The sequence below is a fragment of the Akebia trifoliata genome, chromosome 11 (genome assembly GCF_017979445.1).
Source record: "Akebia trifoliata isolate Shusen 1 chromosome 11, ASM1797944v1, whole genome shotgun sequence".
Classification (NCBI taxonomy): Eukaryota; Viridiplantae; Streptophyta; class Magnoliopsida; order Ranunculales; family Lardizabalaceae; genus Akebia; species Akebia trifoliata.
The window spans coordinates 6,600,115-6,701,685 of record NC_141385.1 but is presented as its reverse complement, the minus strand read 5'-3'; the positions used below and the strand labels follow the sequence as shown (position 1 = coordinate 6,701,685).

The 101,571-nt window shown below is 32.8% G+C and overlaps 5 protein-coding genes and 1 long non-coding RNA gene across 8 annotated transcripts; 2 read left to right on the top strand and 4 right to left on the bottom strand.

The window, feature by feature from the left end:
• Positions 1 to 13,336: 13,336 nt before the first annotated feature.
• LOC147390616 (uncharacterized) lies at positions 13,337 to 14,340 on the bottom strand. The gene is made up of 3 exons (XR_015183260.1): positions 14,200 to 14,340; positions 13,933 to 14,084; positions 13,337 to 13,793 (listed from the first exon to the last, which is right to left on the bottom strand). It is a non-coding gene; the product is annotated as an uncharacterized LOC147390616 (long non-coding RNA).
• Positions 14,341 to 26,544: 12,204 nt separating this feature from the next.
• On the bottom strand, positions 26,545 to 31,832 carry LOC147390615 (protein neprosin-like). 2 transcript variants are annotated; one of them, XM_086417358.1, is made up of 7 exons: positions 31,621 to 31,830; positions 30,902 to 30,988; positions 29,301 to 29,477; positions 28,004 to 28,168; positions 27,766 to 27,819; positions 27,504 to 27,641; positions 26,545 to 27,009 (listed from the first exon to the last, which is right to left on the bottom strand). In XM_086417358.1, the coding sequence occupies exons 1-7, from the start codon at positions 31,765 to 31,767 to the stop codon at positions 26,632 to 26,634; spliced, it is 1,146 nt and encodes a 381-aa protein (XP_086273484.1). In that variant the 5' UTR covers positions 31,768 to 31,830; the 3' UTR covers positions 26,545 to 26,631. The 2 variants fall into 2 exon arrangements, with proteins under 2 accessions (XP_086273484.1, XP_086273485.1); XM_086417359.1 differs by lacking the exons at positions 27,504 to 27,641; positions 27,766 to 27,819 and having other exon boundaries at positions 31,621 to 31,832.
• A 6,584-nt stretch (positions 31,833 to 38,416) lies between these two features.
• On the bottom strand, positions 38,417 to 45,388 carry LOC147390614 (protein neprosin-like). The gene is made up of 7 exons (XM_086460006.1): positions 45,207 to 45,388; positions 43,699 to 43,785; positions 41,869 to 42,045; positions 39,924 to 40,088; positions 39,689 to 39,742; positions 39,435 to 39,572; positions 38,417 to 38,917 (listed from the first exon to the last, which is right to left on the bottom strand). The coding sequence occupies exons 1-7, from the start codon at positions 45,351 to 45,353 to the stop codon at positions 38,534 to 38,536; spliced, it is 1,152 nt and encodes a 383-aa protein (XP_086316132.1). The 5' UTR covers positions 45,354 to 45,388; the 3' UTR covers positions 38,417 to 38,533.
• Positions 45,389 to 50,541: 5,153 nt separating this feature from the next.
• On the bottom strand, positions 50,542 to 56,833 carry LOC147390613 (protein neprosin-like). 2 transcript variants are annotated; one of them, XM_086459908.1, is made up of 7 exons: positions 56,650 to 56,833; positions 55,863 to 55,949; positions 54,731 to 54,907; positions 52,161 to 52,325; positions 51,928 to 51,981; positions 51,672 to 51,809; positions 50,542 to 51,000 (listed from the first exon to the last, which is right to left on the bottom strand). In XM_086459908.1, exons 1-7 carry the CDS (start codon positions 56,794 to 56,796, stop codon positions 50,623 to 50,625), a joined length of 1,146 nt encoding a protein of 381 aa, XP_086316034.1. In that variant the 5' UTR covers positions 56,797 to 56,833; the 3' UTR covers positions 50,542 to 50,622. The 2 variants fall into 2 exon arrangements, with proteins under 2 accessions (XP_086316034.1, XP_086316035.1); XM_086459909.1 differs by lacking the exon at positions 51,672 to 51,809.
• Positions 56,834 to 67,102: 10,269 nt separating this feature from the next.
• Positions 67,103 to 96,913, top strand: GSL04 (glucan synthase-like 4). Its single transcript, XM_086459904.1, has 40 exons — positions 67,103 to 67,561; positions 68,121 to 68,221; positions 69,167 to 69,276; positions 69,863 to 70,028; positions 70,191 to 70,310; positions 70,936 to 71,028; positions 71,104 to 71,195; positions 71,313 to 71,439; positions 76,186 to 76,323; positions 76,400 to 76,476; positions 76,605 to 76,719; positions 79,520 to 79,645; positions 79,750 to 79,867; positions 81,934 to 82,262; positions 83,673 to 83,725; positions 83,807 to 83,867; positions 84,447 to 84,528; positions 84,619 to 84,668; positions 86,641 to 86,727; positions 86,793 to 86,927; positions 87,028 to 87,122; positions 87,210 to 87,294; positions 87,377 to 87,537; positions 87,689 to 87,812; positions 87,922 to 88,016; positions 88,376 to 88,523; positions 88,598 to 88,749; positions 89,510 to 89,616; positions 89,726 to 89,848; positions 89,934 to 90,002; positions 90,103 to 90,289; positions 90,435 to 90,546; positions 91,068 to 91,187; positions 91,261 to 91,376; positions 92,823 to 92,906; positions 93,113 to 93,225; positions 93,310 to 93,539; positions 94,666 to 95,514; positions 96,261 to 96,446; positions 96,527 to 96,913. The coding sequence occupies exons 1-40, from the start codon at positions 67,351 to 67,353 to the stop codon at positions 96,755 to 96,757; spliced, it is 5,778 nt and encodes a 1,925-aa protein (XP_086316030.1). The 5' UTR covers positions 67,103 to 67,350; the 3' UTR covers positions 96,758 to 96,913.
• Positions 96,914 to 99,232: 2,319 nt separating this feature from the next.
• LOC147390611 (Pentatricopeptide repeat (PPR) superfamily protein) lies at positions 99,233 to 101,316 on the top strand. Its single transcript, XM_086417302.1, has one exon. It carries the CDS (start codon positions 99,653 to 99,655, stop codon positions 100,844 to 100,846), a length of 1,194 nt encoding a protein of 397 aa, XP_086273428.1. The 5' UTR covers positions 99,233 to 99,652; the 3' UTR covers positions 100,847 to 101,316.
• Positions 101,317 to 101,571: the final 255 nt, after the last annotated feature.

The window sequence follows — 101,571 nt, the reverse complement described above, 5'->3', positions numbered from 1 at the left end:
CACCAACTTTTTCCTATAATACACCAATTAATAGAATTATATATGGGGCCGGTTCCGTCGACAAAGTGTTTTCTCTCATATAGCTAAAAGTTTTGGAATAGTCTGATTTTTTGTGATGAGGATGATCTCTATGATGAGAAAATCGTCCTCATAAAAAATTAGTTTATTCTCAAATTTCTAACCTTAATTTATAAATTCAAGAATCGTGGATTGTCAATTTTTTACCGCTAATTTATAATCATTTTTCATGGGGTTAGAAGTTTTAGAATAGGCTAAATTTTTTAGTCACATAAAACAAAACTGTCTAAAATGTTATCTACTGAACATTGTCCTTAAATATAACACTCAAATAAAACAAGAAAAATAGATTTAAAAAAAAAAAGGGAAATGTTGGAATGACTAAGGGTATTTACTGTGATTCTCACAATTCTAACATGGGATGTGCACATAATCATAGATGTATTTTCTCGTGATATGAGTAAAAACATTCTATGATTATTTATGTATCTCCACGTCAAAATTGTGAGAATCACAATAAATCTTGTCACCCCAACACGGCTCAAAAAAAAAAAAAAAAAAAAAAAAAAAAGGAAAGGAAGAAGGCAATAATTGAAACACGAAGATTTAATTTAATTTTTTGCGTGTCTTTACAAAATAAGTTCGTGCAAATGTAAGCCCTCTAAATAAATATTACCAATAGTTGGAAGTGAATTTTAATATAGAACCAACTCGAAGTTAACCAAGTCGAGTGGATTCAACAAGTTTTAAAACTTGCTTAGAAAGTCATGTTAGGCCCGACCCGTTTCGATATATTCCAAAAGAAATGGAGCAAGATCCATATGGATCCGATCCAATTTAAGATCTACATAATTGATCTAAGTGGGTCCCATATCTGTTGCGTTTTGGAAGAATAAGGTGCACGTGAGAATCACTAATAAAGGAATCAAGGATGTCATACTCCTTACGTGGAGGATAGTAACCACTTATATAAACTCCACTACAACACCTCAAGATAATATCATAATAAACTTCTCATTTCTTCGTCGTCTTCTTCTTCAATTTGTCTGTCTGTCTCATTTTTCTCTAACGACATGGTGTCTGTATCATCTGAAAGCTGGGATTATGTTGTATTTGATGAAGGCAAGTTTGAAGAAATGGAGGTCTCAGGATTACATGAAGCTCTTCTTATGACATTACTAGAAGAGTCACAAGGAGACGAGACTGAAGATGAAAGATTACAATGTATAATTCGATCTCTAGAAGCCGAGATCGATCCTAATTATATAATTAACGGTCATAGTTTGATCATCGAACCAGAATCCACTAGTAGTACCGATGATTGTGAACCATTCGATTGGATGGACATGGAGATAGCTTCTACCTTGCCAAGTGATGATCACATGGGTAATTGGTACATGGAGTCGGGTACGGGTCAGCTTTTTGGGTCGTTCGAGTTTGGGGATGTGACAGATTATTCTCAAGATGAGCATGGATATTGTTCTTTCGATAAAGAAAATTTGGATTTCATGATGTAAGATTAATTAGGATGGTGAGTATTGTGGTCTACAATACCTTGTAATCTCCCTTTCCCAAGAAAGCAAAGAGATAATATAAATATAGAAAATTTTGCAGAGATTTAATCCGTTTAGATAGAAAGTATAAAATAGAAAATAGGTAAGAAGAAAATAATTTTGAGAGAAAATAAATTTTAGAAAGTAGAAAGTAATTTCCTTTTTCTTCTTAAAAAGTTAAGATTTTTTACTTTTTAATAATAATTTTCTAAAATGAATCAAAACAGGCTTTATAACTATTTAACTTTTAAAAGTATGAAAGTTATTGAAGCATCCTCACAGAGGAGAATGACCTCATGATTATCATATACAGAGGACATATGGGATCTTAATCGATTAAATTAAATTTAGCCCTTCCCATAAAGAAGATCATATTATCTCATAATTCTATTCATTATAGTTAGACTTGACTAAAAATATCACCTTCTCAATGATTGTTTGGATTCGTACGAATAAATGAGACTAGAATCTTCTTCTCCAAAATCTACCATTTGTAGATCTTATTATTTGGATGAAAGCTAGCTTGGTATGCTTCCAATGCTACTTTCCATTCATCTCTTAATGTAGAAAAGAAAATTCTTGCACTCAAACCTTTTGATTCCTCCACCTTAAATTATGATCCCATTGAATTTGATTTATCTCCATCCTAAGAGAAAAAAATGTGGAAGATATTATTGAAAAATAAATGAGGTGGACAATACTATCATCCCCAAGAGATGTATACATATATGACAGTGATTGGTAGTTAAAATTGTACTTAAAGTTATAGACAAATTAAGTTTGTCCTGTATGACTAAAAATATCCTCACAAAAAATGAGCTCATTCCAAAACGTCAAACCTTCATGAAAAGTGGTTTATGAATTAATGGTAAAAATAGATGGTCCATGATTCTTCAACTTGTAAACTGGGGTTACAAATTTCAGAATGGATTGATTTTTTTTGTAAGGATGACCTCCAATATATATATCATATGTCAAATTATGTATTGGCCTAAATAAATCATACAAATTAGGTGGGTATGTTAAGAAGGCAAGCTTATGGAAAAATGTTTTTGCTAGAAAATATAATTTGCAAGGTGTAGGATTGCGCTAGTTAATGAAAGAGGCTCAAAGAATCTTGGGAGGTGGATGTTATATAACACTTTGATGTTCGAAAATCATTTGGAATTTCCAAAGTCACAGCCTAGACTTTGGGTCATCTCTCATGTTTTTGTTACAAGATTTTATTATCTTTGATTTTATTGGGTCAATCTCTTTGATGAAATGGTGCTCAAATTGTAGGGATTTCATTCAATTTGATATTAAAATGTTATTAATTTAGATTTTTAATTATTTTTTAATGTTAAAGGGGACATGATCCTCATCACCAAATTCTTATACTAAACATAGCCTACTCCATCTCACTATTTACAAAACAAAGGTCTTCTATTATTTTAAAAATGTTCTTCTTTGTCTTTATTGAGCAAATAATAAGATGAGGGTATATTAGTAATTTTACTATCTTTACTTTAGTGAAAAGTACCAGACTTAATTTTAAGAGTCGTGACAATATGACACCCCCTCCTGACCACCCCACCCCCATGCCCCCATCATAAAATCGTAGATCATTTGCTTCGGGATACACAGAATCATAAATCTTTTTCTTGTGTATCTCAAGGCATTTAGTTTACGATTCTGTGACAAGAGCGTTTGTCAAAAGGAAGTATTATATTATCGTGGTTCTAATTTTATTTGTATTTCTGGCAAAAGAAACCTAATCTCAGATCTTTCCACTAGTAAGGTGAAAAGAAAAAAGGGAATGCAAATGAAAATAAGATTAGTAGGGGCAATGTTGGGCACGTCAAGTGGGCCATGGCTGTGGATCACCCACCACTCATTATTAGGGATTAAATAGAGATCGTGAAATCTAAACCCACAACCACCCAACATGCTGTTGTCACTCCACGTGCACCAACCCATTAGTTGAGTGGTCCCAAGTCCTACTATTGTATTTGATCCAAATCCAACTCCTTTAGTTAGCTTTACTTGTTATTCCAATTGGGTCGGGGCCCCACCCGACAGTGAGAACTACATAATACAAATATGCTGTACTCTTGCCGTTTTGTTTCCTTTTAGCGGGTCCCACACTCACATGTCTTCCAACACACACTCCTATAAATCCATCTTTACGTAAGACGAAAGGAAGTTTCTTCATACGTAAACCATCTTTGTGGGGGTAGGAAAGTATCTGATCCGGATGGTCGGATCAAACCAGTAGAATATAGGTCGGATATGGATATAGTCAAAGTGGATCCAAGACAGTTCCAAGCTAAGCTTGGATCTATAATTGGTCATTAATGTTTTAGAACCAAATAACTCGACTTGATTTCTCCATTGAGTTGAGTCAACTCATCAATTTGGATGAGTTAATTTATATTCATTTTAAAAGTTTATAATACCAAACCAAGATCCCCCCCCCCCCCCCCCCCTAATGATACTTGCACCATTTCAAGGAAAGTCAAAATAATTGTTCGAAGGATCAGAGATGCAAGATACAAAAAAAATATTTTGCCCACAGAAAAGTCAATTTGAGATTTTTATAAAATCCTGGATCAATCAATTATATGAATCCACGTGTCTTGATGGCAACCCCAATTTACGAAACTAGTCACCTTAGGCTTTGTGCTCTTAGTTAAACAGAAATCTATGAAATCCCGTATTGGCTATCTTTTGAATAAAAATTGTTTCTTAGTTAGGTCAAGCGGGAATCATTGAGGTTGAAAATGGGTATTAATGCATGTGCCAGACAATGTTTGGAGGCCATTCTGGATCAAAATGTCCGCCGGATCCATATCCATATATTCTTAAGAAATGGGTTAAGATCCACATGGATCCGACCCACTTCAAGCCCTACCTCATTTATTATAGTGGATCACACGTCTCTTACTTTAGGAAAAAAATTAGGTGCACATGAGCGTCGGTGATGGAGGAAGACGTACTCCTTAGGTGGATGATAGTAGTCCTACATATACCCTACTACATGTGATTAAGGTAACATCCATAACAATTAACAAACTTCTCTTCTTCTTCTTCTTCTTCTCTCATTTTTCTCCAACATGGTGTCTGTATCATCTGAAAGCTGGGATTATGTTGTATTCGATGAAGCCAAGTTTGAAGAAATGGAGGTTTCAGGATTAGATGAAGCTCTTCTCATGGCATTACTAGAAGAGTCACATGGAGAAGAGACTGAGGATGATAGACTTCGATGCATAATTCGATCTCTAGAAGCTGAGATCGATCCCAACGTAATGAACGGTCATGATTCGATCATTGAGCCAGAATCAGATAATCCGAAAAAAAGTGAGGATTCTCGATCACTGGGTTCGAGAGTAACGGACGGTCATGATTGTTCAGGATCTTTTTCTTCTCACATTGATGACTCATTTGATTGGATGGAGATGGGGATAGCTTCTACATTGCCAAGTTATGACATGGATGACTGGTACATGGAGTCGGGTATGGATCGGATATTCGAGCCAATAGGGGTTGAGGATGTGATAGATTATTCTCAGTTCTACCATGGAGTTCCCTTGGATGAGCATGGATATTGTTATTTTGAGAATCGAAATTTGGATTCCATGATGTACGGTTAGGATGGTGACATGTGTTCTCCATTCTCATCATTCACCAAACATTGTGGACCGCAATTAACTTGTAATCCAACGATATTGTATAAAAAAAATTATTAATTGAAAGATTTAATATCTTACTACAATTTGTACCTATTTGTTTTGTTTTACATATAAAAGAAAAATTGTGAATGGGGGCATAAAAAAAAAATCTCAAATGAACTATTAGTGGCAGTTAATTTGTAGTTTTTTAACGTGCCTCGTTGATAACTACCGCTAATAATAAATTATTAGTGGCAGTTTATTCAAAATCGCCACTAAAGCTATTGGTTAATTCTTTACCAATAAGCCTTTTGGTGACATTTTTTTTTTTTTGACGAGCGGTAAAATATATATTGGCAATCGCCTTATTAATACCAATGGTTGTTGATCGTAGTTAGTATTTTGTTTAGTGTCCCTAGAAAATATAATTTGAAGGTATAGGATTGCATTTTTGCAAAAATAAAAATAAAAAGAAAATCAATTTATTTATAAGTTGGTGAGAATTATCTTTTTTGATAATTACCTACCAAAATTAAAAACAATCTCGTGACTAATTTAGTAAAAAAGGCCTTACTAAGACTCATCCACTTTCAAAACAAAACCTCATGATTTGTTACAAATCCTACACTTACTTATTTACGTGCCCAATTTGAAGCTTCGTGTAAAGTATATTTTTCATGGAGATCATATGTAACATATCAATGTCACGTGTGATCAATCTATTGGTCACATAAAGTGCTTAATTGGGAATGCGGCCATCATCATTTTGCAGCTTTGCAACTTGGACTTTGAGTCATGAGTTATTGGGGATAAACCCATTGATGCTTGGTCAAATATATTGTGGGATCATATTATGGTCTTTGCTCCATTGAATCTTAACTAGTTAAGGGATTACAACTTTTTCAAGAGTTCGATGGTAGGGCTTAAAACAGGTCAGAAACGAGTTAGATATGAGTGTGTTCATATCCATATCTGAATTTGAATTCTACTCAGATCATAATAGCTAAGATCATATCCGAATCATTTTACTTTTATTAAAATCATATTTAGATTCAATATGACCGAATTTATTAATTTGGGTTGGTCGGGTCGAATAATGTCAAACTGTTTAAGATTATTTTAAATAAAATTGTTAACATTATACTTCAATTCAAGAATTCTCCATTTTGAAGAGAGGTTTTGATCATTGTACCCAACTGTTGTTGGTTGATGAAAGATGATTTAAAAAATATAAAAACACATTTTACAAAGTAATATATCATTCAGATCTTGGTGGATATAGGGATGAAATTGTATCCGACCCGGATCCGACTCGAGTCAAGGGACATTAACCCATATTCGAATCATATATATTTTAATTAGGATATACTTGATGAAACAGAACCTGATAAATTCAGATTCGGATAACTCGGATTTTGGATAAAATCCCTACCATTTTAAGCCCTATTTTCGATGGTCAACAATTCTTTTAGACTTTGATTGGTTCATTGTTTTTTATAACCCCCACCACCGCCTAAATATATATAAGGCTATAAATAAAAAAAAAGAAGTCCTACTTTATCCGAAATTAATAAACATTGATAGGTCCTTATAATGTTGAAGGTTTTCAATTGCTCATCAAAACCCATGTTTCCCTCCTCTAGGCCCTCCAGTTGGGAGAGAGAAGCAAAAAAAGATCCTCATCCTCATATGTTTTTCCATCTCGTCACTATGTTCAGAACCAAGTCTTTTGTTATTGAAAGAACCTAAGATGCACTTGAACCCATGACCTCAAAGTTGTTTTGCAATGTGTCAAACCAACTGAGCTTTGCTCCTAAGCCCATTATTAAAAGACTACTCTTAGTTGATTTTTACTATGTGGAGAAAATATGAGGGTAATTTTACTTAATGACTTTTAGTTATGGGTAGAAGACCTATTCTATAACTAAGGTGATCCCCACCCCGAAAAAAAAAAAAAAAAAAAAAGATAATGAGCATGGGTTGGTGCAATAGGGAGCACATCAAGTGGGGCATGGTTGTGGATTCACCACCCATTAGGGATGGAAAAAGATCATGCAATCTAAAGTCTAAACCCACTCAACATGTTGTGTTGGCTCCACGTGCATCAAACCATTAGTTTAGCAGTCCGAATATTGTATTCGAACCAAATCCAACTCCTTTTCATAACTTTAATTTATTTGTTGCCTTGATTAGGTCGGGGCCCCACCGACAGTGGAAACGACATAATACAAATCTGCCTTACACTTAGGTCCAACCCACTTTCCTGTAAATCCATTTCCCTACCTAAACTATGTTTGTAGGGTTGGACTTGGAAAGAATCTGACCCGATCCATACAAGTTCTTCGGCCTTAACCTGTATAATACGGATCGGGAATGGATATAGTAAAAACTGAATCAAGGTGGGCCTGGATCAAGATTTGAGTGATTAGGGTCGAGTGTGTCGGGGCTTGATATTAGTGTACATTTTTGTGAGTTACGCATATTTTTTTTATTAGTAATATATTTTTAATGAGACCAATAACTAAGTATATGATATATACCCCCTAGACTTTACCAACTAAGCTAGTTGACACCTACTCTTTGTGAGCTCAATAAATAACCCCATGAACTAGTAATCAATGACTTCGAAATTAAAAAAACTTGATTCAATTTGGACATTCATTGAGTTGAGTCAACTCATTGGCTTCAATAAATTTATTTATATTAATCTTTGAGAGTTTATATTAATCACACCAGTTTTTCTTTTAACACATCATATGTAAGTTAAACACCAAATCATCATATATAAACATGAAAATGGTGATTTTGAAGAAAACAATGAGAATAGGAAGAAGGGAGCAACTGCGATCAACCATCGATTTTTCCTCTAATATTGATTCGAGTTGACAAGAATCCAAGTTGGCCTGTTGTGTTGGTCAAGCAATTTTTATACAAATCCAACTCAAAATTTGTTCCAGTCGAATTGAGTCGAGTGCGTTTAAGACATAGCTAGTAATGTACCCGGTTATGTTCAATGCGGGTCAGTCTAGATTAAGTCATGTCAGGCCAACACATGTCCACATGTACCAAAGAAACGGAGTGGAATCTACATGGATCCGATCAATTTGATGCCCTTCATCATTAATCTTAGTGGGTCTCATGTTCTCTCACGCACTAAAACACATGCGGTCTGTACGTGATTGACGTGGCAAGTGCAAAGAACCATAGATTTTTTTTCTTCAGGATGCACAAGGAAAAAGATCTACGATTTTGTGCACTTGTCACGTCAACTATGTACGTTTTAGTGCTTCATTTTATCATGAGAATTTTAAAAATGACTCATGATCCAATATGATGTACCATTCCTATAAAATAAGATAGGTGCCTTCATGACACACTTTAGTTGATGTTTAAAATACTTCGGACTCCTAATCAAGCTGTTCACCACAATGCAAAAAAAGCCCAAATTTGACGGGTCTAGGCTGTCAAATTTCATAAATTTCGATGGACAAAAGGGTTGAATTGGCGTCGATTTTTTCATTGTCAAATTTTTTTTTTCGACAGGCCGAAATTGTCAAATTAATGAAAGATGGGAGAAATTTGACAGCCCTAAGCCATCAAATCTGGGAATATCTAGAATTTCGACGGTCCTAGACTGTCAAAATTCAGTTTCAAAAATTTGTAGGCCTTGGCCCGTCAATTTTTTCTGTCGAAGTTTCCAGTTTTCACGTAGTGCACGCAGCACAATGTATTTATTTCCTAATCAAATTGTGCCACGTAGACACTGTTTATAGCTATAGAAACAGGATGCCGAATGGGATCTCGACTATTTAGAATGTAGGAAGAATTAGGTGCATGTGAGCGTCGGTGATGAAGGAAGTCATACTTCTTAAGTGGAGGACGGTAACGACCTACATATATAACCCTACTACACGTGAAGGTGACAACCATTACAAGCATCTCTTCTTCTTCTTCATCATCAGTTTGTCTGTCTATTATTGAGTAAAGACATGGTGTCTGTATCAACTGAGAACTCAGATTATATTGTATTCGATGAAGCCAAGTTCAAAGAAATGGAGGTTTCAGCATTAGATGAAACTCTTCTCATGACATTACTTGAAGAGTCACATGTTGAAGAGACTGAGGATGAGAGACTACGATGTCTAATTCGATCTCTAGAAGCTGAGATCGATCTCAACACAACAAACGATCACAGTTCGATACTCGGACAAGAATCCAATGGTCCCCATAATAGCAAAGATCCTTGATCATTGGGTTTGAAAGTAACGGACGGTCATGATTGTTCAGGATCTTTTTCTTCCCACATGGATGACCCATTCGATTGGGTGGACAACGAGATAGCTTTTACCTTGCCAAATGATGACATTGATAATTGGTACATGGAGTCGGGCACGGATCTGATTTTTGGGCGGATGAGTTCTTCTATAGATCATCCTTGGATCATGAGTGTGGATACTTTTCTTTCGATAAAGAAAATTTTGATTCAATGATGTACGGTTAGGATGGTGACACGTGTTCTTATTAGGCATCAATCATTTGTGGATCACAATTAACTTTTAGTCTGGATTAAGATTTAAGAGTGATTTACAATTTATGGTATCTTACCACAAATGGTATTATCTTCTTTTCTTATTTTGAAAAAAAAAAAATGCATCAAATTGTGGACAAAGCATATTTGTTTTCCAAGAAAATATGATTTGAGGACCAAAAACCCACTGTGGGGGTCAAATTTATGATTGGCCTTGAGATCTAATTTTTAGCAAGATCATTCACCAATAAATCGTAGAAATAATGAAAAAAGAACGAAAAAGAGAAAGAACACAAAAGATTTTTTATGTGGTTTGACAAACGTGCCTACATCCACAGGTTCAGGGAGCCGTTCCACTATAAATTTGATTTACATGACCTCCTCTCATCGATCCCTCTTCTCCTTCCTCCCTTCTCCCTTTTCCTCCCCATTCCCTCCTCTTTACAATGGCCTTAGCCCTATTTAAATAGAAAACCCTAACCTTAATTCTAATTACATTGAAAATATTTTTTTTACTCCTACCAAATAAAATAATGACTTATTAGGGAAGAATCCTCCTAAATTGGGATTCTTCCTTAATTACATAAAATCCTACCTAAGCTCTGTCATGCACTTGCCTTGAGATACATGTTGATGGTGCAAATGAATGGTCTAAATGGGAGATGATTTTATCCCTCCACAATAGTCCTTTCTCGAAGGTGGAGACTGATATATCGAGATCCACCTTCGAGAAATATTCCCAACTTGAGTGAGCACTATCCTTAATTTTTGAATTAGTAAGGTTATTAATCCCCCGAACTTATTTTCTTCCTTATTTTTTGTAAATATGATCTTCAACTTGGTCAAACTCCCATAATAAGTAGATGCTTCAATACTAGAACTGACCACAAATCAGGTTTGGTTTCCTTAATAAGGTAAAACTTTGGCAAATAAAAGAAGAATCGACCAAAATCCCAAAACGGGTCATGGATCTCAGAACGTTTTAAGACTTTGATAAATAATAGTTGAACTGACCAAAATCTTAGATCGGACTTGGATTCTAGAATGATCCAAGACTTAGATAAATAATAGAAGAATCGATCGAAATCTCAAATCGGATTTGATCCTAGAAAGATCTAAGACTTCGATAAATAATAGAATAACCATTGAATCGAAAAATAAAGCCCGTTTTTTTTCACACTGACCATACCCTAGCTCTGCCTCGTTGAAAGGAAATCAAGTACACTTTTCTTACCTTATTGAAAACTTTAAAGAAAATAATTTTTAATACTATCCTTCTGAAAGTATTTTTTTATGCAATCCTAAGTCTAAGTTCTTAATTATACTTGAACTGAACCTTAAAGTAAATATTACTCATTTACCTTATTGATCTGACTTACATTGAGCCCATATGTACACCTTTTATCTCGATGGGTCAGAATAACGGGCTAAATCTCTTACCTTAACAGAGTCCCTAAACCTAATCAATTTGGGTATGAGGTTAGCCTCCATACTATTTTTAAATTAAATTTAACTCAAGTAAAAAATCGAGTCACATGGGACTCTTATTATGAGCTTGAACTAAGCCCTCAAACATAAAATAATAGATTATAAATTGAGTAATAAATTTGAGCTGCTTAACTCAGTGGAATTTATAGACTTGATTGAGTTGGACATAGAATTAGCCCCCAAATTTTCTTTTTGTCAGACCATCCAAACAAATGAATTGGATTACATGGGATATATTTTATGGGCTCAAACTAAGCTCCCAAACTGTAGCTCTCATATTAATTTCATGATGAGTTAACTCAAGTCATAAATCGGGTCACATGCCAGCTTAGTATGAGTGTGACTTAAGCTTTCGAGCAATATAATCGCTTGGCAGTATAGTTGGTTTCCTATCCTTATTTGTAAAGTCGACCCAAATAATAAATTGGGTTAACAGGATTAAGCCCCAAGCAATTTTTTGGCTTGGTGTGATTCGTTGAGAATTGGGGGTCCCCAGTAAAACAAATCGGTCCAATGTCCTTTGACCTTTATTGCCTTATTATACAATCATATGAATTTCAATATACATCAAGTTTTAACCAGTATGGATACACATTAAAAAAAAAAAACTTTTTATGATAGATTTCGCTAAAGAATATTTTGATTTTCGTAAGCATCAAAATTGGTGTAGTGCAAAGTACCTAATTTATCTCAAATTCCCTTTATCTTTATAGCTTCTCAAATTAAATAAGATGTCCTATACAGCAAGAATGATGCAGGGACAAATCACAAAATACAATTTTTTAAATTTAGAGATAACTGGGAACATCATTATTCTTGTTATAGTGGACCCTTCCTTGTGCAATCCTTTCTATGGTGCAGAGTTCACCTTGCTGTACCCTTATTGTGGCGAACCACATGCTTTTGATGTATCCTCCACCCTTTAAGAAACCCAACCATAAACCTATCAGGTGTAACCATCCTCCACATTAATCTGGATGAAACACACTAAACTTGGTAATATCCTACCCTTGTGATATCCTTTCCAAATAAATTTTGGCAATAATGTCATTTTATTCAGAAGATTCCCACAAGTGCACAACCCTCTACATGTTTTTTCCAGCACGCACCATATTCACGCCTTCTATCAGCAAGTGCCCACATACAACGAGAACTGCCATTAATGGCTGCCTTGCACCTTTCCTCTTTCTCAAAATTTTGTTAATGTGTGATAGCCTCTATGTGCTGCTGCTCCTTTGCTTGGACAAACCTTGCAACAAGTTTACTTTTAAATTTATACTTTTATTATTAGGTATACTTTTCAGTAGAAAAGTAATCAAATTACATTTTACCATCTTTAGAAATCTCTACTATTTTAGGGTAAATTTTTATTATTTTGGATAAAAACGATCATAACATGGAATGGAGTCTAATTACAAGTAGAAACGTCTAATTAAAGCGTTGTTTGTGATTTTTTTGTTATTATGATTATCAATAGAGTTTTAGTTTCTTTTAGAGAAAATTATTTTTTCCTTGAGGATTCAAGGTTATCTTTTGGAATATATAGAAGAAGGTGTGATTTACTTCCTTTACCAAACATTCTCTACGCTATGATATCATTCTCTTATGATGTTCTCCAAAATGGGTATCATGATCGTTTGCTTGTATAATTGGTTTTTTTCAAGAAGATAGACTACATGAAAAACGGGTAGACACACCGTGAAAAAAAGAAACTCATATTTGATGGCCTAAGACCGTTGAATTTCATAAAATTTGACAGACCAAGGCATAAAATTTTTTATTTTCCATGGGCCGAATTGTTAAATTAATAGAGGATGGAAGAAATTTGACCACTCCAAACTGTTGAATTTTGGGAACATAAAAAATTTTAACAGCCTTGTACCATTGAAATTCAGTTTCTAAAATTTATTGGTCTTAGTTGGTCGAATTTTCCAATTTTCATGTAGTGAGATTTGATGCTAAGGTCTGTCAAAATTGACTAAATCCAAGCAAATTTGATGGGCCTTGACGTCGAATTTACCCATTTTTTCACGAAGTGATATTTTCTCCACTACTAACGGACACACCCTAAATATATAATGCCAAACGAAAGCAACTCACTCAAAACTGTATTTGGGATGAATAAACATAGCTAGATCTTTATTATGATGTTGAAGGTTTACAATTGATCATCAAAACCCACTGGTCCCTCCATGTCCTCCATGGAAAAATGAATACCCAGAATCATCTAATTTGTTTGTTTTTTCCCCCAAATTTATAGCAAGCAGGCTTGTCTTCAAAAGTTTACAAATTAGACTCAATTGGATCTTCATATTGGCCAGCACTTCTGATAACCTGAATTTATTTTAAGTAAGAGGCACCTTTAAATTCTTCATCTGGAAAATGACCACTCCCCATTTCGGGTTTAATAGCTTCACTTACTGGGCTAGTAACAAACCCGCCCCATGCAGCCGCCGAAGTAAAACCAGACAAACTATTGATTATGGATTTTGGCCAATATCCCATTAATCGATTTTTTGGACCAACACAGAGCCACCAATTTCCTGATCCTTGGTCCTATAGTCACACGAAATTAAACAAAAAAAAAAAAGAAGTTATTTTGATATACAATAAAGACCGATAACAACCCTAATTAGAATTGAATGAATGTGCAAGAAAGATATTCTAAATGAGACAGAGAGAGATTTGGTTTTACCTGGAACACATTGGTTTATAGGTATACTGATTTCCTCCATAAGTAGAAATTGGAGTTATGTCGACGCCCAATTGGAACTCATTATTAGTATGCACAAAACCCGGACAGAGGGTGTCATAGCAACCTTTGTCTGGATGACCATTAACCTCGTCCTATCAAGAGAAAAATAAAATTGAATATTTTTCATAAAAAAATGTGATAAATAAATGATTAATCCATACGACATAAAATTAAAAGGGTCAAGAAATAAGATAATTTGAAGCTTACAGTCCAAAGTGTGAAAAATCAAGTCTTGTTGTCCTTGTAGAGTACTGGATTCACCTAATTATTTGACAATTCAAAAGAAAAAATGAATTAATGAATCAATAAAATTTGAGATGTAATGAATGAAGAAAATTTTTAGGTTAACCTTTGGTATAGTTCAAAAAGACAATCATTAATAAATATATATTCTCAGGATAAGAATGTTTCGTGAAAATAACACATGATCCCAACTGTGTAAACACAAAATCCAATTATTAGGTTTAATTCTCGAGATAAATATATCTGAGATGTAAGTTATTGGGATATGTATAAATCCCGATCATTGGATCTTTGGTCTGGATCATCTATTTTTTCATGAGTCACTGGAAACAGACCCACATACATACATATTTCAATCAAAATGGGCACCTAGGAAGATCGTTCCGTGATCATATGAAATAGTGAATTTCATCTAATTAGATAATAGATTAGGATCAAGAGACACAGGAAAATGAATTCATATGTTTGCGCACAATCCCAACCTTACAATTATGAAATACAATGGTTTGGATTTTTTTTGAAGACCCTTGTTATTATTATTATTTTTTGGCTACTTCTTTTAATTGACACACGGTTGGATTTTGCAATTAATTCAATATGATGTGTGAACTTATGAGTTTCTTTCCTTGAGTCCACGGATCTTGACTCATACATATTAATATATAATTATTATTTTTTATCATTTTAAATAAGGCTTGGTTCCATTGACTCTCAAAACATGACTCAAGAAATACATTCACATACACATACACGACCCCGATCATGTAAATGCAAAATGCAATGACGATAACAATAGTAAATAATTCCATTGCTTGATTAGCACTTGCCCTTCATTTAGTCTGAAAACCATGGTTATAGAACTCAAAAACTCGCCCCGCATTCATTGAGCCGAGTGAATTATCAACGAGTGAGCTTGAATGAGTCAAATCAAATATATAAGGTTTTGAATATTTAAGAAATGGTTTAATGTTTTAAAATAGCTAGATAGATATTTTATTTTTATTCTCTACAAAAGACATTATATATAGCCAGATAACTTGGGGCAAGTTTCTAACTAGACTCGATGTATTTTTGAGCTAACTCAGGCAAGTTGATGGGTTGACAATTTGTCAAGTTGCCTCGACAAGTTAGTTCCATCAAGTTTGGGGACTGAGTCACCTCAAAATCCAAGCAAATTGAGTCGACATGACTGAGTTATAGTACTACGACATGCATAATTAAACCATATGATCAACTTCCATTACCAATAAATACAACTTTCAGTCCATCCGACAACTATTGTTTTCAATTGTGTTGGATCACCATTCATAAGTGACATCATAGCATTACTTGATTGATCGTCTATAACGTGTGGATTGTATAACCCAAAATTCACTTTTGTTCCGTTAGGGCTGTCAACAAATGTTTATTGGTTCGAATACAGTAGTATCCGAATCCGAATTAAATTTTTTTTATCTAATATTCGAATTCGAATTCGAATCCAAATCCGACGGATGTTCTAAAACGCTATCCGAATTTGAATCCAATTATCCTATTGAATATCGGATAATATCCGATTTGAATTCAAATAATTTGTATATTAAAAAAAACACAAATTTTCCTTATCCAACTGATTTTTCATTATTAAAAAATATATATTATATATTGTACTATGTATATAATAAATAAATCAATTAAAATAATATATATTATATTATTTATATAAAAAATAAAGCAAATAAAATAATATATATTATTTCAAATCGGATATTATCAGATTCAAAATGTTAATATCCCAATCCATATCCGATAAGGATTCAAATATATAAAACTATCCGAATTCGAATATGATATCAGAAATTTTAGGATAATATCCAATTTTTTGAATTTGAATTTGAATCGGATTCGAATTTTTGACTATCCATTGACACCCCTATGCTCCATCCGGTGGTTCGAGTAAAAGCAAACAAAACCATAAACCACATATAAAGTCAATTATTTAAACATAATCCAACATTTGAGAAACATTTATTTGATTAAAAGGTTTTATTTGTGAAGGGTAAGAGTATTTTCCAAAAATTACTTAATCAAGTCAACCATGTTTTTTTTTTTAATATTTACAAAAATGGTCATATGGCTGATTTCGTTATTAGTTGTTCATGGAAAACAACTATTTGATGTGTGTTCTCTTGTGCCATTAACTTATTTATCCTTCCATTGAACCTACCTTAATTCAAGGGAATAAAGATAAACTAATCAAATAGTATAGGCAATCACCCTACATCACATTATCATTGGGCAGATGGTCATTTTAGTAAATATTTTAAAAATGGGCAGGGATCTATAGACAACATTTTGTCTATATGGTAAAATCACTTTGGAATGGGCTGATTTTTTATGAGGATGATCCCTATGGTGAGGAGATCATCCTCCCAAAAAATCAGCAAATTCTAAAACTCTGAACCCTATGAAAAGTGTTTACATCGATGGTGTTCATTTTGGCCCTGAACATATCCTGGTATCATGAGTGCTTTAGAGAGCTTAGCCTTAACTCTCATAGAATCGACCCAATTCTACACTCATTTAGGTGTGCCTATGAGAAGTACCCTGATATACTCCACTCTTACAAGTATAGGCAACATTAAGAATTATAATTCAACCTTTCTGTTTTACAAGCAACACTAAACACTTTATAGGAATGGACTTGGAACACTCTGTTCCATTAGTGTTTTCTTTTTAAATTACATTCAACTGGTTTTGCCATTGAACCTATTTTTTGGGATCTCCAATCAATTAGGTTGGGTTTCCATTGAAATAATTTTTTAATCAATAGGCTTTAGGCCCATTCCCCTCGAAGTCGATGCAACTAACTCTCTAGATAATCCTTTTGTTAAAGGATCCGTCAAATTTTCCTTAGACTTTACAAAGTCAATGGAAATAATTCCATTAGAGAGTAGTTGTTTTATAGAGTTGTGTCTCCATTTAATATGCCTTGACTTGCCATTATATACATTATTTTTTGCTCTTGCAATAGCAGCTTGGTTGTCATAGTGAATATATATTGCAGATATTGGTTTAGGCCAAATAGGAATGTTAACAAGAAAATTCATTAGCCACTCAGCTTTTTCACCAGTCTTGTCCATGGCAATAAACTCAGATTCCATGGTGGAACGAGCTATGCACGTTTGCTTGGTGGATTTCCACGAGATTGCTGCACCTCCAAGTGTAAAGATATAGCCACTAGTGGATTTAGACTCTTCCGAGTCTGATATCCAATTGGCATCACTGTACCCTTCTAATACGGCAGGATACCTATTATAATGTAGCCTGTAACTCATGGTATACTTTAAGTATCTCATGATCCTCACCAAAGCTTCCCAGTGATCATGTCCTGGGTTGCTAGTGTATCTGCTTAATCTATTTACTGAATATGCAATATCAGGCCTAGTACAGTTCTTAATATACATTAAACAACCAATAACTTGAGAATATTCTAATTGAGAAACACCTTTACCAATATTTTTCATCAACTTACAATTTGAATCAAAAGGTGTTTTTGCAGGAATACAATCAAACTGATTAAAACGTTTCAAAACATTTTCAATATAGTGAAATTGTGATAAATCAAATCCATTATTATTTCTAAATATTTTTATTCTAAGAATTACATCAGCAGGACCTAAGTTTTTCACGTCAAAATTTCTAGACAATAATTTCTTCGTTTGATTTACAAAATTTATATTAGATCAAAAAATTAGCATGTCATCTACATATAGGCAAATAATCACATAAGAATCAAAGATAGTTTTATAATAAACACACTTATCAACTTCATTGATTCTAAATCCATTTGATATCATTATATTATCAAAATTTTCATGTCACTGTTTTGGAGCTTGTTTTAAACCATATAAGGATTTAATTAATCAACAAACTTTATTTTCATGTCCTTTAATTACAAATCTTTCCGATTGATCCATATATATTTCTTCATCAAGTTCTCCATTTAAAAATGTAGTTTTTACATCCATTTGATGAATTTCTAATTTATAAATTGAAGTTATAGTAATAAGAATTCTAATAGAAGTGATCCTAGTAACAGGAGAATAAGTGTCAAAAAAGTCAATGCTTTCTTTTTTGCTTGTACCCTTTAGCCACTAATCTGACTTTATACTTATCTATAGTTCCATCAGATTTTAATTTTCTTTTAAAAATTCATTTACAACCAATTGTTTTATTACCAGGAGGTAGATTAACTAATTCCCAAGTGTTATTACTCATAATTGAATCCATTTCATTATTTATAGCTTCTTTTCAAAATGGAGCCTCAGGTGTTGAAATTGCATCTGTAAAAGTTTGAGGATCTCCTTCTAAGAGAAAACTAATAAAATCAGGTCCAAAGGATGTTGCTGTTCTAGTTCTCTTGCTTCTCCTAGGTTCTATATCAGACTCTTGTTCTCTAGGTTCATTATTAGATAATTCAATGTGAGATCTTTTTAATGATTTTTCAATTTTATCCTTATAAGGATACACATCCTCAAAAAATTCAGCATCTCTGGATTCAATTATAGTGTTAGGATTAATATCATTTATATCAGATTTATAAACAAGAAATCTGTATGCACTACTATTAATGGCATATCCAAAAAAAATACAATCTATAGTTTTAGGACCTAATTTTGTTCTTTTAGGTAAAGGGACATCCACTTTGGCTAAACACCCCCACACTTTCATGTATTTAAAAGTAGGTGTTCTACCTTTCCAAAGTTCATAAGGTGATTTTTCAGAATTCTTTAATAGAATTTTATTTAAAATATAACAAGATATTAAAAGAGTTTCTGCCCATAAATTTAAAGGTACACCTCAACTAACAAGTAAAGAGTTTACCATGTCTTTTAAAGTTATATTTTTCCTCGCTGCTACACCATTCTGTTGGGGAGAATAATGAGCAGTGATTTGGTGTATTATTCCATTTTCTTGACAAAATATAGTTAGAGGATTAGATTCATATTCTCCTCCTCGGTTAGATCTTAAAATTTTAATTTTATTATCAAGTTGATTTTCAATTTCTAATTTATAAATTTTAAATATTTCCAATGCTTCATCTTTACTACTTAAAAGATATATTATACAAAATCTAGTGCAATCGTCAATAAAAGTTATGAAATATTTTTTACTGCCTCTAGATTGAATGTATTTGAGATCACATAAATCAGAATGTATTAATTCTAAAGGTTTTGTACATCTTTCAATATTTTTAAAAGATTTTTTAGCAAATTTTGATTCAACACAAATTTCACATTTTTTAGATACATCAATATGCATTTTAGGAATCATACCACTATTCATTAATTTGATAACTGATTTATTATTAACATGACCTAATCTAGCATGCCAAATATTAGAATACTCAGAAACATAAGCAAAAGAATTAATATTATTAATAGAATCAGAAATTACATTGAGTTTAAATAACCCATCACATAGATAGCCCTTGCCCACAAACATTTCATTCTTTGTAATTATACATTTATCAGACTCAAACACCATTTTGAAGCCTCTCTTACTTAAAAGAAGATCTGAAACCAGATTTCTTCGAATGTCTAGAACATGAAGCATGTCATTCAGAGTCAGAATTTTGCCAAATGTGAAATTCACATTCACTTTTCCTTTTCTGATCACAGCGGATGTGGAAGCATTTCCCATGAATAACTTTTCATCTCCAACATTGTTGTAAGAGGAAAACATGCCTCTTTCAGAGCATATGTGTTTGGTGGCTCCCGTATCCAACCACCAATCATTGGTATTTCCTACCAGATTCACTTTTGAAACAACCGCTAATAGGTTATGAGTTTCAGTCACATTGGCTTGTTCATGTTTCTGATGGTGTTGCTGATTTTTCCTTTTGCGACAGTCCTTAACCCGATGTCCAAGTTTATTGCAAAAATAGCAATTTTCCTTGATCTTCTGGATATTGGTTTTTGGACCATGCAAGTTTTTCTTTACATATTTTTTCTAGAATCCGGGTTTGAACTTTCTAGTGAATTTGGAAGGTTCTTCTTCCATTACATTCGCTTTAGAAATCATAGAGTTTGTTTCACTCTTCTTCTCATTCTTTCGGTTATCCTCTTCAATTCTAAGTCTTATCACTAGATCCTCGAGTCCCATTTCCTTTCTTTTATGCTTCAAATTATTTTTGAAGTCTTTCCAAGATGGTGGTAATTTTTCAATTATCGATCCAACTTGGAATCCTTCACTTATACTCATGCTTTCAGCATGAATCTCATGAATAAGGATTTGGAGCTCTTCGGATTGTGATACAATTGACTTAGAGTCTACCATCTTAAAATCTAGAAAATGCCCAATAACAAATTTCTTTGTGCCGGCATCTTCTAAAGTATATTTCTTTTCAAGAATTTCCCACAATGTTTTGGTAGATTCAATAGAGGAATACACCTTATAAAGAACAGTACTTAATCCATTTAGGATATAATTCTGGCACATGAAATTGGAATGTTCTCATTTCCGATATTCGATTATTTTGATTTGGTCATCCTCATCATCATCTAAAGAAACTGGTTCTTGAGTGATGATATGAGCCAAATGTAATGTTGTTAAATAAAACAACATTTTTTGTTGCCAGAATTTAAAATTCTTTCCATCGAATTTATCGGGTTTTTCACTATGTACGGAATTAGAGACTGTCTCCATAGAAATTAATAAAAAATGAATTTCGTTTTAGATTGTTATTCCTGAATACTGATTTCTTATGATAAAGAGAGAAGAAGTTAGAACAAATCTTAATTTCGAAATTGAATGTAAAAGAAAAATATTACCTAAAAAGAAATAGTTGAGGCGTGCACAAAGCACTGTCTTAAAACGAAATTCACCCCTGCTACGGTACCACAGTCTGTAGGCGTTCGTTTTGCAGGATTCAACAACCCACGTATCCAAAAGGGTACTCTAAATTGGAACGTAACTTCGAACTCGACGATGTTGTGTGCTCTCACAACGAATAATAAATTACTGATAATTCAAAAATATAAAATAACAGAGAAAATCAAGTAGTTTAAATCGATTAAACTGGTTCCGAACAGACACATTGTGCTGTTTCAGAATAAACACACTGGTTCAAAATAGAATTTAAAAACGTCTAGTCGATGTGGGACTAAAATAACTCAAGGCAAAATCAAAATATTCAATTAAACATAAAGCAATAAAGTAAAAAGCATAAAGCATAAAGTAAAAAAGCAAACATGGGATTTAAATACCCTATGGTTAATAGATTGATTTACCATATGGTTGCAATTAAATGAATATTTAAAGGGTTTTCCAATTCAACCCTCTAAATTCCAACAGATACCTCTTATTCCTTTGACTACGAAGACAACACCACCACAAGAAGGGTCCATAATGCTCATTGGTGATCTTGATGTTTTAGTAATGGACTGAAAAATTAGTCATCAAATACCATATATATGTGGGGGATATTTTTGGTATCTCACTCCTCGAGACCCATACTTAAATTAATGCTTCATTTTGGTCTTCTTCTCCAATGATCTTCTAAGTTTTATATTATCTTCTTCAGTGAATCTTCATTTTCTAGATCGTCTTCTCCGTCAATCTTTACCTAAAAAGAGACTGGTGTGGTACTGGTTAAAGAGCCTTCGACGATGGAATTAGTACTTTATTAAAATTGCAGAGCAAAAAAGAAGAGAACTTTAACAAGAGATTTATGTGCGGCCGATTCCTTCGGTTTGAACGGGAGAAGTCACTTTTTTTTATGAAGTGTATTATTTAATGGGGGTAGTAAACTTAGTTGTAACTATTCTTCAGTGTTATTTAACATTTATAGTAATAAAAACTCGTGATGCTTTGATTATAATGAAAATCCATTGCTCATGGTTCTTGTAACTTACATGATGAGTGGCATTAAAATATAGCTGCTCTAACTTGACAACTGTTCAGTTCCTTGAGTTGACTCAGTTATATTATATGTCTACAACTTTTTTGAGAATTATGTATGTTTTACTTTGGCGGTAGAACATGTTATAATGACATTTTCTACTTGGGTAACTTTTTGGAGACTAGTTATAATATTTTGCTATGTTGCTACTTGGGAATCTTTATGCACATCTCTTAGTTTATCAATCTTCTCAGCGTAATTCCCAAAAATAAGAGGAGTAACAATAATAGTTGTAGTAACCGTGGTAGTAGTATCAGCTACTAGCAAAAGGATGAATTTATTATGTATATATGTTATAATATGAAGATGATGAGTTTAACTCTTAATGAATTTGTAGGCTATCTTCAGTTTGGGTGTTAAAGAAGTTATAAGAGCACCAATGACAAATTTACTTATATGAATATCAAAATTTTAGCCATATTAAACAAAGAATCGGTCCTTTCTCTGAATATTCATGAAATTCAGGATTTAAGCGCATGACTGTAAAGCGCAAGCCTTTTGTCACTAATGAGTTAGATAATGATAAATATATATAATTCCAATTTATTAAATATGATTTAAGTCCAAAATTATAAACTACTTGAATACCTTATAAACTTTGAATTACATATACAAGTCATAGATTCAAACCGTAGTACCTATGGTGATATTTATTATGATTGTTCTAATACACATAAAGTTTGTTTTTGTTAATTAATTATATTTTTTAATCAAGTAGGGGATTGTTATAAAATAAATACATAATTTATATAATTTTTTTAGTGGTAATTCAAATAAAAATATTATTCTTATTTTATTTTATTTTTTGATAAAATTTTAAATTATTTTTTAGTTTGGTGTGATTTGAAATGATAAAATTAATATCATTGGTTGGGAGTAACTTGTTAAGTTACTCCATACTTATGGGATAATTATCAAATAGTTATAACTTACTTTCCAACATATTTTTCTTTCGAAATACGTCATTATTTTTGGGATGTCGTTCAGTTTTGGGGCTCTAAAGATGTAATGATTTGGTTCATTGTGTGACACCCATTAATTCTTTTTGCACCCCAATGTTTATACCTATTGGTTAGTGCTATTGGCACTCCTAAGCTTATATCTCTAGGAAAATGTTGAAAACTCTTCAATATCTATAAATATGAGTAGATCTAAATTTAAAAAATTATTAATTTTTTTTTTAATCTATTTCTATCTTTTTAATTAAATTATTTTTCATGTTTTTCTATAAAATAAAAAAGGCAGTCGTGTATCCGAAATTCTGTGTGACAAAATTTTCAATATTAGTACAAACTTTGAGAAAATATACAAATTTGGCATAATTGGACATTGTTGTATCTTGAAGAAAAATTCACTAGCAACCCATTTGCATCTTCGATTTCAATAAAAGTGCGAGTGTCTATTGTCTATAAGACAACATAGATCATTACGTACTTTAGAGCAATCATTTTATTATTATTTTTCTCTCTTTAACATTTCTATTTATTTTTAACATGCACTAGGTCATAAACCCACATAACATGGGGTTTTCTGTGAGAAGTTTGGGGCCTTTCACTTATGGCACTCTGACTCATTTTTGCTCAATTAGGATTTTTACCAATCTGTTATGCCAATGCATGGATATCATTTTTCAAATTTCATTATTATGATTCATTGATCATTAACAAATTCTTCTCCAATAAGTGATGTATAAAAAGAAACACTTATAATTTTTCTTACATCAAGAAAAGATGCACAAGAAATTTCAAAAATAAAATATTGTCATTATAACAAAAAGATCAAGAATAAGTATAAGTGTGTGCCTACATAATATTTTGATCTGAAAATTTAGTATGTGTTAGACCTTGATTAGATGAAGAACTTTCGTGTTTCGTCAAAGAGCAAACGACTTTAACAGATAAAAGTTCCAAGAGTTTTTTCAATGGTATTTTTCTAATAAATAATGATGTTTCTCTAAGTATCATGAAATAGGATGAGGTGAGCAGGAATTTGGGAAGACTCCTAGGGTTTTTAAAACTTTAAAAGTTTTTTTTTTCTTATCCTCCAATAGTAACTTAGGTTCCTAATAAATTGGTGTGGTCTTGATCATACAGTTTGCACCCATTTAGATTAAAATACTTCCTACTTCATCTTAACCATTGTTTATTGATTTTTGTGCCACATGAAAATATTTTAGAGTTCAATGTAATCAATTAATAAGATTAAAATACATATCACATTTTGGATCAAAAGAAATAGTCCTATGCAATAGGAAAGCTACACGTGGCATAAACGAGTTTTACAAATTCAAAATTCTCTAATTTATGGGATAAACATCAATTAACAACCCCATTTTCTCTCCCATAATTTAATAATAATTTAAAATTCAAAAATAATATGTTGAGGCATCCTTTTAATTTTGAAAATTTTAGAAAAATCCCTCCTTGTTGGACTTTGCATAAAATGACTAAAATACCCATTTTCAAAAATTTCTCAACATTTAACTAATAACACCTTCAATATCAACATATTATTTTTAAAATCTTATTATATGATATATCATAATAAAATATAATATTATTACAAAGTAAATTGTATAAAAAAAAATAAAGAAGTCATAAAAAATATGTGAAGGGCAAAATAGTCTAAAATTTTTTCTATCTCCTAAAATTTAATAAATTTGATATGTTTTATAAAATTATATTCTAAGCATCTTTTATATTTTATTCAAAGTGAAATTTTGACATTTGGATGTCCAAAAATATAAATTACACATAAAAATGATGATTACGTCCTTAATATAATCATATATATATATATATATATATTTTACTAAGTTATTATTTATAAGGTTAAAAGAATTTATCAAACTCATGTAAAATAATAATAATTTTTTTCTAATAATGATGTTTTTAAAGTGACTAAATTATAATGCAATGAAATTACCTTTTTACCCCTCTAAAGAGAAAAAATATATTATAAGTACAAAAATGATAGAATAAAGTTTATATCTATATATTATCAATTATATTTAATCAAATACGCATATAATATTATATTTATAGACTTAATCATTTTTCAAGGTATTACATAAAAAAATAAGGACAATAAAGTAGTTAATATGAACACCACTGATGGGACATTTATCCCCATACTTGTAGCAATTGTGGAGGTGATGTTTTATTATATGGATTTTCAATCCATTTTAGTAATTTTTTTTCTTCTTTTTTTTATTACATAACTTCAATGCTTTATTAGCATTTTTCTATAATTTATATTCTATGCTCACATAACAAAAGAACAATTTGTACAAAATACAAAATAAATCGTCTAAACTAGTTCAAGAATGAATACATGCTCATTTTAGGATTGATTATCATTAACAAACATATAACCAATATTAATAGGATATATTGTTAAATATGTGGAACTGTAGCCATTGCCATTGATCCAATAATAGTTATCCGAATAGAACAATCCCCTTAGTGAATAAAATTTTATTATCTAGACTCACCTTCTCCTCCTTGATCTACCTTATAAGAATCAATTTCTTTTCCTGATGGAATTTGGATTCTCAATAGTCTCTTTCTTAATGCCAATTTTTAGAGAATAAACCTTTCTAGAGATCTTGAGAATATTCTTGATTGAAAATTTGTACATAATAAGAGAGCAGATCCATACTTTATTTAGAGAGGAGTAGAGGGCCAATATCCTCTTGAGATTAGAATTCAATCCATCAAAGGATTCTAATCCTTTCCAAAATATATATTTCCGAAATCAATTGAAATTCTCCATAGGACCTTTTGTAATTATGGTTTAATAATTAAAGTTAGGGTGCCGTTAGCAGCTCTTTTTAATGATGGTTGAACAATAGAACTCTTCTTGTTGTAGAAGGTAAGAAATCTATGAAGAGTGTAGGTTTAAGCAAATCACGGTATGCCCTGATGTTTCTTTTCTCAAAGTATGCCACCATATATGCCCAACCGCTGTGAGTAAGGTTGCCCCGCTTTGTTCCTACTAATTTACTCAGGTTGAGATGTGTAGGCCATTCCATGATTCAAAAGCTTCGAAAGAATCATAAACTTAATCTGGGAAGGGAAATCCCACTCTTGAGAGTCCAATAGCAAGGTTGGGTCACAGAAAAATAGAATCTCTTGAAAGGATTAATCCTAACGATCGGTTAGACTTAGGTTGGTCCGCGTGAGAATGAGTACCCGTGCCTTACTAACATAAGAGATGGAGCTCTTCATAGAGCGTTAGAAAGCATCAGTTCTTATAGCGACAATTTAATATAAGTTATTTTCAAAATGGGGCTGTGAATATAGATAGTATTAGATTAATGATTTTAGGCCCAAAGATCGGATCTTGGAAGGAATAAGCATAGATAGATAGAACTCTAGTATTATTATTTTAATGAAAAGAAGCCTTGAAGGTTTACAATTATATATATCAAGACAAGATTTCAAGATGAATTAATCACAGTTCCCTCCAGGTCCTCCAAAGAAAAAATGATATCCTGGCCAATTTATTGTCTTTGCTCTTCCACCAACCCTATAGCAATTAGGTTTGTCAGCATTCCTGTTTAATTTTGTCTCATCTGGATCTTCAAATTTACCAGAATTTTTCATAATTTGAATTTGATCAAAGAAACATGCACGTCTAAAGCCTTCATCTGGATAATGACCACTCCCCATTTCAGGTTTATTAGTTTCATTGACTGGGCTACGAGTATGCCCACCCCATGCAGCAATTGATGCATTGTTCAAATTTGTGAATATAGACATTGGCCAATATCCCATGACTTGGTTTTTTGATCCAACAATGAGCCACCAATTACCTGATCCCCGGTCCTGTGAAATTAAATAAAATTAGTAAAATGTCAAATATATGTATATATATGTGGAATAAAAAGACCGATCAGAAATCCATAAGTGCAAGAAAAATATTTTAATGCACCAGAGAGGGATACAAATTTAAGTATATATTATATGGACTTAGAAAAAAATTAATCAAATAAAATAAATATGCAATCTCCACCATCAAAATATAAAATTCAATGTCTACATGAATAAAACACGTAGGCCTAGGAAAAATCATCCAATGATTGGATTTCATGTTTTAATGGTCGGAATTGTGTTTTTCTATGAGTCAAGTCCATGGGTCTCAACCCTTTGGGTATTAAGAGCAGGGATTGAAAAAAAAGAGGAAAAAAGTTGTGGCCTTAGACATAATTGAGTAGAATAGCAAGGTTCATTTGACCATAATTTTTCGGATACGACGTTAGTGGTGATGAACCATTTCATTCCTTGTTAATGAGAATCGATAAAGAGATTTGGTTTTATACCAGGAACACACTGGCTTTAAATTCATACTGCACTCCTTTATAAGTAGAAGTTGGACTTATAGTGAATCCCAAATGTAATTGCTTATTAACTTGAACAAAACCTGGACAGAGAGTATCGTCGCAACCTGTACGTGCTGCCTATTTCCATTAAATAACAAAAAAAAATTAAGAATGAAAAAAATATTGATGGTTAATCCATGTGATTGACTATTAATTGTGAAATTAAAAATGTGAGAAGTACGATATATAATTTGAAGCTTACAGTCCAACTTGTTCCAAACCGAGTCTTGTTGTCATGGTAGAGTCCTGGATTCACCTAATTGTTATTTAACAATTGGGACAGAAAAAACATATTAATGAATGATAAAATTTGAGATGCATGTTAACGGGAAATCTTCATTATATTATGTTTGACAATGAAATATTTTATGTTAGTCATTCACATATTTCAGAAGGACAATCATCAATTTCTAGATAATTAAACCATTTGCTTGTCTTACCATCCATCCGACGACTATGAAATTCCAATCTGATGGATCACCATTAGCAAGGGTCATATAAGTACTACTTAATTGATCATCTAAAACACGTGGATTATACACCCCCAAAGCCGACTGTACTCCATAGTAGACATCATGCTCTCCCTCGATTTTAGTAGTAGCAACCTAACCAAAAAACCACATTAAAAGTCAATTATTTAAACATAAATTAAGTTATGACTGAAATTTATTTGATTAAAAGGTTTCTCACTAAGATGTTGAGTATTTTGCAAAAATTACCATATCATCCCTTTTTTATAATATTTATGAGAATGGTCTATAGATAGGGTGGCATTGGGAGGCCCTAAACAAAGTCAAACATTTTTTCAATGTATGGGTTAGAAGTTTTAGAATGGGCTGATTTTTTGTGAAGATGATCTTTCTGATGAGGAGACCATCATCACCAAAAATCAGCCCATTCTGAAACTTCTAACCAAGTCAATAGTGATTTACAAAAATAGGATGGTCCAAGAATCTTCAACTTGTAAATTAGGATTATAAGTTTCAGAATGAGCTGATTTTTAGTGAAGATGAACTCTTCACCATAGAGATCATCTTCATAAAAAATCAGCCCATTCTGAAACTTCTAACCCCTATTTTGAAAAATGTTTAGCTCTCTTTAGAGCCTCCCAATGCTTCCCATATATAAAATTGGAGTGGAAGGGGGATAGAAGAGAAAAGACTGGAAGGGCATTCTTGAAAGGCAAGAGAAAAGGAAAGTCAATGAATTATAAAATATGTCCTAAACGTTCCCATCAAGATTAAAGTCATATTTAGAATCAAATTTTGGTCGATAACGATATGATTACTTTGGATATGGATAAAGGATTTGGATCTTGATAAGGATATAATGTGATAAGGTTCAGATTCAGTATCTTCTCGGGTTGGCCATGGATCAACCATGTCCCAATCTAATAGGGACTAAGCCAGGAAATTAGGTAATTAGCCATTTTTGTATATATTTAAGAAACATGGTTAATTCAGCTATTTCGACCAAAAACGTAGCTGTTTTAGTAATTTCATCTTAATAAAATCTCTAAGTTAATGGAAGGGCTATAAAATGTAGTAAATATCTGGTAATTAAAAGAAGAATGATGCTGAAGTGACCTTTCATTGAGATACGATTCAAAAAGCATCTATGGTTCCTACACACTTTCATGTCAGGATGTGCGATATGAGGTACAAGCTGGAGGTCACTCCCGACTCTTAAAAGAAATTCAAGACATGAGATAAATTTGTTCAATAAAAGATGACTTACATTGTTAACAAGATCACTTGAAAATGATCTAGCTCTGATTAGATCTCCCTTTTGAGTCCTTCGAATTGGGACAGTTCCTTGGGGACACCCTCCATCCTTGAGCCCAATTGCTGAACTTGTTTCGTGGTTCGATGCATGATTGAGTAGTAACCCTTCGGGAATGGAACTAGGTCTCATCTGTGCATTAAGCGAATGAGATTGAGAAGAGCCTTGTCGAAAAACATACAAATTAATGCAAAATAAGAAAAAGTTCATCGAGGTGAAGTATCTTATTAGGAAATTGTTGGGAAATTGTTGAATCAATCCATCAGCTTAGCTAAGTTAGCTCAAAAATGCACCAAGTCTGGTCATAAACCCAACTGATTTTTGTTGCCATATCCAATATTTTTCTTTTGGAGAAGAAAAGATAAATTTCTCCAAAACAAAAATATTAAAATTGATTTTAAATATTAAAAACCATTTTTAAATTTAATATATATTTTGTGACTCATTGAGTTGACTTGCAAGTCATCAACTTGAATCGATTTGATCAAGATTCGAGTCAAGAAGAATTTTAAAACTATGATTAACAAAAACATGAAGTTTCTTTCCAAGCTAAATCAGCCAAGTAGCCAAACTAACTCAGGAAATTCTATGTTGAATTGATTGAGTTTTTTGAGTTGACTCTATTAGCTAGTTTTAAAACATGGGTTTAGAGCAACTCCAACGGCCTCCTTCCATATTAGATCCTCTTTATCATACAGAGTCAAATGCCAAAAGAAGGTCCAACACACTCTCTACTCCCTCAAGTTGAAGTAACGAACACAAAAATTGAGAAGAGGACTCGTCACATGTAGCGTAGCAGTTAGGCTTGTTATTAGTAAAAATGTAATATAAAAAAAAAATTCTTGCTAACTTAGTAAGATTTCAAATCTTACTCAGGGTTGTTGGGCCCACATGAATTTTCACATTAATAATTGAAAACAACATATTTCTAGATTTTAAGGAAAAACTCATATTCACAATATCAATAAATAAACACACACACACAATATTCACAATATCAATATATATATATATGAGTTTGATTGAAGGTGTTGAAATTTATGGCTTCCGAAATCTCAAAATTTAAAATTAAAATTCAACAGTAAAAATTAACACACACACACACATATATATATATATATATGAGCTTGATCGAAGGTGTTGAAATGGATGGCTACCGAAATCTCAAAATTTAAAATTAAAATTCAACGGTGAAAATTAATGTTTTTTTTTCTTCAAAGTTCTTAGAATTTTGTTCTCTAGAAGCCTATGCCGTCAAAACATGTTTTTAGATTCCAAAATGTGAGGTCACCACTCTTATTAATATTTGAGTCAATTTTCAACAAATGAAAATTTTGATGAGTCTGTAGAAGCATTCAATAAATTTTAGACTAGCTAAAACAACATTTGTCAAATTTTAACAAAATATGCTCTTTATTTCAAAGAGCGTTGTTGGAAATGCTCTCTTTTATAATGCAGATTAGCCATCTATGTAACAAAATTAATTCCCTAATGAAACTCAGGAATAAATTAAATAAAATATTGAATAATTAGATTCATAAATAATAATAAAATACCTGGACTTCATGATTTCTTAGCTTTGGATGATCAAGAGCAGGTTGTTTGTTGATATCCACACAATCAAAAATTACCCCATTTTCCATCTGTAAAAAATAAATAAAAGTAAACCTTAATTATCTCCTATGTTGTTCCAGGAGGGGCAGGGACCATGATTTTATAACCAAAATTTTCAAATTGGATCGGTAATCCTCAAGTACAGTTGCTACGGCCTATCCGATTGGATTTGGATGAGTCTCTAATCGATTCAAGTTTATTGGGCAGAAAATGATAAATAACATGCTTTAAAAAAAATTGATTTTTTTTTTTTATAATAATATAAATTGGATTGCATGGATCAAAGGACCCTGAAACTGATTGAGGCCAGGCGAAATGAATATAGAGAATAAAATTTTAAGAACTCCAAAAAAAAGAGAAATTAAAAAAGATATTTTCTCAACCTTTGATCATGTATAAAAAGTTATCTTTTTTTTTACTTTGATGTTTTTTTGGGTTTAAATCCAATCTAAACCATGAACCCTAGAGGGTTAAGTGTCATTTGAGCCAATGTGGTAAGCAAGACCTTGGTCTAGGCTCTAAATGGTCCTTCTGCCCATGTAACCTATCTAATATATATGACAATGAAGACCAGGATGATGATTCCTATTATTTTTTCTAAGAAATGGGACTAAAACAGTATGAATGAAACCCTTGTTTCATGAGCCAAAAAAAAACATACCTCGATGCTTTTGATGGCTGGTTTATTGAGAGTCTTAAGTTCTTTTTCTAACTCTAAATCTTCTTCTCTAGAAATACTCCTTCCTGCAGCTCCATGACGAATCAAAGCAAGAAAAAAGGCTAAAATTACTACTTCTCCTAATCCCATCTCCTTCCAACCAAAAAAACACCTTCAAAGATGCTTCTCTCCTGCAAGTACCATCCCTTAACACCATATGCCACATTTATACACCACAAGTAGGTGGCGGCATGTCCATACGCACATGTATCATAAGCATTTTTTTTTATATTTTAAATATTAGTTGAGGGATGATAAAGATAATACCCAAAAATCCAACTTAACTTTTTTTTTTTCAAGTTGAAATTACGGGAATACCCTCATCTTTAACCATAGAGAGAACCCTGATTTTTACTCCCTTAAATCCAGTCTCCTTCAATACTCCATCTTTCTCCCGAAAAACTAACATCTTCAATATTAAGATTCTCTGTACTTCAAAGTTCGACCTTATTTTTAGGGAAGTTGATAATCATAAAATCTTGGATAAAAATATTAAGAATTTTCTATAAAGATCATTTAGGGTTAAGATGAAAACGAAGGATTGTAGATAAGATTAAAAATAATTTGCTATAGATTTTGAAGAATTTAAAAGATGATTGGTTTTTGGAAGGAAAACTAAATAGTATTTTCAAATATAAAAGTAAAAGATTATTGAGTATAAAAACTTAAAAGATATAAAAGATGAGGGTATTTTGTAAATTATTAGATCATTTTATTAATTTAAATTATAATTTTGGGGAAGCAGTTAATCATGAAATTGTGGATAAAAATATTTGGGATTTTCTGCTAAAGGTTGTTTAGGGTTAAGAGGAAAACATATTGTAGACAAGATTGAAAAGAATTTACTATAGATTTGAAGAATTTGAAAAATGATTTGAGTTTTGAAAGAAAAATTAATTAGTATACATCGAGGTCAAAGATGAGTGTATCGAGGTCAAAGATGAGTGTATTTTAGTAATTTTATTTGTCTCATTTTATATGAAATTCATAAGTTGAAGATGAGCCATTTGATGAGGGTGTTTTAGTAATTTTCATTGTCCCCATTATGAAACTCATAAGTTAAAGATGAGCGTATTTTAGTAATTTTCATTATTTTCTAAATAGGGAGTGATGAAGTGCCAGACACGTCTAAGTTGAGTTACATTTAAAACAAAACAAAAAATAATTGAGCTGATGAGGGTGGCTTTAATTTTAATTGTCCCATTATGAAACTCCTAAGTTGAAGAGGTTATTATTTGATGAGGGTATTTAATAATTTCAACTGTTTCCTTTTTTCGATAGCAGTGTTTGATGAGGCCCAGTTAAGTTACATGCAAAACAAAATTAAGTTGTTAGCGCCTATTATTATCAAGTACAGAAATCATAAATTTTCTTCATCTTGAATGGAAAAGAGCAAGGTTAATTTGGGAAATAAAATTAAGAATATGAAAATGCTGGAATAACACAAACGGAGATACAAAGGTGACAAAAATAATGTGGTGGTGCGCAGATAACCATAGATGATTTTTACTCGTATCTAGTGGAAAAGCATCTACGGTAATGTGCAAAACACCACATCATTATATCACCTTTGCGTCTCCGTTTGTATCACCCCAACACTACTCTTAAGAATATTATATCCTAGATCAAATTATTTCCATTTTAGTAAAAAAATAAAATTGATTCCTTATCTTTATAATTTATGTACTTACCATATAATTTTAGTGGAGTCACAATCCAGAACAGTGTCCTGTTCTTATAACAACGTTAGGTGTCTATGTGGCACATTTTTATTGAAGTTCAAACACATCTGGTTGAGTGCATGGCTGGGTTAAGAGTCCTAAAGACACTTTAGCTTTATTATAGAAACGGGACACCGTTCTTCATAATTTATGTATTGATTATGTAATACCAGTATTAGGATTGCAACCTGGGCGGGTTGGCCCGAACTCAACCCAATAGATGGGTGAGCTTGGGTTAGAATATCTCAACCTGATTTCAATTCGGGTGGAGGGTACAACCAACCCGATTCAACCCAAACCCAATGCCATATACTAATTTATAAACATTTTTATATTAATTAAAAAAAAGTATTTAACTTTTTTATTCCATCTTATCATTATGACTTGAGGACAATTAATTAATATTAATGTGAACTTTGGTTTAATATGGTTTGATTAAATATTCTCTCAATGATGGATTTGAAGGTTATATTCGATTTTATTCAGTAGTGGTTTTATATATTTTATTTTGTATGTCTTTTTTTAAAATATTAAGTTTATTTGCTAATCAAAATGAAATAATGGTTATTCAAGGAACCTAACCCGATCAGACCACCCAAGATTAACTAAACTTGGACTAACTCGAACTCAACCCAATTTAATAATATCAAGCTCGGGTTGAGCTTTAGTTAGTGAACTTTGGCCTAGTGGTCCGGTTATGTTGAGCTTGGGTTTAGGGTTCTGCTATTTGGGTTGAGCCTTGGTTTACCCTCGAACCCGCCTAGGTTTAAGTCCTAATTAGTAATACGTCATGTTTTATATTTCTCCACCTACAACTCAACCCATATTTTTTAGGTTATGGATCTTTATATGTCATATAAAGAATTGTGGGATCATCCCACTTTGTTTTTGGTAAGGGTACAACTTGGTCCGGTTCAAATTGAGAATTGGACTAAATCGATAACTGCAGATTAGTTTGGAGCAAGTTGCAGTTTGGTTCTAAGTTAAGAAATTGGAAAAATGGTCGATTTAGTTTGATTTTCAATTCAAGGCTTGTGTAAAACCGAACCAAATATATATATATATATGGGAAATGTTCAGCACCCTAAGTTTTACCACACATTTTAACAAACGTTTTTTGTCTTACATGGGTTATAAGTTTTGGAATGGGCTGATTTTTGGTGATGATGATCTCTATGATTAGAAGATCATCCTCCCTAAAAATCAGTCCATTCCGAAATGTTTAGCCCCATGTTTACACGTTGAAAAATCGTGGACCGTCCATTTTTTGTAAACCATTTTTGATGGGGTTAGAAGTTTTGGAATGAGCTGATTTTTGGTGAGGATGATCTCCTCACCATAGAGATCATCCTCACCAAAAATCAGCCCATTCCAAAACTTCTAACCCATGTAAGACAAAACACGTTTGTTAAAATGTGTGGTAAAACTTAGGGTGCTGAACGGGACCCTATATATATATATATATATGGGTCCCTATCGTGGCCAACAGTTTGGCAAACATTTTGGCAAACACTTTTTCAAAACATGGGTTAGAGGTCTTGGAATGGGCTGATTTTTGGTGAGGATGATCTCTACGGTGAGGAGATCATCCTCACCAAAAATCAGCTCATTCCAAAACTTCTAGCCACATTTTACAAGTTGAAAAATCGTGGACCGTCCATTTTTTGTAAACCATTTTTGATGAGGTTAGAAGTTTTGGAATGGGCTGATTTTTGGTGATGATGATCTCCTCACCATAGAGATCATCCTCACCAAAAATCAGCCCATTCCAAGACCTCTACCCCATGTTTTGAAAAATGTGTTTGCCAAAATGTTTGCCAAACTGTTGGCCATTGAACGCTACTCTATATATATATGGGGGGTGTTCAATGGCCAACTTTTTAGCAAACTTTTTGGCAAAACATTTTTCAAAACATGAGTTAGAGGTTTTGGAATGGGTTGATTTTTTGTGAGGATGATCTCTACGGTGAGGAGATCATCATCACCAAAAATCAGCCCATTCCAAAACTTCTAACCCCATCAAAAACAGTTTACAAAAATGGACGGTCCACGATTTTTCAACTGGTAAACATGGGTTAGAAGTTTTGGAATGGGCTGATTTTTGGTGAGGATGATCTACTCACCGTAGAGATCATCCTCACCAAAAATCAGCCCATTCCAAAACCTCTAACCCATGTTTTGAAAAATGTTTTGCCAAAAAGTTTGCTAAAAAGTTTGCCCTTGAACGCTACCCTATATATATATATTTTTTGTATTCTAGAACAATAAAAAAAAAAAAAAATACATGATCTTATGTTTCTCCAATCGAACTTGCTACAGTGAAGTTTAAATCGTAAATTTGTTTTTCTTATAGTTCTTTTTCCCAAATCGAAGCTCCAATTCTCGCTAAAGTTCTTAAAAAAAAAAAAAAAGATTTTGAAAACCCTAATTTTAAAAAAATTTACAATAAAAAAATATATTTTTTGTTTAAAACTACAATGCATAGAAATCTATAACTATTATGAAGATCTAGAAGTTCCTTACCTAATATTTATGTCGAAAAATATATGAAGAGCATATTAGATGTGGTGGAAAATGATATTTCTTTGGTTCCCCTCAAAGCTTGCAATGAATTAAGCGATTTTCTCTTCTATGCAAAAGCCTAACAGGTCCTCTAAGTAAATGAAAACCTAGGTTGAAGATGGAGGAGGCTCGGATTTAATTTTTTTAGAATATGAAAATGTGAGTTGTGAAAATTTGAAAATTTTCGTAGGTTTAGTATTATAACGTTCTTGGGACGTAACGATCATCATTATATTTGTTTTATTTTAATTAAAAAGTCTATGTCCCTAACTCAGATTTTCGAGATCTTACAATCCATTTCTATTAATTTTTTAGTGTGGATCAAATGGTATAGTCGGATTTGTCATAATCGAATCCTAGAAAATTTTCATATTTGATCCTACAAATTTCCTCGAGATGTGCATAAAAATTTGGGCCATTACAATACCTTAGGTGCTGTTTGTTAAACTGAAAAAAATAAGTGCTGAATAGCATTAAGCGCTGAAACTTATAAGCGCTGAATTTAAGTGCTGAAAAAGTTGTTTGTTTAGATGCTGAATCATGTTTGTTACACATTGTTGAAACTGATAAATTGTCTTTGTTACTCTTACAATCATATTATACATTGTTTACATGTTTCAAATGCTTATTTATTATCAAACACAATAAAATATATTATTTCTTATAAAATTAAAATATAATTTGTTTTTAAATAATAAATAATACTCAAATCTTCAATTTATAAATAATAATTTCTATTTATAAAAGCCCACAAATTTCAAATTAAAAATAATAATGTCATACAAGTCACCAAAATTTGAAATCAATTTTAAAAGAACTTAATTTTGGATGAATAATATTCGATGGAAATGAAGGATGTATAATTATAAAAGCACCCTATGAATTAATAAGGGCAACCCACACTATAGTCATTTTTTGTTTTGTTTTATATGGATTAAAGTTTTTGGAATGAGCAAATTTTTAGTGAGGATGGTTTATATGATATAGAGATCATCCTCACCAAAAATTAGCCTATTTTGAAACTTTTAACTTGTTAAAAATAGTTTTAAAAAAAAAATGGACAATTTACGATTCTTGAACGTGTTTTGATAGGGTTAGAAGTTTTAAGATGTCCTGATTTTTTGTGAGGATAATCTCCTCATTGTAGAGATCATCCTCACCAAAAATCAACTCATTCCAAAACTTTTAACCCATATAAGACAAAATAATTTAGCTATGGTGTGGATTTATTAATTTGTAGGGTGTTTATATACTTATCCATGGGATATAAGAGGTAATATCCTTTTAAGAATAAGGGCATACTTGTCCATGCTCAAAAAAACAAAGAGCATACTTGTCCGTGTTGAAAAAAGGGAAGTGCTTACCGCTTCAGCACTTTTTTTCAGCATCAAAATAGTGCTGAATTTTTTTCACTTATTTGATAGAGAAGAAGAAGACCACGTTGGAGAATAAAGTTTGATTGTTTAGAGTTTCAATAGAGAAGTAAAGTTGGGTAGTTGAAGAGCTTTTTTTTTTTCTTTTTTCCTTACAATATTAATAAGATATTTTAAGATTGTATTTAAAAAATAATGTTTTCTTAACTCAAACCAACATGATTTGGTGAAGTGTGATACGTTTTTCAATTTTTGAAAATTGCCTAATAATAAAGATTTGTTGTAACAATACTTATCCAAATTGGTATTGGTTGTCTATGTGACACCTTTTGTTTGCAGTTAAAACACATAGGACTGCACGCACGACTTGCTTAGGAGTCCTATGTGTTTTAAATACTAATAAAAGCTTGCCACATAGACCATGTTTATATTCTATAGTTAGTGGACACTCTAGTAGATCTTACCTCTTTCTTTAATCTCATTAAATATGCAAGGTGATTTTAGTGTGATACGTTTTTCCATTTTTGAAACTTGCATGATAGTTACGATTTGTCGTAACAATAGTTATCCAAATTGGTGTTTGTTGTCTACTTGGCACCTTTTGTTTCGAGTTAAAACACATAGGATATTAGGATTGCATGCACGACTTGTTTAGGAGCCCTTTGCGTTTAAAATACTAACAAAAAGCTCACCACGTAGACCATGTTGGTATTATATAGATAGTGGACCCTCTAGTGTTCCTACCTCTTTTTGTAATCTCATATGCAACGTGATTTTAGGGTAGTGGGAGCATTTACCATTTTTTTACTTTACAACTCAACATTATTTGTTTTTACCAAAAAAATGACTTTAAATGTATGAATTTTGTATATTAAAATGGGGGTATTTTTGGAATTTAAATTTTAAAATTATTGACCTTTCAGTTTTCAACCCTGCCTTCTCTCAGTATAATGGTAAAGATATTAGGATACAAGACTGTGAGAGGCGTGCGTAAATGTTTGCCAAAGGTTATTGTATACTTTGTGAGAAAATCGAAACAGGAAAGATAATAGAAATCGCAACCCTGCGCACCGCAACAGAATACAAGACATTAACACAACATCATTGACATATTTGATGGAGAACAAGGTTTTTGTCATTATTAAGTTGATGATCACTAGAAGTATTGAAGGTTTACAATTTTATATCATCAAGGCAACATCACTCACAGTTCCCTCCAGGTCCTCCAAAGAAAAAATGATATCCAGGCCCATCTACTTCATCAGTTTTTCCACCAACCTTATAGCAATTAGGCCTGTCTGCAGAAGTGGTTAATTTAGACTCATCTGGATCTACAAATTTTCCATGATCTTTGATATACTGAATTTGATCAAAGAAACATGAACCCCTAAAGCCTTCATCTGGAAAATGCCCACTCCCCATTTCGGGTTTATTAGGTTGATTGGGTGGGCCATGAACAAACCCACCCCATGAAATAACGGATGCATGGTCTAAACTCTTAAAGTTGAATATAGCCTTTGGCCAATATCCCACAACTTGATTTCTTGATCCAACAATGAGCCACCAATTTCCTGATCCTTGATCCTGTGAAATTAAATAAATGATCGTAAAATGTCAAATATATATATATATATATATATATAGAATAAAAAGACTGAAAACAAATCCAGTTAGAACTTAGAAGTACAAGAAAAATATTCTAATGAGACAAAGAGAGGGATACAAATTTAATTATTGGTCGATCAAGATACATGGACTAAGAAAAAATTATTCATATAAATTAAAACATGCTACTCCAGACTGTTAAAACATGAAATTCAACGTCTATACATTTAAAACACGTATACCCATCATATGTCACCTAATCCAACGTTGGATTTCATGTTTTATTTGTCGGGATTGTGTTTTTCTCTGAGGGTATCAAAAGGAGGGATTAAAAAAAATTTTAAAAATAGAAAAGAAAAATAAAAAAGACATGGTCTTAGATATAATTGAATGGAAGATCAAGATTCATTCATCTGACCACAATTTTTTGGATAAAGCATTAGTGATGATGATAATGAACCATTTCATTACTTGTTAGTGAGATTTGGTTTTATACCTGGAAAACACTAGCTTTAAATTCATATTGCTCTCCTTTATAAGTAGAAACTGGTCGAAGGGCGAATCCCAAGTTTAGTTCATAACTAATTAGAATAAAGCCTGGACAGAGCTTATCGTAGCAACCTAAATTTCCTGACTATTGCCATTAAATAAAAAAAAATGTAAGAAAAAAAAAGATTGATGATTAATCCAGGTGATTGACAAATAATTGGGAAATTAAAATTGCGAGAAATAAGATAATTTGAAGCTTACACCCCAACTTGTAACAAATCGTGTCTTGTTGTCGCCGTAGATTCCTTGATTCACCTAATTATTTAAAAATTGGAACAAAAAAAGGTATTAATGAATGATTAAAATTTTAGATACATGTTAATGGGAAATCTTCATTATCTTATGTTTGAAGATGAAATATTTTATGTTAGTCATTCACATATTGCAAAAAGACAATCATCAATTTCTACATAATTAAACCATTTGCTCGACTTACTGTCCATCCGACGCGTATAAAATTAAAATCTGCTGGATCGCTATTCGAAAGGACCATATAAGCACTACTGGATTGTTGATCTAATACACGTGGATTATTTACCCCAATAGCCGACTGTGCTCCATAGTAGGCATCATTATCTCCGATGGTTTTAGTTAAAGCAACCTAACCAACAAACCACATTAAAAGTCAATTATTTAAACATAATCAAGTTATGACAGAAATTTATTTGATTAAAATCTGTATCACTAAAATGTAGAGAGTTTTACAAAAACTACTGTATCATCCTTTTTTTTTTTCAAAACCATTCTCATAAACATTAAAGTTTGAAGAGATGATAAAGTTGAAGTGGTATTCGGATCAGTTCTGGATCCACTCTGAACCTTATCAGATTTGTCCCAAATCAACCCAATCCATTGATGGCCCTAATCATATGTGCTATTTACTTATGAGTATTACTGGAGTAACATTGAAATGTACATCAATTCTGACATTTTATTGTGGTGGTGTACAGATAACCATAGATGCTTTTCACTAGTATCTCGATGAAAAGAATCTATGATTATGTGTGCACCACCACATCAGATGTACAATTGATGTACATGTTAATGTTACTTCAGCATTATCCATTACTTATTTAGCCTTCCTGTGAAGTGTGAACCCATATTCAACTCATATGAATAAAGAAATTCATCAAATTTTCCATAGGATTGGTAAATAAATAAATAAACATGTTGCAAAATTGTGTAATTAGCCATTTTTGTAAATATTTAAGAAGCATGGCTGATTCAGCTATTTTGGCAAAATACATAGCTATTTTAGTAATTTCATCTTAATAAAATCTCTAGGTTAATGCTAGGACTAGGGGTGTCAATGGGTCGGTTCTGGTCCGGTTCCTAAGGAATTTAGAATCATAATCATTAATATTAGTTTGGTTCTGGTTCTTGTCCCGGTTTCAAAATAAATGGAACCAGAATCGGAACCGCCAAAAATCACGGGTACCCATTGGTTCCGGTTCTCAAGAATCGAATGAGAAAAAAGTATTTCAAATCATTATAACAAAAAATTTTCTTCAAAAAATTAACATATTATCAACAAAATTATGAACTTAGTTATAATTTGTATACTAAAGATACAAATTAATGATTTTTTTCAAAAGTAAAAAAATTATCTTTATTAAAAGTAATAAATTTTTAGAAGAATAACTCATTTTAAGCTTCAATCGATAATTTATACAAAAAATTGAAGAATTGTATATAACATGCATTTATTTTGAAATAAAAATACCTTAAATCTTCTATAGTATGAAATAAATGAAAAAATAAATCGGTTCCAGGTACCCGCGGTTCAGTTCCGATTCCATTTATTTTGGAACCTAACGATTCTGGTTCCTATCTGTTCGGTTTCATTTTAGACCCGGCTCTAATCCATTCCAATAAAAAGGGATCCAAAACTAGGGTTTTCAGTTTCGGTTAAATGGGTACCCATTGACACCCCTACCTAGAGCTATAACATGTAGTAATTATTGGGTAATTAGAAGAAGGGTTGTCATTTTTTGACTCGAAAATTTTCAGTCGATCGGTATGTGGCTGACGTGGCAAGGGCATAGAATCATAAATCTTTTTCTTCAGGATACACAAGGAAATCGATCAACGGTTCTATGTCCTTGCCATGTTAGTCGAGTTCAGACCGAGTGAAAATTTTCGAGTTAGAAAATCATTTCTGTTAAAAGAAAGAGTGCTGATTTGTTACTCATCCTGATAGAGCAACTCAAAAACTCATTAATGTGGCAAGTGCAAGAATCGTAGATTTTTCCCTCGGGATACATATACAAAGTACACATCAATTGAGTTTTTGAGTCACTCTATCACGTTTAGTTCCAAAATCATTACATTAAAAGAAATTCAAGACACGAGATATATTTGTGCTATAAAAGATGATTTACATGCGCAGCCACGTCCTCACTTGCAAATGATTTAGCTCTTATTAGATCTCCCTTTTGAAGCCTTCGAATTGGGACTGTTCCTTGTGGACACCCTCCATCCTTGAGCCCAACTTCAAAACTTGTTTTGTGGTTCTCATGGTAGCGTAGTATCCCTTCGGGAATGGAACTAGGTCTCAGCTGTTCGTTAAGTGAATGAGATTGACAAGAAGCTTGGAGAAAAACAAAAAAATTATTGAAAAAAAATTCTCATCATTGATAATTTATACAATATAAGAAAAAGAGAAATTTTATTGACATGCCAAGTTCCTCTGAAGGCGACCCAAAGTAAAACAAAAAAATTATTTTTAGGGCACTCCTTCTTGGGCTTCTCTGTCTTCTCCGGTGATTCAACATGCTGGAAACCGTTCATAAATTTCCGGCACTCCTCCCTCTCTCTCTCTCTCTCTCTCTCTCTCTCTCTCTCTCTCTCTCTCTCTCTCTCTCTCTCTCTCTGTGTTTTTCTTCTTCTTCTTTTTGTTCTCTTCCTCCTCCTCTTTCTTGCCTGAGCCGTCAAATTAGTGGGAGGAAGAGAGGGGAGCACTTTGACATGGAGTGCCCACAACAATTTTTTGATTTATAGGGGTGCCCCTAAAAATGTGAGGGCCTTAAAGTTTCTTGACATGTCAATAAAATTTCCCTAAAAAAATGTGCAAATATTAATAACATACTTCATCTTGAATATGAAGAGTTGAGCCATGAAAGGGCCACGGGGAAGGAAAACACATGGATTTTGATTTCAAAGAGGTTAATGAGGTCATTTTTACACTAATCTATTTGATGAAGGACACCATGAATCAAAGAATGGGATAGTTCTATAAATGAATGAAAGAGGACATAAATTAAGGTAACTTTGATCATTTTTTATATTACCATACATACACTATCAAAACATTAGAGAGTCTTATTAGCAGATACCACAACAAGTCGCTAATGATGAAGACAAGACAACCAAAAGATTGGTTCATACTCTTTGGTGATCTCGTGGTATTAGTTTAATGGGCCAAAAATTCACTCAACAAGTACCACAGTTTTAAATTTCATTGAGCCGCCTCGAAACTTGGCTGAGTGCACTCATCTCAATTGGCTTTCAAGGTGACCTAGCTTGGAACCTCAAAGGGACAAATTCTTCAAGTCTGATTGGGAAATTGTGGAATCAATCCATCAACTCAACTAATTTAGCTCGAAAATGCACCAAGTCTGATCAGAAACTCAACTGATTGTTTTTTGCCAGATGCAATATTTTTCTTTTGGAGAAGAAAAGATAAATATTAAAATTGATTTTACAATATTAAAATCATTTTTAAATTTAATATATTTTTTGTGTGATTCATCTGAATCGACTTGCAAGTCATCTACTTGAATCGACTCTATGAGCATTCCAGTTGAGAAAAATTTAAAACTATGTTTAGATTAGTACAACAACATGAAGTTTCTTTCCAAGTTAAATCAGTCGAGTAACCAACTTAACTCAGGAAATTCTATGTTGACTTGATCGGATTTTTGAGTCGATTGCAATTCACAAGTTTGTTCAAATGAGTCTTAGTACTGAGTCAACTTGAAGTTTGTTGAAATGGAGTCCACTTGGCCGAGTTTTGAGTTGACTCTACTAACTAGTTTTAAAACATGGCTTTATACTATCTTAAGTAATGCACATTAGCTATCTATAGAACAAAATTAATTCCCTAAAGAAACAGGAATAAATTAATTATATTATTGAATAATTAGATTCATAAATTTTAAAATAAAAATAAAAATAAAAAAAAGAAGAAGAAGAAGAAGAAGAAGAAATACCTGGACTTTATGATTTTTTAGGTTTGGATGATCAAGACCAGGTTGTTTGTTGATATCCACACAATCAAAAATTACCCCATTTTCCATCTGTAAAAAATAAAAATAAATAAACCTTCATTAACACCAATATTGTTCCAGGAGGGGCAGAGATCATGAATTTATAACCAAAATTTTCAAATTGGATGGGTACTCATCAAGTTCAGTTTGACCCAGACTATCCAACCCGATTTGGATGAGTTTGTAATGAGTTTGTAATAGATTCAAGCCTATTGGACAGAAATTGATAAATACATATATGCTTTAAAAAAATTTATAATAATATAAATTAGATTGCTTGGATCGAAGGACCACTAACTATGATCGAGCGAGCGCCATATGAGTATAGAACACAAAATTTTAAGAACTCTAAAATAAATAAAAAATAAAATATTTTTCCACAATTGTTGGAAACATTTTGAGTTTGGGAGATCAATGACTGTCCATTTTTTAACCTCTAATCATGTTTTAGAAAAATTACTTTAATTTTTTTTTTTAATCTAATCTAAACCATGAACCCTAGAGAGTTGAAGTATCATTTGAACCAATGTGACAGTGCACACCGATGGATTTACAGTGGGGGCACTTGCCCCCTCCCCCCGCAAGAATTTTCAAAGTCTATGATTTAGTGAGCTACTGCAATAGATTTTAACGGCAGATAAAAAAATCTGCCACTATTGGCCCAATGATTTTTGTTTTTAACTCTTAATTGCCCCCACAAAAATTTATACTCCTGGTTGCCCCCCACATGGGCAAAATCCTGGCTCCGCCCATGGGTCCACATGATCCTAACAAGAACCCTGGTCTAGGCTCTAAATGGCCCTTCTACCCATAGTTACAAAGTTGAAGTTCGGGTTTAAAACGATAAGGAAAAACTTCGGAAAAAATGATGAAACATAATATATATATCTAACAATACATAAGACATTTATTTTAATTTATTCAATGTTTCTAATATAACATGTTCTCAAACATAATCATACATGTTATGATGCCAAGAAACAAAATTTACTCATCAACATCTCTTTTTACAAAAACTATTGAAAAAAATGAAAAATCATAACATCAAGATATTATCGTCAAATCAAATATTTCAATATTTATGAATCATCAAATTTTATTATGTATCAAATCCCACATTGGAAAAGAAAACAAAAAATAGAAAAATACTTGTTTAAAGCGTTAAAAACGCATTTAAAAGGAAAAAAGAATGAAACTTTTTCAAAAACAAAGGTGACTTTTCAAAAAGCCCTGGTTTTTATCGTTTCAATCATCAGAGGTACAAGTCTTGTTTTAAACATGAATTTTTTAAGGAAAAAAAACATCATTTTTTGTTACTTTGCCTCCACCCATGTGGTTATATATGATGATGAAGACAAGGATAATGATTTGTATTATTTTTCCAAAAAAAATGGACAAATGTAACATGAATGAAACCCCTTTGTTTCAAAGTCAGCAAAAAAAGAAAATACCTCAATGCTTTTGATGGCTGGTTTATTGAGAAGATTAAGTTGTTTTTCTAACTCTAAATCTTCTTCTCTAGAAATACTTCTTCCTGCAACTCCATGACTAATTAAAGCAAGAAAAAAAGCTAAAATTGCTACTTCTGCTAATTCCATCTCCTTCCAAACCCCACAAAAAAAAAAAAACGCCTTCAAAGATGTTTTTCTCTTGCAGCACCATCCCTTAACACCATTTGCCACATTTATATACACCAAATCATAAATTTTCTTCATCTTGAATGGAAAAAAGTAAGGCTAATTTAGGAAATAAAATTAAGAATATCGTATCCCTAGATCAAATTGTCCAAGTGACAGGTTTTGAATCCATTTTAGTAAATTTCTTTCCTTTCTTGTCTTTATCATAAATTTTCTCCATCTTGAATGTAATATATATAGTGAGGCCAATTTAAGAAATAAAATTAAGAATATTGTATCACTTGAACATGTTTAAGTGACAGGTTTTGAATCCATTTTAGTAAATTTCTTTCCTTTCTTGTCTTTATTATAAATTTTCTTCATCTTGAATGTAATATAGTGAGGCCAATTTAAGAAATAAAATTAAGAATATTGTATCACTTAAACATGTTTAAGTGACAGGTTTTGAATCCATTTTAGTAAAAAAAAATTTCCTCTATTGTCTTTATAATAGAGAGCTGCTATTGTCTTAATTTATTTCACACCCCAATTAAAGATTTGAACAAACTCTATAACCATTAGAAAGGTTTGGCCCAAATTAAACTCACCATTACAAAACATTATAACACTCATTCCAGCAATTTCAGTAATCGTTTACAATTATGATTAGAACCATACAAAATTCTAAACCAAAAAAATAGAAATCTAACAAAAAAAAAAAATTGGTAGAGCTTCAATTGGCACCCCAGCTTTTACTTATTCTCAACCCTTCACTTATTTTCTTTCGTTTTAATTGGGGTGCAAAAAGTAAAAATTGGGGTGCCAATCGCAGCTCTCTTATAATTTATGTACTTAACATATAATATCACTGACAGGCCATGTTTTAAATTTTCTACCTTTCTTGTCTTTACAATTTAGAGTCTAACTTAGTAAGGATTTCAAGGGCTTACCTTGTGACACCTGTATAATAAGAATAATGATTTTCTAACTAGAAAATTTTTACTTGGTCAATGGTTCTTGAGGAAAAAGATGGGGATGGGTAGTTGTGTATCCTAAGGAAAAAGATATATGGTTCTATGTCCGTCCCATGTCAGTCGAGTAGTGATTGAGTGAAGACTTTCTAGTTAGAAAATCAGCACCCAGATAATAAAACGCAACTAAGTTGAAACAATTGTGTGTGATACAAGCGTCCAATAATTGCAGTGTTGTAGGATACAAATCTTCTATCATCTACAGTTTTATGGGTTAAACCTCCTATCAAACTATATTGTCATGGGATCCACTTTATTTCATTTATTCTTCACATCTTCTAGTTTTATTATGGGGACTGCTAACGTCCAATACTTCATAGGGACGTTAGCATTGTCCAACACTTTTTTTTTAATAATACCCATTCTCTTTTTGTCTTTTGGTGAAAAAGACAAGGATGTATTGGTCTTTTATACAATAAATAGTTGTTTACATAATAAATGCTATGAGTATTTAAGTATTTTGAATTAAATATCTTTTTTTTTTTGTAGTAAATGCTTTAATAATCAAAATGCCAACATAATAAATGTATTTATTAATGACTTAACAAATGTATTTTCTAATAACATAATAAATGTATTTATTGTGTAAAAGACGAACATACCCTTGTCTTTTAGTTCCCTTGTCTTTTACACTAAAAAACAAAACGAGGAAAGATATTATTGAAAAAAAAAAGTGTTAGATAATGCTAACGTTCCCATGAAGTATTGGATGTTATCATTCTCCTTTTATTATATTTTCTCTTCTACCCATTTAATCAATTTTATTATTTTTCATATTTTACCTTTTTAATCTCGATTTTTTAATAATACCCTTCCAACTCTATCTTTTTTCCACTTTTACCCCCTTAACCCGAAAGAGGATGCCCCTCTCTAACTTTACTATATTTTCTCTTTTACCTCTGTAATCCATTTTATTATTTTTCATCTCTTACCCATTTAATCTCAATTTTTTTAATAATACCCCTTCCATTAAATTGTTGTTTTTAATGTTAAATGTCACTAAGAATCGCATAAGAATGGCTTAGTTTTGTGAATAGGGTTTCACTAATGAATGTATGTGATGGATTTGTGTTTTAATGATGTTTATTGTTTCTGATATGATGTTTGGTACCACATTTTGAGTGGATTTATGGCTTATGTTGGAGCCATTTCGATTTTTGTCTCTTTTGTTTTTGACATTAATGTGTTCTAATGTGTTTCTTGAGCTGCACTTTGTGTCAACATAAAAACACTCCATTAATGCAAGTCGATGGATATGGTTAAACAATTAGTCAATGGCTTGGAATGGATTAGATCATGTGGCATTAAAAAACATGATTAGATGCAACGGTGTTGTAGAGGACGAAATTCTACGAATTTTTTTTTTAAGTGAATAAAAAACTTTATTTCTCACCGTTAAATTTTAATTTTAAGTTTAAGTACTCAATAGCTATCCATTTTCAATTCCATGGATCAATGTTGAATTTTTTTTTTTTTTTTAATATGAGTTTTTTCATAAAAGCTAGAAGGTTGTGGTGTTAGATTGACAATGTGATAATACATGTGGTCTCACTGACCAATTTTAAGATTTTAAATCTTAAAATTGAAATTTGTCGGCGGCAGAGGATGTGCAACCAGAAGAGAAAATTTTTCTCTTTATAGTTGATGTCATTTGTGCCACATGTCAAATGGATATTGAGCTATGAGTAAAACATCATTCTCTATATAAACCCTATTGATATATTCTTACTATGTCATCCTCCATCACAACCTTCCATTTGTGATGAGATATACTAGCAATGATATAATGTATCTCATGCACCTAAGAGTATTTCCAACAATGTTTTTTTACAAAGAATAGCATATTTTTGTCAAAATTTGACAAATATTGTTTTAGCTAGTCTAAAATTTGTTGAGTGCTTCAAGAGACTTAACAAATCTTTCATTTGTTAAAAATTAACTCAAATCTTAATAATAGTTTTAAGTTTGAAAAAAAAAAAAAACAACATTATTTTTCACCGTTTATTTATAATTTTAAGTTTTGGGAGTCATGTAGTCACCCCTTTCAACACCTTGGATCAAGCTCAAAATATATATATATATATATATATATATATATATATATATATTTTTTTTTTTTTTTTTTTTGTGAATATGAGTTTTTCCATAAAATCTAAAATGATGTTGTGGTCGATTGTCAATGTGAAAATCCATGTGAGTCCAACGACTCTTGTTAAGATTTAAAATCTTACTAAGTTGGTAAGGAAAGTTTTTTGTTTATGTTTATATATCCATATATATATATATATATATATATATATATATATATATATATGGATCAGGTTCAAACGACAACCATTTCAACACACATATAGACAACGTGTTTTGTCTTATATGGGCAAAAATGTTTGGAATGGGCTGATTTTTTGTGAGGATGATCTCTGTGGTGAGGAGATCATCCTTGCCAAAAATCAGCTCATTATGAAACTTCTAGACCGTCCAATTTTTGTAAATCAATTTTGATGGGGTTAGAAGTTTTGGAATTTGATGATTTTTTGCCAGGATGATCCTCTCATCACAGAGATCATCCTCACAAAAAATCAGCCCATTCCAAACATTTTTGCCCATATAAGACAAACACGTTGTCTATATGTGTGTCGCAATGTGTGTTGCAGGAACCCGACCCTATATATATATATATATATATATTATATTTTTAATAATAACAAGTCAAGCACCATTGCTACATGTGGTGAGTCTTCGTCTCAATTTCCGTGTTAGTTACTTTAACTTTAAGAAATAGAGAGTTTGTTGGATCCTTATTTTTTCATTTGCGTGCTTTTTATAATAAAAAGTATCTTACATCTAAAGAGTGTGTTGGAGTTGCTCTTAAGAGCATCTTCAACAGACTCTTTAAAGTATGTTGCCTTTATATTTTAAAGAATGAAAGATGAAAAAATTGGCTCCAAGAGACTCTTTACAAGTAAATGTTAAAATAAAGAGTGGGGTTCCACTCTCTACATGTAGAGAGCCTCGAAGACTAGTTATCTTAATGTTAAAAAATGAAAAATAGTTGTCTTACCAACTTGGTAAGATTTCAAATCTTAACTAAGAGTTGTTGGGCTCACATGGAGTGCCACATTAGCAATCTGACACAACATCTTTCTAGATTTCATGGAAAAACTCATATCCATTTTTTTTTAGCTTGATCCAAGGTGTTGAAAATGGACAGCTACCGAACTCTCAAAATTTAACAATGAAAAATGTGTGTGTGTGTGTGTGTTTTTCAAAATTCTTAAAATTCCATTCTCTACAAGCCTCAAAATTTAACGATGCCAAGATGTGAGCTCACAACCCTTAGGATGATTTCAGTAGATTTTAGCAAATTTAAAATAATATAAATTATTTAGACTAAAGAAATATTTGTTGAGTCTCTTGGAATAATCAACAAATTTTAGGCTAGTTAAAATAACATTTATCACTTTTTGACAAAAAAAAAAAGCTATTTACTTTAAAGAGCTTTGTTGGAGATGTTCTAATACAATGTATTTTATTCTTGCTACGTGAAAATTGGAAAATTTTACAAAAAAAAATTGACGGGCCAAGGCCCACGAATTTTAGAAACTGAATATTAACAGTTTAGGACCGTCAAAATTCTAGATATTCCCAAATTTGACGGTTTAGAGTTGTCGAATTTCTCCCATCCTTCATTAATTTGACAGTTTTGGCCCGTCGAAAAAAAAATTTTGACAATGAAAAATTCGATGCCAATTCAACCCCTTTGTCCGTCGAATTTTATGAAATTTGACTTCCCAGGACCGTCAAATTTGGGCTTTTTTCACATTGTGTCTCTAATACTATCCTTAACAATGTTCTCTTCTCTTCTCCCCATTTCTATCAATCGAAACAGACTTGAGAGAATTATTTTCCCTTTGTGGATTTAAACCTGTCTTTTGGAATCGAAGAAGGTGATCTTCCTTTATATCGCCTCTGCTATGTTATAATAGCATTCTCTTATGATGATCCACGAAAATTAAAACCAATTTTTTTTTTTTTTTTTAAATAAAAAGAAAAACAAAACAACCATTAGCCTTCTCTTGGAAAATTAATTTTCCCAAGAAAATATTGTCTACAACTTGAAATGAATAAACATAGACAGATAGATAGATCTTTATTATTATTATGTTGATGAGAAGAAGCCATGAAGGTATACAATTTTGTATATCATCAAGACAAGACCACTAACAGTTCCCTCCAGGTCCTCCATAGAAAAAATGGTATCCTGGCCCACTTATTGCATCCGTTTTTCCATTGACCTTATAGCAATTAGGCTTGTCTGAATTAGTGATCAATTTTTTCTCATCTGGATCTTGATATTTTCCATCACTGTTCACATACTGAATTCGAACAAAGGAAGCTGCACGTCCATAGCCTTCATCTGGAAAGTGACCACTCCCCATCTCAGGCATATTTGTTTCATTGGCTTGGCTATAAATATACCCACCCCATGCAACAACCGACGCATTGTTTAAACCATTATTGAATATAGAACCTGGCCAATATCCCATGAAGTGGTTTTTTGATCCAACAATGAGCCACCAATCTCCTGATCCTCGGTCCTGCAAAATTAAATAAAAGATCATAAAACGTCAAAAAAATAAAATTATATGGAATAGAAAGACCAAAAACAACTCTAGCTAAAATGTTTAAGAAAAATATTCTAAGGACACAAAGAGAGGATACGAATTTTAAGTATAAGAAAAATTATTCGTATAAATTAAAACATGCAATTCGGACCCTTAAAACATGAAATTCACTGTCTATAATAAAATTCACGTATACCCATCATGTCACATATGCCTAGGAAATCTCCAATCATTGGATTTCATGTTTTAGAGATCGGGATTGTGTTTCAGCCCTCTGGGTATTAAGAGAAGGGATAAAAAAATTAGAGTCCGGATTGTATGCACCCAGGGTGGAGGATTGAAACTCTCCTCCTACACCCCCAATACATGCCACATAAGCCATAACCCAAAGGATTAGTGCCTAAAATATCTCCTTTTAAAAATTTCCTTGGATTACGGCTTATGTGGTGTGTATTGGGGTGTGGGAGGAGGGTTTCAATCCTCCACCCTGGTGCATACAATCTGCATTCAATGGAAGATGATTGAATAGAAGATCAGGGTTCATGCATTTGACCCCCAACTTTTCAGATAATTCATTAGTGATAATGATGATGAACCATTTCATTACTTGTTAACGAGAATTGATAACTAGGTTTGGTTTATACCAGGAACACACTGGCTTTATATTCATACTGCTTTCCTTTATAAGCAGAAATTGGAGCGACCGTAAATCCCAAGCCCAGTTGCCGATTAATATGAACAAAACCTCGACAGCGAGTGTCGTAGCAATCTCTATTTGCAGTCTATTGCCATTAAATTAAAAAATGTAAGGAAAAAAAAAAAAGATTAATGTTTAATCCATGTGATTGACATATAATTGTGAAATTAAAAATGTGAAAAGTAAGATAATTTGAAGCTTACAGTCCAACGTGTTACAAACCGAGTCTTGTTGTCGCGGTAGAGTTCTGGATTCACCTAATTATTTAACAATTGGAACAAAAAAATGTATTAATGAATGATTAAAATTTGAGATTAATGGGAAGTCTTCATTACCTTATGTTTGAAGATGAAAATTTTAGGTTAGTCATTCACATATTACAAAAGGATAGTAGTATCATCAATTTCTACATAATTAAACCATTTGCTCGACTTACTGTCCATCCAACGGTTATTAAATTCGACTCTGATGGATTGCCATTCGAAAGGATCATATAAGCGCTACTTGATTGATCACCTAAAACGTGTGGATTATTTATCCCGAAAGCCGTCTGTGCTCCATAGTAGGCATCAGTTTCTCCAGTGGTTCTAGTCATAGCAACCTAGCCAATAAACCACATTAAAAATCAATTATTAAACATAAACCAAGTTATGACAGAAATTTATTTGATTAAAAGGTCTCACTAAAATGTAGAGTATTTAGTAAAATTTACTGAATCATCCCTTTTTTCATATTATATATATGGGACATGTTCGTGGGATATCTAAAACTGATAACTATTTTTATACAACCATTCAGATGTTGCCCACTTTTTCAATATTTTCTATAACACCGTTAGATGCTGTTGGATCTTGTAAAATGGATGGCTTCTAAGAGATGTAAAAATAGTTGTGACTTGTATATGTCCACTGAACGCGGCCCTATACATATTTTGATAACCATTGCTTTACATGGGTTAGAAATTTTGGAATGGGCTGATTTTTTGTAAGAATGATCTCTATGATGAGGAGGTTATCCTCACAAAAAATCAGCTCATTTTACAACTTCTAGCACCATAAAAATTAGTTTACAAGTTATACAATCATGGACCATCCATTATTACTGTTAACTTGTAAACTTATTTTTGATGGTGTTAGAAGTTCAGAATGAGCTGGTTTTTTTTTTTTTTGTAAGGATGATTTCTATGATGAGGAAAATATCCTTTAAAAAAAAAAAAAAAAAAAATCAGCCCATTCTGAAAGTTCTAACCCATATAAGACAAAGGTTGTCAAAATAAGGTTATATATATACACTAGAATTTGCCCGTATCCTCTTTGGGATTAAAGGGCAAACATGAAAAAAAAAAAAAAAGTAAAAGTAAAGTTCGATTATACTATTAAAAAAACAATTGAAGTTAAAGAGTAAAGATGAAGAACAATAAAGTGAGCTAAAGGAGTTAAAGGGGAAATAAAGTAAAAGTTAGAGGGTGAATAGAAAAGACAAGAAAGTGCGCCCCCCACAAAATCAAGTTAGATGGGATGGTTATCATCCTAACGGATGACAGTTTGTCCCCCACAAAAGTAGGGCCTAGCATTATGTTTTATTACATACTATAGTACAACACAAGCATCCTCTTCTGGGTTAAGGGGTAAAAGCAAAAAATTAAACAAATAAAGTTGGAGGGATATTATTAAAAAAAAATGAGGTTAAAAGAGTAAAAGATGAAAACAATAAAATAGGTTAAAGGCTAAAAGAGAAAATAGAGTAAAAGTGAGAGTGGGTCAAGAGTAAATGAAATAAAGTCGCCCCATCAAACTATAGTTTGTAGAAATATAGTAAAGTTGGAGGGTTATTATTATAAATAAATAAAAAATTAGTACGTGGGGCCTACCAAAGAAAAAAAGAATTAAAAAAATTGAGATTAAAGGGGTAAAGTTGAAAATTAATAAAGTGGGTTAAAGAGAAAATATAGTAAAGGGTTGAAGAGTATAAAGGAAATAAAGAGAATCCCACAAAAACTCTAGCTTTATGGGAGGTTTATCTCAAAAAATTATAACTGATGGGAAGTTTATCCCCCCATAAAATAGTAACAATAAGTGTGGTTCCTACAATTGTGTTTTATTATTGTTATTATACACACAAACTATAGTTTGCTCGGCACAACCATCCTTTTTAGGGTTAAGAGTGTAAAAAAATAAAAGATAATAAACCTGGATGAGTATTTAAAGCTGAAGAAGGTATTCAGTATAATTTAAAAAAAAACCAGAAGATGAAAAGCAATAAAGTTGAAGGTGTCCTTGAAAAGTAAAAGAGAAAAGATAACAAAGGTAAATAAATTATCATGATATGTTAGTTGTGGGGTATATATAATGAGCAGAGCTTATCATTGTGTTTTATATATATACTAGAGTTCGTTTGTGCCTACGAAACAAACATCCTCTTTAGGGTAAATGGGTAAAAGTGGAAAAAAATACATTTGAGGGGTACTATTAAAAAAAAAATTCAGGTTAAGAGGATAAAATATGAAAAATAGTATTATGGGTTAAAGGGGTAAAAGAGAAAATATAGTAAAATTATAGGGGTGGAGAAAAAAATAAAAAAGTGAATCCCACAAAAATTATAATTCAATGGGTTGTTTATATATATACACACACTAGTCCAACAAAAATCCAATCTTATGTCTATCGGATCAATTATGGGTCCACTCCGATCCTTATCAGATCTGTCCCAAATTAATTGACCCGATCCATTGATAGCCCTAATTCAACACAAGGGCATAAAGGTAAATTCATCAAATTCACCCTACAATGACCCCACATTTGTAAAAAATAATCATGTTAACCATTTTTGTAAATATTTAAGAAACATGGCTGATTCACCTATTACGGCAAAATACATTGTTGTTTTAGTAATTTCATCTCAATAAAATCTTTAGGTTAATGCTAGAGCTATAAAATGTGGTAAATATGAGATAATCAAAAGAAATTCAAAACATGAGATAAATTTATGCTATAAAAGATAATTTACGTGTCCAACAATATCACTTGAAAATGATCTAGCTCTTATTAGATCTCTCTTTCGAATCCTTCGAATCGGGACTGTTCCTTGTGGACAGCCTCCATCCTTGAGCCCAACTACAGAACTTGTTTCTTGGTTTGAAGCATGATCTGACAGTAGCCCTTCGGGAATGGAACTAGGTCTCAGCTGTACATAAAGTAAATAAGATTGACAAGAAGCTTTGAACAAAAAAAAGGCTTATCAGCGAGTACTTATATTATATAAGCAAAAATATGCAACTACTAATAATATACTTCAACTCGAAATCTACATTTTCAAGTAAGCTAGAAAAGGCACCAAGCCTGCTCATAAACTCAACTGATTTTTGTTGCTATATACATCCAATATTTTCTTTTGGAGAAGAAAATATAAATATTAAAATTGATTTTAAAAAACCGTTTTTTAAATTTAATATATTTTTTGAATAACTCATTGGGATCAACTCGCAAGTCATCGGTCAACTCTACAAGCATTCGAGTAGAGACAAATTTGAAAATTATGATTAGTACAACAACATGAAGTTTGTTGACATGGAGTCCACTCGACTGAGTTTTGAGTTGACTCTACTAGCTAGTTTTAAAACATGCCTTTATACTATCTTAAGTAAGGTGAATGTTAATGTCCAATACCTCATGGATTGTTAGAATTCTCCAACATTTTTTCTAATAATACTTTTATTCATTTTGACATTTAGTGAAAAAGATAGGAGTATATTAGTCTTTTTAAGTAATAAATGCTTATTTATTTACTTATTGTTTCTCTTTCATAATAAATGTTAAGGGCATTTAATATTTAGAATTAAATGTCTTATTGCAATAAATAATTTGACAAGTAATGTAAACAAATATTTATTGCATAAAAGACCACCCTACCTTTATTTATTTTTATTAAAAGACAAAATGAATAGGAATATTATTTAAAAAAATAAAGTGTTGGAGAATGCTAACGTCCCTCATAAAGTCTTGGACGTTAGCATTCCTCCTTAAGTAATGCAGATTAGCTATTTATATGTTAAAATTAATTCCCTAACCAAACAGGAATAAATAAAACAAAATATTGAATAATTAGACTCATAAATTTAAAAAATAAAATTAAAAAATACCTGGACTTTATGATTTTTTAGCTTTGGATGATCAAGAGAAGGTTGTTTGTTAATATCCACACAATCAAAAATCACCCCATTTTCCATCTGTAAAAAAAAAATAAAAAATAAAAATAAAAATAAACCTTCATTAAGTCCAATATTGTTCCAAGAAAGTCAGGGGTCATGATTTTATAACCAAAATTTTCAAATTGGATTGGTACTCATATCAAGTTCGACCAATCCAATCCGATATGGATGAGTCTCTAATCGATTCAAGACCACTGGACAGAAATTGATAAATACATATATGCTTTAAAAATTAATTGATTTTTTTTTAGAATGATATAAATTGGATTGCATGGATCAAAGAATCACTGAAAATGATCGAGTGCCATATGAATGTAAAGATCAAATTTTTTAAAACTTTAAAAAGATATTTTTTTTCACCTTTTGATCGAAACATTTTAGATTTAGGAGATCAGTGGCTGTCCATTTTTTAATCTTTGACCATGTATAATTTATTTATTTTTACTTTGATTTTTTTTTTTTTTTTTTTTTTTCAATATCTAATCTAAACCTTGAACTCTAAAGAGTTGAAGTGTCATTTGAGCCAATATGGCGGTCCCCATGGACCGATCGAGGACCTTGGTCTAGACTCTAAAATGGCCCTTCTACCCATGTAACCTATCTCATATATAGGACGATGAAGACGAAGATAATGATTCGTATTATTTCTTTTCTAAAAATTGGACAAAATTAATCTGCCCTTGTTTCAAATTGAGAAGAAAAAAAAAAAAAACCATACCTCAATGCTTTTGATGGCTGGCTTATTGAGAGACTTAAGTTCTTTTTCTAAATCTAAATCTTCTTCTCTAGAAATACTCCTTCCTGCAACTCCATGACTAATTAAAGCAAGAAAAAAGGCTAAAATTACTAATTCTACAAATCCCATCGCCTTTGAACCCCAAAAACAAATACCTTGAAAGATGTTTTTCTCTTGCAACCCCATCACTTTGCACTATATGCCCCATTTATATACACCAAATCATAAATTTTCTTTGTCTTGATTGGAAAAGAGAAAGGCTAATTTAGGAAATAAAATTAAGAATATCGTATCCCTAGATTAAATTATCCAAGTGACAGGTTTTGTATCCACTTTAGTAATTTTTTTTCCTTTCTTGTCTTTATAATTTATGTACTTACCATATAATATCAGTGACACGTCATGTCTTAATTTTGTTTCCTTACTAGTCTTTACAATTTATTTGGATTCCACAAATATCCCAACTTTTACATTTAAAATTAGAAAAAATTACTTAATAATCCCTAACGCTAATTTTTCTTTCAATTTAGTCCTTGACTTTTGCAGGTTATCGAAATGATTCATTTAGTAAATCCTTTTTTTCAAAACATTCTCTAAACCCCACTCTAGACATTTCTTACGATTGAAATGTCGAAATTGCCCTAACCATTCAAATTCACCATTTTTATCCAAAAACATTGGATTTTCAGCTTCTCAGTCAAGTTTTGGAGACTCCATTCCAATCAAAGATGGTTCTTTTGATTTGAAATCATCTACACAAGTTGTTATGCCAAGTTTTAAGTTGATCTTTCCATGTATTTTAGTTGGAAAAACTTGAAAAATTAAAAACAGGTGGGTTTATAGTGTTGAGGTTGACAAATTTTATTTTTGAGTTCAATATTTTTATTGTCGAGGTCACCAATTTTTTTATTATTAATGTCAACAATTTTAAAAACATTATTGGTGAAGTCGACAATAATTAAAAAATTGATGACCTCAACAATAATTATTTTTTTTATAACTTGCCAACCTCGACAATAAACAAATTGAACTTAAAAATAAAAATTATCTACCTCTATGTTGTAAAACCCACCCGTTTTCATTTTTTTCAAGTTTTTCTAACTAAAATACATGGAAATATCGACTTAAAACTAGACATAACCACTTGTGTAGATGATTTCAAACCAAAATAACCATCATTGATCAATTTACATCAAAAAATGAAACAAAACAATTGAAAAATCCTAATTTTTTACATATATTTTCAAAATGCTTGAATTTTTTTTTTTTTAAATGACTTCTTTCTTTTCATCGAAAGAGAGTCTCCAAAACTCGATCAAAACATCAAAATAAAAAAAATTTGGACAAAAGTGATAAGTTTGAATGGTTAGGGTAATTTTGATATTTCAATCATGAGAAATGTCAAGAGTAAAGTTCAAAGAATATTTTGAAAAGAGGGATTTACTAAAGGGTCAGGATCCCTTAACTCCTAAGAATGACTCATGAAAAAAACACTTGATCCTAGCCCTTTAAGCACAAAACCCAATGATCGAGATTTATCCTCGAGATAAGTATCTTTGAGATTTGTGTTATCAAGATACTCATAAATCACAGTAATTGGATTTTGTATTTAAAGAGTTGCGATCATGTGTTATTTTCATGAATCAATCTCAGTAGTGAACGGATCCCAACCCTTTACAAAATGGACTATTTTGATAACCCGCAAAAATCAATGATTAAACTGAAAAAAAAATAAATAAATAAATAAAACTAGTGCCAAGGACTATTACGTAATTTTCCCTTAAATTTAATATAATCAGTGTCATTTTGATCAAATAAAAAATAGAAGCCAAAAAAAATTAAACTCCCTCCAGACTACAACCCTATAATTTGGGTCGGGCTTGACTGAGCTAGCCCTAAAGAGGCGGGTCCCATGTAGACTAGACCTATACTTGTATCGGCCCTAAGTTGACTAAGCCCTAGCCCTAACGGGCATGGGCAGGATTCTGGCAAAATTAAATTATTACAATTTATTATTTTAATGAAAAAATATATATTTTTCAAGTAGTTTTTTTTGTGCATGTTTGAAGACTATCCAATCAAAGTTGAAATTAATATCTTATTAACCAATAAAGATTACAGATGAGAGTTAAATTGTTATCAGACAATATATTTCACTTTTATTAGAAAAATATTTTTATAATTAAGTATATCATAAATATTTCTATAAGATTACGGAGTGGGCTGGGCCGGGTTGGGCATTATAATGCCCAAGCGTAACCCGAATTTAATGGGCTGAAAATTATTAAGCCCAGTCCTACCTTTGCAGATTCAATAAGAAGGCCCTAGTCCTTGTTTTGTCAGGCGGGCCGGGCTACTGGGCTCAATTGACACCCTTTTAATCACGTAGTAGTTTAATTTTTAAAATTACAAAAATATCCTTTTTGTTATGTAATATTCAAGAATCCTTTAATTAATATATTAAATTATGAATGAGCCCTTTTAAATTTTAATGCATGTGCCACCTTCTAAGACAATGTAATATCAGTTCGGTCCGGATCGGATTAGAACTGTGATCTGATGAGAATGGGATCAGAGTCAGACCAAGCTTTGTTTGTTTGGATTTTTATTATAAATATTACTATTAGGACCCAAATCTGATCCGATAACAAGTGGATCAAATCCAATTCCATATGCAAAATCTAAATAAAATCATTTCACATAATTCCTCTCATTTTATTGAAGGGCCCTATATCGTAGAGACACGGTGATCCAAAATTAGGAGTTTCAGAATGGACCAAAATTTGAAACCCGACCCGAAAATGGCATCAAACCGGAACCGAATAGAACCAAATTGGTTTGGCTCAGTTTCTGTCTTGGGAGTGAGGAAACAGACTAAAATAGAACCCGAAACCTAATTTGAACCTGGAAACCAACCAAAATTTTAATTTTTTTATAAATGTAGGCATGCTTTGATTACTATCTATCTTAGTTATAAAATTGGTAATAAAATAACTATGTCATAGTACTAAATAATTCTCAATAAAAAAAGAAGTTCTATCAATATTTAGAGTTTGTAATATTGGCAACAATGTAACTATTTTATAGTAATAAATAGTTTACCAAAAAAAAAAAGTTCCTTCTCTTTCTGTAGTTTATAATTTATATAGTCGGTAACAATATTTTATAGGAATAAATAGTTACCGATCATAAAATGGTAATAAACACCTCAAGAGTAATATTTAAAAAAATAAAAACCTATGTTCTAAAGTATTTTTAAAACAATATTCTTTAAGAGAACTCGAAAAATTCGGGTTTGGTTCTGTTTTGGTTTTACATTTAGGTTTCGATTTTAACAAAACCTGAACCAAACCAGAAAATTCGATTTTAGATCAGTTCAGATGGACCCAATTGTACATCGCTATCCAAAACTGATTTGATAGGTTGTAAAATTGTTTCAATCCTTGATCCATCAGAACATACTAGACTTAGGTGTAATCTGCTCCATTGGTATAGCTTAGGCCTACAAATAGAAAATTAGATTCATTAGTAATTTCCCAATTATAGACTTAGTGTGTGTTCGGTAACACTTTTGAAGTCTAAATGGAGGTGGTCCACTTTTAAAATTCAAACTTCAGAAGCTTTATTGCTATTTGTTTCATTTCATATTTCAGCCTTAAGAACCAAAATTCTGAATTTTTGGTTCAACGATGGGGGGACGTTGGATAAAACTTCTGAATTTTGAATTATTATTTTTTCCTAAAATACTTTCCTCAAAATACTGATTTCTATCACTTATCCATTCTTTATACAAATCCTAAAACTTTTACTTTTAACTTTTCTACATCTCCTTTCTCTTCTACCTCTTCTTCCTATATAACTGTATTGTCAAGGTCTCTCCACTTTTTCTTTTGACTAGGTAATTCACATTTCAATCCACATTCCTTTTTATTTTGTTTGTTAAATTTGTATTTTTTTATTTATAATATAACTAGAATCTATTTATGTTGTTGGTGTTTCAGATTTCTATCCTCTATGATGTCTATTTGTATTTTTCTCTGTTCTAATGGAATTCTTTTGTAGTGTTTCTGTTTCAATTCTACTGCAAAACTAACATTTAAAAGATAATGTAAAGTGCATTTTATTGATTTAAATTCTATTATATAGAAACCTAAGAAACACCGTTCATTATTTCTTGATAATTCTCAATCTTTTTAAGTCCCCATGTAGCTTTTTGGCTTGAATAACTTCCACATTCCAATTCCTTATAATTTTCTCCTCAATCATTGGTCAACCTTTCGTAGCCCTCAATAGTTCCAAGCATCAAGAGTGTTATGCTCCCTTACTACTATACTAAGATTGTTTTTGTCTTCTATAACATCTCATCTGAACTCATTTAGATTAAGCCCCCTTCTTTTTGTGATACTTACACTATTTCTATGTGAGGAACCTCAAAGTTGTTTATTTTAAAAACAAATCTTCATTTTAGGAAGCACGTAGGAATCAGAGTAAAATGATTATATGGGTATCCATGATGTTGTCTTACAAATTGATTAGGTGCACTACTATGTGACAAAATTATTGAGTTGTCTTTAATTTGTATTAATGATGAACTTAGATTATGTTTATCCTTAACTTGGCCAATTGAAGCTGCCCCCCTCCCACCCTCCCCCTCCCAAGAGCTTCATTTGCTAACATCTTGGTTTCACTTATCCTTGTCATTCTGAAGGTCTCCACTTTTATTTGCATAATTGCTACACCCTTTTCAATTTTTTTATTTTTATTTTTATTTTTTGAAGTAGTTGATAAGTTTAGGATAGGGGCATTGCATGAAATTGTTTATTCTCAACATCTCATTAATTGGAATCAAATGACATATGGTCATATAGATTGGCATTTCTAACCCACATTTGATCTCTTTGATAGAACGTGGTGATTGTGTTGTCAGTATGTCAACCAAAATAAAAAATTCAACAAAAATCCTCATTATGTGTGGATGGTTTCATTATGCATAGCATGTTATGTTTTTTTGTTAACAAATTATTAGAATTACAAAAAGGTAATATTGTTAAAATGACCATTATATTTTAAAATTCTGTTTGTAACCAGAATTTTTAAAAAATTATAAACAAACAACTTTTCTAGAACAAAACTTCAGATTCTAGATTTTACTTATAAAAAAAAAAAAAAAAACTTCAGATTCTAGATTTCAAAAAACAAAAATTAGACTTCAAACTTCAGAAGTATTACTAAACATACCCTTACAATTGCCTAATTGCAACATTTTCATCATGACCAAATCCAATGTCTAAAAATAATAGGGATGTTCTGCTTTGCACCTATTTTTTTATGTAAGTGTACCACCTTCAGTAAATGTACCTCACAAAATTAAAAGAGTTTTTTAAGTGCACCTATTGAATATGAAGTTCAAATGATTGAACTTTTTTGTCTCTTCTTTTTCTCTCTCTCTCTCTCTCTCTTTATATATATATCGGGGACGGTTCGAGGGACGTGTTAGAAATCGAATGAGAAACCCATGTTTCTCAGATGTTGGATTAAGGGAAATCGACGGTTGAGAACGCGGGAGAAGTCACTTACAAAGAAATGAGTTTCTTTTAAAACATTTCTATTGAATTCCAATCACCTCCCTTGTTTTTTGTTTTAAAAAAAAAAAGGAAATAAAAAAAAAACAATATTATTAGAATACAACTAGTTAAATCCATTTTAAATATAGTTTTTAATATTTTATTTTTGTCATGTTGACATAGACAAAATCGAAAAAAATGATTTTTTTGTGTTGACATGGATTTGTCCATGTCGATGTGCCAATTGACATAGAAAAAAATCTTTTGGAAGATTAAATCAAATCCTTGTTTGATTGTAATTTAATTGGATCTCAAAATTACAATCCAAATCCAATTATTTTGAATGATCCAGATCGGATCAAATCCTATTTTTTTAATATGAAATGTAGAATAAAATTCCTATATTTAGACAAGATATGTATTATAATTTACATATTTCCTTACATTCCATTGAATCAAGTGCAAGGTTAAGGGATAAGAAATCGACCAAGTTTGGGATCTAATCTGATTTATTGACAACTCTATTGTGATTAAATATGTAAATTATATGAAAAATTATATAAAATATATATAATAAAACACAATGCTGGATCCTACTCCAACTACAGTTCTAAGGGATACTTTTCACTTTATTTCCTTTCCTCTTTATCCCCCTTAACTTTATTATCATTTCTCCCCACTTTCAATAGTATCCCTCCAATTTTACTATCTTTCCTATTTTCCCCCCTAAAGACTTTTAATAATACCTCTCTAACATTTTTACCTCTCCAATCTTAAAGGCGATGCATATGTTGTATGTGGGGAATGCTAACATTCAAGACCTCAAATGGATATTATTACTCCACCACATTTACTTTCTAATAATACTCTTACCCATTTTTTATTTTAGTTAAAAAAATAAAAGTATGTTAGTCATTTACATAATAAATACTTATTTACATAATAGGAGGTCATTCAAGGGCCAAACATTTTGCCAACGTGTTTCGTCTTATATGGGTAAGAAGTCTTCAAATGAGTTGATTTTTTGTGAAGATGATCTCTATGGTGAGGAGATCACCTTCACAAAAAAAAAAAAAAAAAAAAAAAAAAAGAGTCAATTCTGAAACTTCTACCCCTACCAAAAGTGGTTTACAAATAATTAAAGGCCAATGATTCTTCAACTTGTAAAGTGGGATTAAAATTTTTGGAATAGATTAATTTTTTGTGATGATGATTTTCTTAGCATAGAGATCATCCTTGCAAAAAAAAAAAAAAAAAAAAAACCTATTAAGAAAATTCAACTTATATAAGACGAAACATTCTCTACCATATTCACCTTTCAATAGTACCCTTGCTTATTTTGTTTTTTTTTGTTTTTTTGTTTTTGTTAAAAAGACAAAGGCCTGTTGATATTTTACATAATAAATGTTTGTTGTATTGATTGCCAAATCATTTACTACAAAACAAAAGTATCTATATGAAAAACACAATGGTAGGACCCACTTTTGTGGGAACAAACTTTTATCTAGCTAGGATAAATATCATATTCAACAACAATTTTTGTGGGATCCACTTTATTACTTTTCTTATTCACCTTTCTAATTTTATTATATTTTCCCTTTAACCCATTTTATTATTTTTATTTTTTACCCTTTTACCCCCTTAATCCCAAAGTGGTATGACGAAGTCTAGTTTAAATAAAAAAAAATTAAAATGCCCTTAATATTTATTATGTAAAAGACAAGTATTTATTATGTAAATAACTAATATATCCTTGTCTTTTTCACTAAAAAAATAGACATGGATAATATTGGAAAGTGAATGTGATAGAACGTGTTAATATCCCTATGAAGTCTTACATAAAAGAATGTCATTTCTTACCATAAAATTGACATCCCATAGGCACTTGATCAATATGGGTTGCAATGACTGGGCATGTTCTAATTGGAGTAAGTTTTTGGCAAAATGGGCTATAATTCTAGGTATAAACTAAATGATTTTGGGCCCAACAGGCTAGTCCTAGTTCCAATTTTGTAATCCCTAACAGATGGGTTGGACGGAATATCAAGACCCTACTTTAGATAAAGGTCCATGATGAGAGCAATAAGTCCAAATTGGTGGATCTTGGCCCAAAGAAATTGGTTGCTGTAGGTAAAAATAATTACCTCACCCCCAAACTTGAATCTCAATGTAGATCTCCATCTTGATCTTTATAAAAAGTCTCAAATCTGGAAAGATTTCCTAGATCAAATTAGTAAAAATTAAGAATGTTTGAGTTAGAAAATGAATCAAAGATCCTTTACCATGTGATGATCCTTTTATTTATAGGCTCAAAGAGTTTATTTCTTTGATAACTTTCTTATTTCAAATCTTATGGATATCTTGTGTCGTATTTGGATTATAACACTACTATTGTTGAAATCGTGTCAATTTAGGATTCTTTCTAATTATGATTACTTACTAATTTGATTTGAAAATATCTTTTATTGAGAATCTTATTACTTTTTGAGGATCTTTTATTTAGGGTACACATGTGTCTTTTCTATTCTTTGAGTGATTTTCCCTTCAATCGAGTACTTTACTACGGTCACATGTCACTTTAGCTGAGTCCCTACTATACGTATGAAAGTTTGACACGTTTGCTGGTTCTCCTTGCTCACCACATGTTTGAATCGTCTCAATTTATTCACACATTAGTGTCCACGAGGTGTTTCTTATGTATCCATGTCATCCAAAATAATTATCTACTCACAGTTGGAGCCGGGTTTAGGCCTCAAGAGGTTGATCTGGTTTTGGTTTGTACCATTTTTGTTGGATAATAATATATGTGTAGAAATTCTTCTTTTCGTAGGATTGAAGAAATCTAAAGTGGGGGATTCAAGCTTTGCTTTTAAACGTTTGTCACTATTCTATTTAAGTAATTAAATATTAATCATATGGGCAATTTTATATTAATCATATATGTAATAATTATAGGCTGGTGTTAGCTTTTTAACTATAAAGCTAACGTCCCCATGCGCGCACTAACACGTAAAGCATATCTACGTGCCGGAAATATTTACAGCAACTTTCAACATTTGTTTCCTAAATGAGAAAAAAGGTGATGAGAGTTGTGCTTGATGTTCAACGTTGGAGACTTTTGCTTTACTTAGTGCCTTGGTTTTACTTGGTTGAGGAAGTTGGTAGACGAAAGAAAAGTTTTACTTTTTAACTTATATCCTTCATTATCTAAGCATATTTAACATGCCTCCCTCCATTTATTAAAGAATTAAGTTGCTTGGGAATGTTTTCTTATAGGCAAAGTATGGAGACAGACTAACAAATAAGGCAGAGATGGGAGAATTATATTACTTGGGATTCTCAACAAAGGAATCCCTAAGAAACATGTGTTTTTCTTTAATCTCAGTCGTACAGCTGACATTGTCCAGTTCATTAGACATTGTTTCATATTATAATAATCCTTTCTTATAATAATATATTATACAACTTAAAGTTTGACTGAGAAGTGGATGCACACTTGGAAGTCTAGAACATAGGGATATTTACGAAAAAGTAATAAACTTTTGAGGAATTTACAATTCTAATTCACTGTTCACTTTAATTACTGAACGTGAACAGTAATAAATTTGCAGGTTTAAAGTGACTAACTATAAACTTGCGAATTTATTACTGCTAACATTTTGATATTTAAAATGAATAGTAAGTTAAAATCGTAAATTTATCAAAGTCAGCTCATAGAATGGTAATTTACCCTAGAACATATATAGTGGAGATTCCCTCTGCATTAACCACAAACAAGTACGGATGTCATTATGAACAGTTGTAATTTAGATTTCAATGTGTCAATATCATATACAATGATTGTGATTATTTACAAATTTTGAATTTGGTGCGGAAAAAGTTGGATCTCAAAATAAGGTAATGGATTTTAGTAAGGTTATATATGACATGTATCACCCTAAGATTGGTGAAGAATTTTCGACAATGCTAAGTCTTTGACTTGAGACCGAGCCCCTAAAATTTGGTCTTGAGTATTGGAGTTGCGAGGCGCAGTGTTCATGTGTCCAAGAAACATCCCAACTCTCTAGATTAGCCATTACTAACCTTTGTCAAAGCAATTGCGATCTGTGAGTTGTAAGAGCATCAATCACAAATGAAATTAGAGAAATATGATTCAAAAACATTATTACAAATAGATAAAGAAATAATGTAAAATGTATGTTTTTCTTTGTTCATACTATGTTGGGTTTACTTACAAATTGATTTGCGTGTCGGAGAATCTCATACCCCTAGCATATGAGTGAAAGAGAGCTCAGACACCAAAGGTATAAAATCGATAAGACTTGAGTCCGATTTAAACTATACGTATTTAGATCATGTGTTCTTTTATAATGAATTGGACCCAACTCTTACTCGCATCCTACCAACTAAGACCATATCCAAATCATTTTAGGTCGGATCGGATTCAAATCACATGATTCGGGTTGGATTGAATTCTTAATCGTTTGACTTTTTTCCCATCTATTTTGGTAGCCCAATCATTTTATAAGAATCGATGTTGTTGAAAAGCATATTTTGAGAAATCTAAAATATCATTTTCAAATCCTTACATCATCCAGACTGGGATGAATCTTGAGATAGATCCATATCCGACCTAGATTGAATGCGAGTCAAGGGACATTATCCATATTGGTGCCATTTTTTATTCAGATCTACTTCAACAACCAAAACCTACTAAATTCGTTTTTGGATCACTCAGATCTCGGGTCAAGTCCGACCCATTTTATGCACTTCATTTTATCCCATTGATTGAGGTCTTATAAATAAAAGTTGGCGTGGCAATATAATCACTTATTTAACAACCTAAACTACCAGACTTTCAAAAAAAGGTTCTCCTCAGTGTTCGGTCGCCTTTGCATTCCAACATCCTAAAACACAACTCCTAAAGCCCTCTCTTACTCACCTTCCCACTTCATTCCACCAACGATCAGAGAAGATCAAAAAAGCAGATAAAGCAAAAGCAAAAGATCAAACCCACTCTTCTTTCCAATTAACCAAAAAAGATTCAAAAAGACAAAAGAAACATGGAGATTTCTAGTAGAAATACTTGTAAATCCTCCTCTTTGTTACTTTTCAAGCAATGGATGAGATCGAGGTTGTTTCAGATTCCAGCAATGGAAGAGGAGGAATCAGTAGATCTTCAAGAGCAATTGTTAGGTCGAGAACCCTCGGTTCTATTCCGGAGCCATTCGACAGCGAGAAATTGCCCCAAACATTGGTTTCGGAAATTCGTCCAGTTCTTCGTGTCGCGAATCAGATCGAATTTGAGTCACCTCGTGTTGCTTATCTCTGTATGTTACTTAATTTTCATTCCTGTCTGTTAAGTTAGTTTTTTTAGGGTTTGTTTGGTGGAAATAATGTTTAATTCTGGCGCAAAAAATGTTTTTCTAATTACTTTGTTTCGATTTAGAGGTAGTGATGCAACAGGCTCTTGATTCTATTTTTTTTTTTTTTAAATTGTAATTCAGATGCGATGAATGGTAGAATTGAGAGTGTTTCACTGAGTTGTTCTCAACTAGAAGAGTTGGTAGATGGTCATAGAGATTCTTGTAGTGTGAATCCTGAGGAGTATCCTGTGGTGTGCAATCTAAGGGGGACACTGACATTTTTCTTATTATAGATTCAACCAAAATTTGTAATCTCTATTATTTGTAATTTTGAAGAAAGAAACTAGAAATTTTTGTTTGATAAACTTACATTGAACCAAGAGAGTAGTGTGTCTTAATTTCGAAAAATATTTAATAACTATTAGATCTTCTCTTATTTAAAGTTTTAAACAAGATTCTTTGTACATTGGTAAAAGTACTATATAAAATATTCTTAATGCTCTTAAATGGATTTGATGGGCAGGCCGATTTCATGCCTTGGAAATAGCACACACGATGGATCCCAATTCAAATGGACGTGGTGTTCGGCAATTCAAAACCTCTCTTCTTCGGCGACTTGAACTGGTATTTTTTTCTTCCTAGCAAACGAATTGATGGAAGAGAAATTTTAATGTACACTAATTAGCTTAAATGTTAATTGTTAAGCTATGAAATTTGTGTTCTTATTCATGTAATGATATAAATATGTTTGAATTTTAAGGTTAAAATTTAAGCGATATGAAAATACACTAATTTATGTAGTCTATACTTTTTAAGAATTATATTATGACATTTTATTAAACAATGTACGGAAAAAATTTTAGTGAACAATAATGAAATCATTGCTATCTTCTTCTTCTTTTGATTAGTAAAATTTGAATTAGAAGGAAAAAAGGGAAGAATACAAAAGTGGTTGAGAAGACCTACCGAAAGGACGAGAGCCTACAAAAAGCAAAAACGAACCAAACTAATGACTAGTATCCAAGCTATTGCAACACACTAGCTCTCACATAGACAAAAAATCGTCAAAATAGAAACTCAAACTAACAGAACTGCTTGCACCAAAAGAAAATAAGTCCTAAGATGAATATAATAACATCAGAGACCAGGTTCTCCTACCAGTGAAAGACCGGTCCATTTCTCTCCTTCCACAAATTCCAACAGATGGAAAAAGTGTTCACACTCCAAAACATTATTCATGTTTCTTATAATATTCTATAAAACTAACATATTATTGATTATGCCGAAATTATGTTTCTATGTTCTAGTTTTCTATCAATTTTAAATTCTAAATATTCATCCTAATCCAATATTTATTTCCTGTATTGTTGTGCACATAATTTTGATCTATCTCTGTAAAATAATTTAATGCAAATGAATTGGTGTGTTCTGACTTGTTTACTTTTGCTCTCCGAGTTTTCCCATTTATACAAGAGGGATGTACTTTCTTATTTTGCTAGACAGTTGGCAATCCTTCTTCCTTTATTTTATACAATTTTTTTTTTTCATTCATTCCCTCTGTTATTATAGGATGAAGAATCCACTATTTTGAAGAGGGATGTACGTGAGCTAAAACGTCTTTACAATAAGTATGAAGGTTACATTAGCAAACATGGTGGAGGTTGTGACTCAGAAAATAGGTATTAGTTACTTATAAGTAAAGACGATATTAGTTGGTTCTTACTTAGAGAAACTCCAACTGGTCTCTAAATCTTTAAATTTAGAGATAAATACATCCGGACCTAACTCCAACCGATCTCTAAAATAGAGAAAGCCCCTCTAAATCAATGTTCACGTCTCCAAATACATGGATCTGCAGAAATTTTAGAGGGTGTCTCTAAATCACTGATCGTGTTTTTTAAATACTCATCTTATCCTCCTTTTCAAATAGATGTCATTTTAACCCTGTTTTTTCAGAAAACATATTTTAAATACCATTTTTGTCCCTTTCTCTTTTCAACTTTTGTAAGTGAATGAATAGTATTTTAGAGAATTAATATTGTCCTAGAGTACTTTTCAAAAAAAAATATTGTTATAGAGAAGGAACCGGTTGGAGTTCATATTGGTTTGGAGAGCATCTTCTCTAAATTTAGAGAAGATGCCAATTTAGAGCAAAATTTTAGAGACGTGGGTTGGAGTTTCTCTTAAGGATTATTATTCCAAGCATTCCAAATTATCGCATTATTTTTCCTTGGCCAAATGGTCTTCTCTGTGTATTATTTACAGAGGGCAGCTGATAAATGCGCGAGAAATTGCATCTGTTCTGTCGGAAGTATTTAAGACCGTTACATCTGGAGCTGGTCTTGAGGAAAAATCTCAGCTATATGTTCCATATAACATCCTTCCACTTGATCCTGGAGGTGAACAGCAAGCAATCATGCAACTCCCGGAGGTCTGACTATATGTTATATGAGATTTCATTGCTAGTGTTATGGTTCTGATTAGTTTATGGAAAAATTTGAATGACAAGACGTGTTAAATAGCTAAGCCACTTGTTTCTGTAGTTAAAAGACTAGCTTTTTGAATTTTTTTGTTAACTAATATAATGGTACAGATTAAAGCTGCAGTCACAGCTGTTCGCAATACTCGTGGTTTACCGTCGCTTGAAATTGATGAAGAACCTGGGGCTTTCTCGGATTTATTTCATTGGCTGGAGTGTTGGTTTGGATTTCAGGTAATATGTTCTAGTTTTCATTTTCATCTCTTTCCTCTGATTTGTTTTTGTTTTGTAGGCTTAAAATGGGTCTGATACGGTTCGGATATGAGTATATCCATATCCATATCCGAATTTCTTTGTCTGGATCCGTATCTGACTCGGATCCTACTAGATAAACCATATCCGAACCATTTTAATTTCACTTAATCCGGATCCTGTCCAACCCGACCAACTTGTTTGATTTGGGTCGGATAATTCCGGATAGTTCAACATTTTTTCTTCTATACTTGTTTGTTAATGGTTATACTATGATATTTTACCATTATAATCATTTTATTTTATAAAAATTTATGTTATATTAAAGAAGTAGAAAATGATATTTGGAAAAACATAATTTTCAAAACAATATATAATTCGGATTTAGGCGGATAAATAGATGGATCCGTATCCGATTTGGGTCATGGGACATCAAACCATATTCGACCCCTTTTCATTTTATTCCCTATTGTTTTGTAGTTTTTTTTGAAAAGAGGGGGGGGGGGTGCTCATTCTGTTTTCTAACAATACAAGTGATACTGGAGTATAACAAATCGATCATAAATTGAGGAATGCTAAGATAAAACATCTCTACATGTTTCTTCAGGAAGGAAATGTAGCCAACCAGCGGGAACATCTGATCCTACTGCTTGCTAACATCCATATTCGGCAGACTCATGATCCGACATCCATGTCAAAGGTTTTACCATTAGATATATTATCTTTTGGTTTAAGCTTGTTTAATTCTTTAATCCAAGTTTTTCTTTGATATCAGCTAGGAGAAAGAGCTGTGGATGAATTGATGAAAAAGTTGTTTAGAAATTATAAACATTGGTGCAAATTCGTGGGGAGAAAAAGCAACATTTGGTAAGATTCTCTGAGACATGTTTTCTACATATATTTCAAATCTCTCGGTCTCTCTCTCCTGCCTTCTTTTTTATTTTTTGCAGTCCTTAGCACTTATTTTTAATACTTTATCCACAGGTTACCATCTGTGAAGGTGGAAGAGCAACAGTATAAAATTCTATATGCAGGCCTTTATCTTCTTATATGGGGGGAGGCTTCAAATTTGCGGTTTATGCCAGAATGCCTTTGTTATATTTTTCATCATGTAAGATGCAATTCATTTATGTTATCTTCCATCCCTGATCTTCTTTGACTCAAGTTTTTTATGTTGTAATTTTGTCCTAGCCCTTTTGGTTATGCCTTCTCTGACAAAATGTTGATAACAAGGTTCTTTCCCATCTTTCTTGTTATTTTATACAGTCTAGGTCTCATGAAACTTCATATGGGGGTCATACTCTCTTATTTCATAGGAGGCTTTAGTCTCAATTCACAAAAAAACTTCACTGAAAACAGAACTAATTTGTTGTCAGTCAATTCTATACACTTTCTTTTGTGTGTTCCTTAACGCAGTGGTTTTTGTGTTATAAACTGGGAAATTCTCTTCCGTATGCCTTTTCTGTATGAGCATCTTAAGATGTTATCTAACGAGCCAAACAGAATACTTCCATACTTACTACCTATAAATCTTCTCCACAACTACTTATCCGACCTCTCCACCCAATATTGCAAATCCATTTTCCCAGAATGGTCATGTTCATCTCTTTGATGCGTTTAAAGCCCATGCCTCCTTGCTTTTTGGGAAATCAAATCTTTTGTTCAACTAATGTGAAACTTTCTAGATTTCTCCCTATCATCCCACAAAAATCTCTAACCTTCCTTTCCAAATGCTTGGCCATGCTCATAGAATAGAGTAAGAGATATGAAGTGAGTGGACAAACTCAAATGTATTTTGGTATGCGTGGTTTTCCCCAGTTAGACAAATACATTTTCTTCCAAATAGGCAGCCTCCTTTTGATCCTTACAATAACCAGATCTGATATCACCTTTATACAATTTGGTGTGCCTAAAGAAAGACCAAGACAAGATAGAAGCAACTTCCCAACTTGGCATCCCAAACACTCCGCACAATCTTCCAAGTTGCCCCCCCACTTGGCTTTTAGCCAATTAATCGGAAGACCAAAAGAAGTTGTACATCATCTTCAATCAAATTTCAACTGAACAAGCTGCTTGCGAGAAGCATCCAAGAACAAAATCGTATCATTTGTTATTGAAGACGAAAGAAAAATAGACTCGATTCACTGACTCTGAAGCCTGATAAGAAACCTCCATCTTTCTGAAAGCTTCTCAATACCTGTATAAAATGTAAGGTAGTTATTGGATATCTTGTCTCAAACCCATAGAGTGTTTGAAAAATCCTACAGGAGTGCCGTTGACCATCACAGAGTAATACATGTTGTTATCCACTTCAATCTGGCACTAAACTATACTTGACATATATTTCAATAAGCATGAATTTTGACTATAGGATTTTTCCATATTGACCTTACAAGTGATCCCCTAATCGTTGCTCTTATACATTCGTCTTCCTGAAAGTGGCTACACCAAGTATGGGCTTTATTTTTGTATATTATATATGTTTAATAGTTTAAGTCACCTAGGACACAATATTTCATTAAAATCCTATGAGAGCATAAAAGAAGATCCTTTCCCTCACAAGCCGGCCCCCCTAAAGACTTTTTTGTTTTGGGATAAATGTGGCAGATTTTATAGAAAAAATGAAAAAGAGAAACAAAAACATCCTGTTGGTTGAGAAAAAACACCAAAGTCTGAGGAAAAAAGAAAACATAAAATGAACAAATAATTGAAAATCCTAGGCAGAGCTAACAACCAAATCGTTTTCGAAAACAAGATATTCGAAAATAACACCCTTGCAATCCTTGAACTTCCTGGATCAATGAAGATTCAGTGCTTTGATGTTAACCTGCATGTGATGGGGGTCTTCTTCTGTGCATTCAAGCACCCTGCAATTTTTTTCTTTCCAGATGTCCAAACAGATAGCAACAGAGAGCATTCTTGAAAAGATACAACCTCCCAAAGAAAAAGTTGTAACATGCTAGCTGCCATACCTCCATTACAGATTAGGGTAAGAAGCAGGCAACATTGAATTGATAAGGGATGAAAATCCAACTACTATGAACTATGATGGGACAATAAAGAATAGTAGAATTTATAGATTCCTTATTGATCTTATAGAGGAAACATAAATCCAAAACACAAAGGTTCCTTGCTTTAAGATGATCAATTGTTAGATTTTATCAAGAGATGCAGACACTAGAAACAAAGCTATCTTAGAAGAAACCTTAGTTCCCCGAACGAAAAAATAATGATAGCTACTACCACCGCCAAACCTCAAAGCCTTATAGAAGGAGAACACATAGATGATCCCAAATCAAGGTTCTCCTCTTTGAAATGAAAATTTTAACAAGACTACTTGAGAGTCTTGAGAGAAGGTTAGAAATGATGCCTGGCTCCCAATCGTTGATTCTTCTTCTAAAACCGAAGTCTCAGAATAGATCTGTCATTCCAACATAGACTAAATTGGATCGTGTTGGGATTAAGTGATGGTGCTATAGAAGGATTGGTGCAATTGTGTCTTCTTAGCCAGAGATCGGATGTTTTGCAAATTATTGTTGTTTGCGATTTTGTGGGGTTTGGGAAAGAGAGAAACAAGAGGGTCTTTGATGAAAAAGAGGACGAGATTCAAGTCATCATTTTAAATGTTACAGATCTTAAGTGGGCAATGTTACGGAGGGATCTTTTTAAAGAGTTTGTCTTTATATGGGATCTTGTTGGAGGGGAGGCCAGGAACTTCTGTTTTCTTTTGTCTATTTCCTTGTAGGAACAAGGTTCATCATTTTTTCATTGCCAAATGCTCAACCGATACATTCCTATATTTTAAACATTGCTGAAACATTCTTGGAATGAATGTTTCGGTTCGTCTTGGAATGTCCTGTTGGAATAACCTGAGACAAATCAAGGAAATCTCTTTTTTCTGCATTTCCTTTCTAGATTCTTGAAAAGCTTAATAAATACCCTGAAATGGTCTCAGTCAAACATTGTGGAACAATCCAACCATTCCTGAAACATTGAGGGTGAGAGTTAGATTTTCAAGAGTCCAACTCTCTAAAGTTCAACTTCCTGAAGTTCACATTGAGAGTTAATTAGAACTTCAATGTTTGGTGGATGGTGAGAGTTAATTACTAATAGACTATTCAACTCTTCTCAGATATAGAAATTTTTTAAGAAACCCTAAAAATTTCAAGACAAAAAATGAAGAAATTAGAGAACTACAAAGAAGATCAATCACTGTTAATGGGTTTGCCAAACCATCAAACATAGAAAACGAAGTTGCCAAACCTAACAATGAATTTTGTGCTTTCTCAAAATGGTTGAGGATCTGAGCTTCGTAATCGTAGAGTTGGGCGGCATCCAAGACTCTGATTTGGAGCTTTTGATGTTGATTAGGTCATTGTTTTGGATTGAAGGTGGAACTTTGATGTGGAGATCAGAAAATGGAGTGGGATTGAAGAAGGGTTTGAAGGGAGAATTGATTTGGTTCTTGAAGGTTGTAGAGATGAAAACAATCAGTAGAGGATCTTGTGAAGGTAGTAGAGATGAAAACATATATCTACAACCATAACTGTGGGAAAATGATGATTAATGTGTCATTTAGGTCCAAATGCTTTTAAGTCTTATGATGTGATGCAAGTAAATTTTTCATTAAGGGGTTATTGTGGTCAACTCTTGGAAGCTGCTAGAACAATAGTATTAAACCATATGCATATTGCAAGCTGAAACCAATAGTTTATGGAACCACTAACTTCAATTTAAATATAGGTTAAAACAAGGACAGATGAGCTAGTCCTGCAACACTGTGCTCATCTCGGTTTGGTCCATTGGATTCTTTGCACTATTTTGCGTGAAGATTGAAGTGCTGCATGCAGAAGTGGTTGGATGGTAAATTAGTCAATGGAAGAATAGAAACTAGATGTTATTGAATCAAGGTTGAAAATTCTTGTTTGAGTTGATGCCAACTATGGCGAGTGTTCTAAATTTCATGAAGGCATCAACAAATTCCATCAACCAAGTTGGTGAACAAATTCCTATAAAACTGATGCCACAGCCACAGTAGTAGGAGTATGAAATATTAGTGGCTGTATTTGTCAACGGTAAGATTTTAGATGTCTTTTCGATGCAATATTTCGGTCTAGAAAAAATTGAAACGGTCTCAACCGAAATATTCTTGAAACATTCAATGATTCAAAGTCAAAGTTTCACTCTGGTCTCAGTCTCAACCAAAACCGAAATGTTCCGCCAAAACATTCCGAAATGGAGAGATACTTTGACCCATGGTAAATTGATACAAAGACTTAATTTCATTTTTTCAATAGCAATTACTATCCAGCAAAACAAAATAACATAAATCAAACCTAGTTATTTCACTCGAGCAAATACTAATAATCATTCAAATTGCAATGTGTTTGTACTTTCTACTGCATTTTAATTTGTGTAATTGTCTCTCATACAACTTATTGTATTATTAATGTATCTGTGTCTATTGATGTTAATCAACGAGAAAAAAGTGTGGTGTATTTGCATAAATGATTGTAAGATTCAATATATGGCCTAAACCATGTTTTTTTTTTCTAACTATATTTCTTACTAAAATACTAATTTGATGAATGTCTGAAAAAATTCTGAATATTTCGTTCCGTCTTGGTGAACTGCATTTTTTTACTTGATTGAAACATTTCCTTCAGACAAAATTTGAATCTTGATAAGGAATATTAAAGTATGAATAGTTCTTGAACAATAATATTATCAGCCAATACCTTTTTGATCCATGCTTGAATGTATTTCTCAATATGAGGTTTTTTATATTGAAATCAAACTCTTTCAATGTATTTGAACATGAACGTATTCTTTCTGAAATCATATATGCATCTTTCAGATGGCTTATGAATTGTATGGTGTGTTGTCTGGTGCTGTTACCCCAACCACTGGGGAAAAGGTCAGACCAGTATATGGTGGAGGGTCTGAGTCATTTCTCAACAATGTAGTTACCCCAATATACAGAGTTATATATGAGGTACTTTATCACTATATTTCATCCAATTGTACTAACTCTTCCATTTAGATCCTAAGTTTCTTGTCAAATCCTGAAGGAAGCTGAGAAAAATAGAAACGGAACTGCTGATCATTCTAAATGGAGGAACTATGATGATTTGAATGAGTATTTCTGGTTAGCCTTATCTCTCCAATTATTTTTATTTTATTTTTCTATTACTTGTTTCTATTGGAAAGTTGTGATGCTAGTTCATTTGCTCGCAAGTTTGGGTTTGGATGGTGATTTCTATTTCACTCTTACAGGTCTCCTAATTGTTTCCAGCTGGGTTGGCCCTTTCGTCTTGACCATGACTTCTTCTGCATACGGTCTCCCTATGATTGCCATGTTACAAATAATAAGGTTTTACGTAAGAAATTGGTACGTATATGAAAATTTTCTTTTCCAAATGAAGCATTTTTATCTCTTTTTGTGAAGGGAGTCCTTAATTAGGACAAAGAAGTTCAAAGATAAAGAGAAAGGTCGAAAAAAAAAAAAAATAGTGTCTGATTTTGAGGGTATGGCATAGGATGCTATAGTGTAACTGTGGAAATCAGGGTTGATGATTTGCTTCAACAACATAGTTGGAGAATGCTTTTCAAGATGAGAAGTTTACCTAATATTGGTTTGTATCTTAGATGGACTTATTATAAGTGTGAAGGTGGAGTTTTGATCCCAGGTCTATGTTATTACAACACACAGACTATACCACCTCACCGTGGGGGACATGCTTATCCCCTTCATATTGTTTTCAGGTTCTCAAGTCATGCACCAGACATTGTCATTAGCTGGCACCTTAAACAATGTAAGACTGCTTTGATCACATGGCACATCCTAGAGTAACCTCCTCATGGATTTACTTGTCCAGTTGGGCTACAACACAAACATCAATACGATGTAGTGAACAACTGATACAATCTTTTTTGTTAGAGAACGTCATATTGTGGTATGTGAAGGGTATTTATAATTACAGGTTGAATTATATTAGAATAGAAAATCTATAAAATATAGGTGAATATGTGAGAAAGGGTATGCACTTTCTCTCTCTACAGTTTTCTATTCTCCTCTCTTCTGTTCTATTCTCTTCCCTTCCCTTCTCTTCTCTTTTCTTTCTCTTTTCCTCCTTTTCTTCTCCTAACATCAAGCACTAGGATTAATATGGTGTCAGAGTAGTACGGTTGCTAGCGTTTCATCTTCTTTCCTTCTTTATCATTTCTTCTTCTTCTTCTCTCTCCCTTTTTTTTTTTTTTTTTTTGATTCCTTGGGTAGCTGGGCCTCTTAGAGCACCCGACTAATCCCATGGGGACACATGTCACCCCTTCCACATGTACTAGGTGTACTGGGATAAATCCCATGGGGTGGCCACCAAGGTTTTTTTTTAAATCAGTTGCATAGAAAAAAACTGTTTGCTGGACGGATTGTGACTTAAAAAAGTTAGATTTCTTCTAGTAGTTTGTTATGAACCACTATGATGGTATATGGTTGTGGTGTTGATGAGGGTTTAGCTTTCTAATTCACCAAATAGAAAGAAAGTTATCATGGACTGGTTTGTATGACGAATTCAGGCTGAAGGTCAACCTATATGGATGTCTTCATATCAAAGATAGATGGGTTGCGACGTTTATGGTTGGGAGACCAATGTTTAGTGATTATCGAAGTAGAGCAACAGCTTATATTTCCTTTCCCAAGGTTGGAGATTAAATATGGGCAGAGTTTTAAGCCTTTCTATCATATCCAGGTGGATTTTTATGGCTTGCGATCAAATCTAAGTGGATTTTATGACTTGAAATTAAATTTGGATTGAAGATTACAGCCTTGAAATCAGATCTGTCAATGTTGATATTACTGTCAAGGGTAGATAAGCCTAAGTCCAAGTCTTCTAATTCTTCTAAATGGATTTTAGAAGATGCCTAAATCAAGACTTGGTTGTGGAATTTTATGGAGTAAATATGAACTGGCAATCTCGTGTTACTTGATACAATTAACAAATCTGGGAACATGTAAGAAAGATGTATTTTGGTTCCAACAATATTACTAGAATATACCACCTATCTCAACAGTATTAATCTCCAATAGGGTGATAAAAGCCTAAAAGATTATTAATAGGAAATGATGAGTGTTTGTCAGGAACTAAATCTTATCAGCCCATTACCATAGATAGGTTATGAAGAGCTAGCGGGACAACTATAATGTTTCTAGCTTTTTGTCTGGATTTAAGTTTAAGTATGAGCCTGTTTGTGCTCAAATTTTAACTATCGTAGAGCTTCCATCAGTGGCTGATGTATTCTCCAGACTAAATGAGCCTCTATGCCAGATTTTGATTTCTCTACTACTATTGATCATCCAGCTTTGAGTCGTGCTGGAGTGACTTTAAAATTTATATTGATTTGCACAGCCACGTCAGCAAATTGTGAATCGATGTGAATTTTAAAGTCACTCCAGTATTATTCTTCAGCTTTAGCAGTGATTGGTGGTGTAGGCCATGGTGGTGGTTGAAGATTTGGTGGAAGTATTGAGTTAGGGAAGGCTGAGGATGCAGCCGTGGATCCCGAACCTACCTAACTGTTTCCATGAGGAAGATACTGTAGGTTTATGTTAGGATCTCCACGGAAAACTTTTGGATTTAGCTAATCATGTTATGGACTCGGATGGTGGTGTCTCATCTTTTTCGTCCACCTCATCAGTGCATCCTTGTATAGAAGATATAATGTCTGTTTTCATGGAAGAGTATTCCAGACTCATTGCCAAGACCTGTATTGGGATGAAAGTGCCAACTTATTAGCTAACTAGTTAATATGCATGGAGTGTTATTCCCACATCCTAGGTTCAAACCCCCTCGAACACACCTTCAACTTGCTAGCCACTAATCCTTTACCTATATATTAAAAAAAGATCTGTATTGGGATTTTATGATGAGTTTTGATATTATTTCATATTTCTTTTAACTCGTAGAATAAAATATGTGGATCTTACGATCCAATTTTTTTGAATTTTCAATTCAAATTGAACCCTACTCATGATTTTATTATCTTATTCTATTCTGACAACAATGGGTGGGCGTAGCATATCATGACATGCATTCCTCAATGAATTTTAAGGACCTTGTGCTCAAACTTGATGACACTGCATATGTTCTATTTTATTTTTTAATTTTTTCTTTTCTTTTAATGATAATTTTCAGGTTATGGTTGATGAAGACCGCGAACAAAAATGGTTGGGGAAGACCAATTTTGTAGAGATCCGTTCGTTTTGGCAACTTTTTAGAAGCTTTGACAGGATGTGGACTTTTTTTATTTTAACTCTTCAGGTATAATTGCAATGGCATGAAAAAGTTTTGAAGTTATTGCTTGTTTCTTGTAGTGGATTTATTGACTGCTTTTTTTTTTTTTTAAACTTACTTTTGGTTCTTAGGCGTTGATAATCATGGCGTGGCATGATTTGGGATCACCATTTCAATTTTTTGACGCAATGGTATTTGAGGACATTTTGAGCATCTTCATAACTTCAGCAGTTCTTAAACTCATACGAGGTATTTCTGCTAGTATTTTTCATTGGTTACTTAGCCACATGCTTTTTTATTTAGGTTGTGATTTTTATGTGAAGACACTAAATTCTATTGTGATATTTTCATTGTTTCAATTAGTTATTGTTTTGAAATGTTTAACTTTAAGAGGGAAACATGCTGTAAACTTGTTACGATTTCATTTGATGCTACTTTTCTTGTTTCATTCCTTTGGGGAATCTAAATTGCCTTTTTTGTTTGGTTTGGTTCTCTAGATAAAATTCTCACCATTGATCATTTAATTAGTCATAGGAGGATCATTTTCTATTTTTGTTTTGTCTATTAAAGACCTACTCACAAAGTTTAAAATCTTGTCTCGGTGCAATCTTTTTTTGGAAGAAATATCAATGTAAATATTCCTTGACATTGCAAAACATTATGATACAATCTGAAACATTCAATGTTTAGTTCCAGACCGGCTGAAATTGGAATGTTTCATCGAAACATTCTGAAACGGAAAGAAACTCTGAAGTTTGAACCATGCGTGCTCATTTATTATGTTGTTGCTAGGGTAGTGTGGGTCGTATTCTTTAGCTTGTTTCGTGTTAGTTAGCCTTTGTCTTTTCTTAGAACTGGATCTCTTTCAAAGCTGGTCTACTTTGGTGTTTCCTTCCAATGAGCAATTACTTTGAAAATTGTTACCATTTGCAGTATGCTAGGTTTGATAGAGCATAGTATAAGAGTGTTCAAAGGGAAGTAGGAAGACAGTTAGTCTGGTCTTGAATATTAAAACATTCCTATATCTTTAGTTTAAGATATTAATTTTTTCAAGACTTCCGATTTGAATGAGATTGTATGGCAAGTGGAGATGATTAGATAGTTTTTTGCTTCCTTGTCTTTGTCTTTGTTTGTTTGTTTTTATTTATTTATTTATTTTTGCTTATTGAGGTAGGTCTCCTTAACCTCATTAATTTTTGAGATATTGAGGTTTTAGTTATCATTGTTTGTTGAAGTATCACCTAAGGTTTGTTCGTGGCGCTCATTACCATATAATGTAAGATAATCAAGGAATATGGAGATTAGAACAAATCAATAAGTTTTTAGTTCCAAAAGTATCTAGGATCATGGCTGAAAGTTTAGTAGTGTCTTGTAAACTCTTGGCCAAGATGTCTCCACCGAGACTTGAATGAAACAGTAAATGTTTCAGAATTGTCTCAAATGGCCTCAAATTCACGTTCGAGATAGTTTCTGTTTTATATTGATCAAGAGAATGCCTCGAGACAATGTTTCAAACCTTGGTCTGAATCTGATAATTTGTTAACTCAAGATCTTTTTCTATTATGAGATTGTTGAAGGGCTTACATTAGAAGTAATTGAGGTCATTTTGTTTGTTCTAATCCAAGGTCTGTGGTGACTGCTGATGTATAACATCAAGGAGGAGAAGACAGGAAAATAGAGGAAGTAATACTTCCAATGAAAATATCTTGGTAGAATTTGCTGGCTTTTCTCCACTTTTCTCTTAAATTATATATAATTTTTTTAAAAAAAGGCCTCAATAAGTCATGTACATAGTGTTTCAGGAATAACCTATGAACCTTTTGATTAAGCCTGTCTTGATGTAGAGTAAATCATAGACAAAACAAACACCTGGCAACACACAGGAGGAATCAACAAGAAAATAAAGCCCATAAATGAGTAATTCTCCTTGTACATATTATAGAAAGAAAAAAGTTGTCAATCTAGCCTGGGAAATATTTTTTGCTTACCCTTTCTTCTAATGAGAAAGAACAAAAGTAATGTCTAGTCTATGGTTCTTTTTCTTTTTAATTCTATTTTGCTACGTGGCAAGTGGATACATTCCCAGATTCCCTAATCTCATACCAAATTTGCTAAAAACCCACAAACTTTCAGATTTCTACATAGAAGCCTTTTCTGTTTTTTGAAGCACATTCTTACATTTTCTCCTATTGTTTATGTTATTGCACGTTATGTTATTTATCATAGTGTATACATTTAGTAAGTTTATCACAAAGTTCTTGATGTTTTGAAAACTACTTGAAAAATAATCTAAACTGAAGAAAAAACAACTGCAGCAATTCTTGACATTGCCTTTACTTGGAAAGCGCGGCGAACAATGGACTTCTATCAAATCCTGAGATATGTGTTGAAGCCTGTCATTGCTGCAATATGGACTATCATTCTTCCAGTTTGTTATGCCAATTCTAGAAGAAACTCAACTTGTTCTGCCAAGAAATATGGGTCTTGGGTTGGAGAATGGTGTCTCTCTTCTTATATGGTTGCAGTGGGTATTTATTTGGTGTCTAATGCGATCGGGATGGTGTTGTTTCTCGTTCCTGTTGTTAGCAGATATATTGAAACCTCTAATTGGCGGGTTTGCTCTATTTTTTCTTGGTGGGCACAGGTAAGACTACCTGTTAGATAATTATCGAATGGAATACTTGTTTCTAGAAAGTAAAATCCTTTAAACGTGACATTAATACTAGAAATAAGCGTATCAGTTTTTGTTGGCAAAGAGTTAAAGAAAATATTTGGGACTAAAAAAATTGCATGTTTAACTACAGATTTTTCTTTTTCATCTATTCATGGAAAATGAGGCTTTTAATGTACTGAGAACATACCTCAAAGAATATTCATAATAGGAGCTTCAAAATGTGTGGTAGATAACATTATCGTTTCTTTCCTAGAGAAGGTTAGATAGTTTATGCTGTAGTACCAGTAGTGTTCAAGTTGAATCACATGGTTGAATTTCATATAACCAGTATGAAGAAGTAACCCCCCAAGGGGTTGGCCTAGTGGCAAGCCGAGCCTTGATAAGCTCCTTAGGAAGAATAGGTCAAGAGTTTGAAACCCCACGAAGCAATGAATTCCTTGGGGCCACCCTCCAGGGTCCGGTTGACCCTCGACTCAACCAGTTGCACATAGGACATTCCAAGGGGGTAGTGTGTGTGACCGTGGGACTAGTCTCACCTGAAGGGTGGGGATACCCATGATAAGCGAAAAAAGAAAAAAGAAAAAAAGTATGAAGAAGTGGTCTTCATCAACACATAAATTAATGAAGGAAAATGCAACAATACCAGTCACCTTCAAATATGAGGTTTTCTCACCTAGGAAGAAGATCCTCAAAGAAAGACCCTTTCAACACCAAGTGGGGCTTAAACCAAGAGAAGATAAGGGCCATTATTATATGGATATCATCCTGAAATGGATTTTCATTCTCATCATAGACCTTTCTATTTATCTCTATCCAAATGCCCCAAGCAATCTCCATACATGTCAGATCTAATACTGATAGCGGTTCTGTACTAATTTCTGTTATTGGTGTCTCCATCAGAATACAAGTGATAAGAGAAGGGCAGTCCTTAGAATCAGACTGCCATCAGGACTTTAACAACCACTAAATAGAATTAAAGTCAAAATCAAGGGCTATGAGCCCTTTTCTGATCAAAGTAGAGGCAGAGACAACCATAGGTGTCACTCTTGTACTCTATGAAGCAGAATGAGATCAATTTGACATTGAGAAGGAATTATTATTATTTTTTGTCAGTTTTTTTTACAAGCATTTATTTGTTAGTTACATTCTAGATGATGCTTTTGGAGCTAAATTTTGTTTTGTTTCGTCATGCACAATTGCTTTCTATTAAATCCTTTATGTCCACCCATTCAAGGGATAGGCAGATAGCTACACTATAATTTTCTTTCTTATTCCAGGGATATAATGCGTTATTCAATGGTTAAGTTTCTATTTGTCAGTACACTCTCATCTTTTTTTGGACTTCATAAATCTTATCTTGACAAAGTTGTTGTCATGCAGCCTCGATTATTTGTTGGGCGTGGAATGCAAGAAAACCAACTTTCCCTTTCAAAGTAACCCTTTCATTCTGTTCAATTTTTTTGGGTTTATTATTTTAAGCCTGTCATGACATCTCTCCTTGTCTTATGTTCTAGGTATACAATTTTTTGGGTTCTACTATTGTTGAGCAAAATATCATTCAGCTACCATTATGAGGTAAGTAATTGACGTGCTACTATGATTAAACCCTCAAAGCATATTATTAATGATGATGGATACTTTTCAACAGTGCCACTAACTTATTTAGATGGGAGTATGGATTTGATTGTACCCAAAAACAAACACTTTCATATAGAAGGTTGGATTAGTTGAGATGGGTTTGTTAATCTATTGAGGTAAGAGATTGCTTTCTTAGAGAACATTGGTTCATGGATTAGGAGTGGGACCAAGCCCTATGTAGATGCATATGGTATCCAAGAGTAGATATACTTCACTATTTTTTCATTTTTCTTCTCATTTTTTTGACAGATAAAAAGATTGTATTAGAGAAGAAAGAAATGAAAATTACAATGACAGGTCCTTAGTGGTTGAGAAAACCCAAGCAAAGAAGAATTGCATGAAGTCTTATCCCAAAGATATGGGGTTGGATGAATGAATCTTATTCCTCCATTCCACTCGTTCTTGGGACAAGTTAACCATCAATTTATATCGGTTGACATTTTGAATCCTAATGGAAGCATGCATGTGGAACACAAAGTAAGCATCTTGATTCTTATTGCTTATCGAAAAATGCAGATAAAACCACTTGTAGAACCAACCAAGCAAATCATGAAAATTGGTGTAAGCAAGTATGACTGGCATGAGCTTTTTCCAAAAGGTAATTTTTCATTCTTCTGATCACATGTGTATAATATTAGAATTTTGTTTTATCAGCTATAATTAATTTGTCATGGTGATCTTGTTCCAGTGAAAAGCAATGCTGGTGCCATCGTCGCGGTTTGGGCGCCTATTATACTTGTGAGTTCTCTTGAAAATAATGGCTCAACCATTATTTTGAGTCATCACTACCAATTGTTTGAACCTTGAACCTAAAGAGTGAAATGAAAACTTCATTTCAATATAGGATGAAGGCGAGTGCAAAACCACCGTCATCATCTATCTTCCGAAAAAAGAAGAAGAAAAGAATTGTCACTGTCATGATTCATGGTTTATCTTAAAAATTCGAGTCGGTGATGCACATATTTTTTCTCAATTTATAGATCACACCTTCTTCAATTTGTTCATGTTGTAGATAATTGAACTTAGAAGTATATTTTTTTTTCATCAATCGTTGCCAATGTCTCATCCTTATGAGTTTCCCTAATAAAGTTGCACTACAAAATTTCCGCCTTGGTGGGGTGGTAAAAAGTGTCCATGTCATAATACCATAGACTCGGATCAGAATCCATCCTTCACACAAACCTATCAAAAGATAAAAGAAAGTATCACCACACATGTATTGCTAGTTCTTCCTTAAAACTCCTAACTTATATCCCTCTCCAATTAGTGTTGTATTTACGTATTCTGACTAATGCTACATTATGATATATAGTGAGGGACCTCTACTTGACTATAAGTAGTTAATACATCCAAACCTATTGTAGAAAGATCCAAGCTTGGGGTCCATCCTATGTGGAAACCCACTATAAATGAAACCCTATTGTCTCTCAAATGAATGTTCTGCCACTAGTTATGATGCAGGGAAACGTGAAACTTTTTCCTAGGATTTGTTCGCCATGTCTTCAAATGGCTAATGATATTGTACTTTGCAAGGGATCAGATTTTCAGTTCCATCAAGTTACTTCTCTAGCATTCATATCTTCAATAATGCCAATAGGCTCCTTTGAGGCTTCCTTTTTTCTAGCACAGCCAAGCTAACTCTCCACAAAAGATGATGATTTTTATTGAAGAACCAGAATAAATGCAACTATCCTCTAAGAACGGGGAGGAGAGAAAGGAAGAAAAACCGTCTACATAAGCCAAAACAACCCTTTATCCTCCAAGAAAGGGGAGAATTACAAAAGAAAAGTTAAAAAAAAAGAAAGGACAAAAAAAGTGATATGTAATCTCTCTATTTCATTAACAAGTCTCATCCAAACACAAAATCATCAAATAAAAAACCCTTACAATCACCAAAAGATCTCACCCATTTCAACTTTATAGCTTTCTTTAACTTATTGGTCACTGTAGTTAGAGATCATCTTTACCAATCGTTTGTATACTTAAAATAACATGATTGTGATTACTTTCTTGCATAATCACAACTACCTTGGATAATTGAGTCAACGTGTAATGGAACTAGACATTCATTTCATCACTCTATATGTTTTCTTGCCTGTTTTACCACTTTCTATAGTTTTAGCAAAATATTTCTTAATGTTTCCATCATTTCCTCGATATTTCCATCATTCTCACATTAGGTCAAAATTCCCCATCAAGCCAACAAAATTAAAAAAAGAAAAAAGAAGACTGCTTTAACATGTTATGCCGACTCCCTTCTCAACCATCAAGCAATACCCTCTTCGTACCTCTTTAACTCCTCAAATTTCCAATGACCAGCAATCATCCATCCTGGTGCATGAACTCTGCTTACTCGTCACAGAAATTGGGCATGTTTAAGCTCACCAATTCTGGAGGATGCCCTAGCTGACCCTTGGCCTCTTAACTCTTCACCCGATGTACTAAGTAGAATGTCATTTCTAGAGAGCACCTGAGCATGAGTAAAAATCAGTGATTTTGGATCCATGTGACACAAGTTCTTATCCCAACTGTAAACTGGACAAAATTGGATATTAATTGGCAAGCAGGCTTGAAAGCTTACAAAGGCAGTCTTGCAAAACCCTTCTCAGAAATTATTAAATTAACGATTTATTTCATCAAATCATCTTCCGTTTGTTTTAAACAAATGAGTTATTTTTGAAGCTTGATAGTCATGGTGTGTTTGTTACAGGTATATTTTATGGACACCCAGATCTGGTATTCCGTTTTCTGTACAATCTTTGGTGGAGTCTATGGTATTTTTCATCATCTTGGTGAGGTATGCCTTCTCTTTTCTCTTCTTGCTAGAATTGTAGTTGTCTTATGTTTTCTTCCTTAATTTAGATTCGAACAATGGGGATGTTGAGAAGTAGATTCCAGTCCTTGCCTTTTACTTTCAATGTTTGCCTTGTTCCCCCCTCTTCAAAAAATGATCAAGAGAGAACTGTAAAACGTTTCCTCAAGCAAAAGTTTCACAAGGTATATGATCTTTTTATCTATATTACAAAGTGATTTTCACTATTTTATGGATCTAGGATCCTCTTGCTTTCGAGTATGTTGACCTTTTCTCCCGTCTTAGGTATCAGAATGCCAAAAAAATGGTTTTGCCAAGTTCGCTCAAGTATGGAACCAAATAATCACTAGTTTTCGTTCTGAGGACTTGATAAGCAACAGGTACATTTTGTTTGTTGCTAAATTATCTACCAGACCTTTATCTAGATTTTCCAAAAACCTAAGGACTGAGTGTTTCCTTGTTAACAGAGAGATGGATTTGATGACAATACCTATGTCAATGGAGTTAAGTTCTGGTCTAGTCCGTTGGCCCATATTCCTCCTAGCAACCAAGGTATGGTCATTATTCTTTTAATTTTCGCCATCATAACTTGTTAAGATCATTCTTCTCTGAGGATTCTTTCCTACTTGTGTAGTTTTCAACAGCATTGAGCATGGCTAGAGAATTTGTTGGGAAAGATGAGAATCTAATCAGAAAGATTAGAAAAGATAACTATATGTACTGGGCTGTGAAGGAGTGCTATGAGTCACTGAAGTATATACTTGATGTTCTAATTGTGGGTGATCTAGAGAAAAGGTACGAAAGTCATCAACTTTCATCAATTCTGTACCATTTAATACTCTGGGGTTATCATTTTTCTGAAGCTTTGATTGCTAATTTAGGGCTTTGAAACCACCCTCCGTTTCTTTATTGTTTTCCCTCAACTTCTTTTAGTTTGATTTTTCAGAATTATTTCTATAATATTTAGTGAAGTTGAAACAAGCATCAGTAGATCCAGTCTTCTTGCGGATTTCAGGATGAGTGAGCTACCGGATTTACAAATTAAATGTACTGAGCTAATTGATCTTCTGGTAACGATCTTATTAACTCTCCAGTACAGTTTTTTACCATATACTTCATTTTTCTTTTGATCTTTGAGCATCAGTGACTTTTTTCCTGTCTACCTGACATGTTTTCAAGTTTGAGAACAAAAAATCAGACCAAGAGAAAGTGGTGAAAATTCTCCAAGATATCTTTGAGGTTGTGACCAAAGATATGATGATACATGGAGACAGGTTTGCTACGCCCAAACACTACCCACTTTTCAAGTCTAAATTATATTCTGTAATTTTTGAATAACTTATGAGAGCTGCTATTGGAACCCCAATTTTTTCTTATTAGACCCCAATTAAAAATAAAGAAAATAAGTAAATGGTTGAGAATAAGTATAAGTTGGTGTGCCAATAGAAGCTCTCTCTCAATTTTTTTGGCTAGATCTATTTTTTGGGTTTAAGATTTTATATGAGCCTAATCATATTTTGAATGGTGTGTTTTAATCTTTAGTTGGGGTGTGATAAATAATTTAAGAAATTGGGGTGTAATAAGTAAAAGTTGGGGTGCCAATAGCAGTTCTCTAACTTATATCTGCTTACAGATTATTGGATTTGCTCTACTGCTCCCAACCGCTGGAAGAGAATGCAATTATTTTGTTCAAACAAGGTCTACCAGAGTTATTTGCATCAAATAATGACAATCCTGCTATGCTTTTCCCACTGCAAGATAATGGCTCTTTGAAGGAACAAGTGAGTATCTGATTCATGAAGGTATCTTAAATTTAACGTATAAAACTCAGTTGTATGATTGTTTTTAATGGCAGATCAGACGTTTGCTTTTGTTGCTTACCGTCAAAGAGACAGCTATGGAAATCCCTGTGAACTTAGAAGCTCGGAGGCGTATTTCTTTTTTCTCAACTTCCCTTTTTATGGATATGCCTAGTGCTCCTAAAGTTCGAAATATGCTGTCATTCAGGTTAGGTTCTTTGTTGCATTTTGTTTTTCTCAATTAAGCATGGAAACATTTTTCTCTTAACAATGAATTTAGTTTACACATTAAAGCTTTCTAGGACAGTATCACGGATAATGTAAATAAAAATATAAACACAATGGGCCTAGTGCTTGTCAACAACTAACGAATTTGTAAAAATTAATACAGAAATGGATAAAACTTTTAGTCAATTACTTGACCTGATACGGTTTTAAAATATTTACGTACCTGGACAAATTTATCCGTCTTTGAAAAACTTGTGTAGTGAATTTACCTTTATACCTCTTTGGTTTTGAAGTATTCAGTTACGTAATTGGACCAATAGCCTGAGGTTTTAGTCCCAAAAGAAGTCCACTTGTTGGTCAATCCAAATATTGCAGGGCACACTTTGGGCACATTGAGCTCATGGACATTTGGCCTATCCTTTCATCGGCCTTCACAACAAAAAGCAGTTCAATTGATGATTTGTTGCCATTTATTTGAATAATATTCATCAAGGGCATGAAGCCCAATTCTTTTTTAACATTCAACTATGTTCATGATGAAATGGATAAATTTGTCATTAATCGCGCTGATTTTTGGTGTGAAGGTCCACTAAAGGGTGGGTAAACTTTATTAATGTTGTTATTTAGATTCTACAAAATGGATAAATTTGTACAAGTATTTAACATTTGCTTGTTTAATAAATATATATTTGTAAGGTGAATTGGTTTTTTTTCATCTAATAGATTCTCTTTGGATTCAGTGTTTTGACTCCGTATTACCAAGAAGAAGTTAATTTTTCAATGAAGGACCTTCATTCGAGCCAAGAAGGGGTTTCCATTATATTTTACATGCAAAAGATGTATCCAGGTTACCTTGAAACAGATTTCTGTTATTGGGTTAAAGTAATAATATGACTCCATCTATCGATATGGATTCAATTCTGATTAGAACCATATGGGTCCTTTATTTAATTTAGATGAGTGGAGAAATTTTTTGGAACGCATGGGATGTGAAAGTTCGGAAGACTTGAAAACTGAAGGGAAGGATGAAGAGCTTCGAAACTGGGCCTCTTTCCGTGCACAGACACTAAGTAGAACAGGTAACGGTAATAGATATCTTAAGTAATGGATTACCATCTGCATCCTAAATTCAACTCTAAGGTTTTGTTTTCCTTCAATATACAGTAAGAGGAATGATGTACTATCAGAAGGCCTTAAAATTGCAAGCTTTTCTTGATATGGCCAAAGATGAAGGTAAGTTCCATACAAATGATTATTTAAAATTTTAAAAAGTACTCCTTCAATCTTTCTTTGAACTAAACATTCTTTCTTGTGGTCAATCTTTTTCAATCAGATATTCTTGAAGACTATGATTCCATTGAAAGGCGGTATGATAGGAGAAACAATCCACACTCTTTATTTGCACAACTTGATGCACTGGCAGACATGAAATTCACCTATGTCATTTCTTCTCAAATGTTTGGTGCACAAAGATCTTCTGGAGATCCTCGTGCACAAGATATAATTGACTTAATGATAAGGTAATCAATGAATATTTTACAATCCTTTGATTTTCAGATATAATTGACTAAATGATTAGGTAATCCATAAATATTGCAAAGTCCTTTGATTTTCAGTGCAAATCCTGTAAATGCATGATTATATCTTTGTTATTATTTCTGTAAGGTATCCATCTCTACGAGTTGCTTATGTTGAAGAGAAAGAAGAGATTGGACCAGAAAATCCTCCAAAAGTTTATTCTTCTATTTTGGTTAAAGCGATCAACTCTTTGGATCAGGTAATGTACCTTTTAGGTTTTTTAAAAGAATTAGAAATTACAAAGCATAATTGTATTGTTTTTTAAAAGGATATTTATCTGAATTGGTTAAATATTTGTTCATATACGCTTTTATATCTGTTTTTCATTTTATCGAAAAAATTCAAGGATGTTGTTTTCATGAATTAAAAATAGGAAAAAGATTGTGTAAAATTAGAATGGAATGAATAAATACCACCATTCATTTTAGCCACTTAAACAATAAAAATCATTGAAAGAATTTGTTTGCCCAAATGTTTAAACTTTTATGTAATAATCCTTGTAGTTTAATATATTATATATATATTTTTTGGCATTTGTGAGCCAAATTCCAGAGATTAATTTGCATTTACAAATGACCAAAAAGTAATCTACATTATTGCATTTTTTAACATTTTACTTTTACATACTACGGTAATTCTTTTTCCTGACTATCTATGAGTAACACAAGGTAGATGATGATGATTGTGAATTTGTGACCTATCGCATGTTTACTTGTGCAGGAGATATATCGCATAAAGCTTCCTGGTCCACCCAATATTGGAGAAGGAAAACCTGAGAATCAAAATCATGCTATAATTTTCACACGTGGTGATGCTTTACAGACGATTGATATGAACCAGGTATGCTTTTTTTTTTTTTCCCCTAAGTCATTGGGTTTTATGCATTTCGCTTACATGGTATTTGTTTCTATAGGACAACTACTTGGAAGAGGCATTCAAAATGAGAAACATTCTGCAAGAATTTCTTCGAAACCAAGGACGACAAACTCCAACGATAATTGGTCTGAGGGAACACATATTCACAGGAAGGTTAGATCATTTAACTGGTAACTACATTATAGTTCATATGCATACACAACAAAAACACACAAATACTAAGAATTTTATTTTATAACCTTCACCTTTGACCACTCCCCCCTCCCAAAAATAAACAAAAAATAAAATAAAAAAACTAAGGTAAACCATCAGTAATTTGCATATGAAAAACATAGACAAGCTAAAAAATTCATTACATTAAGAGGATGCTAGAGATGGTTATGATGAAAGAAATGCCAATCATCACATTGCATGTTGCTAATTCATGAAAAACAGCATACTTGTGATTCGAATGGAACTCTTATTTCCAGTGTAAAATGAATGTTCCCCTGACAAAAAAGTGGCCATGTCTTGTAGGAGATTTAATAACTAGAAAACTTCAAAGTTTTGTGTGTTGTAGAATGGTGTTTTGGTTCTAAGCTAGAGTAAGACAAACTCTTCCTTTTACTGGAGGCAAGGAGTCCTTGAAAAGCGCAATCCAATAACAGATATGGTCAGTCCATTTTGGTTTTTTTCTTTTGACCAAAACATTGCCTCAAAATGAGATTTCAAACATTGGTGGATAGGGGCTTTGCTCCCTGCTTACCTACTAGGCACTTTGTTGCAGCTCATACAAAGTAGTAAACTTTAGACTATGTTGCATGTACTGTATCCCATATCTATTGAGCAGTGGATAAGAATAGATACTGATTTTTAATATTTTGTTGCATGGTATGAAAAATCCAACACATCACAATGATATTATCTTAATCCCGTTTACCAGATGTAGAGTTAGAAGGGTTAGGAGCAGGGATGGCAATAGTCAAGTATTATGCCTTTCCTTTTTCTCTAACATATGGTATAATGGATTGAGATCAAGGAATGAAATTTTCTCCATTAAACCTCATAGTGCGGTTTTTTTTATGCAATAGCTCATAAATCCTTAAGATTCTTGTGGGGGCAAGTGCCCCACTACCCCAATGTAAATTGATCTGAAGGTTGGGAGTTTCATTCTGAGACACAATTGTGTTCCCTTCACCATTCAATCAAACATTAGAGGATTGACTAACCTCAAACATTGAAATAAAATAACTGATCTACACAACTCAGACCTTTCAACTTCATTCCTTATCTCCGCAAATCAAATACTATGCTGCCAAGGACTACACAATCTAAAAAGCTCTAAAAAACATTTTTAAAGCTAGAAAGTCAAAAATAGCCAAAAAAAATACCTTACCGAGGTTTTAATCTTGATCCAAATCATTCAAGACCTCTTCTATATGGGGTATGATGCATAAATAAATCAGATACAAAAGTATAACAAATAAAATAATTTCATGATATGCACCTAAAAGCTAAACAACAATAATATAAATTGTACACAATGTTTTAGAAGAAATACATGTTTATATTTGAAACTTGCAGTCCAGGATCCTTACATGGTTGTCTTCCTAATTGCAGTGTTTCATCTTTGGCTTGGTTCATGTCTTATCAAGAGACCAGCTTTGTCACCATTGGTCAAAGGCTTCTAGCAAATCCTCTCAGGTAGGATATGAATTGTACATAGAAGTTCTAGATTGGAATTTTACTAGAGGTGGCAATATTAATTTTAATGTTCTATAAAATTTTGTTTGATAATATATTATCAGTTCCTCATGAAATTTTATATATGATATTCCATATTCCAAAACTTCATGATTGTGCTAAAGTTTATTTATTTTTTAATTCTTACATCAATATTTGGATACCAGGGTACGATTCCACTATGGCCATCCAGATTTATTTGATAGGGTGTTTCACTTAACAAGAGGTGGAATAAGCAAAGCCTCAACAACCATTAACCTGAGCGAGGATGTTTTCGCTGGTAGAAATTAGTATCTTCATTGTTGTACTTTGTAACCATAGTCTTAATATGATTTACACTGATGGATCATTTGATTTCATATAGGGTTTAATTCCATATTACGACGGGGTCATGTTGGGTACCATGAGTACATGCAAGTTGGCAAAGGTCGGGATGTAGGTCTAAACCAGATTTCGAAGTTTGAAGCCAAAGTAGCCAATGGAAACAGTGAACAAACACTAAGCCGCGACATATTCCGCCTTGGACGTCAGTTCGACTTTTTTCGGATGCTGTCCTGTTACTTCACTACTGTTGGATTTTACTTCAATAGCCTGGTATCTCTTTAAATCTTGTGAAGCTCCCTCTCATAAGTATTGTGGACAGATGCACATTTCATTTAGGATTATACGTTATTGGATAATGTCTATAATCCTTCTTAGTTGTGGTGAATATTTTAGATCTACCTACGGTCTTTCAAACTGATGACATACTCCCTTGACTGTGGTATTCTATGAGAGGCTAACAGAAAATGACGGAAATACTTTTGTCTTCAATCTGTTGGCAAAACCCTTCATTTCTTTCCTACCCCAAAACACTATCATCTTCAACCTCTTAAATATTCAGGATAAAGCAGTGGAAAAGATTGAGTAATTAATCAAATTCTTCAGAGAACTAGTGGCGATCGTGTCTCCAAAACCCAAGGTTGAAGGAAAAGGGTTTTTGGTGAAAAACTCAAGGGTTTTTGGCCAGAGTTAGAAGACGAGCGTATTTCATTAAATTCCTTTTAGTCTCTCATAGAAGATCACAGATTCACAGTTATGGGGTTTTGTCATCAGTTTGGAATGCTTCCCTATGTCAAATATTGACCAAAACCCAGAGTGTTATGTCTAAATTACCCTCAAAATTTTCAGACATAAGAAATACCTAAAAAGTGCATTTGAGAGCATCAGAAGGAATTCCAGAAAGCTCAGAATTGTCTGTCTGGTAAAAGTCAGTACAGAATAGACTTCTGGCTGTTTCTCAATGGCCGTTAGTATTTTCAGATCCTTGCCTGCCTTCATATATTAATACCCTTGTAGTTATAGGGAAACCCCAATGTGTTCCTTTTTTTTTTTCTTCCATTTTGGCACAAATAAAATTAAATGATAAACTGTTGAAATAGTCAAGGGGGGGTGTCTCAGAACCTTTGTAGTCTACTCCAAATTTAGTTGAGACAAGGTTAATCCTGTTGAATTGTATAAAGTATGAGTGGCTAACTATCTGTCATTTAGAATTCAAAAGTTATAAAATACCCTATTATCTTTCAATAGTAATGTTTTCTTGTCCTAGTGTTCTTGATCTTCTCTAGTCTGTTGTACTTGTTATCTTATCTATTTTGATTTGATATGTTCCATGGTTAGATTTTCTTCTCTGATTAACTCAGTTTACCAATCATTTGTTTTCTCTTGCCATATTCTGCAGCTATCGGTTATTGTAATATATGTTTTCCTCTACGGGCAGTTATACTTGGTTCTTAGTGGATTGGAAAAAGCACTCCTTCTCGAGGCTAAAATGCAGAACATAGAATCCTTGGAAACAGCTCTTGCTTCCCAATCATTCATCCAACTTGGACTCTTAACAGGCTTACCGATGGTGATGGAAATAGGTCTAGAGAGAGGATTCCTTACAGCTTTAAAAGACTTTATTCTCATGCAGTTGCAACTGGCCGCTGTTTTCTTCACTTTCTCCCTTGGAACAAAATCCCACTATTATGGTCGAACGATTCTTCATGGTGGTGCCAAGTACAGACCAACCGGCCGTAAAGTCGTGGTGTTCCATGCAAGCTTCACTGAGAACTATAGATTATACTCACGTAGCCACTATGTGAAAGGTTTCGAATTGATGCTCCTGTTGATTGTTTACAATTTGTTTAGACGGTCTTATCAAAGCAGCATGACATATGTTTTAATCACATATTCCATTTGGTTCATGTTGACAACTTGGCTGTTAGCACCAATTCTGTTTAATCCTTCAGGATTCGATTGGGGGAAGATTGTAGACGATTGGAAAGATTGGAATAAATGGATTAAGAATCAGGGTGGTATAGGAGTACAACAAGATAAGAGCTGGGAATCTTGGTGGAATGATGAGCAGGCCCATCTTCGACACTCAGGGATTACATCTAGAGTACATGAAATACTTCTTTCTCTGCGATTTTTTATCTACCAGTATGGAATGGTTTATCACCTCGATATATCACAAGAAAACAAAAATTTTCTTGTTTATGTTCTCTCATGGCTTGTGATTGGTGTCGTCTTCTTATTGGCTAAGGTAAAATTCTACCCTTTCTCCCTCTTTATTTAAAAAAGATACTTGTACACTATGCTTGCTTGCATGTGTAACATAGCAACATTTGCATACTTATAATTATGGGTGATTTATCAAAACATGCACTGAAAATTGAAAAATTACCATAACGACACACTGTTCATTTTAATTCCAAAATCACTAAAATATTTTCGTTGGAGTGGGGAAAAAATTCACTGTTTTGTAAAACATAATTTTTTTAAAAATTGTTTTAGTGAACTAAAACAGAGAAAATATTTTCTGTTTTATAGAACAGGAAAAAATATTTACTATTCATTTCAGAAATTTGCCGTTTTGGTAAAAAAAGGTTACTGTGTCGTTTTGGTAATTCTTTCTATAATTATACATGGGATAATGCTCAGAGACACAGAAAAAAACTCACGGGAGAACTTTTGGCAAAGAAACTCTTTAAAGATTTTACTTTATGTTTAGTTTTTCTTGGGCTTATCAGGGAAAAAAAATGTTGCTTGAACCATTAAACCAAAAACCTTCCATAATGTATTCTTGGATTTTATTAATTCTTGAAAATATGGAAGATTAGAAAAAAACCATGACATGTGGGTAGGGTAAACTCATTGTTCAGATACCATAGAAGATTTAAAGTGTCTATCAATAAGCAGTAGGGGGTGCAACACCACCTTTATTTGGACTTGCTACAACATTTGATATCTTGATTCAATCATATAATATGAATTTCACATGCTATACAGGCAGTGAACGAGGGGCGGCAACGACTTAGTAGCAATTATCACCTTTTGTTCCGGCTTCTTAAAGCATTTATGTTCCTAGGGGTCCTATCTATCATAATTACTCTTTCTGCCATCTGTGAATTATCTCCAATGGACTTGATTGTGTGCAGTTTAGCATTTTTGCCCACTGGATGGGGCTTGATTTCGGTAAGTTTGTATCAAAGAAATAGAAGAATGAATGTCTTATGTTTTACTTATTCTCCGACTAATATTTAAGTTTTGTTCAGATTGCACAAGCTGTGAGGCCTAAGATACAAAATTTTGAGTTGTGGGACTTTGTGATGGTTCTTGCTCAAGCTTACGACTACGGAATGGGAGTTATTCTTTTTGCACCAATAGCTGCATTGGCATGGCTTCCAATAATATCAGCCTTCCAGACTCGTTTTCTATTCAACGAGGCGTTCAATAGGCGGCTTCAAATTCAAACAATTCTTGCAGCAAAGAAGAAGCGTAAATAGTTTACTAATAATTGCTAAAAATGTGTTTATAGAATTACCTGTATATCTTAGTCATTCTTATGTACTCTTATTTTTTAATGAGTTGTTCCATGTAATATAAATGTTAGATCTTATTATTATCAATCAAAAAGCTTAGGAAGCAAATTTGAATGTAAATTGATATCTATTGTTCATGGTGAGCCAATCTTACTTCTGAATATACATGGTGGCAGGCAAATTAAACTAAACGAAACAGTGTTATATGACTTGGATCTCAATAACTTCCTCCACATCTGCCTTTTACCAATTTAGACATGTCTGTCCAATATTTGAGATACCCCTGTGCTTTCAAACTCATAACATGACTAAATAGGAAAACTAACAAAAATGACTTAAAAACCATCATTGTCAGCTATGGCAACTTTTGACAGATGGATCATGTTCAAGCTCTTCCAACTTTTATTATAAGGTAAACCTCAAGGGGTTGGTGAGATGGTCGATAACATGCCTTAGGAAGCGAAGGTCTTGAGTTCGAACCCCAAGAGTCACCCTCAAGGATTTATTCAAGAAATTACCTGCTGCAAAGGGACTGCATGTGCCCCGTGTATTAGTCAGTTGCTCTAATCCCTCCCCTCCCCCACCCACCCCACCACAAAAAAAAAAAAAAAAAAAAAAAAAAAAAAAAAAAAAAAACTTATGACAGCCTCCCCCTTCAATACAGCATATTAACATTGTTTTTAATTCATAGAATTTAACCAACTTAGTAAATTGCCACCTTTATTTTAGCAAATGGATTGAAGATAACTGGTTCCTAAAAAAAACAAAAAAAATTCTATTTTTTATTTTTTATAGACTTTAGAAGAGGTTAGGGTGGCAGTTCTTATGAAGTTGGCAGGTTTGGGTAGAGTTTAATCGTGTTGACCTGTCTAACCTAATTATTAAAAGGATCATGTTTGGGTTAGGGACATCTACTCATTTAACTTGTTTTGAAACATTTTATTATCGTGTTGTGTTGACCTGCATACGATCCGACCCAAAATGATGCATTGTACCCACTTAAAATAATAATCTACACGCACCTAATTAATAAATGTACTTTAACCTAAAATACTGATTTCACCCACCTAAAGTTACTGAACAAACTCTTCTTCTTCTTCCTCTCTCTCTCTCTCTCTCTCTCTCTCATTTTTTCTTCTTATTTGCACTTAGAAAGGTTTCAACGAGGGTTTCAAACTTTGATTTTACTTGTTTTTATTACATTAATACTTCCAATTAATTCGAAGCCGTTCACATGAGAAAGTTATGATCGATAGGTACCTATTGAATTTGTTTTGTAATGTTTGATAGGTAATTTATTAAATTTGTTAAAACAAGTTCGGTTTGAACCTATCGAAAATATTTGTCAAAAAATCTTCAAGTTCTTCAATTAAAAAATCGACGTTTTTAAGGTTTTAATAGTGATTTTTCTATATTTCTTTGTGATTAAACGTAAAATAAAAATAAAAGAAAATTCGAAAAAATAAGTTAATTTGAATTTTTTTTTTTCAAAATATAATCTCTATTGATTCAATCTCTCATGAAATTAAAAAAGAGATGAATATGGAGAGAGAGAGAGAGAGAGAGAAGAAGAATAAGAAAGAAGAGGTTTTTAATTGTGGTGTGTGCAATAAGGAAACACAAAAGGGTAAAAATATAATTTACTTCTTTTTTATTTACAAAAATCTCTAAAGTGGATTTTTAGTTGTGATGCGTGCAATAAGCAAATTGGGAAGATTGAGTGGAAAAATATGTCGATTGATCAAGAAATTGATAATCTTCATCGATTCCGTAGCATGTGTTTGCATTTTTTGAAGGAGTGTGATCATTATCTCTTTGAAAATCCTTGTTGTAGATGAAAACACAAATTAGATTGTGAAAAACAATTAAAAAATAGAAAGGTTGTGGGAATAATAGAATGATTTAGATTTTATAAAATAATTGAACTTACAAATTATCGTTTAAGTAAAAAGTGAAAAAATTTTACCTTTTATGTTTTGAATCGTGATAATCTAACTGCCCCACGTGGCAAACTCAATCTACTACTTTGATGTGACAAGTTTAACAACTGTAGATCTGCGCTCCTCAAGATATAGAGTCGTAATAATCTAACTGCCTAATGTGGCATACTCAATCAACTATTTGACGTGAAGTATGAGGAACGTAAATCTGTGCTCCTCAAAATACATGTTTCCCTCGATATACACTTTTTTACGGGGAACTGCACTAATGTATCTTGAGGAGCGCAAATCTAGGACTCCTAAACTTGTCATGTCAGGATAGTCGATTGAGTTTACCACGTGGGTAGTCAGATTATTACGGTTTTTTTTTTTTTTTTTATAACTGTGACTGCTTGTAAAATTTTTGACGTTTTTTTTTTTTTTTTTTCACGATAAACACGACAAATGTGATAGGTTTTGAAGCTTTAAAATTTAAAGTTATATGATATTTTATTAAGTAGCGAGGGTGGCGGGTGCGTTAGATCTAGCGAGTGAGGCTTGATTTTGAAACGCTACTTTAACTCTGACGGATAAAGAGTCTGTTGGATCACGTTTTAGCGATTTCGCTCTTTATAATAATAAAGAGAGACTGACAACTAACGAGTCTCTTACAGTTGCTCTAATGAGCCATTTTGGTGTGTGCAAATAGACCGACCCACCCTCAAAGCCAATCTAGCTGCCTAAAGACCAAATTTTCGCAGCGACCAACGGACTCTCTCTCTCTCTCCTATAGGGACAAAGCGACTTCTTTCTTTCTCTGTCTTTCGGATTCCTGGGTTAGAATAAATTTAGTAGAAGTTGATGGTGTGTTCTTAGCTCTTTGAACATTAAGTGTTCGACGAAATGCCGGAACATTTGTGAAAGAATTCTCTCTATTTTGATGCAGAAAATGATCCCACGCTTTTCTGCCTATAGAAATAGAATACCCCAATCAATCATTTATTCAGTATTTGTTGATCAAAGAATCATCACAAGATCACATCAAACCCTTCCATCTTCTGATCCATTGGAACGGTTGAATCACAAGGACTGGTTAGCACCCAATGAAGTCTTCAAAATCTTCAAATCCCTTAGAGATTCTGATTCTGTGATCGAAGTCTTAGAAAGAATCTCCAAACGTAAGGACTATAAGCCCAGTGAGACCCTTTACACTCTAGTAATCCAAAAGCTCTCTCAAGCAAAGAAATTTGATTCCATTCAAGATATCTTGAGAAGAATCAAAATTGAGAAGAATTGTAGGCTCTCTGATGAATTCTTCTATGTTGTGATCAAAATTTATGGCAATGTCGCTGGCCATATCGATCGTGCAATTGAGACCCTTTTCGACATGCCGGAGTATGATTGTTGGCCAACGATACGGACCTTCAACTATGTACTAAACTTGCTTGTTTCGACGAAACAATTCGATATTGTTCACGAGGTGTACTTGGGTGCACCTCAATTGGGTGTCGAAATCGATACTTGTTGCCTTAACATTCTTATTAAAGGTTTATGTGAATGTGACAAATTGGACGCGGCCTTTGCAATGCTCGATGAGTTCCCCAAACAAGGTTGCAAGCCAAATGTGAGGACGTACTCTACGCTAATGCATCATCTGTGTGAGCATGGAAGGGTGGATGAAGCGTTTGTGCTTTGTGAGAGAATGGAAAGAGAGGGTTGTGATCCGGATACAATTATGTTTAATACGCTCATTTCGGGGCTTTGTAAACAAAGGAGAGTTGTTGAGGGGATGGAACTTTTGGATAGAATGAAGCTTAAGGGATGCCACCCGAATTCAGGATCTTATCAAGCGGTTTTGTATGGTTTACTTGATTCAAAGATGTTTGTTAAGGCTAAGTGTTTTATGGATCAAATGATTTCGGAGGGAGTGTTTCCGAGTTTTCTTTCTTATAAGTTGGTAATTCAGGGGCTTTGTAATGATAATTTATTAGAAGATTTGGATTTGGTTCTAAAGCATATGGTTCAACAAGGATTCGTGCCAAAGATGGGGATGTGGAAGAGGATTCTTGAGGGCATGTTTATGGGAAAGAACAATGATAGTTTGGTTTCTTACTACCAAATCATTCGTAGCTAGGCGATGTGTTTCGGGTTGTTCTACCAAATTGTGTCAATTGTTTTGTTCGCGAAAACTGAACACCATTCGTTTTGGGTACTTCAAAACATTTGCCTGGACAGAAGCCTATTTGTAGAACACATGAACAACTACAAGGTGAGGTTCAATCTTGGATTGAGCAGCATTTCAACTGTATTCAAACACAATTCAACATTGTTCCATTGGATGCTTTTGTACATGAATTACCACCTAGCATTGATGAAGAAAGCGTCTTTGATAATTACCATTGAGTATTGTTGTAGTAAAGCATATAGATACAGACCCTTTCAAGTATATATTGTCGTCCCATTGACTGCCCTGAGGTTCACAGTTGATGTGAGAATGTCTACAGTGATGCTACGATTCTCCTTTATGCGAATGCTATCTAGTCATGAGCCAGTCTTTCTTAGGCTCCTTTTAACTATGATTAGTGGTTTTGATTTGTTTCTTTTTGGATTTTTATCAATGTTCCCTGTCACAGTTGTAGTTTGATTTAATCAGAGTTGTTGATGGAATCATTATCTTCTATATGGATTCAGATGTCAGAGCTCTTACTCCATTCCCGTTTTTAGGTTCTTTAATTGGGATTGTTTCGCTTCTTCAGTGATGGAGCGAGACATATAACAAGATCTTTTGTTTTCCTTCAATGTTGATAAGTTCAGATTCATCTACCACTACTGGAGCATTTTCTAAATATACAATTGAAG

Excerpts from the sequence above, each read along its gene's own strand:
- LOC147390614 (XM_086460006.1), bottom strand. The coding sequence starts at position 45,353 with ATGGAATTAGCAGAAGTAGCAATTTTAGCTTTTTTTCTTGCTTTAATT. Across the intron at positions 39,743-39,923 it reads TTATACGCGTCGGATGGACA|GTGAATCAAGGAATCTACGG; the intron begins GTAAGTCGAGCA and ends TTAAATAATTAG. Across the intron at positions 39,573-39,688 it reads GATTTGTTACAAGTTGGGGT|TCAGGAAATTTAGGTTGCTA; the intron begins GTAAGCTTCAAA and ends TAATGGCAATAG.
- LOC147390615 (XM_086417358.1), bottom strand. The coding sequence starts at position 31,767 with ATGGGATTAGGAGAAGTAGTAATTTTAGCCTTTTTTCTTGCTTTGATT. Across the intron at positions 30,989-31,620 it reads CAGCCATCAAAAGCATCGAG|ATGGAAAATGGGGTAATTTT; the intron begins GTATGTTTTTTT and ends TATTTTTTACAG. Across the intron at positions 27,642-27,765 it reads GGTTTGGAACAAGTTGGACT|GCAGCACGTACAGGTTGCGA; the intron begins GTAAGCTTCAAA and ends TAATGGAAATAG.
- LOC147390611 (XM_086417302.1), top strand. The coding sequence starts at position 99,653 with ATGCAGAAAATGATCCCACGCTTTTCTGCCTATAGAAATAGAATACCC.
- LOC147390613 (XM_086459908.1), bottom strand. The coding sequence starts at position 56,796 with ATGGGATTTGTAGAATTAGTAATTTTAGCCTTTTTTCTTGCTTTAATT. Across the intron at positions 54,908-55,862 it reads TAAAAAATCATAAAGTCCAG|CTGAGACCTAGTTCCATTCC; the intron begins GTATTTTTTAAT and ends CTTTATGTACAG. Across the intron at positions 51,001-51,671 it reads ATAAAGCCAGTGTGTTCCTG|GACCGAGGATCAGGAGATTG; the intron begins GTATAAACCAAA and ends TTAATTTTGCAG.
- GSL04 (XM_086459904.1), top strand. The coding sequence starts at position 67,351 with ATGGATGAGATCGAGGTTGTTTCAGATTCCAGCAATGGAAGAGGAGGA. Across the intron at positions 87,123-87,209 it reads GAGGACTTGATAAGCAACAG|AGAGATGGATTTGATGACAA; the intron begins GTACATTTTGTT and ends CCTTGTTAACAG. Across the intron at positions 90,290-90,434 it reads ATAATTGACTTAATGATAAG|GTATCCATCTCTACGAGTTG; the intron begins GTAATCAATGAA and ends TATTTCTGTAAG.